Below are 144,179 nucleotides of genomic sequence, written 5' to 3'. Positions count from 1 at the left end.
GACCTTTTCGATAACCCCCAGGTTTCACTGTGCAGTATTTTCTTTAAACAACTGGCCAATAAAAAATGTTAACCAGTGACATTTTGCGTTCCGCTCTTTAAATTTCACTCTGATAAGCTATCTTCAGTTCCTCTTATCTGAGAAAGACGCAAGACATCTCTGCCTGCAGATAATGTAGAGATATCTGTTGATACACTTATAATTTTGTTTTTTTTTATATTTTTTCCATAGCTTTATTAAAGCTGCAGGCAGGCAGTGCTTCGCAATCCTGTTCAGTTTGATAATGCAACATAATTTGATCTGGGTATCTGTTTGTTTACTAGTCTTCTGTAGATTTACTTCATTTCAAGCAGCTTCAAATGATATTTGATCAGCTTTCTACACTTTCTTGTACCTTTTTTATGTTATTTGCAATCCAAGCACTATGTTCTGATATTAGATTATTGAAGTTATTTCATGTGACCTGGGGAAGTGCTTTGGACTGTTTTGACAAGCCCAGCTCCTTTTTCAAATTCCAGTTAGCGTGTTCTCATGGCTACCAGCACCATACCTATAATTCGACCACTTTCTGAACCAGCTTTGTTTTCCGAAAGCAAAGACTGCTAATTGTACTGTGCTTTTAGACTACAAAATGGTCTGGCACTGTAACAGTGTACAAGCTAATGCACTGTCCAGCCTGCGTTGTAATTGTGAGCTACGACAATCACTGAGAGTCTGATAAAAACATCATGAGAGGTTGCCGACAGTGTCCCAAGAAAGAAAGAGTACAGTGGGCCTTGTTGACATCAGGGTTTGTTTACATTCTCCAATGGAACGTTGCTCCCAAGAGGCCCCCTCCTCCCCCGGATTGCCACCATATGCAAGTCACTGTGTGAACCCAATCGTGTAGAATAGGCATGCTTCTGTTATCACAACCAGAAGCTGATGATGTTTTCAACATGAAATGGCTTTTACATTAAATGTGTTTTTGCTTTTTGTTTTTTTTAAAGGAATTTCTTGCTGATCCAAAATATCGCGATGAAGAAGACCTGGATTCAAAATTGGAAGCTTTTAAAAGTGAGTATAAAGAAGGAGAGATTTTGTAATTTATTATCTTTTCTACTGTCTTCTGTATGCAGTACAGTGCCTGGCCACTTTATCAAGACCTGGCAATTAGATCTGGTATTGCCCTGGTGTGGGACATGTTTACTGGTATACCCTGGGTCTCTTGATTACTCTGGAAGGACAAACAAACTCTGTAGTTTAGTTAAACATCTTTGCAGATCCAGGCCACCCAACAATGCTGCACCTTGACAATAATGCAGCCCTCCACCGTGCTAGCATTGTGAACGGTTTGGGAGCATGACAGAGACTCCAGGCTTTTTCCATGGCTACCACAATCCCAGGATCTGAATCCAGTTGAGCATGTTTTAGGCATTCGTCATCACCATCCTCTGCACTTGAACAATGCATTCGTGAACACCATCCTCTGCCTACCTCTTTGCACCAAGGAAATAACTAAAAGGATCCCTTGAGACACCTTCCAACACCTTGTGGAGTCTATGCCACTTGGTGTTAAGGCTGTGATTGGTTCAAACACTGATCCAACGCGATATTATGTACAGGTGCTAATAAAGTGACCAGGCAGTGCATACATCTTTTTATGTAAAGCGTTCTGTGAGGCTGACATAAAATGCATTATAAAGATGTACATTTCTACTATACTGCATTGTATAATTCAACCATTTTGATTGTACTGATAGTAACATGTTCAGTATTCTAAATTAAATATCATCTAAAAGAATGTTATTAAGCTGTGGTGAACTGCTTTAAATCTTGTTCTTGTATCTTGTTCCAGAAAAATACATGGAATTTGACCGGAATGATCGAGGAGACATAGGTAGGTTTGCATATAATTTAATTTTCAACAAAGGGTTAAAAACTGAAAGGAGCCCTGCATCAAGTCCTGGGTTTCTGAGTTACCCTCAGTTAGTATAATATTCATTAATTTTTGATTTTTTTTTTTTACAATGCTCTAATCTTTTATAGCGCATTCAATCATTCTGAGTTTTGCTGCTCCAATATTAAGTTCTTCTCAATGTTCTCTAGATGTGAAATTTGCCTTTACCTGCTTTTAAACTGCTGTGAGCTTGCCTGGAGAATCCTAAGTGCAGGGTACTGAACAGCCCTCGTCATTCTGTTCAAATCATCTGACAGTGTGACCTTTCAGCTCTACCAGCCCCACCTACTTTACATTTATGTAAACAGAGAGAGTAGGTGGGGCTGGTAAAGGAAATATAATAATAATAATAATAATAATAATAATAATAATAATAATAATAATAATAATAATAATAATAATATTTGAAGGTACTTAAATAAACAGTTTCTTCAGTACAGCTGAATGAACTAAATCAAGGTTTCAGGATGGGACTGACTTCAAAGTGTTTTGAAATCAGAACTGTTTAATTCCATCAGCAGGTTCAAATCCACTTTAATGGGGATGTCTGTCTGTCAGCTCCGGTGAGGATTGCGGGCTGTCAGAACTCCATCTCTACAAAGTGATGGCGGAAGTTAGAAAGAGAGGTGGATTTAGATCTCAAACAACCCCCCCCCCCCAAAAAAATAATAATAATAATAATAATAATAAAAACATGTGCCGAGCATGAAAGCTGTACTGGAAATAGGAGAGGCTGGCAAATCTATTTCTAAACATCAATTATACAATGATACCTACAGGTGATCTTTTGTGTAATGTCTGGTTGCTGATTGGATTGTAGACTGTAGATGAAACCGGCAGTAGGCAGCCCCAGTTTGATAGTGGGAACGAGATGAGATTGAGTTTCACAGACTGGATTCATGGTGCAGATAGAAGTGGGACATTATCCGTGCTGTGCCGCAGTTCAGAATTAGCAGAGCCTGATTTCTCATGTACCTAGCACCTGATCATTGCAACAACAACAAAGGGAGTTCTGAGCCCAGGACTGAGTGCGGGGCCAGTGCAAGTCTGGAAGCCTGCAATGCTACTGAGGCATTTGGACGTTTCTCATTTCCATCTCTCTCACAGATATGATGGGTCTAAAACGCATGCTGGAGAAACTGGGTGTGGCCAAGACTCACCTGGAGCTGAAGAAGATGATGTCAGAAGTGACGGGTGGAGCCACTGAGACTATCAGCTACAAGGACTTCATCAGAATGATGCTGGGCAAAAGGAATGGCATTCTCAAACTGTGAGTCTAGTGGCAGGTGCTGATACTCCTACTCGTATGCCTTTAAGAAGTATTTATCGGCAGGTATTAAATAAATTAATTCATTAATGTGTTAATTTCAAAACAAGAAAAGCCATCCTTCCCTCACCTTTACAACAGTACCAATCAAGGGCAATTAACTTCCGCACTGTGTACAGCCACAATATAAGGACCTTTTTATTTTATTGTGTTCCCATGTGTTGCTACAACTATTTACAGAAAGTGCGTATATTTTGTTTTATTTTATTTTTTTTTTACATTTTGACCACTTTTTTAAACTTTTAATTGCATTCACTGCGTAAGATGGCTTCACATGTACCTGCATGGACCACTCTTAACTACATTTCCCATCATCCTCCTGCTCACATATGTAACAGATTTACCAATGAGCAGGAGGATGATGGGAAATGTAGTTCTGAGAGGTCATGCAGGTACATGTGAAGCCATCTTGAGGCATGGAATGCAATTTAAAAATTAAGAAGTGGTCAAAATATATATAAAAAAATAATTAAAACAATACACACACCTTACTTAAACAGTTGTAGCACCACGTGGGAACATGTAACACAATAAAATAAAAAAGGTCTTTATGTACCCTTTAAGCAAAAACTGCCAAAAATTGAAAAATGTGACATTTCAAAATCTAACATGAAATACTGTACTACTATTGTGGCTCCCTCTCACCAAGTTGAGAGTGTATTTTCTCTTATTTGTCAGGCCTGTCATACAAAGAATGCAACAGATAGCCCACTCTCACCTTGATTAGAATTAGCCATCAAACATGTAGACAAATATTACAAGTTATTAAACAAAACATTTTGAATGCTTTGTCAATGACATGCGCCGTGCAAGATCTACACTCTCAGCTCTTTTATAAGTGGAGTTACTGCTGATAGGTTCCAATGGGGACGTTATTTATAATATGTTGCCATGGAAATAGTGAAGGCTGGTGATTTCATTTATAAACAGCAATTATATACAAAAAAACGTGATACATCTTTGGCTTTTGTGTAATGCCTGGTTGCAGATTGGATGGTAGACTGCAGATGGAACTGGCCTCGGTTTGATACTGGGAACGAGGTCAGATTGAGGTTTACAGACTGCTTTCCTGGTGCAAATGGAAACATGGCATTAGCTACCAAGTTTACTTCTGATATCTAAGCAGGTCACAATAAACGATTAAGGTGCTGAGAAATTGATTCACGCTTTTGTAACCTCTAGAGTTGTTTATTGTAATTCCTTTTTTGCTGGTCTCCCTGATGCCTCATTGAACAGGTTGCAGATAATACAAAATGCTGCAGCAAGAACACTAACACACACCAACTCTATTTGCCATATATCCCCTGTATTAAATTCACTACATTGGATTCCTGCGAAGCAGTGCGTTCATTACAAACAGCAGCTCCTCACTTAGGAGGCTTTTCATGGTTCTAGCTCTGCCTACTTCTGTGACATATTCCCTGCAACTGGCTCATAATTTGAGATCGGTAATATGATGGTCTCTTGATTATTCCAAGAACTCGATAGTGCGAGGGCTTGGCCTTTCATTAGTAAGCAGTCTGGAGCTTGGTGTGGTGTAATAATTACACATGAATACACATTGTTTTCTTTTTTCCCAGAATCTTGATGTATGAAGGCATGGCAAAGGACGACGGAGAGAAGCCGAGTGGACCGCCACCCAAGAAGATGATCGCTGACCTGCCCTGACCCCATCCCAGCATACAACCGGGGGGGGGGGGGGAGTTAAACAGTGTCAGATCTCAATGATGCCTTTCTGAAGCCAGTTTCTTTTCACTGTTTCTATTATGTTCAGACAGGGATGTTGAAGAACGACTTCATCCACTTCTGAAACATCACGGTTATCTTAACTGACGTGTTCGTATTGTTGCTTATATTCACTGTGTCTAATTTCCAGTTTCAGTATTTTTAAGCACCCCTGCACCCTCAAAAAGGCTGTCAATCATACCCTTTCTCTCTCTCTCTATGTTCAGCATGACACTGGAGTGTGACCATGAACCTGTCCCCTCTAACATTCTGCCCCCAGTGGATGTAAGAGGTACCGCATTTTTTCAGTGTGGTATTTCTAACTGATGCAGGTCTTACATCAGCTAAGGGGAAGTGTTGCAGGGGGACAGGTTAATGGTTACACACCTGATGTACCCGCTGAACTTAAGATTCGATTTATTTTTCTGAGGCCACAGGGTTGTTTTAAACTTCTGAGATTTAAAACGTTGCCAGGATGCGACGACTGATGCAGAAAATTAAAGCGATTTCTAAACAAGAAAAATACATCAGTTAACGTGCTATTTCAGATCCATAGAAAGTGGCTTTTTAATACTGGCAGATTAATCTGTAGAGAAAGCAAGCGTGACAAAACAAAAAACAAACAAATAATGCCTGCTAAGCTTACTAACGTATCCCATTGTAAAAGCACAGCAAAGTCTAGTAAAACAGAGAAAGAAGCCATGGCAAAGCTAATTAACCCTCCCTTTAGAGTTTAAAAATGACTGTGAAGATAGATGCTAGAGGAAACATGGTAAAATCATAGAGAGAATGGTGTGTCTTTACATGTGCGCTCAATAAATAAAGAATTGAACTGTTTAATGTGCTTCTCTATGTTGTAACAGTCTTGCTAGCTTTGATTCTTCATGCTACAACGTCCTCTGGTGGTATCCTCCTATGCTGCACCCGATCTGATCAACTGCTTTAATGGACTTCGGATGTAATAGCCGCTAGGGGGAGCTAAAAAGCGACGTTGAAGTAATAGTAACATTTGAGTAACACAGTTAGGTTTAGGGGTTGAGATTGGGTTTAGGGGTAGAGATTAGTGCAGGGGGTAGATTTAGGGGCTAGTATGCTAATAGGTACCTATTGGCTATTTCCTATGGGATGATTTTTGTTTGATAATGTCCCATTGAATCAATTGATCTCCATCAGATCGGCAGGATTTTTTATTTTTTATTTTTTTTAGCGATTAAGCACATAGCTAAAATCTGGTATATACTACTCTACAGTGCACAATGCATTTGCTTGCAATTTATTAAATTTATTTTCTGTATGCTACTGTGGTCTAGATAATCCCGTGTTGTCCAATCCAAATTTAACGCGTTTTTAAAAAATCCAAGCATAACATTGGACACCCTGCAACATACACAAATTGCAGTCGGCGAAGTACTGAATACATTGATTAAATTATGCAATGATATGCCGCATGGGCAGGGTTAACAGCATATGCAATCAAGACCCGCCCATCGTTTCGCGCTGATTCGTTGCCTGCTGAGACGTAGAGCATCTCTTAACTGATTATGCTAATCTAGAGCTCTGGCCCCGCCTCTGAGTCTGGCGTCTCCAGTAGCCGTTGACGGCTCCTCTGGAGTAGCGACGGTTTGGTCTCTTTTTTATTTTATTTAATAACTACTTCAATCCGTTTACATCCTGCTGTTAATCGCTGGTTTGCTTCGGTTTTAATCCAGATTCCTGATATTAGAGACCCGATAGGACGAGCCCAGGTCGGTATCTTTTGGTTTCGATCAATTTTAAGAGGCGAATTTGAAGGATGAAAGTCAGAAGGGTTGGGGCTTGAATTTTCCAGCGCCGGTTTGTTGTTGTTTGTTGTGCAGCAGCCATTTTGTTTTGTCTTGTGTTTTTCAGTGTAGAGTTTAGAAATGTCTGGCTACCCGGTGGTAGCTGTGTTCCTTGTGAATGTAACCCCGCTTGCTTGTATTATTCTCACACATTTCCAATTTAAATCAGTTTAAAAGAAACAAAAATGCATTCGGGAAACGGCCATTGTGCGAGACATTTTGTAATACACGCACATATTTAAGCCGGGGTGCCTATGGAGAAATATATCGGATCACAGCATCGTTGTAATATATGTATTGTATATTGCCCCCTTTTATGAATATCAATTAGACTCTGTTTTTAAAATAAGTAACTCAGTTTGCATTATTACCCTGGTTGCCTGTACGCTAGTCGCCTTGTACGTTTTCTGTGTTAAAATAACTCGCTGTTAACCGGAATACGTGTTCTTTTAAAAATACAATGGAAAGACATTTTTAGTGTAATAATATAGGGGTGAGGTTTTTTTTGGTCGTGTATAAGGTAGACAGTTTTTCCAGTCGCAAGCATTTAACAAAACATTATTTTTGGTTAAACTGCGATTTTCAGTATTTATAACTAATCTGGGCATCTGACTTCCGAACATTTAGTGATTTTTAGTGCAGTTGAATGTCTTTCTTTCTCTGTTGCATGGTTTTAAATTATAATTAATACGCTTTTCAGGGCTCGCCCCATTCAATGCATGCTTTTATTTTCTTTTAAAATTCGTCATATAAATCCAAAAGGTCAAGTTTGATAAACGTTACTGTTTTAGAATCGAATTTTGATTCGTACTTCTTTCTTTTAAGTAATCCGAAATGTATGTGTCATTTACAGAAGTGTTTTCAGCATTCAATGCTCCTTACCTTTATTTTGGTTTGAAATAAATACGTCATAATTGCAACCGTTCCAAAATGCATTATTATAATACATACGTAAAATATACTTATTCTTGAATGCATTTGTTTGTTTTTTTATGGCACCATTTTATTTTAGTAAAATGCATTTTCCCTGCGCATCACACCTTGTTTCCATCAAGATTTGAAGACTGAATTATACAATAAAAAAAACTGTCAACATGTGGACATTAATACGAAATGAAAATAATGCAGATGGTTGTGTTTTTAGATTATACAAACCTATTATTTAAAGAGGTTAGTCGCAGTTATATATGCGTTTGATGCAGGGGGCCTACATCCTTTTGTGTGAGCGTGTAGAGGTGCTCATCCTGCCTAGTAGTGGTACTGTTTGTCGTGTATTAATTAAAGTTTATTGATGATTCAGCTGCGACTATTTATACCTGTAGGCCTCGCATCGTACATTTTACAATTTATAAAACAGAGATGTGTATCCAACAACGACTCCACAGAAGATTTGGTGTTGATTGCAACCTTTTGTGCTTTTTGTAAAAACAATGGTGAAAACGCTACTATCTTTTACTATTGCTCATCCACCGGATGTATTTAGGTTGGTATCCACACCTGGCTAGTTTAAGAATCCCAAACCTATCGGCTTTATCCTTTGTTAACGTAGAGTGGTGCTTAAAATCTTGTTAAGAGGAAGACATTTTATTAACTGGTATGTTTTCTTTTTAACATTGCAAGTCTTTCCTGCTAGTTGCAATGTATTTATTTTTAATTTGCCCCTGGTGCAGTTATTTGTATTATATACTTTTTTTATATATATGTTAACCTTCTCACTCTATATGTTTCACGAAGTGCTTTTCATTGTACGTGTGTGTGTGTGTGTGTGTATATATATATATATATATATATATATATATATATATATATATATATATATATATATATATATGTATATATATATATATATATATATATATATAATGAAGTGCAGATACTCAACATTAGTTGTAATGTACAGTATTTTATTTATTAATCATACATTAAAATAACAGATTAGAAACATAAATTCCTGAAAATATGGGGCATTAATTACATATTAAACTGTCAGCTGTGTGCCTTTTTTTAAAACATAAAAATATAAATGAATACAAAAATAGCAATTAAATAGTCTTTCTATACAAGCCAACCAAGGTATACATAAGGTATTCCTTACCGTATGCTATTGTTGGGTAACTTTGCCTGAATATCTATCAGTCTATATCTATCTGTCTGTGTCTCTTATCTATCTATCAATCAATCAAGACCGCTGGGCTCCAGTAACCTTCTAGACCATCACTTTTATTTCAAATCTTTTATACATCTGATGTATTTACATTTTTTTTGTGATTTGTCTTGGCCCTGTTTTGTAGATACTGCATGACAGAAACCACAACACTAACCCATACATTCAGCAACATTTTACAGTGCATCCAATGCAAAAAGATGTGTTGCAGCCACCAGCCTTTGGTTGCATCCGTCTTTGTTAGTAACTTAACAATTCTTGTAAGTAGTATGTCTTTTTACAGCTGATGCTTTTTTGTAACTGTACATTTACGTATTCTGTTTTCTGAGAGCTTGTTTTGCACTTCAAAAACCCCATTTTATAATTGATACATCCATATGGTTTTCTGCCTAATCCACAGTGGAGCTTAAATTGAAATGGCCCTTGTTGCTTTGGAAACCATTGTAATGTGTTCTGCATGTAGTAAATAACATGCTAGTTACTTACTAACCGCTTTGAAAATCTTCTACCAAGAGGTATTGGGCGTGTGTGTGTTTTCTTGTGTAAAATGATGCAATTATACTGCTGTTTTTAATGTTCTTTCCCAGAGACAGTGTGTGGAAATCAAAACCTATTGGGCAGTTAGTACAGAACTGTCCAGACCCAATCACAAATTGAATAAAACACTCAGCAAGAAGAGACCTAATTGGGTATTTTATTTTTCTAAACACTAGTTTTGTTGATTCTGACTGCATACTTTCTAGCAGACACAACATTTTCACCTTACTTTCTTTTGGAAATTTTTAACATCCTTAAACGGCAACACCTGTGAATCCAAAGAGCCATGTTTTGTTGTTAATTGACCTGAATATTGCCCAAGAGCCATGTGTTGGATAGCCATAAATAGAAAACCCATAGGCGTGTACTGCAGATGCCTTGCTGCAGGATCCTTGATGTCCTGGGGTAGTTGTCCTAGTCTTTGACTGTGGTCTGGGGCCTCCTCCACTCCAGCAAGTTTCACAAACTACAGTGAATGTTTGTTTTTTCCACTGAATCTGTAGCGTAGAAATGGTTAGCAATGGGTTTTCTTCTTTTTTTTTTTTTTTAATTTTGATTTTCAGCACAGTCTGTGTCCTTGGGCCGTAGTCACAAAGCTGACTTAAGCCCAGAAAAAGGGCTCAAGTCGTATTTGCTGACTTTGTTATGACCGAGTTAAGTCCGTTTCACAAAACGATTTTTTGGGGGTTCTTAACTTAGACCAGCATTTTTGTCCTCGCACAACGTCTTCACTGCCTTCCACTCGAGAGAAAGCCATTGCCTGAGGGAGAGATTGGCTTTTTCACTGGGACTTAAGAAAAATCATTGTATCATGTAAAATATAATGTCAGATGTATATATTTTATTATAGAATTTTGTAATTTTACATTGAAATATATTGTTGTAGTTAAACTGACCTGTTGTATTTGTTTATATGTCTATCTTTCTGTTTGCGTTTATCCCTTCAAGAAAGACGTTCTTGGTTTTTAATGAGATGCAAGCATTTTTAGAAACAGGATCTAGTTTCTGGTAATAATGGAGTAACCAGGCAGAGGGGAAAACAGGTGAAGAAACAGTAGTAGGAAACGCAAAAGAGGTACACGGGCTCCAGATTTGTTTTATAGCTGTGTAAAGCTCGAAATACATTTTTGCTTTAAAAAACAAAAAACAAAAAAACCCGCTATAGATAACAAACACAAAACTACAACGGAGCTGGTATTACTTTGTATGTTTCTACTTCTGCTAATGAAGTCTTCATTCCTCTCAAGCCGTGCTGCTTGTTATAAATTAAACTTAGGTTTACAGCCCTAAGTATATCTATAATGTTAATGGTATGTGCTGCATTGCAATAACATCTTTAATACTGTAATACAAAAAAAAAATCACCCGCATCAAAGCTGGAATTGCATTGCTTCGGTTAGTTGATGGGGATGATCGGTATGTAAAATATTTGTTAGGGTTTCAATTGACCGTCTGTTAAAACAGTATGCTTCTGAATCAATTCTCATCTGAATGATCATCAAATAAATCATATGCTATCACCTGTCGAGCCATGGGAGAAAAAAAAAGTTGTTTCAATGGCAGATCTGGACTTAAGCCTCCTCCAGGGTAGTCTTAAAGTTAAGACCAAAATTCCATTAAGACTCCTTCCTGAGTAAGACTTAAGTCCAAATGGATGACTTATGACCAGTCTTAGACTTGTCAGCTTTGCATACAGCCCCTGTAGCCTCACATCCTTTAGAGGTTGCCATTTTAGTTTTTTCATAAGTGTTATACATTTACCCAAAACTGCTGTTTGTTGCCTTTTTTAAATGAACATTTCAGTTGTGTTGAATTGTGATGGATTGCAATAAGAAAGTACATTGGAAGAAAGAAAAACAAGGCTTTAAACTTGTTCTGTTTAGCTGAGCTGATTTCTATAACACTATGGGATTGTTTTGTGGAATTGGTAGTTAAGAAGATAGCTTGCTTTCTTGCTTTATGAAACTGGCCCCAGTTTTACCAGGCGATAGCAAGGGGTGCGGAGGCTAGGCAGCGGGCTCTCGAGCTTTTTAAAATTGAGTCTTGTTCTGATCTGAGAGTGCTGCTGCTGCAGAAACTAAAATGGAGCCACCAGTCTCTGTGCGAGTATCAGTACTGTATTCAGGGCTGTTATTGTGCAGGCATGGCGCAGAGGAGGTTGCTATGGTGATCGTCTAAAAGATGTCACTGACCTGCGGGGTTGTCAGGAACATCATTTACATCTCAACTCCATGGCAACAACCCCACAGCTTCATTTTTACACTTAAATCATGCAGGGATTTTTTTTAAATAAAAAAAAAAAAAAAAAAAAGTTTGAGTGTAAAGGCTCCACATTGCTGTAAATGGCCTGTGTGGGAACACATATCTAAATCTTGAATGCTCTAATAATGTAATAAAATGAAAGTAGCTTATAATATGACGCACACAGAGTCAATTCCGTCTAGTTTGTGAAGCGATGTATTGATTTTATGTACTGCATACTTTCATGTTCATGGGTCGAACTCTGTGGTATCCCACATTCAAAACCAACCTTGTCTTTGTAAATAGTTTTCTATTCCACTCTCTGTAGTTCCACAACAATCAAACAAAAGGTCTAGAACTGGTCTCATCTCTGTGTAGGTTAGTTCCCCTTGTAGTGGCCTCTAGGAAACAAAGGATCATAATAATTATTATTATTATTATTATTATTAATAAAGAAAAATTTGTGATGCTGAAATAGGTACGTCAAGATGGCACACCAAAATTCAATTTACCCACCTGCTACCATAATTTTACAGTCACGTTACAAAAACCAACAGTGGTTTAAGGGAGTCCTGTCTGATGGTGACCGTGTTTTCCCTTTCGTGCCCCCCTTGCAGAGAGTGGCACGTTTCCAGGGGTGTAGCAGGAACCACCGTACTCGATGACCTTCCAGCGCGATGTCAGATCGTTTGGGGCAAACTGCAAAGGGGAAGGATGGAAAAACCAAGTATTCATCGCTCAACCTCTTTGATACCTACAAAGGAAAGTCCTTAGAAACCCAGAAACCCGTTGGTAAGGCACACTTCGTTGATGTCTGTACACAAGTCCCCTTTTTCAAAATGTCTGTTTTATTTTAAAATATAAATATTTCTTACATACCTAACTCTAAAAAAACACTTTGTGCTATGAAAAACTTATGACAGAATGGTCCACCCGTGTCATTCCTTTATTCTTTGGGGGGCTATCGTAATTGTTGTGTTTTTTTTTTTTTTTAGGTAAATCTCCCCTGTTGAGATATGCTGTATAATTTCAGAGACTGTTGCATAGCAGTTTAACCAATTCCAGGTTTTACTACAAGCTTGAGTAGCTCCATTGTATAGGTAACAAGATTGGGTATGTCTTAATAAACTCACAGTAAAACCAGGAATGGATGAAACTGCTATGCAATGGGATTCTTACTCCATCCCTGGGGATAGTTTCACAAAGCAGTTTTAGGACCAGTTTGCTAAATCCAATTCACTTCCATAAAAAGAATAAAGAAAATAACACATGTTTCTTTTAAATGTATAGACTAGCTGAGTGGATTTCTATTAAACTGTATTGTTCTAACCTAAAAAAAAAAAAAAAAATTTTTTGAAACAGGTAAAAGTAAGATGGCTTGCTAGCTAGCAGTGCTTTGTGAAACTGGCCGCAGGTTTTCAGTGCTATGCATGGGTATTGTCAGGGTCGTTGTTAATCTGTTAACCCCTCGCTGCTCTCCCCAGTTGCCCCTCGTCATGGCTTGCAGAGTCTCGGTAAAGTTGCTTCAGCTCGGCGCATTCCGCCCCCAGCCAACCTGCCAAGTTTGAAAGCCGAGAACAAAGGAAATGACCCCAACGTTTCACTAGTACCTAAAGACGGAACAGGATGGGCAAGCAAGCAGGAAACGCCAGACCCAAAGAGGTGAGATGCAACAATCGATTGATTTTATATGACCACTTTTGTTCTGCAAGCCCCAGTTAAAACATTCCTTGATGAGTGAATCTCTTGGTGCCCTATTTCGAGCCTCAGGTATATATTATATTACCTTCACTTGTATTTGAAAGCTTTGTTAAGTCTACATTGTTTTCTTTTTTTGGTTCTTGTTATTTAATAATGCTTTCTTGATGCATCTATTCTATGCAGTCATATACAGTCACCTCCAAAATTATTAGCACCCTTGATAAAAATGAGCAAAAAAGGCAGTAAAATACACAGGTAATGAGCTATATTGTAATTTTCCAACATGTGGAATATATTGTACTTTTAATGATTCAAGGGAATCAACCAAAATTACACATTTCTCAAATTATAAATTAATTTCCAAAAAGATTAACTGTCAATTATTGGCACCCTTGTTTTCTGTACCCTCCTCTTGCAAGGATAATGGCACTGAGCCTTTTTCTGTAATTTTTTTTAATGAGATTGGAGAACACATTGGAAGGGATCTTAGACCATTCCTCCATACAGAATCTTTCCAGAACCTCGATATCCTTCGGTCTGTGCTTATGGACTGCCCTCTTCAATTCAAACCACAGGTTTTCAATAGGGTTCAAGCCCGGAGACTGAGATGGTCATTGCAAAATGTTGATTTTGTGGTCAATTAAGCATTTCTTTGTGGATTTTGATGTGTGCTTGGGGTCATTGTCTTGCTGGAAGATCCACTTGCGGCAAAGTTTCAGGCTCCTGGCAGAGGCAACCAGGTTTTTGGCTAAAATGTCCTGGTACTTGGTAGAGAGTTCATGATGCCGTTGACCTTAACAAGGGCCCCAGGACCAGTGGAAGCAAAACAGCCCCATAACATCAAAGATCCACCAGCATATTTTACAGTAGGTATGAGGTTCTTTTCTGCATACGCATCCTTTCAACACCAAACCCACTGCTGGTGTGCGTGGCCAAAGGGCTCTATTTTCAACTCATCTGACAATAGCACAATCCAAGTGCCAGTGCCATTTAGCAAACTCCAGGCGCTTACATTTGTTGGTTACTCTCAATAAAGGCTTTTTTCTGGCAACCCTTCCAAATAGGCTATTGGCATGAGGGTGGCATCTAATTGTAGATTTGGAGACTTGGTGACCCCAAGATTCAGCCAAATTCTGTAATTCTCCAACTGTGGCCCTTGGATTCTTCTTTGCCTCCCGAACCATCTTCCTCACTGTGCGTGGGGGCGAGATGCACTTCCGTCCTCTACCAGGCAGATTTACCACTGTTCCACTGGTTTTGCACTTCTTAGTTATTGCCCTATTAGTGATATGTGGTATATTTAGGTTTTTAGCTGTTTTTTTGTACCCATTGTCTGATTTATGAAGGTCAACAACCATTTGTCTCGTTTCATTTGTGAGATACTTTGCTTTTCCCCATGGTAATAGATGACAAATGAATGTTACACGTGTGCTACCTCATTTTTATACCCAGTGAAACAGGAAGCCATGGAAGGCCACAATACAGTTCCTTAAGACTGAGATGTACTTAAAGTAGAATGTTAATGCAGATTTAATTTTGTTTGATTTTATTTACAAGAATCTTTAGGGGTGCCAATAATTTTGACATCTATCTTTGAGAAAAAAAAATTACTTGTTAAATAAATGTTTTGTCTGAGCAATTGTATTAGTATAAAAGAATATAGTTTTCCCATATTTTTGAGCATAAAATATAGCTCATTACCTGTTTATTTTATACAGCCTTTTTTGCTCATCTTTACCAATAATTTTGGAGGTGACTGTATGTGTTTTCAGTTGTATTTGAAAGCTTTTGCGAAGAGTAGTTTTGGATACTACAATTTGTTGTTGCCTATCAGATATTTGTCTGTATGTTAGTGGTATTAAGAGGAAAGTGTGGTCTGACTAGCGAGGGGATTTAACTAGTGGAGATTCATCAGAGTGGTCATTAATACAGGCTTGCCTGTAGTTTTTAATGCTGCTCATTTAAGGCACCTATCTATGCTTAAAAGCATTTGCATTCGGTGAAATTGTTATTAGTGTATTCGTTATCTTCCTTCTCGCTCTTCAGTTTATTAAATGAGTGTTTTCCCCTTACAAACCGATGTCTGGCGTATTCATAAATATTGACACATGGTTTTAAAGGGAGAGGCAGCTTTTGTGTTGCAGGTGCCAATGCGCCTAACCTCTAAACAATTTCAGAAATGCAACCGTTTTAGCTCCAGTCTGGAGCTATGCAAATTCGAGCCTTACGCATTTTATACACAGGGTGACTCTTGCCAAGAACACGAGGCGAGTCCACACTGGATTTTAACCCTTTGCAGCCCTATGTCGGACCAGGTCCGACTTTACAAGTTTTTCGTTTCCAGTCCGATGTCGGACCCTGTTCAGCATCATCAAAAAGACATCATACACAGGTCCCTAGTTGTTTTTTTTCTCCGGAAAAAGCAGAGAGAAGCTGAAAAAAAAGGGGGGCGGATCTGAACAATACACATAGTCCCTTCACCACAGACATAACACGGACATAAACGAACAAGATAGCTGCTTCCACATCCGGCGCTCAAAAAATATCACAGACATTTGCCAAGCTTTTTGATATGTTACAGTAATAAAATAATGACGGATCGCATTATTGAGGAGTTTGGTGATAAATCGAGTGATCAGGAGATGATTTGTCAGTATGCACGACTATGAAGAGATGTGATATACAGCGATCAAGGAGTGGGGCAGGCTTGAAATGCAGTACTGAGTGTTTTGATATGCAGTGGCTTTTAAACCTATTTTATTGTGAATAAAATTACTTTCAAATGGCGCGTGTAAAGTAAACAGCTTGTGTGAAAATCAGTTAGACCTGATGCACTGAACAGGTTGAATTTCAACGTTGCCTTGAAGATTTTATCAACATTAATAACATGCCTACGCTCAGCTTCTGTTTCACTCTGCTGCTGACGGACTTGACAAAGCTGCTAGAGTACGTGTTAATAAATATTACCTCATTATCAGTATAGACACTAATGCATGCGCGTGTTTCTTAGCAGATCAAAATTTACTAAAAATATATATATATAAAATATATATGTATTGATACAGGATTCACTATAAAATCGTACAGTCAAGAAAAATATCACGGTTCACCGTGTGCGTTGATGAATCGGCTGACCCCTAGTAAGTGCTGTACTTCGTGTCTAAACAGAAGTGCAATATGAGTAGTGCAGTGCAGTTTGTAAAAATGTCAAGCTTAAACACAGAGTTATAAAATGCAGGTTTTAGTGTAGTGCAACCTCTGATACTAGTGTTTAGTGATTCCATCCAGCAGTGAATGGATATTATGCATTTTTAAGTTCATGTCACATGCTATTGATTTAGCAGTGTTTTGCTCAATTCACAAGTGGCGTAATGTATCATCTGTCAAAATTAATATAAGTAAAATCTGATTTTAGGCTTATATAAAGTGATGGTTTACAATTGTATTAACTGAAGAAAAATTCTGTATCGGAATCAGTAGCTCCCATTTATAGCTGTGGAAAATCGCTAATCGGGCCCAAAAAAACACAATTTGAAGTTTAAAAGTGCTTGTTACCTTGAACTGTGCAAGCTATGCGGTTTGCAGTGCTGTCCTTTAGAAAAAGACCGTAAACACTACGTATTGCAGTATACTACTGTACTTTTACATATTCATTCAGCACCCTCCATAGTGTGTGTGTGTATGTCTATGTACACCAGCGATCTACTTTGCAATTGTCCGTTGATCAATTCGAAAAAAAATCCCTTAATCTAAACCTGCCTATAAATGAGTAAATCATGTGCTGATTGGACCTTGATTTCCACATTAACCAGGGTTTTTCTCTCTTTCTTCCTCCCTGTAGTACCGATGCATCGTCAGTACAGCAGCCGGAATTGCAGCTGCCTCCGGCTTCACAGACGCCTGCGTTGAACCAGCCGAAACCATCCCCGGCACCCGAGGTAAGCACTCAACTTTCCATCGGCGCGTCTGTGTCCGTGGAGGACATTGTAATGAATCTCCTCCTCGTGGCTGATGAGTAAATACAATCGGCATCAGCATAGGACATGTACTGACCTCTCGACCACTGAGCTTGTTCTTTAGTTGAATGGCAAGACATATGTCTGTGAACCATATGGTCTGCAGGTTTGTGTCCATCCTTTGCCTTTCCATTCAGTTCATTGGGCTGAGATGCAAATTCATTACATCCATCCATCTCTTTCAATTTATTTATTTATTTATTTATTTTTAAAGCCTTGATGTATCTTGCCTAGGGTTTCTGAGTACCTGGTCTAAAGCATTATGGTTTTTAATCAATTAACTGTAATATGTGTATGTCTTTGCTGGTCCATGTACATCAGGAATGGAACGAAGACTCCCATTGCGCAGCGGTTTGATCCATTCTTGTTTTTACTGTTTTTTTTTTTTTTTTTTTTAATAAAACACCTGAACTTGTTGCTGATACTTTGGCTAATCAAGCACATTTTAAAACATGGAATGGGTCAAATTGCTATGAAATAGAAGTCCTATTTCTCTCCCTGTATTAAACAAAAAGATGATACCCTTTTATATAATCAGCTAAAATGTCTAAGTACTCTAAAATTGATTTAATTCAAATTGCACAAAAAATGGATCTGAAAACAACTCTTTTCAAACCACTTTCCAATCATACAGTTTGCATTTTGCTTTTTGTTTAAGAAAACTCACAAGGCTGACTAATTTTGTTGTAACACAAACAACTGTATTTTCTGCGAGCACACTGTGTGAGGTTGAAATGGATCTGTTAGTGCAATGCCATTTAAATTTTTTTTTTCTTCTTTTCAGAATCCGGTTTCTTCAGCAGCGGCAGGCGTAGCAAAATCCTGGGCGCAGGCCAATGTTATACATGGAGCACAAGGAGATGGTGAGTGTCTGGTCACGGTTTCTTCATGTGCCACTTCGATACAGTGTGTCATGGTACTTGACCAAAAACACTTTGTGGTTGCGTTAATGTGAGTGTTGTAGTCATCTGTCCTGCAACGTTTTTCATAGATCTAGACAGCTGCTTATGGGTCAGTCTCTAATTAGGGCCAGTATGTGGTACAGCAGTTTGTTCCTGCTGCATCCCAGATGTAATATAGATAACTCACTCTTGCAAATCAGTCCTTTAGTGCACCAAGGTTATGAGTCGAATTTAACCATCGAGTAAATGGTATTTCACATGAGAACATACCCAGCAAAAGTGTCCCGATATTTATAAACTGACTCTTACCAAGGAGCATAATTAGCGTAATTTACCTTTTATAATTTTGGTAGTTTACTTTTTCATGATACTGGCAGTCCTAATGTTATATTTAGTTATTGGTCATGGTCATAGTTGTGATGTTTCCTGAGCTGCTTGTAAACCACAGTGCTTTCTGTACATGTCTCAGGTGGAAAGGGATCAAGCCAACCATCGCCATTCTCTCGCGAGGAATTTCCCACCCTGCAGGCGGCTGGAGACCAGGACAAAGCTGGCAGAGAACAGGACATTGCAGATCTGTCGTATGGGCCAGGACCAAGCCTCCGCCCCCAGAGTGAGTGCCACGGCGCAAAAAAAAAAAAAAAGAATTTTTATATATATGTGTGTGTGTGTATTCATATGTGTGTGCATACAAAAGTACACCTTGTTTCGTTTTATATCTGCTGCAACCACCAGTTTGAAGCTAATATGTTTGCTTTAAAACCTGCCTTTTAATAATAATTCAGCCCTGGAAAGCCAGATAACACTGATGGAGGATTTATTTCCACACATACCTGCACCCTCTAATATAGCCATTCACACTTTTATATTGGTGATAGTATTGTATGTCTCTGGAGTAGGAGTTAGTCTTGGAACTAATAATGATATTTAGTATATGCTGTTTTTCAGGGTTGGCTTAGTTGTTCCCTGACTCGCTCTGTCCTCTCTCTGTCTCTCAGACGTGACGAGCTGGCGGGAGGGTGGTGGTCGTGCGCTGAGCTCGGTCACACCCGGAGAGGGGGGGGAGCTGTGTGCTGGGGTGGGAGGGGAGATGGTGGTGGAGGGGGGGCAGCCCGGTGTCCCTGTGCAGAGAGGCCCTGAGCAGCAACAGCACCACTCCAGAAACAACCCCCCAACACCCACCCCAGCTGCCACTGCAGGCCTGGCACTGCCTCTGCCACCACAGCATGGAGTCCCGCCTCAGTTCACGGCCTACCGAGGCATCATGCCTCCTTTCGTAAGTGTCCTCGATGCTGAATAACAAACAAGGCTGGTTCCTGCTTCAATCATGCAGCCGTTGCTGAGGGTGATAGCTAGTCTCTCTAGTCTTGAGTCTGGCAATTGACCCAGAGGAGACTGGGCTGAGACATTTTTTCTTTACCAGTTGGATGCTTTGCATCATCTAGAATTAAGACATAATAAAAAAGAACTAAACATAATTTTTAGATGTTTTATTTAGTCATGTAATCAAAGAAACTACAAAATATTGCAAGTCTACTGTAAGACTTAATAGTACTGCAGTATTTCATGTTAGATTTCAAATGTCATGTTTTTCAATTTGTCAGTGTTTCATTAAGTATATGGAAAACTAAAAAGCAGTATGTAATTCAATATGTTAACGTAACTATTCATCAGGTTTCATTCGACTTTATGAGGCAAAATTAGTTCATTTTATAGGGTGATGCAAAACTTTTGGCCATAGCTGTACGTCTGTCTTTAGATATGAACTAGCCTTAATACTGCAGCAAATCAGTAATCTATAATTGCCTTGTTTGCATATGTGTCAATGTTTGTGTTTATAGATATATGTATAGTTACAGAGAGGGGATAGTAATTGAATGTTCATGGAGTGCTGTAGTTGTTACACAAATTAAGCCAGGGTTTTGTGGGGGCAGCTCTTTATGAATGCACATTCACTATTGTGTTAATATAACAAGTACAATTTATGGAAAATAGAGTGGGTGGGTTGCAACGTTCCACTTAAACCAGTTTAACAGGTTTAAAACCGAAAATAAGTTTTTAAAAAAAGGCCGGTCTCCGAGCCGAATTGCAGTGCTCCAGTTTAGAACACAAGGTATCAAAAGGCTTTTTCAACTTCAACACATCACCAGCTATTTAATTATAAACAATTTTTCGTTCTTATCTAGATCATGTAGCAGCAGGTTTATTCATTCAAGATTCGAATATTCGTTCATTTTTAAAAAGTTATCAAAGCCATTATATGTAACGGTGTTTTAAAGTTGAAAAATAGTAACTCAGGAATATGTCAGATTGATTTTGAATAAAAGTCCAGCTTCAATTTGGGATTTTTGCTTTTTCTACTGCGTTTTAATTATTTGACTAATAGGGTAAAGCAAAGGCAGAATACCGCATATGAGACAAACGGGTACATGTAATTCTACTTTTATTCACAATCTCGTCTCATTAATTGATTCCAACAGTATGTTTTGGTCGCCCTTTCTCTAACCAATCCCTCAATATAACAAACAAAAGGCTTGGACCCCAACAGGTTTGTTAAATGAAAGTGTACTCCACTGCTGAATTAGATATAATAACATTTGTTTTTAATGGAATGTATTACTTGTTTATGTATGCAGTATAGTTGAATGACTTAAATATTACAAATAAAATAGTTTGAATGTGCAAAATGTATTAAACCTTTTTTTATTCTGAAACCAGGATTTAAAATTTTTTAAAAATGCACAATATAATAATTTAAATGCTATATTAAATATTATTAGGTTTCATGTAGGCATATTTAATAGTACAACATAAGATGTAATTACTGCATAGATGAATTCCCCAGGAAAGGCTGATTTGCGGCAGTAGTCTCTAACATAGCTGGTTTATATGGGTCTGAAATTAATGGTTTAACGGGTTGAACCAGACTTGTTAAGTACCAAGGTAATGGTCAAAGTATGTGGTACATTGTAATATGTTTAAACAGGCTCCTGGATTCAGACAAGTTCTGATCTTATGATCAAGCTTTGCCTCTACTAAGCTACATAACATAATTTGTAACTCTGTTTGTACCAGCCATTCTGTGATGTGCTGACATCATAGTAAAACATTTGAAAAATATTTGTTTATATTTTATATTTGCTTTATTAATGCGTGCTCTAATTTTTTGTTTGGTTTGTTTTTTCAGATGTACCCCCCCTACTTGCCTTTCCCTCCCCCATATGGGCCCCAGGGACCCTACAGATACCCCCCACCGGGAGAAGCACCCAGGTCAGGATTATACCCTGCGATATAAAAATGAAACGGTTCACCTTGTAAAACTGAAGGCTGTGTGTGTGTGTAAAGCTAATGACATGTTGTTGTGATGCAGGTACCACTAATAGAATGTAAAAGTTGTAGGCATGTTAGTGTGTGAATGAAGTTCCTGGCTTGTTCTGATGGAGGCGCTCTCTTCCCTCCTTATAATGAAGGTGTCTGCAGTCATTGATGCAGGCTCTCATTTTCCTTGTCTGTGTGTACTTGCTTGCAGACTTTCTTCCGTCTGCATGCCCTTACAGCAGGTTGTAATGTCTGTCTTCCACTGGCATGTTGTCCTCACTCTCCCCCCTGGTCTGTTTATGAAGCCGCTGGCATGCTGTCCTGACTCTCTCTGTGCTCACCCCCCTGCAGGTTTGCTCGTGTGCCAGATAGAGGGGGAGGTCCCAGGCAGTCCCAGCATCCCTCGCGGGCCTCGGAGGTGGTCAAGCGTCCCTCCATCCTCAAACAGGACGACTTGAAGGAACTGGATGAGCTGGACCACGACATGGATGATGGCTGGGCAGGCAAGGCCCTTATAAAAGCTTACCGTGTTTTTCTCATTGTTATACTATGCCAGGGGTGGTCAGTCCTGGTCCTGGAGAGCCACAGGGTCTTCTGGTTTTTGTTTCACTCAAGTTCTCAATTACTTAATTGAACCAGTTGTTTTCTTAATTGGTCAACACTAGCATGTTTCCCAGGTCTTTGGTCATTCAGGATTTAGAGACCCACAAAACCTGCAGGATTGTGGCTGTTCAAGACCAGGATCGGCCACTCTTGTACTATGTGTTTACCAGAGTTTGTATTGTTTATTAATATGCTTTACCATGCCTCTTTATTCTGTACAATGCTTACCTGTGCTTTACCCTGCTTTCACTGTCTTTATTACACATCTGTGCTTTTACTGTGGAAATTTTACCATGCTTTTAGTACGGTTTATTACACTTTGCTTTGCTTTTATTAGGGGGCGCTTTTATAAAGGCCGAGGTGTGGAGACCTGGCAGGACTGCTTGTTATAGAAGGGGGTGGGAGTTGGGATTGGAAGGGCCCTTGGTGGAAACCATTTAACTTTTCTAGATCATTTTTTGAGATCAGTTGTTTTTGTCTTAAGTTTAGAAAGATATACTAAGTCTATTAGTGTCATATTCAGTATTTAGGCTAAAAGATGCAGTCATCTAATTTTTTTAAACAAAGACTTGCTTCTTGGGTTTTAGGACTTGGTTATAGACATTCATAATGATTTATTTTTGTTTGAAACAAGCCTGATTCCAATAGTTAAACTGTTTTGTGGATTAAACAGAATGTAACCCCTCTGTGTGTGTGCTGCAGGAGCTCACGAGGAGATTGATTACTCGGCCAAGCTGAAATTCAGCGATGATGAGGGGGAGGAAGAGATGGAGGAGAAAGGAGACAGTAGTAATGCAAACTGGTGAGAAACAGCTTCATTAGCATTAATATGGGACTGCTTTCATTGTGATGGGCTTTTGAATTACAACACTAGATACACTGCTGCATCCTGGTACCTTTGTTGTGGAATGAATTCAGCTGCAGATTTGGAGCAAAAGCTGTTCTACTGAAAAGATGGAAAGGGTTACCTGTGTTGTTACCAACATTAGATGATTAAGTCTTCAGAGGACATTAAACTGTATTTATTCACACACACACACACACACACTCCTCCTTCTGACAAGTTTTCTATTTTTGTTTTCATCTCAGGGAGCGCCAGCGTTCTCGCAGCTCCGACAGCGGGGGGAACAGCCGCAGGGGCACCCCATGCGAAGAGCCACCCCAGGCCAAGCCTGCCTGGGGAGACGAGACGGGGGAGCAGACCCCCGCACCCCAGCAGCACAGGCAGGGGGGAGGTGGGGTAAACAGGGGACATGCCAGCGACTACCAGGTAACCTAGGGAGTGTGTCAATGAATCGGGATACTTTCTTTACATGATATATCATATTGTAATAGAGGTATGTATCGTAATACAAGACCAAAAGCACAACATAGCACGTTGTTCACCAAGCGGTTCTTCAATTAAAAATATGTGGGTTTTATAGTTGGTATAAAGTTGGTAGTTACTGATATGCAGTAGCAGGAGAAGATGATGAGGCGTGTCAAGGTAGTGTCCCAGGCTAAGCAGGGAGAATGTGAAACAGTGTAAGATTGGCTGGCGAGACTTGAGGACAATGGAACAGAGGAGGATCAGCTTCCTAGTCTTGTCCCTTGTGTTCATCACCAGCTACCCTGAAGTACATTCTTGCAGGATATAAGGTGGTTCTGAGCCAGGCTCCCTTCACTTGGTATCTTGACCAGGTGCTGCGATGCTTGGTATTAGCACTGGAAGAATGGCATAATAAGATCAACATCTCGCAACCAACAGAAAAGGCTATTCAGACTAAGTTGCATGGGACAATTGATGGCTGCTAGAGATCGGAGAATGCAGGCATATGTTGGCCTGCACCTTATTTTTTCACCCGAAATTTCAACAGCTACCCTTCGACCTGACATTGTCCTGAGGTCAGTCTAATGATGCCGTTGGAGGATTCTGTGGATGAGGCATAATAGAGAAAGACAATCCAGTATGCCAAGTTAGCCATTGCTGGAACAGCAAGGGTAGAGTGTGACCCAGCTTCTCAGAGTTATTGGTTTCAGTAGACAACAATTGCACCGTATAGTGAAGGCTGTATCCGAGGAGGTAGAGAGAAGTAGCAACTGGATCTGATTTGACAGTTGCCGTGCTGAGGCGCTAGGAGGATGCCCTTTGGTTAATCCCTGGATCCAGCATTACTCTTCAGCCATCAAAACTGGGCCAATAGGAAATCCAGATTACCTGGCTAAGGAGAAGCAGTGAACACTCATATTACAGCAAAGCTAGGTCTTGGTTGGTCCCACCACTACTATCTTTTTATCTTGGTGAAAGCATTAAGTAAATAAAAGCTAGTCTTGTGTAATAAACAGTACAGTTTATTGTGGAAACCAGAAAACTTTAACTTGTACTTAAGAGTTAAAAAAAAAAAATCTCCTACCGACTAACCAATGTTTGTAGCCTGTGTAGGATTACAACAAACCTGCTTGTGATAACTTTCACCACACATGAGGAAGACCTGGTGAAAAGTAACCCAGAACCATTGAAGGATTTTCTATTTTGTTTTATTTTTATATGTAAAAGTTAACAATTATCATGCTTTAGAGTCCTAACTGGATGCAGCAAAAGTAAGGTAAAAGTTAAAGCCTTTTTTGAAAGTGTTGTAGTTAGTAAACCAGAAGTACAGCTTGTTGACTTTTTTCCTCTTCCACTAGGGTCGCAGGGCAGGTGTAGCCCCTCCCCATGAGCAGCAGTCTCCGCCCCCTCATGGCCCTCTGACTGTCCAGGGGCCGCATGGGTACTACAGACAAGTTCCGCCCACACACAGCGTTCCACAGGTAGGTAGAAACATCAGTGTAAAATGCCATGGGTAAAACTGTAAATGCAGATGCGTTTGCACGTGGTCATGTGATCCTGGGACACGATTTTAAAATTCCGTTTTAAGAAATGTGGTTTCTAGATTGATCCTTTTGTTTAATGGTTGCCCATCTCCCTGCTCCCCCCCCCATATTCTTATGCAGGCAGGGTTCCATTCCTACCTCTAATTTACACCAGACCTAATTCATCAGGAGCGCTGCCAAATTCGACGTTTTGCTTAACCTAAATTCTGCAAGAAACCTGCAAAAAAAATAATAAAAATAATTTAAATGTCAATTTCAATTGAAATTTTTTTTATTGTTTAATAAAAGTATTTTTACCAAAACACATACGCTTCATACATTTTTATTTTAATAGGGAAGTTGTCATCCCCTCACTGAATTAACCCTAGTAGGGTTTAAATGTTCTGCATTGTTGAAGTTTTCTAGTGAATGTGTTTTAGGATCCTATTTCACAAAAGAAAAACCAACTGGAGGCACAGTCTAACCCTACTCAAACAGTTGCGTTGTGTTTGTACAAAATCTGTTTTCACTTCGCTGAAAAATTTGGAGAGATTTTGAATTTCACCAGAATAGTTTTTTGTTTGGCATGTTTTAAGCGTCAGATTGACTGTGTACCATAATTGCTGCACCTCTTTGTTCTCAATACAGCTGATTTTTTTGATAATTGACCTGTGCCAAACCCGGTTTATAAATAAAGAACTAAAAAAGACTGCCAAATATGTTGTCACTGTAGAGTTAGGACACACTTAAATACATTTTAAAAATCTATTTTTGTTTTGTACTGCATTTTTATTAATCGGGCTGCTTTAAAAATGACAACTTTTAATACAAAAATAAATAATTACATAGTTATGGTTGGTTTCCATTGTGATGCAGCCTGCAGAATGTTTTCCTAGCTCCTAGGCAAATGTCCACACATGTAGAAATAATCCAGAACTCAAACACCTTCCCATAATTTCTAATGCAAAACCACTATTGCACTAACCAAAATTTGAGCCCACTTTTCAGATTTAAATAAAGAAATTCTTCTGACTGAAGTAGAATTTAGTGGCATGTCATGTAGGGTTCCAAGTTATAATATGACCTGCATTTGGGTGATTACGATGACCATTTCCAGATGCAGAAAGTCTGGTCACGTTGTGGTCTGGGCTTGTCAATTGCTTGACAAGTTACCTGAAAGCTGCCTCGTATTTTATGATGTAAAGACATAAATGTACTTTATAACTCTGTGTGGCCTCAGTGCAGCTCCAGAGTGTAACCCTCTCCTAGGTGATGTCTGATATTCTCACTGATCCATTTCTTCCATCCACTGGGTGCAATGTTGCCAGGGGACAGGTTGATGGTTACACTCTGGTGTACTGGCTGTACTTCAAGATTAGACGTGTTTTGAGAGCTCTATTTAGGACACATTGGTGTTTTTAACCAAGATGTGATGGCTGTAGTAGAAAAAGATTAACAATGTACCTAGATGGTCACAGACAAAACTGTTAGCATCCTGTGCTTTATTATACCACAGGTAACAGATTAAGGACAAACATTTAGTAAGCTTCAGTTATTTAGAACGCTTTTAATACAACAAAAAGCAAGATGCACAGTTTCTAGTAATTTAACAAAACAAATCATCTTCAAAGTAATTTAAAGTTTTCATTAATTGTTTGTTCATGACAAAGGTATTGATACCCCTGTGTTCTCCTTTTGCTTTGATTACAGCTTTCAGGTGTTTGTGATCATTCTTCACCAGTATGTTACATGTTGCTGTATGCTTCTCTTAAACCTGTGGGGGTAAAAATTAGTTGCTAGCAGAAAAAGTTGCCTAAAGGAGACAGATTTGCTATTGCAGAAAAATAAACTGACTCTCCAATTTGTTCATGGAATCTATAAAGCCCACGTAACACCAGGCAACTTTTTCTGCATTTGTATTTAATTTCCTCAAAGTAGCTGAAATTATGGTTTTTCACATATTGTCGCTTAAATTGTTCATATAGTGAATGGTTCAGTGCAGTTTTTATTTTTTTTTTTTAGGAGAGGTCCACTTCGCAAGCAGTGTCCACCCCTGTCCCTGTGCCAGGCCAGGCAGTGGCGGCCCCTCTCCCCGCCTCAGGGGGCTCTACAGCGGGGGTGGCACCGGGTTCATCACCCTCAGCGGGGGCTCCAGGAACAGGAGGTGAGGATGAAGATGAGACCTGGCGCCAGCGCAGGAAGCAGTCCTCCACGGAGATCTCTGTTGCCGTGGAGAGGGCGCGCCGTCGCAGGGAGGAGGAGGAACGGCGCATGCAGGAGGAGCGCAGAGCCGCCTGCGCAGAGAAGCTGAAAAGGCTGGATGAGAAGTTTGGGGACAAGCAGCCGCAGCCGCAGCAGCCAGTACAGCGACCAGAGAGGGTGTCCTGTGCTGGGAGTGAGGAGGCGGGGGAAGGAGGCAGTACAGCCAACACCCCCAGTCCTGTCCCCCCAGCCTCGGAGAGCGAGAGGGAGGGGGAAGAAACGCCACCTGCTGGAGTGGTCAGCTCTAATCACAGGCAGAGGGCCAGCAGCAGCAGCAGCTTTGAATCTAATCCTGGTACTTTATCCCTGTTACTAATTTAATAAATGTTATTTGAAAAGGTCTCTCCTTGTAAGTGGGGCTAAAACTGTATGTTTCATTGGTAAAATGTGCAGGTCATGGTATGATTCCATATTTATTAGGTTTGGTGTTTCTGTGGCTATATTTCCAGTATTTGGTCAGTGGAAACAAGGAATTTGTTTCTTTTAAAATGACAGATTTCTTTACAGTAAGTTTGCTTAGTGAATCGACCCACGACAGCACAGGTGACTGAATGTCTCCCCTCATTCTAGCCGAATCACAGCCGGCACCCCCTGTCCCTTCAGAGCCAGCAGAGATGACGAAGGAGGAGCCGGGCATCCCCAGGAGCGTGGAAGGTTCAAAGGTCGAGACAATGTCACAAGCTCGGCAGCCAGTCTCGACACAGGGCTACTCCAAATATCAGAAATCCCTCCCGCCGCGATTCCAGAGGCAGCAGCAGGCAAGTTTCCATTGCAGGGGGATTTTTTGGGTTCATTCATGCTTTGCTGTAACCTGCACATGCCACAATTTGGTTTTGCAAATATTTTAAGGGATTTTTTTGTTGGAAAATACAATTTGACTGTAATTGAGTTTGTTAAATTACTCTACATACAGTATTCTACTTACTGTGCAGTGTCATAACTAGCAAAATGGGAGATGTTAACGCAGCTTGTTCTTTTCCACTGCTGTAATGCACGTGCTGCTAAATTTGCATAACTAAATTGGGTTTATCTACAGTATATGTGCACTTTTAAATAGTCATAAGTATGTCAGTTGTTGGACATTAGCTAAGCGAATGTTGAAAATAACCCTGTTAGTGTTAAGTGGTGTGCACTATGTTACTGAATCTATTTATTTATTCTTTCATCTTTCAGGAGCAGCTCCTCAAACAGCAGCAACAATGGCAGCAGCACAGCCAGGTGGCACAGAGCCAGCTTCCTCCTCCACCCCCATCCCTGCCCCCGCAGGGTGCACAGCAGCAGGGGGGTCCCGGGGCAGGCATGCCTCTCCCTGCACCCCCACAGGGAGCCCCCAAACAGCCCATGTACCCCCCCGGATCAATTGGCAGGCCCCCGCCCATGGCACACATGAACTTCGACCCGCGCTGGGTGATGATCCCACCCTTCATGGACCCTCGAATGATGCAGGGACGCCCGCCTCCTATGGACTACTTCCAGGGCAACATGCACCCCTCTGGTAGGAAGCAGAGCAATGAAACAAAAAGTGTCACTAGTAAAGGTTGTAATTTATAAATACACACCAATGTGTTACTCTCGACTGGTTTCACAGATCCCTGCCGCTAATCTTGAACTCCCCAAAAGGCTACTTTTTCTGGCAACTTTAAAAAAGTAAATGGTTGACTTTTGTTTTGTGTTTATAAAGTCTCTTCCACTTCTCTCTCTAGGTCTGATGGGTCGAGAACGTTCGGACAGTGGTGGCTCGGGCTCCGAACCCTTTGACAGACACCCCTCTATGCTCCGGGAGCGCGGGACTCCCCCCATGGACCCAAAATTGGCCTGGGGGGCCGATGTGTTTGGTGCGCCGAGTGAGTGTCGCCCCCTGGGGTCTCCTCTGAGACATGAGGATGATGACAAAGTGCTCAGGTAAGAATACATTACATTCAAATAATTATTTTAATTGCATTTAACACCTGGTTCATTGTTGTTCTGTGTAACATTGTCATTCCAGCTCAAGTGGACCAGTAAAAGCTATTCAACCTATTATGTGTAGTAAGTCTAGTGAGAACTGCAGCTTCAGTAAGTCTAGTGAGAACTGCAGCTTCACTCTTTGTAGAGCAACAGTGTAAGTTGGCAGATGGGAGCAGGATCCAGGGAAGGGAACCAGGCTCTGTGGAGACCAGAGAATGTGAGCGGAGTAGTGACAGAATTCTTCTCACCGCTCATAATATCTTCTGCTCTGGTTTCTTCCACACACACACACACCCCCCCCCCCCCCCCCCCCCCCCCCCCCCCCCCCCCCCCCCCAGTTTGTTGTCAAGATTTAATGTACATTCATAAACGAATACCATTGAATCTTCTAAAATTTATATTCGCATAGTTTTACCCAAGTAAAAAAATAAATAAAAAAATTCCCAGCTATGAGCAGCAAAGAAAAAAGCCTACATTAAGTTTTATCTAATTCAATTTTTAAACGCTTTATCATTAATTGATACTGAAAAAAATGCGTAAAATTAAAAATAGTGCAAGTCAGGAAATATCTTGTAATAACAGGTTTTTTTAATGTTGTGTATTCGCCTATTTTGAACTTTTGTATATGTTTCGTATCAAATCGGCTTTACTGGGCTTGTTTGTATCTGAATATCTCATAGCGAGGCTTCCAGACCACCCTGCACTGTATGAACTATTCTGCAGAGTGCAGAAAATATAAACCGTGTTCACAGTGCTGTATGGGGGCATAAAGTTTTAAAAAACTTTTGTGCAAACTCCATGGCCAAACATGTATTTAATTAAAATAAAACTGCTCAGTAGTTCTGAGTGGTGTGGAAGAACGGTAATATCCGATCCATGCTCCGCTCCAGCAACTATCCCACGCTGCTCCATATAAAATTGGTGCGCTCTGCTCCGCTCACACACACTGGTGGAGACTAGCATTTGCAGGGCACAAGAGTTTTTTGTTTAGCATAAGAAAAAAAAATACTTCAAAACCCTAAACCATCAACATCATAACAGCATCGACAGTTCAAAATCAAATCCTTATTTCTTTTCATTTTTTTCAGGAGTGACACTCCTCCAGTCAGCCTGCGCGATGGGGGCATGCCTCCCCCATCTCCGACTGCTGCCCCTCCTCCTAACACTGCTACTTCCCAGCACCCACACCACCATCGCCACCAACACCCCCCACACCCCCACCACCAATCCTACCTGGGAGGCCGCAGCTACCAGCCTTTCCCCGAAAACGGGGGTGGAGGGAGAGGCCCTCAAAGGGTGCACCGCTACTCCCACGAGGAAAGTTCCAGGGGTGGGAACACGCAGCCAAACCTCTGGGGTACAGCAACTCTCCCGCAGAGCTCAGAGAATGTCAGAAGCAGCGGTGGTGGACGTATTCTGGATTTGATCCCAGATCAACATAAAGTTCAGCAGCACCAAATAATAATTCAGCAGCATCCGCAGCAATCAGCAGTAGCTGCAGTTCCTTCCCAGTCCTCTGCTTCACTGTCTGTATCTGCGTCCTTAACTTCATCAGCATCCTCTGCTGGGGTTGCTGCTGCTGGGGTATCTGCTGCTGCTGTTTCCTCTTCGAGGGAAAAAAACACAGAGGTCCGAAAGCCCGAGAGTGGTCGCGAAACTGCAGCAGGAAAGAAAGCAGACTCTTCTTCATCGTCCTCCCGGGATGAGGCCAGTGCTGTTTCCAGGCATCCAGAGGAACTGGGAGGCAGGAGGTCTGATAAAGGTGCTGCTCCTGGCACCACCACCTCCCATCACTCGCACGCCCACAAGCCACAGCGCGGCCGTGAGCATAAAACTGAGACCCACTGGGGCCCGCGGCCTGGCACCTCAGCTAACAGCAGTAGGAGAGGTGGAGGGGGAGGAGGTGGTGGGAGTAGTGCAGTCGATGAAACTAACCGGGTAACCTCTGGAGGAGATAAGCACCTTCACAGCCAGGGCAGCAAGCGGGCAGGGCCGATCAAGCGTCCCATCGTGAAGGAAATGAAGAGGGAGAGAGAGGGAGGAGGGGGAGAGGCAGCATCAGAGGAGAAAGGGGCTTTGAAAGAGAAAGCAGAGCATCAACAGGAGCAAGCATCGTCACAGTCGAACTCTCAGCAGCAGCCCAAATCTGCAGCCCCTGATTCTTCTACCATTGCATCTGCTGATGCTTCTACTACCAGTTCCACTACCACTGCTGCTACTATAAGTAACGCTCCGTCTTCCAAAGATAGGGATCATCAGATAACTAAAAACAGCAGTGTGGTCAAAGACCGCCCGGGGAAGTCTGTAAAGGATGGAGAAGGGGGTTTTGCTTCTGTGACCCGCCGAGAGCGGGACAGAGAGAGGGAGCGCTCTTACGACAGGGGAAGCTATTCCAACTCTGCCAAAGGCAACCGAGGCAGCAGGGGGAGAGGCAGCGGGGAGTTCTATGGCCGAGGCAGAGGTTTCCGGGGCACCTACGGAGGCAGCCGAGGTAGGGCTGGGGGCAGGGGCAGCCGGGAGTACAGAGGAGGGGGTGGGGGTTACCACCAAGACTCCTACAGAGGAGAAAATGGAGGACGGGGCCGACTAGCTCATCCTCATCACTCTTCCAGCTCTGGGATCAGGGCCCGTAACCACAGCGAGACCAGAAGCGAGGGCTCGGAGTACGAGGAGGTGCCCAAGCGCAGACGGCAGAGGGGCTCCGAGACCGGCTCTGAAAGTGCAGCCAGTGACGTGGCGCATTCCGACAAGGAGGAACGCAAGACTACCAGAACTGGCACTGCCAACCAGCAGCCGACACGCGAAAGCCAGCCGTCGACCCAACACTCCACCTCACAGCCAAGTTCAAGAGGACCAGGGGGCAGGATCTTCACACCCAGAGGAGTGCCGTCCCGTAGAGGGAGAGGGGGGTTGTACAGAGGCGGGCCAGGCAGCAGACAGCCCCCTTCTGCTTCCTCAAATAGCGGTTGGGGGCAAGGTCCCAAATCTGCAACCTCTTCCTCCTCTACTGCTAGGAAGCAGCATCAACACCCTCCTGCTTCTAATCTGCAGCAAGCAACAATGCAGTCTTCAAAAGAAAACAAGGCTGATAAAAAGACAGAGAAAAGCGAGCAAGCGCTATCAACAACACAGCAGCAGCCTCCAAACACAAATCCCAATTCCAATCCGCCGGCAATCCCTCCAACTGCTCGACCCTCCTCCCATCCTCACCTGGAAGGCTCCAGGTTTCTCCCCCGACCTTTCGAAAGGCCCCCGCGCAGGAGACGCCACGGCAGGTCCCAGCACCAACAGGACAAGCCCCCCCGCTTCCGTCGCCTGAAACAAGAGCGGGAGAATGCGGCACGCATGAACGGGGAGCAGCGCGACGCCAGCGGGCAGCAGCCACCGCAAATTCCCCCAATCCACCATACAATTTCGTCTAACTTGCAGCAGAATGAAATGGGAGGTGTGAGTGGGGTCACATCTGTCTCTTCCTGTACTGCCAATAATAATAATGACAACGTTCATAATAACCACAGCGGCCACAACCATCACCATGCACCGCAGCAGCATTACCAGCAGCATCACCATCACATGTCCAAGGAGGCTCTACGCAGCCCTATCGGAACCAAATCTCCAGACCTATCCAACCAGAACTCGGACCAGGCCAACGAGGAATGGGAGACGGCTTCTGAAAGCAGCGACTTTGCAGATAGGCGAGAGAGAGAAGGGCCGTGTGGGGGTGGCGGCAGGCATTACCATCATGGTGGAGGGGGTGGACCCAGAGGAAACGGAGAGCTGTCCAAAGAAGCGGCGGCGGCAGCAGCAGCAGCAGCAGCCAAGCGCAGTTTCTCAAGCCAGAGGCCCGGCATGGAGAGGCAGAACCGGAAACCAAACACAGGGGGAGGGGGTGGCAGAGCGGCCAGGGGAACAGCTGGGGGCCCTGGCAATGGCAGTGGTAACCGCGGCGACAAGCGCAACTGGCCGTCGCCCAAGAATAAAAAGTAAGCTGTACCCGTCGCCATCACATTCTCACCTCCCTCTCCTCCCCATCTTTGTGTTGCAGTCATGTGGCTTTTTAATGGGAATGTGCATTTGATTGAGTGTGTAAGTTAGTATAGAGAAGTCTGGTATTGTGAAGCCCCAAGCTCCAAAGGTTGACATCCTGATTTTCTGATCCAAATTTAAGCCATCTTCTGATGAAAGCCCTTTCTGGTCCATATTCAAGATTGTATATTTTTTATAATTACCATTGTTGGCCTGAGTGATCTTTTTCTCTTGAAATTTCCTAACCAGGTCTATGATTCTGGTTTTGACAAATGTTTTTAAACTTTTGATTAAGGAACTTAAGGACTAAGCCTGAATCCAATTCCAGGACTTGGTGTCTTTTTAAATACCAGATTTGAGAAAATAATGTTCCCACCGATTTTACCATGCTCTCTCACACACGTGTACACCCTCTGCCCTCCCTCTCTGTTAACCCCCACCAAGATGCTGCAGTGCCAGGGGAAGTGTGGTTGGAGGGGATTGCCATGTACCCTCTTCTGTTTCTCTGCCAATCCCTCATGCCCTGTCAAACATGGAGAAGAGTTAAGTGACAGCAGCATAGCATTTCTAAAGACTCATGACCCCTGAGCTTAAACAGGGATCCAGTTAGCTGATAACATGGACCTCACAATGTCTTTCTTGTAGCATGTTGTAGTTTGGGATTCAGAGGATTAACAGAAGAACTTTTCATTTTGTGTCATGCATACACATACCCACAAAAATATACATCCCTCAAAATACAAGAAGTTCAAGGGGTGGGGGGGTGGCAATGCGTAGAGAACGTACAGTGTCATTTTTTTTTTTTTTTTTTTTTTTTTTTTTTTTTTTTTTTTTTTTTTTTTTTTTTTTAATATGGGTTGTTTTTGTTTGGGAGATTTATGAAAAGGGACTGGGAAATCCAGTCACACGTGTACCAACGTGCATTCCCATATTCATGAACGTTTTACATGTCCAGGGAGTAATGTATAAACAGAAGTGTCTTATTGAAAATAATTGATAATAAATAAAAGTTTTTCTTTTGTTTTAATGGTTAACCTGATTCTGAATGACCTTTATTTACTATGATCAATTTCATACTCTGTGTCATCTTATACACACACACAGTGCTCCCTCGCTATAAGGCTTTGTTATAATGTGCCTCAGATATAACACTCCTACAGCATGTCCCCCAATTCCCTATACAGTGATTCATGCAATATTTCTGCAATAATTACAGTACTGGTGTTCAAACTGTAAACAACTTCTCAGTCTAACTTCCGTTTCTGTTTCTCCCCCTTTTTGATACAGTATCTGAACTGAAGATAAGCTAAGCTGGCATTGTATAACACACATCTTATTCAGCATTCATTTCATAACTAAGTAAATATTAGGCCTATTACGTGGTTATCTTTGCTAATGTATTGACTTTTTTACTACGAGAGGAGCTGCAGCTTTCTCTGAAAGAGTAGACGCTTCAGCTTTGCTTCAGCCTCACTCCGGCAACCGAACCTGGGGCGAGCCCATTCCCTCTTCCCTCCCCCTCCCAACCAGCTCTCCTTGCTCTTGGTTTGCTTGTCTGTCGCTTCAAAGTGAATTCCCGACCTCCGTTTGGTAGGGCTATTTATAGTCTAAAAACTGCTAATTAAAATGATCTACGAGTGGGAATGTTACCTTTTTTTTGTTTTGTTTGGTTTTATTAAAAATATAGCTTTGTTTACATGGTGCTTTATGCATGGTTATTTCACAGAAAGTTAGATTTTTGCTTCACTATACATTATAGAGAGAGAGTTATTTTATTTTGTATTTGTCAGATGTGTATTGTGTCCCGTGGCACGCCCTCCTCCCCTGTTTTTATAATGCTCTTTGGTTACAATGCTTATTTGTCCCCCCAAGACCTGCTATAGCAAGGGAACGTTGCGTGTGTGTGTGTGTGCATGCAATTTTTAATTTTTAATTTTTTGGAAGGGATGCAAGTTGTCCACAGTAATCCTAAATGGATCGTAGTCACATTAAAGAACATTAAAACCTGGAAGAGCACATGTAAAGTGGAGAGAGAGAGAGAGAGAGAGGTGAAATCGCAAATAGAGAAAATAGATATTCAGTGCTAACAAACTCTTCACGTGAAACGAGCAACCATGTTTTATGGTGTATTTTGCCGAACATGTAACAATATAATATGTAGGAGACGGGTACAACATTATATAAAATACAGAAATTACTGGTACAGTAGAGAATCATACAATCGGCTAAAAAAATAAATACAAAATCCAAGATTTAAGTATCATGCATAACAATGCATAAAACAACTGTTCAAATGCTCCTGAAAACACAAGAGCTGTATGCATGTAGACCTCGCTTTTAAAGAAAATTCATTACAAAAGTGTCTCTAATTTGACAAGAAATATGAATGGGTAGCTAAAACATTCTTTAAAACAATGATCTAGCCCAATGACATGAACATTTTCCCCAAAAATGTACCACAATATGTGGTGAAAAAAAGGGAAAGCCTTCATGAAGAAACCTTGTACTTTGTTAAACATGGAGGTGGCTCAGTCCTGATCTGAGGGTGTATTCACAGGTCAGGGACTGGAGACGCTCATGGGATTAAATATCAAATGAATGTAGCCGTATATCAAAACACACTACAAAGTACATTGATATACCATCTGCGCGTAAGCCAATTGGCAGACAGTTTATTTTCCAACATGACAATGGCCCAAAGCATATGGCTAAGTCAACTCAAATTCTTGAAGAAACCAAAAAGTTAAGTCTTGAAATGGCCTTCACCATCACCAGATTTCAATCCAATAGAAATGCTTTGGATTGATCTGAAAAAAAGTTGTAGTCAATCACTGGCATATCCAATGTGTCTGGGCTGCAGGAAATGTGCAAGACAAAATGAGCCCAGATTTCGCCAACAAGATGCAACATCCTTTTTTAAGAATGATCACAAATGTCTGAAAACCATAATAAAAGCAAAAGGAGGACACACGAAATAGTAAAACAGATGCCATAAATATTATTTGTTAAATTACTAGAAATTGCATTTTTGTTTTATTAAAAAAGTGTTTAGGTTTCTTAAATGATTGTCCTTAATCTGTTAACATGAATTATGATATAAGCGAACTGTGCCAGTACTTTTCGGTGTGACTCAATATTAAGGGTTTTGAATAAACTGTTGAACACAAAAATAAATCGCCTTACAAAACACACTTCCTGTTATGTAAACAATAATGTGAACACCTATGTTTTACATGCATGTTTTTACAACGGTTTTAATAGAGGCAAAATGTAATACTTGATGGAGATAATAATTCAGTTTCACTGGTGAGGCACCAGCTTAGTATGTCGTTAATGGGAAAACCTTGCTGTACACAGACCATGGAAACTAAGGATATGTTCTTGCAAAGCATGTTCTTATTACAGACTGGTGGAAGTAGACAACTGGGTGCTGGAGGTGCTCAAAATATTCGCTGCCAGAGTGAACACTATGGTTAAAAGTGCATAACAGAAAATTTAAAATACATTAAAAAAAAATCAAATTTATCCTGTTCAACACTATGAGTGGGCTTTCTTTCAAGGATGCAAGTTATAGAAACACTACCCCAGCCTTTCCCTGTGGGTGTCAGGAGAGGAGGTCTTATTGGCTGTAACATGGAAAATGAATTAAAAGACAAGAGGAAACCAGGCTGGACCCTGCTGCCTCTTGGTTAATCTTGAGATCTGAGTGGGTCACTCTCAATGAGATGGGCTGACCAGGCTGGACCCTGCTGCCTCTTGGTTAATCTTGAGATCTGAGTGGGTCACTCTCAATGAGATGGGCTGACCAGGCTGGACCCTGCTGCCTCTTGGTTAATCTTGAGATCTGAGTGGGTCACTCTCAATGAGATGGGCTGGACCCTGCTGCCTCTTAGTGGATCAGTGGGCTGACCAGGCTGGACCTGCTGCTGAGATCAGAGCAGATCACAATCTCAAGGAAATGCACTGACCAGACCTGACCCTGTTTATCATGAAAAAATATTTTATAATATGAAGTACACTGGAACCATAGTTCTCTTAAGATGCTATAGTAGTTGATGAGTGTCAGTGTCACTTTAAGAATGTTAAGTTTCAAGAACTGGGAACACTTTGTTTATTTTTATTTTATAAGTAGCTCAGCAAATAATGTTTTTGCAGTTCTCCAATCATTTGTATAAACTAATTAAGAAAGAAACGAAACATGCCTGCTGATATACCCAGAAAATAGGGGACTGAGCCAACGTACCAACATGGCTGTCAGACAATAAACTGTTGTCAGACCCGTTTGACCAGCAAGTTCACACTATGATTTTGTCGCCCGATTCGGTTGGTCAAAACATTCAGCTTAGTACGCACATTCACAGCTTTGTAGACAGAAATGTAGCAGCACCAATGGGCTACCAGGTGTTCAGTGTAGTGACTAGGCACCTGGTTGAAACAAGGGCATGGACTGTGATTTTTCCATTCCACAGCACAACTTTGTTCCAACCAGTGAAGGTCAGCGAAATACGAGACAAATTTTATATTTAAAATATATAAAAAAACAAAACGGCAAACATGATTATATTTTGTAAATACATCCAAATAATATATAGAAGCTGTACAATAAAAGCTAATGTCAACCCCAAGTACACCTTATCCATTAACCTCTTTATAGACTAGTGTTTTTGTCATAGATGTCATCCCACAGCCAAGTTTTTAATGAATGTTTTTACCAGTCGCTATAAAAACGTATTTGAGACCATCTGTGTATATGTATATGTGTGTGTGTATATATATATATATATAATTATAATTTCCAGACCCTTGCCAGATCACACATCTACACACACACCATCACCCCCTACTTCCTAATCATTCAGCAACTGCATGTAGCTGTTATATTACAGATCTAGATGTACAGAATAAAGGAAGATAATAAAATATGTATATAACTGTAATTACCTACTTTCTACATTTAATTATTGCATTATATGTCCATTCAGAATTCAGATTTAGAAGTACAAAGTCAGCCATTCATAGCGTATCCTCTAAGTTATATTACATTCTCTATGTATAATAAACTTTGTTAGTATCGTACTAACAATGAAAAAAAAAATCACACATATAGTTACCGTTATTTGGATATGTACAGTAAAATACACAGATCACTATACATGGAATGTTACAGTTTATACATGCATATCCTTCCAGAGAGTGTATTTATAAAGTTGAGAATATCACAAAATTCATTACTCACATATATTAAGTGTTGTGAAATGCAAAATACAAATAGAAAGTTTCTCTTGGGCCAATAAGAAAAGCACTTAATGTGATCTGGGAATGTGGGCTTGTAAGAGGGTGACAGGTGCAACACCAATCAAAGCCATTCTCTTCAAAATGAACAGCCTGTCAATCAAACTGTGTAAATAAAGACCAGTCTAGCAGGTTGGCAAAGGGCTTGGCTGTCTCTGTGAAGTTTGGTGCAGTTCAGTGACGGGTTGCCATAGTTACACAGCTATGGGGGAGGGGACACATAGCGCAAGATCAAACATGGCTGATGGTGGCTTCTCCAAAGATCACTAGGGGAATCAAACCTTAATGGAGGCTGCAGAGCTGTTAAGTCTACTGTGCTTCTTTAGCTAATCAAAGTTCATCTTTCAGTGCTGAACGGGGACTTTATCTGTAACTGCGTGTCATTCATGATGTCACAAGATCCATTGAACACAAGAAAAGAAATGCTTTTAATATCTTGCATGCATTACAGCGATCATGACGTTTAATAAGTAACAAGACACACTATCTACTGACGACTGGTCTCTGCTGTTTTATCCTTAAATATAAGAAACAGCAGTACAGAATAAAAGAAGCTTAAAATTAGATAAGCATGTGGATGATTTTATAAGAATGTTATAGACCTTTACACAACTGGACAAAGTCCCTTGGGCTGCGTCAGGGTTCCAGTTTGAAGGAATTACAGAGGTCCTTCCATTTGAGAGGGCAGAGATCACACACAGATTATTGTTCAGTCCAGTGTTGGATGTTCAATTACAACTGATGGCATAACAGTATTGTCTGGGCATTCCCTCTCTAGATAATATCGAGATCAACTCTTTTAGAGACCAGAACCAGAACTGCACTTTGCAGAAGGTGTTACGGGCAACTGTGAAACGATAGCCAGTGTTGTTTTTAACGAGGTCTGATTCAGATCCGATTTCAGTAGTAGGACCTCGGTCAGCATCTTTTGGCACAGTAGAAAGATATGACAGTCTTGGGCGACTGGCTAATAAAACAAAGATACTTATTATAGCGTTTAAGTCATCACCTGCTGGTGACTTTTTAAAACTCAAGTTTAAATCACCCCTGTGGTCTCAGTTGAGAGCTCAAGACATTGTCTGAACTACAACAGATAACCATTATTAAGTGGTGTTTCTTACACCCACTGGGGGAGGGGGGTTGTAAGTGGCTAGGTTAACATTTAAACAGCTGGTGTACTTGGAGTTATTTGGAGAGCTGCTGGTCACAGGGTAGCTTTTCATTTCTGAGCTTTAGAAAGTCACCTGGATGTAATGACTGAGATAGAAAGTGGTGCTATTTGAGCTGTACTGTTATATGTAGAGCCCAAAGTAACAGCTTTCTCTCACACCTCTCTCACAGGCCCGTGGAAGATTGCTCCCCGATTCTGAGCGCTCCAATCCCACCCACCTCCAGCGCTGTGTATCGACTGGATCAGATGGTGCCCTCGGACCCCTCCGCTATCCAGCGTGCAATCGCTGAGGTGCAGGGGCGCCAGACCCCACAATACAAACATCACCCAGGTATTGAGAACATCGCAGAATAATGTGCTGTGTAGGAATCAATTAGCCTGCCAGTGGGCTTCCATTTAATTCAGTGAAAAAGAGGATGTAGGTTTACCTGCTTACTTAAACCAATTACTGAGTGATTTGGGTCAGGAAACTCACTACAGGTTCACTGACTCTTGTAATAATAACTCTAGAATGGGCTTCGAGTGATTGCTGCTGGCACAGTCCTAAATGTCCTACACACCACAAAGCAAAATGGCGGACAACAGAAAATGTATTACAAAATACACTACAAAACAGAGATGCCGCAAACTACCAAAGTCACCACAAAAACTTTGCTTTCAGTGTTTTCTGACTTCCTAAAATTCAATGAGAAAATCTTTAATAACGTTGCGCTATGGACTTGAAAAACATGACTTTCTTGACTGATTCATAAAACAATTATGAACTGTACACCTCAGCTCACAGTGGGAAACTAAAGGGAAGAACTATAGCTACCTTTGGCGGACAATGATCTCAGCCTGCGGCTTCGGGAATTATAGTCCCCTTTTGGCAACTATAGTTCTTCCCTCTATGAGTCTCCTCTCCAGTCCATATTTTATATATATATATATATATATATATATATATATATATATATATATATATATATATATATATACACACACACTGCTGTGCAAAAGTCTTAGACACATTCAGGAGTTACAAATTATATATCGATGTTATGAGCATCAACAGTTTACTCAAAGCCTCCATTAGTGTTTTCCACAATTATAACAAGCTTGTCATTTAGCAATCTTTAATTCACAGTGATCAGAATCTTCAATAACTTGTGATCACAACAACTCAAAGTAAAATATACATGAGCAGCTAATATGAAGTGTTGTAGTAACGAATCCATCACATTTACCCCGTGGTTCTCAAAAAGGGGGGGGGGGGCGTCCCCAATCCCAAAAGTGTTTTTTGCCAAAAGTATTAAAGCACCCCCCACCCAAAAAAATGGGATGTCTTAAAATATCAGACTTTTGCTCAGCAGTGTATGCATAGTGTCTCCCTACCACAGTTAAACAATGAATAGATTTCTTGTGGCTTTTAGACTGTGATGGCGAATTCAGCAGCTATAAAAGCGAGAGAAGCAGAGGGTTCAGTCAGCTCCCTGACTGCAGAGGGAGAGACAGGAGCTTGAAGAACGAGGACCTGCTGCAGGTGAGCACCTCACCTTGCCTTGACCCAAAGTATTACTAAACATTGCCATGGAAACCAGCCAACCCTATTGGCCAATCCAGTGTCACGGGACCACACATAGTCAATAGCCACTCAAAGTAATCAAAGAACTCTTGCTCTCTGACATCACTCAGCAGTCACACTTCAGCATAGGGTTAAGAGAACAGATATTGAGTGTAGCTTCCACCTTCCAGTAGAAACCTGTTCCCCAAGCAACCTTCAGAGAAGCCCATTACTGCCCACTGTGTCACCTGTGTAAGACTCAGGGCAGCACCTTTCCACTATAAGCATGAACTCCGGTCAATATTTCTATACTGTGAGATAGAAGTTAGTATGTGTATATAGTGTTGTCATGCCAACCAAAGAAGCACAGCTGATTATTTATTTGAATGCATACTGTACATTGCAGGTTTCAAATGTCTATGAGCTTGTTTAGTGGTGTCACTGAAATAGGACCCTGCACAATTATAACAATATTAGAGCTCTATATGGTGAGCTGCTGTAGTTCTACCAGGTTTCGGTGCGTTATATAGTGTGGGCATGTGAGCAAAGCCCCGTGCACAGTACAGTACAATACAGAGAGACGACCCTTAGAAAAGTTTGCACAGTACTTTTTAATTTCCCCATGCTTTTCCCATGGTTATACCATTTACCGTGGTTTTCCATGTTTTCTGTCATGCTCCCTGGATTTTACAATGCGTACCGATGCTTCACCACACTTTCATTATGCTTGATATGCTTTTACTTTTCTAATGGTATATCCAGCACTGTCGATGAAACGCTTGCAATAAAACCTGATAAAATGACAGCAACTACCCAACGTATGAAGTGAGTGTATCACAGTGTAGGCTGGGTTGGTTTTGCATGCTGTCCTTTGCACAGGGTGCATTTTAATGTTCTTTTGCCCTCAGAAAGCATTGCGCACTCTGCATTCTGCTGCTCCGGGAATGCACAGCAAGCCAGAAGAGAGCCTCGATCTATCACAGCTGAACAATGACAGCTTAGGAACCCGTCACTGGAAAAGCTCAAACACAGGTACGAATGCTCAGTAGGGATCATGTGTCCTCCCCTGTGATCCAGATTGTAATTGCTATGCATCAGCGCCTGTGCTACCTAATAATAATAATCAGTGGTAATGACAGTGAAATGCAGATTACAGATTATGGTATTTTATTACTAACCAGTGTTTATTCCGATCCAATTATTCCTGTCCATCCAATTGCCTTTCTGCATGGCATTGTAGAGATTTGCAAAGCGAATTGCTCTTGAGTGAACTATATGTGGGTGCGTGGAGGATGTTCACATACATTGGAACTAAATGTATGTTAATAAAAGCTCCTGGTTGTTGTTGCTTCTTTTTTTGAAGATTCCTTGACTGTGCCTTCTGCTGCGGACCAGTGGCTCAGACCTGCGGACCTGTTTGAAGACAGCTCTGAGGTGAGACAACCTTGATGCACAGCGATTCTGTAACAGCATGCTCACCTGTGCTTCTCTCCTCTGTTCAGGGATGTTAATCAGGGGTCAATAAAATAAAAATAAAATAAAATTTTTTATATATATATATATATATATATATATATATATATATATGGAAAACTATGCTTTGGAGTGCACTAGAAGCTAGTAAATGATAAGCAAGAGATGTTGCAGTCGGTTTTTCTTTGTGGTTTTTTTTTGTCTTCCTTGTTACTTTTCATATCACAGATTTAGCGTATTTTTTAATATAGATTTGGAACGTCACATGTTAAGAAATGTATAACTCTGTTAATGTGGGGACCTCTGGTGCACTCCCCGCAGGTGAGTCAGGCAGACAGCGGGGTGGATGTTAGGAGTGATGTCACCGATTGTTCAAGCACCTCCAGCCAGAGGGACTCCCCTCACTGCAGCGTGGCAGCGCCACACCTTCCTCTGCTGGAGATCTGCGGCACTGCACCCCCGGGGAGGCACCCTGCACAGCAAGGCAGGTTTCAGCCGAGTGACAAGCAGCACCAGCAAGGCGCGGTGAGGAGATGTATATGAAGACATGTAATATAATATAGCAATAAAATAATGTGACTTGAATGCTGGCTTGGAAAATATAACAGTACAGACAGAGAGAAACAAACTGTTTCTTCCTCTCTCTAGCTGTAAACATTGTCCACAAAAAAAATAAGCATTATTTTAGAAAGAAGATCGAAACTAAAAAGAGCGTTTTTGAGAAAGAACCGCTAACTAGGGAGAAAGTCGCAGTTAATGGTAATCGCACTTATTTTTGGCCGCTAATCAAGTAATTGAGAATGTGGTTCTGGTCTAGCCCTGGTTGTCTCTGATCGCTGTGCTTTTCTGTTCAGTACCAGGCCCGATGGGCACCCCAAAGCCCAGCTCATACCCGGATCCAGTCCTCCTGTGCAGTCTCCTCCATGCCTCTCCACTCCAGCACTGTCTGCTCCCTATCTGCACAGCCCTACCGGTGAGTGGGGCTCGCAAGAGCCCTGTCTTCAGGATGATTACAGCGAAACTGCTTTCTCGTTCACGTGTAGGGTCGTATTTTATAAATGTTTCCTCCAGTCTTTAATTAACTGCTATTGTTTGATAAAACTTCATTTATTCATTGATGTGTTCTTTATTTTATAGGATAAGCAGTCAGAACGACACACGCTTATATTCAGTAAAGCTCGCACGATCCTGACCTGCTGTTCAGTAGCACAAACGGCACCTTTTTCATTTAACAAAACTGGAACCAAAACAACCAAATAGCACAATTCCAGGCCTCTTGAAGTGTGAACTACATCCAGTTCCAGTTTCAGATTACAGCACAGTGCTGTTTTCAAGGTGTTGTTCTTGTGTGTGTTTTTGCAGGTTCTTTCAGCCCAGCTCCAGCCCTGTGCCCTCGGTGAAGGGGGCTGGGTGTCCTGTCAGCCCCCTGGCCACTCCCCCTGCAGAGATTGGCAAGGGTGTGTCCTACCCTGGAGCCAGCTATCTCTACCACCCAGCCCAGTTCGTGGACACGCGTCTGCTGCAGGTGGCAAGTTACTCCTCCTCCTTCAGCTGAAGCAGCTAACGCAGAGTGGCTGACTCCATTGTAAAAAGGGATATGCGGCCCAGAAAGAAACTAACACAAAACATTAAAATTTTACATTTGCAAGTCCCTACATTAAACATAATGAATAAGTCTTGAGCTCTGGTAATTGTAACCAAAATGACTTTATACTCAATCTTGTTTAATTTACAACACATATATTGTTACGCCTGTTGAACAGTCTTGACTCGATGAATTGTCTTGGAGGCTTTTTGACTTTCTCAAAATTTATTTTTGTAATCTTCATGTATTGTTGTGCCCATGGTTGTTTTACTATTAACCCTTTGCGGTCCTATGTCGGACCAGATCCGACATTACAATTTTTCCTTTCCGATCAGTTGTCGGACCTTGTCTGATGTCATCAAAAATACGTCATGCACAGGTCTCTAGTCTTTTTTTCTTCAGAAGAAGCCGGGAAAAGCTTTCAATGGCTGAGTGAGGCCGACTGAAGCGAAGGGAAGCCAGAGTAAAATAGGCGGATCTGAGCAATACACATAGCCCCTTCACCAGAGACAACATGCACGTAAGCAAGCAAGAAAGCTGCTTCCGCATCCAGCACTCAAAAAATATCATGGACATTTGTCAAGCCATTTGAGATGTTGTAGTAGTAAAATAATGACTTGGATAGTATTATTGAGGAGTTTGGTGATAAAACGAGTGATCAGAAGATGATTTATCAGTATGCACTAATATGTAGAGATATGTGATAAATACAGCGAACATGGGGTGGGGCTTGGTTGGAGATGCAGTACTGAGTATCCAGTTGATATACAGTGCCTTTTAAACCTGTTTTACTGTGAATAAAATTACCTTCAAACAGCGCATGTAAAATAAACAGTTAGTGTGAAAATAAATTGGACCTGACAGGCGCTGAATAAACGGACCGCTAAGGGTTAATATAAGAAAGAACACATGCTATACACAATTAATGATGAAAGGCTGCAGTGTTTAGTTGTAGTGTAATAAACAGAGGCGTTTGGCTCAGACAGATAGACCGTAAGATCAGAGATAGGAGGGTAGATTCTCTTTAACACACACACAAACTTGATGATGTGATAATACCCAGCGTCCTATGAATATTAATAGTAGATCTGAAGAGTTTATTCCAATAGATTTTCCCATGGTTATGCTATATATTTACCACAGTTGACCAGCATTTGAATTGTTTTTTATTTATGCATTACACTACCTCTCTGGTTTTACAGTGCTTGCCTATGCTTTACCATGCTTTCGCTACATTTTATATAACTTTACAATGCTTTTACTGTGGTTCAATTTTACTATTGCTTTTACTGTACAGTAGTATTGATTCGGTGTCTGAATATTATTGTGATTGATCAGTGTGTGTTCACCCTTATGAAAGTTTCCCATAGCAAAAGCACCAAAAAGTGTAATAAATAAGGCTGTTATTTTTCATGGTTATCACTGATTTCACAATTTCAAAGAAATGTACAAATTGCTGTGTAATATGTAATTCCCATTTCTAAAAGAATAGGGTAAATATATATTTTTATCACATAAAAACAGCAAATGTTTCTACAATTTAGCATTTACTGTTTTTCATGTAAGCATTTAAATATTTAGGAACATTTGTTATATAATATCGCTAGAGAAAATGATCAATTTTGAATGCACTATTTAATAAATGTTATTATTAATTGAGAAATATCTTGAAATATCTATTTTTAGACAGTGAGAAAATTACAGCCCTAGTAATAAAGCATAACATGGTGAAGCATAGGTAAGCATTGTAAAGCCCAGAGAGGGATAAAGCGTATTAAAGAACATGGCCAACCATGAAAGATTATGGTAAATGCAGAGTATAACCAGGAAGAGCATGGGAAAACTGCAAAAAGACCATGGAAGGCTTTCATGGTGTTTTACTGAGTCCCTGGCATGACTGGGGTGTGTCTTTGCTTTGCTGTGTTGTTTCAGGTCCTGGTGCCCATGATGGATTGTCCGAGGCTTTCGAGGTACGGTGCGGCCCAGCAGCAGATTGGGGGTCCCCTACCTCCCCCTCCCCCAGCTTCAACACTACACCCCCTGAGCCCAGTGGAGCTCAGCCCAGCACAGAGCTCCCTCCCCCTGCCTCAGGGGAGATTCTACAGGCCTGCTGCTCAGCTGGTGAGTCCCAAAGCAGGCCTCACCTTGAGGAGTTCCCCTGGTCCTGTTGCAGTGCATTGCTATGCTAACTAGAGCCACCATGCTTCTAAACATATATATATATATAGTGGTGTGACTGCACTGAACTAAACTCGACAGCTGACATTTCAGCCTGTCCCCTGCAGTATAAGTCAAAGCTGAATCCGAGTCATGCATAACTGAATTACTTCAATGACAAACGTTTCAACCAGTTTTTTTTTTTTTTTTTTTCCCCAATGGCTTTGATGTTGAAATGAGTTTTGATTCATATAGGCCAGGGAGAATAACATGTATCGCTCTTTATATCAGTGAAACTACAGCTGGTTCCACTGAAACCTCCCTGGAACGGCGGTAAGCTTGTGGTACCCCCAGACCTGTCGCTGTATACCGCGGTTATCACGTGGTTTTTACCTCTACACTGTGGCTAATCAAGCTCATTTTAAAACCTGGAATGGGGGAAACTGCTGTGCAACAGGAGTGAATGATTTAGGGACTCAGGAGTTTTAGACCAATAAAAATTTAATAACTAAATTAAACTGAAGCGGATGCATTTACTGTTCTTACCTGTGGCTTCTTTGCAATTATCGTGGTTGACTATTTATTTATTTTATTTTTTTACAGGGAGGTGCAGAGACAAGCTCACAGGGAGGCGCCTTGCAAAGAAGACCCTTTGAGCTCCCAACCAATCAAATGGTCTTGGGGAGGCAGGGGGCGGAAGAAAGGGTCCCCCCTGTATCCAGAGATTGGAAGCAGACAGCAGAGAGCGAGACCAAGACAACAAAGCACCATCCACCACACACCAAATAGAGAGAAAGAGAGAGATAGACTGACACCCACTGACACCCACTCACACACACACTCAGTGCTCTGTCTGTAGTGTTTATAAGGATGTTGCACCATCTACCTTGTAGATGTAATATTCAAAACTCAGAGGGCCATGGATCAAACTGGGGCAGAAGTAAATCTTTCTTTGACAGATGTCCAGACAGACAGATAGGGAGACTGGCTAACACCCATAGACACCACACACACACACACACACCAAGCAGTCAGACAGACAGACAGTAAAAGTGACAGACACACAGGTGGACACAAGATTCCAGACGGACGCACTGACAAGTGGACAAAGCTTTAGAAAGCTGTTTTATTTACTTTTATTAGAAATACTAAGAAAATACAAGGAAAAACATACAAGTGAAACTAAATAAAATAAAAAGCAGTGTCCAGATTCACCGTGTTGCATCTGTATCTGTTCTGCTGGAGTTTGAATTTTGTGTCTCAAAAGAAAAAGCGAACATGTTTGATCAGTAAAAGTTGGTTGTTTTCAGTTGTGTTTAGTGCTTTTTTCTCTTAAAATATATAATATATAGTTTTGAGATTTACGATTATACTGTAGATTTACTGTAGTATACTCGTAAACCTCAAAAAACTACTCACTTCTAAATCTTTTGTAGTCATTTTTGTATTACTTTATTATAAATACATGTTAATTTGGATTCATATGTTGTTTTTTTCTGACTTTATGTGAACGAAAAGACACAAAAGCACTGGTTTTCTCATTGGAAATAGTGATATTTCAAAATATCACTGTCCTGGTCACAAAAGCAAAGTTTGGGGGGAATAATAGCCATTTTCTATAATTTTGAGGCATAAGCAATTAGGAAATAACACTTACTACCCAGGAACAAAAATAAATAAATAAATGAATTTGTTACACAGTGATATCATTAGACTTTTATTTTAGGAGTTATCCCCTCCTCAGTTAAAGCTGGATGCAGATTGGTGAGAATATTTTTATTGTGCTTTGCGTGGTTTCGGCAGACAACTGAGGTCAAAGATCACTGATGGTGAAGGAGTTAAACATGTTAGGTTTTTTTGTGTGTGTGTTATATGAATTAGGTGAACCAGATAGTGTACAGCAGTGTTACTGATTAGAAATGCTTGTCCAAATACAAAGGGAAGACAGGAGTTCAAAAAAACAAATAAAGAAAGGAAAACACGGGAATTTTTTTTTTTTTTTTAAATGGTAATATTTTTATTCAGAAGGGGAAAGAGGGAATTAACAATTTAGGTGCATTGTGTACTGACAGGAACATATTAGTGGTGTCAGCAAAACTTGTGTTGACAGGATGTGGCGTCTAATACCATCTGCACTGAGTGTGAATCTTCAGAGTGGTGGTGTGAGGATGTGGGGTCCTAATACCAGCTGCACAGGGAGTGTGGGGGTGTCAGGGTATGGGTTCCGAAGAGAGTGAAACTAAAGAACTCTACTGAAGATTGGGAAATGACTTGAAGTGGCGAGGAAGAGTTTGGCAAGCTCTAATGCCTGGTGTGCACGGTTGCGTACTCCATGTGATCGATAGTCTTTGCGCGGGCGTTTCAAGTTCACTTGCACGTATTGAAGTTCATCTGCGGGGGCTTGGGCAGCAGACCAACAATAAAGAAGAAACATGGCGACAACAACAAGAGGAAGAAGAAAAACAAATTGTTAAGTACAAAACATACCATACTGATTACTCTATAATATAAACTACATCCAGGAGGATATGATGTCACATCAAAATGAGGTATACCCACAATTGCCCTGTTCTCACGTAGTTTACTCACTCTTCTTCCAGCGCGTAAATAGCGCCTAAACCAAGTGAGACAGACACTGATATCAATAATGTTTGGTTGATGTCAAAATATATCTGTTGACATTAAGAATATCATTTTTCATTAAACAATTATTGCTATAAAATTAATGATATAAAAAACAGCTTTCTATAGGGCTTACAAGAATAAATAATTATCTTTCCCACGTGCTGTTCGTTTTATTTGGTTCATTCTATTTAACCAGTGGGTTGCGTCACAATAGTCAGCATTTTTTTTTTTTTAAAAAAAAGCTACAGTATAACCTGTCACTCTCTATTAACCTATGGACATCAGACATGTGTCATTTACATGTGCTTGCTGCAAACAGAACGCTACTAATAGAAACTTATCAACTTACATTTTATTATGGGTCTAAAGCAATAAATGCTGGTCTTAGTAGGACAGAATTGTCAGTGCAGCTACAAAAAAAAAAGAGGCAGGGTTTGTGAATTCAGTTTTACTTTATACACTTCGTATAACTGCCCAGTTTAAACATGATCAATACAAGATACAATTGATGCAGTAACTTTACCGTTAAAAAGCTCAAGCAGGACTGTCTTGCCGTCCTCCAAAGGCAGTGTGCGTGCTTTGCTGTTTCTGTGTCGGGTTAACGCGCACAGTGCAAAGATACCTGGAGGGTTAGTTGGCGAGAGTAAGAAAGCACGGTAAGATCTGTTTTTTGAACGCTATTATGCAAATTGCCAGATAGTGTTTTTTTTGCAATACGTTTCACTGGTTTTCCTTTTAGGCCTGTACGTGCAGTACACACTGAAGTGTCTGACATTGTTAATGAATAACTTCCCGACGTTAATAAGCAACTATTACAATGTAGTTTAACGACTGCCTCTGAGACACAACATTTTTACATATCTGATGGACCCCTGCAACCAAATAAATTGCACCTGACAGGCTGTATTTTAATAAAATAAATAAATAAATAATGTGGTTTGAAAATTAAGAACATTGCCTTTAGGTGTGGTAGTGGGCTGTACCATCTGGAAATTAAAAGCAATTGCTAATAGTGAATAGCTCTTTTTGTCAGGTAAAACTATATATATACATATGCGTGTGTGTGTGTGTGTGTGTGTGTGTGTGTGTGTGTGTGTGTGTGTGTGTGTGTGTGTGTGTGTGTGTGTGTGTGTGTGTGTGTGTGTGACGCAAGCCATGTGATTCAGGCTTCTAGATAGCTTTTCAGCTTTTCAGTGATCAAACGCCTTTATCAGCATAATGCGCGAGACAGTGTCTCCATGTCAGTGCAAACTCAATTATATACTGATACAGAAATAGATGTGCAAAGTATTATGTGATTACTAATAAATATACAAAACAGACAATAATAAGGCATGTCTCTCATCGTGTCTAGGTTATGTGTCTAGGTTATATATCGCAGTCAATAGGATTTATAGCATGATGGTTAAATTTAGATGTTCCTTTTGGTATATAGTCTTTTGAGCTATTAAACCTGACTGAATAAACCCATATAATAACATGGAGCTGTGATAGATCAATCACACTTCGGTACAGTTCACAAGTCAAGCAACAAATATAGCCACTTTTTGGTTCACATTAATTTAAGTTACTATATGCAGCTAACCTCTCCAAAAACGCGTAATATGGAAATAGCGATATTCCTATATCCCTGCCAACACTGTCACACATTTTATACTGCTGAAGATGAAATGATTAAAACTGTGGTTTTAATGGTTCTTTTTCGATTGTTTGTTTTAATTTAGTCATTCCAATAGAGTTAGAAATATTCCATGCAGTGCGATACTCAAATGCGGAGCCACTTTTCTTGAACAGTGATCACAATCAGTAGAATAACAAGGATTAGAAAGATTTGCATTTACGTCAATACCAGATACAAGTTTTTTTTTTTTAAACAATGCTGGGTAAAAAATAGTAATTTTGACAAGACAGATGTATCTTTATAATGTGTAACGGTTATTTAGTTAGTATTTGTTTCATATAAGAAAGCTGTTTCAGTTACTGGCGGCTTTAAAGGCGATGCTTGGTATTGCATCATAGGAAGCTGTAATACACACACACACACACACACACACACACACACACACACACACACACACACATATATATATATATATATATATATATATATATATATATATATATATATATATATATATATATATATATATATATATATATATATTCTTAGATAGCCTGAAAAGTCTATGTTATTAAAGGCTTGTTCTCCATCACAATGCATACAGATAATAGCCAACAATACGTACTTGTTTTTTTTTTTTTTTCCTCTCTACTGGTTACATTTCCTATTGGTCCCTTGTTTGGGCAGGGAACCTGAATAAACCAAACAGAAACAGTTGCAGGTCCCTTTATGGAATACATCCTCATTTACCTTATACATTTCCATGCTATAGCTGTGTACAAATTGCCTGATTTGCTTGCTTTCATTCCGCAGCGCATGCTTGCTGATGCCTACCAACACTATGTGCTCGTTGTGTTAGCTATTGGATATATTTCCTGTTATTTATTTGGGCAGATGCTAAACGGAAACACACAATGCAAATTATACAAGAAGAAACAAAGACTCTTTCATGTATTTCCCTTTATTTAATTAGTCCTCATTTGATTAAAACATTTACATACTTAAATATAGACAGTTTCACAACCACGCTCCGTCCCTGCACACACACAGCGACTGCGCAGAAAAGATTGCACTGGTATAAAGGTCCTGTTGGGGACACCGCTCCAAGCTCCAAGCTCCTGTCTGCTGAACACTCTGAAAGGACGATCAGACTTGTTGAGACCGCTGGGATGGAGAAGACTGCGCTGGTCCTGCTGTGTCTTGCAGGTAGGGAATGTAAGGATGTGTGCCTATATATTGCCCTGGCCTTCTAGGGAGAGGCTGTTTTTTTCCTAAGTCACAGTACAGCTGTGGCCTCGGAACAGATGCTAACACTTTCGCATAAATTCGTTCTGCTTAATAAACTGTTTTGAGCCTGTGTACAAACCATAATCAAACCAATTGAAACACACTATTGGAACACGTCATCTTCTGATACACACATCTTGCGTGGGGCAGTGTACATGTTGTTCCAGTTAAATGGCACAAGCTCTTATTGTTTCATCAGCCTTTGTTCCTTTTCATTATACAACCCTTTACTTATGCTTCCCATTTAAACGGTAAATAAATCATTTAAACTGTCTGTAAACATTGTGTGATTTTCCTGTGTTTAATGTAATATCTGAATCCACGCAGGATTAATAAACTCTTAAAATTAAGCTGTACATAGCTGGTGCACATCAGCAATTTGCAATCACCAGTCTTGTTCGACCTTGTAATGCGTGGGTATAGTGCTATGCTGCCTGCGAGAAATGAGCAAAACACATAGTAATGTTTTCAAATGTAACTTCCTGTTATCTGATTTCTGCTAACACTGATAAAGAAGAAATGGAAAAGTAACTTTTAATGTGCTTTGTCTTGCATCATGCTAGGGAAATAAAACCAAATTTGGTCAAGGAAACTATGTCAGCTAGCTGTATATCTGTGCTGTATTAAATAATTCCTGAGCTCAGAAAATAACATCTATACTGATGCCGGCTCAGAAACTAACATCTCTGACACCATGAAAGCTGGGCTCGGAAACAAACATTCACACTTATACAGCTCAGACATTACAACCCCTGAGGTCTTCCGTATGCTGTATGTGTTTTATTTGCTTTGTTCCTGTTTGGATTTTGATTCCTGAATAAACCATTTTTGATAACTTTACGCGAAGAAATTTAATTATTTTAAGAAGAAGAAATCGAACCTGTTACGTTTTGGCGAACCGGTAGCCAGGAGATGTTGAACCCCAAACAGAAAACACCTTCGGGCAGGACAACTGGACATCTTTTGAGGCCAAGTTGATTTGGTGAGTATACGAAAGATTACAGTATTTTTTTTAGCAGAAACATACTGTATACTGTGAAATATATAAAAAAAAGGTATTTTGTCTTTGTTTTTTACTGTCTGGTTTGTAAGTCACAATAAGGGGCATTAGGATAGCCTTTAAATTAACCGTTCACATTTATTTGAACTGACAAGGAACAATCCAACGGTAAGTTCCAGTTAAGCCCAGTTCAGGCACATCTAAGTGTAAATTAAATGTGCCATGAATTTACGGGCCAGTTGATAAGACAGAGCGAAAGGATTACAAGTTCGGTCTCTTCACCACACATTGTTAAAAGCAAAGCAAAACCAAACAAGGAATAAAATAACTGTTTGAAACTTTTTGTAACTTGGAATAGAGGCAAGGGTGAGGCCACGCTTTTTGCATTAGATCACTTCAAAGAAGAATATGTTGCAAATCACAGTAATTTTTTTTGTGAATTCGTGTTTGGCTAAAGAAACTGAGCCAGAAAAGAAACTGGCAGAATTGTTTGAGTTTGATCCACACACAAAAAAAAGAAAGATAAGGAAATACTGGCTTTTAAGTTTTGTGGTCTGCAAGTGGTCTGTTTGGTGTAAAAGGGAAAGTTGGAAATATACGGAAAGGATTTGAAAGATCGTAAAATGACACTTGTGGGTCAGTGCAAGGACTTAAGTGACATTATTATGAGAAATGTACAAGGAAGCGCACTGAATGCAACAACACAGTTGCACTGGTATGTGTTGCAAAAGAGAAGGAAATCGAACAAATAAAAGGGATGCATCATTTTTGAGTGCTACGATGTTTTGCTATTAATCGTAATTACGGCTTTCCTTCAGGGGAGAAGAATGCGCATTACACAATGAAAATTTACAGTATAATTATGCGTAAACGTATTTTTTTTTTTAAATACCAATTTAAGGAAAATGTAAATGTGTTATCAAAGTATGCTGATAATTCTGTAATGGGAACAAGAGGTTACAATCGATCTCAGAGCTAGAATGATCCACAAAGATTACAGCTCTGCAGCAACAGGCTGCAGAGTCGCAGCGAGTTGGGTACATCGGCTGAAGTTACAGAGTAAGCAGTATCAGAGCTACAAGTACCTACGGTGTGGTTCAGAATATACGCGTTGGTGTCAGATCTGTTGGCACGCTGGGATACAATATGTTTTATGTTTATCGCAATTCATGTTTTACAGAGCTTCTTGCGAGTTTGCTTTTTTCAGTATTAACATACATAGGAGAGGTGATGATAACTAGATTAATGTGACGATTGAACCAGAAGGAAGATTGAAAATGAAACAGGAGTGTTGGTGCGAGAGATTGACAGTGCAGTACAGGACTGCACAATTGGTGGAAAGTAATACAGGTATGAGCTTGGCTATAGGGTATGAATGCGTATCAGAATAAAGTCAACTTCTCACTGTCTAATATAGAACAGACGGCCGCAGTAGCAAAAGTAATGATGCACTCACAGTAGTAAAAAATCCACTGATCACGACTGACCATGAGGAAACGCCTCAGTAAATTAATTACTTATATAAGGATCACATTCACTGGCTTAAGCATGAAGCACCCTGGTGCCCTGGTTGACGTATAACAGTCATTCTACATCCTTCGCCGCCCAAAGAGCTCTGGGCTGGCAGAGTGTATGGACCACATCCTAAAAGAAATATCACAAACGTGTGCTGCAGTGTGATCACAGTCGGACAGCATGTCTGACCCAGCTACTCATGAAGGTCAAGTTTACGTGCACTCTTATTTTCTTTTTATTTTGAGCCTCTCAATTGCAAGCTGTTATTAAGTGCAGCGAACATAGGCAGTACTTTTACTTCTGTGTGAAGCATTAACGTTTCTTGGACTGTTTAACAGACAGAAATGGGTGCAGTCAGCAGCAAGCGCTGGCGGCAGAAAAAAAAGAGAGAGAATGGTTTTATAGCTGACAATGCTAATGGATACCTTAGAGAGGAAAAAGATTACATTGTTAAACTCTACGTACATGTAAAGTTGTGTTGTGGCAATATTGCAAACTAGACGTGGTTTGGATTATGGCAAATAAGATGAATATGGTTTTGGAGTACTGTTCATGCATTAATTAAAACAATTACTTTTATATTGTAAATGTGGTTATTTTAATGGTTAAAGTCGACTACCATTGAAATAAATTTGCAACATTTTTTATTTTTTTTTTGCTTTTGTAGAGAAATACGACATAACTGTTGTCTTGACTTGAGTAAAGCGGTGCTTTTGTCTCTCTTGTTACACTGGTCATTCTCATGGTTTTTATGCATTTAGCTTTTTTCCAGGAAGAAGGAGTTATTTTATTTCTAAGGAGCTGTTTTATTTCTGTTTCTCGCATTCTTGACTCACACTTTATTTTTTATTACCGGACTCCATTTCTCTAATAGACCCTGACTTATTGAGCCCTGCGGTATTATATTTGATCTGTTAAATTAATGCTGTTAGTAAGTGGAAAAAGACTAGTTCCCATCATTTCTGTATGGGAAGCATGAACCTTTGAACACTTGTAACTTTTCTTTTCACATTTCATTTTTTGTGTGCGTTGGGCATCTTGCCAAAAAAAGGAAAGAGATGAAGAATTTAATTTTTTTTTTCTCTTTAAAGTTTTTTTTTTTTTCTTTTGTAAAATTGGATTTAGAATCAAAACATTTTTTAATGCATTTATGGGAACCACCTTGTGGTTGCAAACGAATATTTTATATTCTGTCCTTAAGAAAGAAAGTGGGGCTACAGAATATATTGGTAATTATAGATGCCTTCTTAAATTGGATTAATATGTTCACAATTAGAAACAGCACAGCTACTATAACAGTAAATGTAATGGGATATTCCTTATCAGTAGAGAGTGATAAAGGATACACACTAGCGATGGTACATAGTGAATTGGTAAAACTACTGGGTATATAACACTTGTTACACACCGCCACCTGGTGGTGACTATTGGTGATGGCTATTCATAAAGAAACAGATAGTAACTTGAGTTCCCTTTCAAGTGGAATGACAACCATTACCGAATGGGAAGAGCCTCTCTGACCCCGGCAATCACTGTGCATATATCAAAAAAGCTGCCCTATGAGGGCCCTGCTGTGAGGAGGAAATCTGTCCCACCTCCTGCTGATCAAGGACATCCTCACAATATTATATTGCCATTTTCTCTCTCATCTCACTGAGATAACACCTAGCTTGCCTTGTGCTCTCTTTGTGCTGGAAATTGTATCCTTTGCACGGTAAAACGCTCAAAATTGAATATCTAACCTGCAAATTGGATTCACTGTGGTAAGCTACGATATTAGTATTTTGAGATTGCTAGTTTCCTTAGTCTAACTTCGGTAGATTCTACTGATTAGAATTGGTTTCAACCCCTCTACGGAGATTGGCGCTAAGCTTTTATTCTCTTTCCATTAGCTCGTGTAGTTCTTACTGTGTTTGAGTCGCGTGAGCTATTGTGGCAGCTGCTGTAGCATGACCCCGCTGGCACATGGCGCCGTGCTTCAGCTCATGGATGGATGGCCTGACATTCTCCTGTAGAATTCTCTGATACAGAGCAGAATTCACGGTTCCTTCAATGATGGCAAGTTGTCCAGGTCCTGATGCAGCAAAGCATCCCCAAAGCATGACACTACCACCACCATGCTTGACTGTTGGTATGAGGTTCATACTGTAGAATGCAGTGTTTGGTTTTCGCCAGACACAATGGGGCCCATGTTGGCCAAAAAGTTCCACTTTTGACACATCTGTCCATAGAACATTGTTCTAGAACTTTTGCGGATCATCCAGGTGCTTTTTGGCAAACTTGAGGCGAACATTCATGATGTTCTCAGTGAGCAGCGATTTCCGCCTTGCTACTCTGCCATGAAACTCATTTTTGCCCAGTGTCTTTCTGATGGTAGACAGTTTTACGCAGGATGGCCACTCCTGGGAAGATTCACTACTGTCCCAAACTTTCTCCATTTGGACAATATGGCTCTGGCTGTGGTTTGATGGACCCCAGAGCCTTAGAAATGGCTTTGTAACCCTTTCCAGAATGATAGGCATCAACAGCTTTTTTTCTGGAGTTTTTCAGGAATTTCTTTTGATCGTAGCACGATGTGCCTCTAGAACCTGTGTGCTGACAACTTCACTCTGATGGTAAGGGCCAAAGTTAGTCAGATTTATATTGGGCAGGGATAGCCCAAATCAGACCTGATTGTTAACCAAAGTATTTAAACAGCTGACCCTAACTATCCCTTTAATTGGGTTGAGTTAACTAGGGGGGGCAATAACTTTTTCACACCTGAAGATTGCATGTTTGATTACCTTGCACACCAGACAAATGAAAGAAGCACCAAACTTTGGTGTCATTTTTTTTCTCTCAGACTCCCTCTATATACTACTACAACCCACAAAAAGATCTGACCAAATTCAATGTGAAAAATGTGCAAAAATGCAGAAAAAATCAGACAGGGGGCAAATAATTTTTCACGGCACTGGAGTCAGATATTTTTGCGTTTTTACCCACCTTCATGTTGCAAACTGAGCGAGGCCCTCCCTGGGCTTGAGGGTGTTGCAGACAGCATGCCCTTAGGCATCATGAGGGCTCTGAGGCTATCGCCCTGGAGCTGTACTATCGGTAATCTGGAGCCACGACAGCTTTGGTACAGCTTCCGACCTGGTAATGGTTGTCATTCCACTTAAAAGGGAACGTTAGGTTATTACCATAACCCTTGTTCCCTGAAAAGAATAACAACCATTACCCTTCGAGGTCATGTCCCTAGTTGACTTCCCCCTCACAGCAGGGCCCTGATAGGGCAGCTTTTTGGGGGATTGACAGGTCAGAGAAGCTCTTCCCATTCGGTAATGGTTGTCATTCTTTTCAGGGAACCAGGGTTATGGTAATAACCTAACGTTTTCTTTTTCATGCATGGGTGATCAGAAATGGCTGTTTGTGGTTAAGAAACAAAAAGACCTCACACATCCTCCACAGCGATCTTGTGAATAAACAGCCTATGTGAGTTACACAGGTCATTGAGTTAAGCAGTAGGTGTTCTTTTTCTGGTAAAAACCCCAATATGAGAGTACGCATTCCCAGGTGAGAAAGGAAAGTCAAGGAGAGAAGGCCCCATTGTGGTCCGAGTGAAATCAGATGTCATCAAAAGATCTTAATACTGCACTTGCATTTCTTGCAGGCTGATTCTGAAGGCGATTCAGACAATGCGACAAGGGAGGATTCAAGCTGGCAACCAGGATCAGGAACGTGCAGCTGACCACACAGAACTGTTCACTCTCAGACTATTGCAATGAGATTATTGAAAACTGCTGCTCTGCTCTGGAACCAATCCCTGAAATGCTACAATATTGTCAGCTGGAAGTTTTTTTTTTTTTTTTTTTTTTGTAACCAATGTGGAATTGGACTGATTTATTGTAGTGTTGAATGTGTCTAAAATGTAGGGAAATGAATGGTAATGTTATTTATAACAATGGGTTATCAATAGTGTTATACAAAATGAATACATCTGTGGGTATTGTATAAAAGAATATCACAAGATATAACAGAGTTTTGTGTAACTGTGTATGGAAAAGGAATTGCTCCCAATGTGTTACAAATAGATGACTGGGCATGCATGTACTATTTTAGTACTTATTCAGTGTATAATTTTTGAAATTATAGCTCCAGTTTTTAGAGACTATGATCTGCATAATAAAACTGGTAATGTAATTAACAAGGTGATATTAAAAGGAAACAGCTTAGTAAAGTTTAGTAGACCCTCCAGAAGAACAGAAAAGAAATGTTATTTGGATGAGTGTTATTAGTGAGGATGGATGCGTGAGAAGGGTAGGAATAATACATTGTTCTCAAGATCGGTTGAAAGAATTGAATGTCCAGTGTGTGATTACCAGCGCCACCTGGACTCAGGCCAGAAGAGGTACTGCAGAAGAATACAGCATTTTTTTTTTATTTTTATTATTATTAATTTTTTTGGAGAAAAGATGGGAGGAAGAAGATGGAAAAAGAGGAGCTGGAGGAAGCAACAGCCACAGCAAGTCTGCCTGACATGCTTGAGGGGGGAGGAGTGGTGCTTTGAAATTGGCAAGGTTGGCCACGTGTAGCCTGACGGTTACCACTTGCCACCTCAGGAAGAAATGGTGGAGCCATAACCACAAGGAGGTTATCTGGGAAGCCCTCCTCCACAGCATGGGAGTGCAGTATTGCTGCTGCATCTGTGGGGATAGGGGGCATTACCCAGTGAACTGCCCCTTCCCACCAGAGGAATGCCTGCTGAGCCCGAACGTCCTGTGCCTGAGTGGGAGGAGCCCGAACGTCCACAGCCCAAGAGGGGGAGACAGTGCATCCACAGCCCAGGTACTCACCAGCAGAGGGAGAATACCTGCTGGTTCCAACCCCATGGGAGGACTGAGTGCCGCTCCCACCTCCACCAGCAGAGGCAGCATGCCTGCTGGTTTCCCAACTGCCGCCAGAAGGGGAGGAGCCCCTGCCGCCTTCGCCGCCAGAAGGGGAGGAGCCCCTGCCACCTTCGCCAGCAGCAGAGCAGCAGGAGCTGTCTCTGTCTCCACCCCCGCTAGAGGGAGAGAAGCAGGAGCTGCCTCTCCAGTCAGCATTGGAGGGACCAAGGCAAGATGCTACCGGACCTCAGCAGCCCCTGCATAGGTTGCTGAGGGGAGCACGGGGGAAAAACGCCCGGCCGTAGTGGCTGCGAAGAGGGCCAACCCCAGCACCACAGCTAGGCCTGGCTCTCCTCCCGCCATCACCTCCAGAGGGTCCGCTGCCGCCGTCACCTTCCGAGGGACCGCTGCTGCGCTGCCTCGCACCGCCCATGGATGCCTGCCTCGCACCGCCCAAGGATGCCACGTCTGCATTGCCTGGGTCTGCCTGCTGCTCTGCATCGCCTGGGGTGGCTTGTGTCTCTCTTTTTTCTATTCCCTGGGGTCGCCGAGGGTCTCGCTTTGCCTGGGGAGCTGCAGGCCATGAAGGGCGGTGGGGGTCAGGAGAGCAGTTCCCCCCGCTACAGTTTGGCTGGAGCCCCGGAAGAGGGAGCTACCAGCCAGGAAGACATGGGGAGAGGAGGACCTCCCACCATGGCCACCCCCATGGATTACTCCAGACCCCTCTTCCGGGACATTGAGACTGAGGGGGGAGGTGGCTGTTGGGGCCATGTGTGCATTGCACAAGGGGGGGGGGGGGGGGGGGGGGGGGGGGGGGGCAGGGGGATACTGTCCCACCAGACCCACATACCTTTGGGAACAGGATAGCAAGATGAGAGAGAAAAGAAATTTAAAACTGAGTATAGGATCAGTGAAGGCGATTTCCCAGCCTGACCTGTATGGGTTTTGTTTTGTGTTCATGATTTTATTTTATTTAAAACCTTTTATTTCGCTCTGTGAGCAAGTGTTTATTTTTGTTTTAAATATTTTATTTCTGTACGTTTTAATAAACGGTGCACGCCGTGCCTGTGAACTGCAGATACCTTTCGTTGTTCGTCCTTCTTCTGGTCTGACGTCACCGTCATTTCCTGCCACAGGGATATAATAAATTTTGTTTTAACATAGTTTAAAAAAAAAAAAAGATTAGTAATGATAACAATTAAACCTGATCTTTAATTATTTTCTTTGTTGCACAAGGATAAAAAAAAAAACACAATGTTTCTGGATGTCAGAAAATAATTTGTATCCCACTTAAAATAGAAGTAATTGGAGAGGATGATTATGGATTAAATATGATTTCGGCACATCTACCTGACATTGAGGATATTCAGGGAAGGAGTATATCTGTCAGTTCTCACACTGGTAGCCACTCTCGTTATGTTCTGTTATGACAAGTGTCAGATTAAACAGAAGGCTATGAATATTGGTTATCTTAAGAAGGTAATTCAAAGGGGGGATATGTAAGGATTTTTGCCTATGTATTGCCCTGGCCTTGTAGGGAGTGACTGGCTTTTCATAACTCAGAGTGCAGCTGTGGCCTGGGCACAGATGATAGCTCTTTAGATTTCGCATGAATTGTTTCTGCTTAATAAACAGTTTTCAGCCTTTGTTCCTTTTCATTATACAACCCTTTACTTATGCTTCCCATTTAAATGGTAAATAAACCATTGAAACTGTCTGTAAACATTGTGTGATTTCCTATGTTTAATGTAATATCTGCAGTTTTAAAATTAAGCTGTACATACCTGGTGCACATCAGCTATTTGCAATCACCAGTCTTGTTGTTTGACCTTGTGATGTATGGGTATAGCGCTATCCTATGGGTATAGCGCTATCCTATGGGTATAGCGCTATCCTGCCTGTGAGAATTGAACAAAACTCATAGCATTGTTCTTAAATATAGCTTCTTGTTATTTGGGTTTCTGCTGACAGAAGAAACACAAACGTAACTTTTAATGTGCTTTGTCTCATGCTAGGGAAACAAGGCCAAATTTGGTCAAAGAAATTACATCAGCTAGCTGTATATCCCTGCTGTATGAAGTAATTTCTTTGCTCAGATAACAAACATCTCCACTGATGCAGCACAGAAACTAACATCTCCACTAATGCAGCTCAGACATTACACATCCTGAGGTCTACCTTATGCTATATGTGTTCTTTGATTTGCTTTGTTCCTGTTTGCATTTTGATTTTAATAAGCTATTTTTGATTAATTTTACCTGAAGTAGTTCAATAATTTTTAAGAAATCAAACCTCTTGCAAGAACCCTATCAGCACTAATGTTAAGTTAGGCAAGGAAGTGTGTGAAACCAGCCCATAATTCTATTTCTATTTCAAATGTATCTCATTGGATGATAAATCTTTTCAAAAGCTTAAAAAGAAAAAAAATGTATGCAGTATGTTAGTGTATGCAAATCTGACATTCATTCAAATTCTTTCAGAACAGCACATACAATATATAATAACGTAAAAACCATTTTCATGAACTATATATAATATATATATATAGCTTATATATATATATACCCTAATATATATATATAAATAGCCGACCAGATCATCATGTATACGAAACCGAAAAGTTTTAGGCAGGTGTGAAAAAATGCTGTAAAGTAAGAATGCTTTCAAAAATAGACATGTTAATAGTTTATATTTATCAATGAACAAAATGCAAAGTGAGTGAACAGAAGAAAAATCTACATCAAATCAATATTTGGTGTGACCACACTTTACCTTCAAAACAGCATCAATTCTTCTAGGTACACTTGCACACAGTTTTTGAAGGAACTCGGCAGGTAGGTTGGCCCAAACATCTTGGAGAACTAACCACAGTTCTTCTGTGGATTCAGGCAGCCTCAGTTGCTTCTTGCTCTTCATGTAATCCCAGACAGACTCGATGATGTTAAGATCAGAGCTCTGTGGAGGCCATACCATCACTTCCAGGACTCTTTGTTCTTCTTTATGCTGAAGATAGTTCTTAATGACTTTCGCTGTATGTTTGTGGTCGATGTCATGCTGCACAATAAATTTGGGACCAATCAGATGCCTCCCTGATGGTATTGCATGATGGATGAGTATCTGCCTGTACTTCTCAGCATTGAGGAGACCATTAATTCTGACCAAATCCCCAACTCCATTTGCAGAAATGCAGCCCCAAACTTGCAAGGAACCTCCACCATGCTTCACTGTTGCCTGCAGACACTCATTCTTGTACCACTCTCCAGCCCTTCGGTGAACAAACTGCCTTCTGCTACAGCCAAATAGTTCAAATTTTGACTCATCAGTCCAGAGCACCTGTTGCCATTTTTCTGCACCCCAGTTCCTGTGTTTTCATGCATAGTTGAGTCACTTGGCGTTGTTTCCACGTCGGAGGTATGGCTTTTTGGCCGCAAGTCTTCCATGAAGGCCACTTCTGACCAGACTTCTCCGTACAGTAGGTGGGTATACCAGGGTCCCACTGTTTTCTGCCAATTCTGAGCTGATGGCATTGCTGGACATCTTCCAACTGCGAAGGGAAGTAAGCATGAAGGGAAGTAAGCATGTCTTTCATCTACTGCAGTAAGTTTCCTTGGCCGACCACTACTTCTACGGTCCTCAACGTTGCCCATTTCTTTGTGCTTCTTCAAAAGAGCTTGGACAGCACATCTGGAAACCCCTGTCTGCCTTGAAATTTCTGCCTGGGAGAGACCTTGCTAATGCAGTATAACTACCTTGTGTCTTGTTGCTGTGCTCAGTCTTGCCATGGTGTATGACTTTTGACAGTAAACTGTCTTCAGCAACCTCACCTTGTTAGCTGAGTTTAGCTGTTCCTCACCCAGTTTTATTCCTCCTACACAGCTGTTTCTGTTTCAGTTAATGATCGTGTTTCAACCTACATATTGAACTGATGATCATTAGCACCTGTTTGGTATAATTGTTTAATCATACACCTGACTATATGCCTACAAAATCCTTGACTTTGTGCAAGTGTACCTAGAAGAATTGATGCTGTTTTGAAGGCAAAGGGTGGTCACACCAAATATGGATTTGATTTAGATTTTTCTTCTGTTCACTCACTTTGCATTTAGTTAATTGATAAATATAATCTATTTTTGAAAGCATTCTTACTTTACAGCATTTTTTCACACCTGCCTAAAACTTTTGCACAATACTGTATATATATATATATATATATAATGTATAGATAGCAGGGAGGGGGTTAAAATTCATCCCTGCTAAAACCATGTGAAAATGCACTGTGGGTGAATTGGGCTAAGGGTTTTTGTAATTGTTAATTGTTTTTTTTGTTTAGTTAATCCCCTGCACCTGGTGTTAATTGTAAATTGGAGCCAGGTGCAGGGTATTTAAGGCTGCTGAGTGCAGAGCCCGACTGTGCGTGCACAGTCGTATTGAAGAGAGTGCTGTGTGAGTTTGTGTTCGCTGTTTGTGTCAGGTAAATGGCTTAGCCGTCCTGAGTGCTTAGTTAGGTTCCCGTTAATGTTAGTTAGAGCTCCAAGAGCGAGCTAGGTGTTCGTTTCTGTTTTGTTTGTTTTCATTTTGTGTTTATTAAAAAGTGTGCGTTGGCGCTTTAAAAATCAATTTCCGTGTGCTGGGTCTGGTCTTAAAGGGGCAACGAACGACGATATATAATTTATTTATTTATTTTTAGGTTTTTGCATGCCCGCTTCTAACCAGATCAGAAAATATGTGTTTGTGGGAACTAATATGACCTGGTCTGAAGCTCAGAGCTACTGTAGAGAGAACCACATAGACCTGGCCACTGTGCGCAGCCAGGAAGAAGCAGAGCAGCTCTTAAAACTTACAGGATATTCTCTCAGTGAAGCTGCCTGGATTGGGCTGTATCGTGATGACACACAGAACTGGCAGTGGTCTAACAGCGATGATGTCATCTACTCCAACTGGATGGCAGACCTCTTCTGTGCTTCAGTCAGTTCAACAGGACAGTGGAAGGATTTACTCTGCACTGGCAAGGAAGCTTTCATGTGCTACAATGGTGAGATGAGATTCAATTAATCTGTTAATGAAACAGCTGAGTGGACTGGATAATGAAGCCAGATCCAATGTTGTGTACTGATAAAGACTGCAATGAGGGAAAAGCTTTCATGTGCTACACGGGCAAAGATTTAGCTATTTCTATACTGTGAATATGTAGTATTACTAAGATTTGCTTTGTTTTTACAAATTGGAGATTTTCCTTTGGGCTCAGAGCCTCTTTGATCTGCTGTTTGTGTTTACAGAAACCAGCAACATCACTGAGAGATACACCCTGATTACATCATCTAAAACCTGGACTGAAGCTCAGCAGTACTGTAGAGAACACTACACCGACCTCGTCAGTATAAAGAGCGCCAGTGAAAATGAAGACCTAGTGAAGAAAGCGCAGGGCAAGCCCTTCTGGATAGGCCTGTTCAATGAGCCCTGGAAGTGGTCACGCCAGGGGGATAACTACACTTATCGGAGCTGGTTCAACCGTGATTCCAGCGGAGAACCAAACAATAAAGAAGGCGATGAGAAATGTGTGGTGATGAATGAGAAAAGTGACTGGTATGACACTTCGTGTAGCAACCTGTTTTGCTTCGTCTGCTGTTCAGGTAAGGGCTCCAGTTTAGTCTCTGTTCCTGTTGTGTGTGTGCTTGTGTGATCAATATAATGCTAGTGTTCTGGGATATATAATGTTCAGTGCAACACTGTGGATTCTATAGAGCCTATTTGCTTCCCTATTACCTGGCTACAGGTAATCCTTAAGGAAGTGTTGTGTATTTAATTTTACTTTACTATTTATCAAACAGTACTTGTATCCCTTATAGAAGTATACCACAGTAAAAGCATAGCAAAGTGTAAAAGCATATTAAAAGCATGATAAACCATAGATCAGCATTGTAAAGTTCAGCAAGGCATTGTAAAGCATTTAAAAAAAGACAAATCATGATAAACTATTATAAATGCATGTATAAGCATAGCAAAATTGCAGTTACTGTGCAACATTACAAGCTTTTAAAAGAAAAGCTACATTTTTACAACTGATCTCTGACTTTTAACAACATGCAGTGTGCATATCATTTTATCTGAAGATCACTTTTTCAATAATTTTGCGGGTGCCTTCTCTCCAGGAGGATACTCTGGTAATTGCAGCTTTGAAGGAACTAATGAAACTAAGACATGGCATAAAGCTCAGAGCCTCTGCAGAAACAAGAACAAAGACCTGGCCACCATTGAAGACAAGGCCAAGATGAATAGTATTTTAGGCATCTTACCTGCAGTTACATCCACCTGGATCGGTCTGCATCGTGACAAAGAGAACTGGCAGTGGTCCAATGGAGATGAGGTAATCTACACCAACTGGAGACCAAAATTCTTCTGTGCTTCAGTCATGCCAAAAGGACAGTGGACAGATTCAATCTGCACAGAATATAAGCCTTTCATGTGCTACAACGGTAAGATGAAATTGAATATTTGTTGAATAGTGAAAACAACTGACTGTACTGGTGAGAAAGAGAGAGAGATAGAGATAGAGAGAGAGAGAGAGAGAGAGAGAGAGAGAGAGAGAGAGAGAGAGAGAGAGAGAGAGAGAGAGAGAGAGAGAGAGAGAGAGAGAGAGAGAGAGAGCTTGTTTAATATTTAACGCTGTAAAAGAAGCAGTGACTAAATTGTAATTGCTATCAAAATGGTTTAGATCAAAATGATGGCAGTCTGTAGAATCAGTGTAGTTCTTGGTTTACTGCTGGCATCTCATATAAAAACTGAGCCAATGTGGCTTGCCTTGGGCTTAGGAATAACATACACAAGACCAGTGGTGCCAATTTAGCAAAACCTTACTGTTTAATTACTGTTTTTTCCAGTGCTAACAACTCATGTTGTGCTCATCTGAAACACCTACATAAACATTTCGGAGATGACACAAATAACAGTAACAACAAAAAAAAACCAACACACCGCACCAACACCAACGTTTAATAAAATAAATCTGATCCAATTCCGTATTCTCAAACAAAATCCACATGCGACAATTGATGCAGAATCATAAAGACTTATAAAATGGAAAGGTTAATGATTGATTTTCCATATTTGGTGAATTTATCATCCCAGTAAACTATCAAATCAATAAACAGAATGCTACTGGCATTGATTTAACCACATACTGATTGACTGATGGACAGTTGATAACTTGCTTTAATAATTCACAAGTGTAGGTACATAATGTTGCAGACAACTACATTTCATATCAATGTATGTAACACCTGAAACACCCCCTTGTTATTCTTTGTGTTGGTTTTGACCAACGTTTTAAACAAATGGTTGATATGTTGTTTCAAGAAAGAAGTGATACCATTACCATTTTGTGAACCGACAGCAGAATAAAAATAAAAAACAAACAACTATCAATAAATCAATGTGTGTAACACATACAATAATTTGCCATGCACTTCCCTACAACTGAGTAAATATTGTTCATTATGTTGGTATTTTGACGGCACCGGGTGTAATTCAAAACAGTAAACGCATTTCTTTACTATAGAGTGAATTAATAGTTCAATTTTTGTAATCCAACGAGGTAGTCTTCAAGAAATCAAATGATTTCGTTTTGGTTTGAGATGTAACAGGAGAAAAAAAAGATCCAGATGATAGATTCATCAAGCTAAGGATACCGGCGTTCTCACAATCATTCACCAAAACATCCAAATCAAATGATTTCACCAGCTGTTCAACTGCCAGAAGCATTAAATGGCTCAATCTTTCATCCCATGTAGTTGTCCTGCTGTAGGTTTTTACTCTCTTCAAAACTGGGGAGAATCTTTCATTGTAAGCTGTGGTTACTGGCAAGGTAAGGGCGATTTGAATTACCTTCAGCACTTTTGTATAGGCCGGAGGAAGAGTCTGCAATGTGTTAAACAACGTGAGAATGTCACAGTCCTCTGCATTTGACAGTACTGAATAAAAGTACGTTTTTGCCGCACAGGTTTGAGAATTCAAAACGACCTCATCAATGTGGGTGTGATACAGTTTCGAAAACTCTAAGTGTCTACATCCCATGAACTTTGGCGATTTTGTGTTGAATGCTTCCATTGATTGAAGAAGTTTTCATTATCTGTAAAGCATCGACTCAGTTCGGCAGTGAAGCGATCAATAATTGCATAGAAAGCCCTTCTCATCTTGTGAATGCTGCTTGGCTCGTCATTGTTTCGCTGTCCAGTTTTTGTGTTCGTAAAATAGTCAGCTAAGAGCTTTGATATTTTATTATAATAATAATCTTTATTTATAGTGCGCCTTTCATACCACAAGGTTCAAGGCGCTGCACAAAAAACAGAAAAGATAGCAAAACATAGAAATTCAATTAAAATTAAGAAAACTGCATAAATTGATGAATAAAAATTAAATAGATTAAAATGCACACACATACATACATGTAGACAAATGGATACATAAACATACACACATATAATCACACACAGCAGTTATATGCGCTCTCTTTTTAGTTCTGGTAAGGACCCTTTGCAGCTGAATTTTGCACAATCTGCAGCCTGAATAAAGCTTGGCTAGTAAGTCGATAAAAAAAGGCCATTACAGTAGTCCAGTCTACATGAAATAAAAGCAGGGATTATATTCTCTGGCTGATCTGAAATGGACAGATGTAGATGCAGAACTCCCAGGGTTCGCATCGCTCTCAACACCAACACTTGCAGCAAAGCGTTTTGCTTTCATTAATTTGGCTTCCCATTCTGCTTCTGATCGGGCTGCTTCTTACTGATTTGTTGGGTGTTTTTGTTTTTGTTTTTTTTTTTTTTTTTTTTTTGTAACTTTGATCAGGTCCGTCGCTCGCAGTAACACAAGGTCGCTTTCTTGCAGTTGCTCGGAAAGTGCATTTCTTATACCCATCACTTTTTTCCAGCATGATGAAGGAGGCAGATTCCAACCTCCTCTTCAACCCAGTCGCCTCGGTGGAGCTGTCTTTTTGCACTGAGACAGTTGCTTGCAGTACAGCCAGAATAGCGTCATAACGCAAAATGATCTTATTATTTGCTCTGTACCAGTACCGCCACCGCGCGGTAGCAGGTCACTCTAGGTTAAGGACAGGCTGTTTTAAGTGTTTCTTACATGTCTGAAATGCTGTTGACAAGCACCAGATTCAGTCTGGGAGCATTGCAGTGAATGTACACAGCATGAGGTACTGTTTCCTTTATTTTTGCCTGCATTCCGTTTCCGCATCATTTCATGACACTCGCACCATCGCAACACTGCCCTATACAGAACTGAAAATGAATGCCCATACTGCAGACTTTTTCGTAAATAAAAATTGCTAACGAATCAGCACTTGAGTTATGCATGTGGTAGGTGCCTATTGCTCTTTCCTTCACTGAACCTTTGTAAAGGTACCTGATCAACAGAGCGAACTGCTCCTTTTTCGACTAATCTTTGTCTCATCAACTAAAATGGCAAATAATTTTGCTTCTTGAATTTCAGTAACGTTTGTCCTTTGAATTCGCTCACCAAATCTGTGAATCGGGTCGTTCTGGTATTCGTGTGACGAACAACGTCGGTACCATCGCTCCATTTTTGTTCTTGGAAAGCACATCCAACATTCGACAAAGTTGCCTCTATTGTTAGATGTACCGGATTCATCGTGCCCTCGGAAAGACAATCCTTGTGGACCTAAAAAAGCTTGCTGCTCTAAAAAGCGCTTTGACTTGAGCTCGGTTTTTCTGGACTTTCGCAGACCTACCTGTGGATATCGTTGACGCTATGGATGTTTTTTTCACCTGAAGAAATGGCCGATACTTCGTCCATGCAACAACTGAGATTTTACGACGGTCACTTTCTGCATGTTGCTCGAACAGAGCATGCATATCTTTCCAGTTGGAAAACCCTTTATTAGTGTATGTTCTGCTTCCTTCCCTTTCCCTGTTTTTAAACAATGTCCGACAAAATGACAACATGGGGGGAAAAAAAAAAATATTCAACAAATATTCAATCCACTCGTCGACATCGTAATAATTCTTAGAAAATCTACTTCTTTTTTTTTTTTATCCTACGGGAAAGCTCTGTATTCCTGGCTGTACAGGAGAGTCACTTTTACATAGACTTTAATCGCTTAAATCACTCACTGTAGGGATGACTTCTAAAGAATGTGCTATTTCCCTTCAACTTTTCTTTTGAAAAATGTTTTCTAGGGTACTTTGCATCCCTGTTTTCATGATTCTGTCTATGATTCTTTTTTTTTTTTTTTTTTTTTTTTTTTAGACAGTCATTCTATATTTTCTTTGAATGGCAGTGAAGTTTCACCTCGGCTGTGGCGCATTACAGCGCACTGAAGGCTTTGACATTGCTCGCTCCTGACATAACTTTTAACTACGGTATACCTCGAGGGCCAAAAAAAACAAAAAAAGTGCAATTGCATGTATTAGTTTCCCATAAATTTAGTACGTTAAATAAAGAACTCGTGTATTAATTAATTTAATGCTTCGAGGCTTGGGGGAGGGCGGTTGCAAACCTCGTAAATAACACTTGTGATTTTTTTGTTGTTTGTTTTGTTTTTAATGGTAAAGCATATTAATATACATGGCAAGCCAGGGTAAACGCTAATAAATGCAGAGGAAAAGCATGGTGCTACTGCAAAAATACTGTGGTACATTTTTATAAGAAATCTTAGTGTCTCTATATAGATAACTACTGGAAAGTGAATGGTTCCTTTGTCTAGTTGAAGCCTAGTACATTTGTTATTGTTACTGTAGGTACTGCTGCAAAATGTCATAGCAAATGCAAAATCAAGGTTACTGTCTGTACTAAGCAACAGACTGTCTGAGTGGGGTGTGAAACAAGGATAAGTATTTGAGCTCTTTTTTTTTTTTTTCAATTTGCACGATAATTTGAGTTTAAATAATAATTCCAAGCTTTCTACAAACCTGAAAGACAGCAAATGTGCTAATCAAAACATGAAAAATATATTGTTTTTAGGTGGTATATCAAAGCCGTAATCGCCTATCAATCGCTTGCAAAGTCAATGATTGGTTAATGTTGGGTGTCAGGATGACTTTCCTCTTTGAATTATTAACCTATTACAGGTTGTCTTCTGAGATAGGGGTGGAAATAAGTGATGCTTAATTAAGTTTGACTGGCCCGTCTCGGAAGTGCAGACTTGCTGCTCTGACTCTCTAGCCGGTATATCAGAAGCAACGCGAGCGAGGGTCCAACGCACAAAGCATCCTGAAAGTACCAAAGTGGTTTAGTTTTCTTTAATGTTGTAGAGCAGTTTTTCTCCAAAACGGTCCTGAGAACCCACTGTGTCTGCTGGTTTTCATCCAATTGAGCTATCAGTTACTTAACAAGACCTTTAATTGAACTGATATACTTAGAGCTTTTTTACTTGTTTTTATATCTTAAACAGGGCTGGGAACTATTGCGGTAGAGCATATTGAATGAGATGACATTCTGCATAAAGTATTAAGTATTTGATTATAAGTTTATTTGTTATTTTTATTTTCTTATTTTGATATAGCTTAAAGCACATGCAACTAACTAAACAAGACATTTGCAGTCTCTCGTATCTTGGCGTCTGGGAAGAGAGCCAAAGTTAGCAGGTGTCTAATCAAGATGTGTGGAGGAGTGGAGACACAGTGTGAAAACAGAACACCAAAAACAAAGGACTAGTTTGAAACGGTTTCTAACAAATTAAGTTAAGATAGTCTGTAAAATGCTTAAATGTGACGCACTGTAGAATTATAGAATATAGATTTGGGTGAGTTTCTCCCTTTACCAGGGGTGTGTTGAAGGTGTGTGATAGCAGGGTGGATCCATACTGATTGGAAGAGAGTATAAGAAATGGGGTGGACATGCTAATATAATCATAGTATTTAATGTAATATTTTTTGTTTGAATCTTCAGTCAATTCTTTGATTTGACTCCACCGACGTCTGTTATGATAAATGTATACATTAGGGCATGCTGTGACCTACGCATCTTTGCTTACTTGTATCTCGTGTTTATATGATTGTATTGAAAATTATTTTCTATTATACATAAAGTATTTTTTATAAAAAAATAAAAAAAAAACTTAATGTCATTTATTTCCCTACAATAATTAGGGATAAACAATGACACATTAATCAAAATGATATACATTGAATCTATAAATTCTAATGCTTAAGTTATTGTAATATAATCATTTACATTACTCAGTTAGTTCAGCGTGCACAGTAAAACCAAGATGGACTGCAAGTTAGTAGTAATTGTGTTTGTTTGCAAATGAAGAGGCTTTTTTAATAGCTCAAAACACTTTTTTTCAGTTTTGGTTTCAGATATTTTATAAGTTAGGTTAAAACTGATTGAATAAAATTCATTTAGGGTTGTTTTTTGTTTAACCCTAATGGGGCTGTAGCTGGCTATATGATGTACCGGAGCCTCAAATTTCTCTTGACAGGCCTGGCCACGCCTCTGGGTGTATGATATAATAAACAGCAAGTTTTAGGTTGTTTAGCAGTTGAGAGGTGCTATTTATAAAATAGGTCCTTTTTATTTGTTTTGCCTTTTTTAATTTGGTTGGACGATGTGCAAACTACGACTCTACAAACAGCTCCTTTCATTGTGACTGCAATGGAATATCACATATTCTGTCCCATAGATTTTAATTTGTTTGTTTACAGAGACCAGCAACATCATTGAGAGATACACCCTGATTACATCATCTAAAACCTGGACTGCAGCTCAGCAGTACTGTAGAGAACACCACACTGACCTCGTCAGTATAAAGAGCGCCAGTGAAAATGAAGACCTAGTGAAGAAAGCGCAGGGCAAGCCCTTCTGGATAGGTCTGTTCAATGAGCCCTGGAAATGGTCACACCAGGGGGATAACTACACATTTCACAACTGGGCTTTTACACAACCAGACTGTCTTAGAGGGCATCAGAAATGTGTGAATATAGGTGTAAGGGATAGTAAATATCAATCTAGAGGTGAATGGGATGATGTGGATTGCAACATGAAGCTCCCCTTCTTCTGCTTTGACGGTAAGGCTCCCTGTTCAGTCTGTGTTCTTGTTCAGCTCAGTGTTTTTACCTCAGTCTGTGAGCAGGGACACAGAGGCCCAGTACATCGGATCCTACAGCAGCTGTTTGACCTCCCCAGAGCAGGGCAGGGTGTAGCCTAGACATCTGAGGAACCTGAACCTGATCAGAAACCTGTCCTGTCATTAAGAGAATGTGAGCAAGGAGCAGCTACCCCTCATTGTTACACCCAGGAAAGACACGTGCTGTCTTTATTCCAAACTTGCTTGGCATTTAGGTATTTTATTTATTTAAATTCACAAAAGCATTTTTGGCAACTGAGGCGACACATATAATATTCATCATTGCAAGCATACATTTTATACAACAAATGTTCCTAAATATCGAAATACTCAAATACCAGAATGTTAGATTATAGAATATTTCATTTTGATGTCCACATTTTAAGGGCATTCTGTCTTCACCATTAGTGAATTATCAAACAAAATGGAAAAACATAAATAAATGTAAAGCAAGACATGTAAAATGTCCCCTTCTCGTACAGGACAGAGCGATCTTTAGCAGAAATATTTTCGATCTTTGATGCAGCTGATGTCTTCTTTAAAGTTTCTTAAATGAAGTCATGCAGCTCTATGCAGTGTGTGTTTTATCATTTACCGGAAGAAAACTAAACCAGCTTCCAGGCTCCTAATTTGCTGCATTTATTTTTGAGTGATAAAAACCATGTATATTTACACCATTCTTTTGGAAATGAGAACTTTCACGAGGAACTACAATATTACACGTCTGAATATATTTTCATGGAAATTGTGAAATCTATGAACAAATACAGCCTTGTCTTGAGTTTCTTCATACCAGAACATATGCCCTTTGAAATGTTGTTTCTTTTTAACTACTCTGTTTGATTCCAAAACATCATTGGAAACTTTAATCATGTGATGCCATAGAAAGTTAATGAAGCATTAGAACACACAATGCACAGGTTGATGGTAATATTGTAGTGTACCAGGGGGCAGGACAGGGAACAAAGTTCACACTCCAGGTTATAGGGTCAGTGGAATTCTTTATTAACATACCACCTCAAACCATCGACAGCACACTGAGGCCAGCCAGTATGGTGCTGGATAGAGAGAGTACGTTAGAGAACTAGAGACCCCGCAAGCGAGCATCTTAACCGCAATGCAAAAGATCCCAGCTTGCCTGCATTCTTGGTTATGGATAGGGTTCACATATGACTCAATGTTCACTGGGACACTTTGGGACAGTTCAGGCTTTTCAACTCACAACGCAATGCATTCTGGTAAGTGTAGTCCTGCTGAGAAAGCTACCAGAGACAGGTAAAATGCACCAGAATGCATTGCGGTGTGAGTTGAAAAGCCTGGGGTGGTCTGCTTGCCGCAAACGTTTGCTAAGGGTGGCGAACACTAAAGAGACAGTTTAATACGAACAAAAATACCGACTGGATGGGAGAACATTTCTTTGACTCGGCGATGGACAAGTTTTGTCAATGTGTATGACAAAGCAAGAAACAGAAATAGTTATCAGATATGTTTATTCTATGTTATTTTTATAATGTGAATTAAACTTTAATATAAAATTTGTAAAATGTTTAAATGGTAAAATATATAGTCCTATGTATATTGCTGATGATAAATATTAACTAATTAGTCTAAAGTGCTCTAATATCTAATTTGTATAAGGGTCCGTTTACATAATTTAAAAAGAAAGAAAAAAAGAAGTGGTTAGCTGATCTTCTTGAGTTTATAAATGGTTACAAACACAGTTATTCATTAAACCGCAGGATTTACACCGCAGCACATACAACGTTGCAAGATAGTACACTGCAGTAAATACAAAGCTGCAAGATAGTATACTTTTTAAATTAATAAACGTTCTTAAGATCACCAATCTTGTCCGTTGCTGCACCGGCTTCAGTTTTTTTTTTTTTTAAATGGCACAATATGTGTAGCACCTCTACAGCTGAGCCGTCGTTTATTGTGTTGTAGGTTTCACTATTAAATTATGCGATTATTAAACTATTTCAAAAGTCATGTAGAGTTTCTCGAGTTTTATTAGGCTACTCAATGTAAAACATATTCCAGCGGCGGCAGAACTGGAGAACCAATCCTGTCCGGGGACGGGAGCAGCCTCTCCCAAATAGGGGATCACGCAGTAAAAGAGAGCAGAAGGGACTGGAGGGGTGCTAGAAAAGAGGAGTCGGGTTTTCTTAATGAAAAGCGAAAGGTATCCTGTCGGCGTGTAACCTCGACTAGAGACAAGCGGAACGGTGCTGAGAAATAGGAGAGAAGCTGATTAGAGAGCGTGGCTACAGCTCATAGCGACCGGAGAGTCATATAACAGCGCAGCACTCAGTCGTCTGTTGGCAAATAAAAATTGAGTTAGCTCTGAATCCCTGTCTCGCTTTGCTCATTTCGTAGATCTCTACAATATTTATTATGTGGATGCTTTTATAAGGGACGCTACGTTCAAAATGACAACCAACTGAACGCTGCTAAGGTCGCTATCATCCATAAATTCGTCTAATATGACTAATGAAGCCATTAGCGCAGCTAAATCCGAAGTTGGTCTAAGCGCCAATGTTAAATGTTTGCGGAATGTTCAGTAAACCGTTCAACTAGCCAAACAGAGTTCACTGCGTGAACATGGAGTCATATGGGAGTGCTAGTTATGTAGCTTTTAACCTCATCTCACGGACAGAGTCCCAAACTGCAGGGCACCACATAATACTGCCCGTTACATTAGGGTTAGGGTTATATTTGAATGGTTAAGCAAAGGGTAGCAGTTATAATAATTATAAAGTTTAAATAACACTTCTTGTTAACAGCTGAAAGAGAAACTAAGTACAATGTTTAAAGGTAAAGCAATAAGAGTTTGTGATTTTGTGTTTCCTTGGTTTAGCATCAGCGCACCCCCTCGCTTGCGGTGTCAATGAGTTGCTGTTGAAGGCCTGTATTGTTGGACTTTGATTTAATGACATCTTGGAATGGTCTCGGTTGTCTAAACCCACATGAAGTCTCAGAAAAGTCTTACATTAGCACAAAACAATCCACAACCTTAAATGCACAATTAAAACTATTTATTTTGCATTTGACTAACATGTTGCACACTGTCTTCTGCACAGATAAGATGACAATCAGAAGGGTCAAATTGACCGCACCAAGAGGAATGAATCTTGAAGACCCCAAAGTGAGCGAAGCCATTTTAGAGCAGGTGGGTGACATTCCCTTTCTGAATCCAAGTTTTTGTGATTTGTGATCCCTCGGTGTCAGACTGGTTAGTCTCATTTTCATATTACTGATGAAGGCTTTGGCCGAAAGCTTTTATAGTTTTACTCTCACTTCCCAGATTTTTCCAAATAGACGATGGATAGAATGTATCATTTAGTGTGACACTTAAAACGGACACTTCAAGTAATTGCAGTTCACAAAATAGTGCCGTAAAGTCTCTCTGCAGTGCAAATCTATTTATGTTATAGATCTCAAATGTGCAGTTTTGAAAGCACATGTGATTGCAAGCATGGATTTGAATTTCAAAACACGATATCTGGTACTACACCAGGATAAAGATACCATGCTTTACAACTGTCTTGTACTGCCTGGGTCATTTCACCTGGAGAGTAATTTCCCCACCCCATTCACTGGCTTCTATCTTGTCAATAACCAATCGGCTACTTCTCACTGACTGGAATGCCTCCAGCCAGTAACATGTTTTGACCCAGAAAACACTGCTGAGATTAAATGACCCAGGAAGTACAAGTGCAGAGAGATAACCTAAGAAAGAGGCATAGAAACGGATAGCTTCCTTTAACCTTAAAGAGTGCTAGATATCATGTTTTAAAACGAAAATGCATGTGTGCTATAATACGTGTTTCTTTTAAAACTGCACATTGGAGACATGTGTAGCCAATGGAAGTTTTTATTTGCTGCTGCCCATCTTGTCACCTGCTAAATGGACAACCAGATAGACAGAACTCTTTGGTAACATTGTGCTTCTTGTTTCAGATTCGGGAGCACCTCTCCAAGACGTCTCAAATGGGCGGTGTTAACTTGAGCTGGAGAAAAAAAGACGGAGAGATTTTCCACGAGGAGGAGGAGGAGGAGGAGGAGAAGGAGGAGGAGGGGTGCCCCAAGCCCTGAGACGCTAAATGGGGTTTCACGGCATTTTGACACTCATCGCTAGCAAAACATATAATGAAGTATCAGTAAAATGCTGCTTTTTTTTTTTTTCTTAGTTTTGACAGACCAACTATTTTTTGGTAGGTTACCTCATACCTGAAACTATCTTTTGAAACTTGGTTTATTTTGGACAAGTTTATTTCTCCATAATACACAGCTTGATAGTAATATTGTACATTTACAAATGAATCCTTGAGTTCAGGGGTTTGCCAGTAGCCTGTTCTTGACGACGTATCCATAGAAAGCAACATTTCCATGGAAGAATCAGAATTCCGAGTTCTCTGAAAGGCTACTGTAAAAGGCTTGTTCTAAGACATTCATTTTAAATGGCAGGCTTTTAAATTGTCTCTCTAATGATATTATAACATGCTATCTGTGACTGCTTGGTGTGAATGTTAATAAGTAATCAAAGATGAACCTGTTTCACTGTTCATTGTCTGTCCCATTATAAAGTGCTATTGCACTGTGATTTCGCATTTTCCCATTCTTTTACTCTGTGTTTGTTCTGCTTAGTCTATCAGGGTTTGTACAACCCTTCATCACCTGTAACTGGAGTTTATCATTAGTGTCTTTGCTTAACCTGGATTGAACTGTGTTTTGTTCCACTCTGCCAACTTTTACCACAAGATACTGCACTTTAGACAGGTCATATCTGTCTCTTACAGTTATGTTATAAAGGCTTTGGCTTCTCCACTGTATTGTTAAGGTCTGGACCATGAAGTCAGAAGCCTCCTCCACTGCCCCCTTTCTCAGCTTAACTATGCACTGCGTTTGTTCAGAAGTTAGGTAAGCATGTGGGTATGCCTAGGACAGCAAGCTTCTGCGTTTAATAAACAGGCAGATTGTACACACCAGCTTGATTATCAAGGGGGCATTTTCAAAGCTTTTTTCATCCAAATGGCAAAGTGTGAAGGAAGCCCTAGTCTGACTTTAAAAAAGACATTTCTGGAGAGCACTACATTTTATATCTATTAACAAATGTTACCTATAGAGAATTTTAATAAACTGAAGACTAGTGGGGGGGGGATACTGTATGTAGTTTCTAATGTACTGGACTCTGCGCTCCAGGTAAGGTTGTGGGTCATTGAGTAATGTACTCTTTCCGAGACCAGATAGGTGGCAAACGGTATTTTCAAAAGTTCTATTCTTAAGATGCGCAATGCCATTTCAGGGTGCACGCTTCATGAAAATGCACTCGCATTACAGCTTGTTAAGCAATTGAAGTCTGTAATTAGCTCTAACAAATGGCTTCTTTCCTAAATCGATTTTTAAAGGATTTTTTTTTTTTTTTACTTAGAACACAGAACCTTGCTTTTTAATTAATTTCGGAAAATGGAAATGCAATCACTTTCTCACCACTTTACAGAAAACGTTAATACAATCTAATCTAGAGCTCTATCAAACAGTATGCATTCCACATTAGTGAGATGCTTGCTGTCAGTATACAAGAGAAATGTGTCATTAATATTGTATTATAATTACTGTGATTTAAAATCAATTTCCTTTTCACAATCCTAGTCACAATAGTCACTACTGGTCCTGCTGTTTAGTTTATCTTTCTGAGATTGAAACAGCGATAATTTTCCTTGACTGAAAAATAACCACTAGAGGGTGCAAATCTGCCATTTATACCCCCTTACAATCTATACTACAGCAAAGTCGTAATTGAAAATTTTAGAAATAAGGGAAGGGAGAAGAAATTATAGCTGCACCCCTTGTGGTCAGTTCTCAAACCATCGCTTTTCAGAAATAAAGCTTTTAGAAGTCTTTAGAAGCAGACTCCTTGGTTGAAAAAAGACAGTGAGTTAGTAAGCCTGGTAAATTTTAAAATAATAATAAAACACACACACACACACACACACACACACACACAGTGGACTATGAAACAGGTAAGAAATGAAAAGTTACGAAAGTGTATCTGGGATACAGTACGGCAAGACCAGGGCACTCGCTCATAAGTGATGGTCTGCTTTTCACTGTGGGTGATGATCTTTATAAACAGGGGTCGCTGTTTATCTGGAACCAGAAGCCAAACAGCCGGCTCTGCCTCAGCCCGATTCACACCAGACGGGAGTTGTCTTGCTCAGACAGGTGTGCGGTGTAGCTCTGTTCCTTCTCCGAGACGATGCTGGCAGCTGTCTGTGCTGAGCTCTCCTTCTCAAGAACCAGATCCCGGACATCTGAACACAAAGACAGCATTCTAAAGTTGACTAGAAACCCCTTTCATTCGCCCTAGTTTATGGGCCTAACAGAAAATTAGCTTTTTTTTTTTTTTTAACAACTGTATAAACTTTCTTATTGGAGAGATACACTATATATCTCCACAGTGTATTTTTCTTTCGAAATGTGTGTTGTTGATTTGTGGTTATTAAATTTACCTCTGATTTCATCCCCAACTATTATCTTCCCTGACCGCAGCCAAACCAGCGCCTTGTTTTACACACAGAAACTCGAAGGAGAATGTCAGCGAGGTACCGCCCTCTGGAGGACAAAGGCCAGCCCTGCAGGGGTCCGCCTGAGCTCACCAGGCACCTGGCGGCCAGTGGCGACGCGCGGTCCCTACAGCGCACAATTTCTACTCTCTAAACAGATTCGCGTGAAACACCTTGTGGTTATACATCTTACTGGATTTTCCAGTAGCAGGGCCCATTAACCACCATACTTACTATGGTTTACTCACAGTGAGAACGCAATTTTTTACACTCAGCTCACGGCACCTGGGTTCCTGTGAATATCCAGGCCACTGGTGAGCACCATATCTTTGTTGAGCGGGCTTATCGTGAGTGCATTAGTAATTAAATATATATTGCTACATTATCGGTACCTTAAATGGTTTTAACCTTCTTTCTGTGTTATTGACTACTAGTTCTTTTAATGTACAATTGTTAACGGCTGTGCATAAAGGAGGCTGTGAACGTGTGGTTCATGATTGACAAATCACTTTGATATTCGTTGGGAGAGTTTAATTTACTAATTTTAATTGACTACAAGTGAATAATTTAAACGGCTATTTCTTAAATCACTGGATTTTGATGCAGCAGGGCCCCTAATACTAGCTCATTAACATGTTAGCCATTTTTTAACCTTCTGTTAGCACAGTTGTTAATATCACAGGTATATCTCTTTCCTTTTTTTTTCTTTTCTTCTTCTCTTTTTCTTTCCTCTTTTTTTCCTCTCTCCTTTCTACTTAATGTTTTATTTGGTTTACGAATGATTCTTTCTCTTTTTTTCTTTCTTCTTTTCTACTCCTTCTTCACTGAGCTATTATTATTATTATTATTATTATTATTATTATTATTATATTATTACGATTGAGTATTGTTATTTAATTGCACGATTATTGAGTTTAACGTCTTTTTATATATGTATATGCTGTGTGTGGTTTCTTTGTGTAAAATCACTTGATATTCGTTTTAATTTGTATCTGTTTGATACAATTGAATAATTAACTGGATGACCTGCAGCATAAAAGCTGAGAAGGGAGAACGAGACGGGAGAAAGACGGGGAACTACATGAAACGAGATATCTTTATTTTTGTGACTTTGTAGCTACCCAATACGCTGGGATGTGTGGTTGCTTGAGTCTTTTCCAGGCTGAGTTTTTCTGGGTTGCAACTTTAAAGCATGACCGAAGCAGGGACGAGCAGAGCCCGTTCGCTTTTTTTTTTTAAATTAATTAATTTAATTATTAGTAGATTGTCTCCCTTTCGAACATGGGTTGTAATCCTTTCTCGTACACTCCACTGGACTGGACTATTTGAACGGATGGACTTTACAGATTATTCAACCCTGGAAAGAGACTGCCTATTATCTGGACTCCTTTTATTATATATAGTTTTACCACATAATGTATTGATTTGCTAAACTTGATTTTCAAATGTTGGAATAATAAATGTTTTATAACTGATGGCAACTTGTGGACCTCCCTTTGCGTGGCTATTCAATTATATTTCTGCTTCCCTGAAATTAAACTAACCTGTTCTTAATCTAGCTAAAACAAATCAAGTAGTTCTCTTCTCAAAGAGGTTGGCGTAGTTCAGCTACTTGATCAGTTTGTATAGTGTCTGATACAACTGCTAACATTAACATGGTAGGATGTGGGGGTTTAACGATTCCTCATGTAGCATTTTTAAATGGCCCTTTACATCTATAGTAATAGAGGTACATATCGTTTGCCTCCTGATAAGTCAGAAATCACAGCACAGATAATTGTAGTTCATCAAATAGTTTAAGTGTGTTTTATAGTTATGAATAAACTTTCCCGATCCCATTTAATTTATTGTATAACAAAGTGGAGTATTATTAAATGAACATTTCATCTTCTGCATCAATCCTATCGGGACAGTCGTTAATAATGTTGCACTCCCAGTACTAAGCTTTTTTATAAGCACACAAATAATTAATAAGATGTTGCATTTGCACTGACTTTAAAAAGGCATGCATGTAGATGTATTGTTGAAACAGTGTTTTTCAGAGTGGATTATATTATACCTGTTGCTGGGTTTATAAAATCTAAAAAACAGATTGCTTATCAAAGCAGAAGGGGAGCTTTGAGCTGCAGCCCCTATCATTCCTTTCACCTCTGGGTGGATACCAACTATCCCTTACACCTAATCACACAGTTCTCATTGCCCCCTGCATTGTTTGGTTCCTCTCTGTTCCAGTTGTGAAATGTGTAGCTATCCCCCTGGTGTGACCACTTCCAGGGCTCATTGAACAGACCTATCCAGAAGGCCTTGCCCTGCGCTTTCTTCACTAGGTCTTCATTTCCACTGACGTTCTTTATACTGACGAGGTCGGTGTGGTGTTCTCTACAGTACTGCTGAGCTGCAGTCTAGTTTTCAGTTCTTCAATGGGGGTGTATCACTTCGTGATGTTTTGCTGGTCTCTGTAAACACAAACAGCAGATCAAAAACAATGTCTGTCACAGAGGTGTGGTGACTCTCCTGTTATATAGTGATGAGAATGGGTCATTATTTGTCATTACAAATGTTAAACTAAGCCAGATAAACGTTTAATCTAGAATAATCTAATATATTCTATAGTGACATTCCTGCAAATATTAGTTAAAATGTGATATTGTATAATGAATTATTACCTTTAAACACCAGAAGGGTACATTATTTCCAGCTGGGGGGATGTAGTCAAGGTAGACACTCAATCTATGCAAAACTACAGTTTTGCACTTGTATAGATAACAGCTGGTACAGCTGAGTTGGGAAGGAACTTGATTTTGAACTGTTTCAAAATCTGTGGATGTATGAAAGCTGACTGTATGTAAAATTGGTTCATGCATTTATCTTGAATAACCTGTTATGATATCTGAAAAGCACTTTTATAATTTATTCAATCTGTCTTGTTTATCATGTGATCTAAACTTGGCAAGGATGAATGTCACTGAAATGCTTTCCTGTAAAACAAAAAATAAATAAACTGTTTAATGGAATACAAGTACAGGTCGGTTCAGAAGCAAGGATTCCCTCGGTTGAGTTTGGCAGGTTAACTCTACACATTGAGTTTGGCGTGTTATTAACGCTGCACATTTGTTGAAAACAACCAGTTACACAATGATTTATGCGTTGTGCGTGCAAATGTAATCACTGTAAACGAAACCTGGGTCTCGGAGTAAAAATCCAAGTTTACTTTGAAAATATATAAAAACACAAGAACGCCCCTGACAGACTCCAGCCCAGCTCTCAAACGAACCTTTCAGCGGCTAATGATGATTTCAGACCAACCGAGCTAAATAAATTCAGCTCTTTTCAAAGCTGTAATGTAACAGTGATTCGCAGATAGGCACGGCACTGCTAGATGTGCTGTGCAGAGCAGTGTGCTGGGATTACTGTTTGGGCCAGGATCTCGCCCTCTGGATCTGCAAGAACCGCCCTCGATTAGGTGTGACTGTGACATCGGTCAAGGTGATTGAAGGAGATTTATTCTACCTTTCTTTGTGTCTGATACTTTATCAAAGATGCTGGAGGGGGGGGGACTCCCTTGGGCAGTGTACGTGTTGCACTTACATTTTCCAGCCGCTAGAGAGCTACACTGAGAAGCAGCAGCAGAAGATTTGGAATTTTTCCTAATAACGGGCTGCCCTGAAGCAGTGGTGACGTGCCTTCTGCGCAGATGAGCATGTCATGGTTTCCTCATTACCTTAGGGAACAGCAGTGTCTAGAACACGTCGTCCGAGCACGCAGTGTACGCCACGGCCGGGACACAAGTGTTTCATTTTAGAATTCCCCTGAACTGGCTCCTGCTCGGAACCTTGTCGTGTAAACCCCAGATTACACGGGAGGTTCCGAGCAACATAAATGTTTTGATATCATAAAAATGTACTGCTATCAATGTGCGGACAAAATGTCCCCACAAAGACAGTAACTTCACTCTCGTCGTGCGACAGGCAATGTTTCTACGGAAGCTCTTTGGTAGCCATTTAAAACTGAAAGTTTAGCTAAAAGAATTTTGAACTTTTGAATTGCAGAAGAGACTCTACCTTCATTACATGTAATTACCTTACACCTGTCCGCACCTCGTCAATATCAAGCATTGTAGTGCACAAATGACCTTTTTTGTTTGTTTTATATATATATATATATATATATATATATATATATATATATATATATATATATATATATATATATATACACACACACACACACACACACACACACACACACACACACACACACACACAACCGAAAAGTAAGCACAGTGCAGTAAACTTGTTGTTTTTCAACAATTTACTTTTCTTTCTGTAAAGTTGAAGGGCATATATATCTATAATATATATATTATATTATATCAAATCGAGTATATAGTATTAAATGTATTGCACCAATACTGTGGGTTATCATTTTCTTTTCTTTTTTTGGTGGGGTGGGGGCGGGGGATCTTATACAGCTACAGACATTTCTTCCTTCTTAATAACAACAAAACCCGGGTTCACCGCAGGTACATTTCCTCTTATCGCTTTAAGAAAAATTCCAGTTGGACGCGTTACCGTACTTGTAAAAATTACTATAGGGAACTGGAAGCGGTTGGAAAACGTTCTGGTACATTTCAATTGCTTTGTAATGCCTTCACTTTTATTCCTGTTAAATGCAAATACGATCCTCTGAAGTTTTTTTTTTTTTTTTTAAGTGTATTTTTAAAAGGGTCTGGGTTCATGTGTGTTTATTGTACCCCCCCCCCCCCATAAATAAGTAAATAAATCAAATGTTCAACAGATTTGAATCACGTCTTTGTTGAATTATTCAATATCATAAATCAAACTCTCAAAAAATATTTAGAAAAGAACCCCTTTAACGTGAATTCTATTAATAATGAACGCAGAACGCGCTGTTCTCGCTATCTGCAATTTTAGTGTATTGTTTGAAATGTTCTAGTTGCAGAAATATTCACAAGATTAAAACTTGCGCTAGCGAGTTTATCACGTCCAAGGTTTCTCTACCTCTGTGGGTTGTCTGTTTTTATTTATTTGTTTATTTATTTATATTTGTCAAGACCCGCGGGGTTGTTTGTTCCTACAAAGCTTGTCGCGATTTAAACATTTCAAAACATTTCAGATTTAAAACCTATTGAGTCACACAGCTAGTATGACACACGCTGCATGACTAACCGGGGAATTTCCTGTACTGAGTAAAACTCGCAGTTATAACGATACCGTTTCACTTTCCGAATAGTTTATACAGAAGAGAGGATCTTCTGTCGCTCTGCTAATAGAGTTTTTATATTGGGTTTACTTGCGATATTCATATTTCTCGTTGTGTTTTTATTATTATTATTATTATTATTTATTATTATTATTATTATTATTATTATATTATTATTATTATTATTTATTATTTATTGAATATTTATTTAGCTGTGGTGTGTGTGCATATCTACCTGCATTTATTTCAAATAAACTGACGGTCAACTTCAAAGACGCTCTACCGGACTGCACTTCTCTCTGAAGTCTCTCTCGTCAAGTCATTTTAGTTTTGTGGTTATAGTCATCGCGATGGTCGCCCTTGTATCCGGGATGAGCCCCCTGGATCGTGTCGCTGGTTCGGGGCTTCTCTGCTCGGCTTGCGGGTTCCTGCTAATCCGACCCAAACAAACGATCTGCGGGCATCGATACTGCTGCGAATGTATGACCAGCATGCTACAGTAAGTACATAGTTGAATGTAGTATTATTACTATTTCAAACATAACAATATAAAACAATGTTTTATGCATGCTATTAGCCTCTGTGTGTGTCAATCTAAATAGGCAGGTAGATTGATCTTTATTTCTGTTTTTAGAATAATAAAGGTTATTTAAAGCCTACAGAAAAACCAAACCGTGCACGTGATTTCCACTGCTACTGGACTTTTTCACTCGAAACAGTTCCCCGCCTGTCTGTGGTGAAGAACACGGGTGAATATTTAAATCAGTTAAGGAAGTGCGTCTGGGCTCCAGACAGAAATTGAAATTGACGTGTGCTTTTTTTCATGATTGCTTCATTTCTCTGAACTAGTACCCGTTGTGCTCTTGTGTAAGATTGCAGTATAGGGTTAGTGTGATATTTACATATGAATAATTAATAACACTGGTATGATCTCCTTCACAAAACGATGTTTTAAATATGAAAAATAAATAGGTTCAGATTAACAGTAATACAAATCCATTCTACACTATGGAGTGTAAAACATATGCATTATACAACGTATGTAGTTTTACGTTTATATATAAAACGTTTTAGCTAATTATTCAAATTTTGAGATCAATTTTTCATTTTCGTTATTTATAGTGATTGTTATGTGTATGTGTTTCATGAATAATATATATAAAATATATATAATTACACACACAGAGTATAACGTTTTTGATCATATGGCTACATCTAGTGGCTGGTATGGCATATGAAATATGACAAGAATTGTGATAACAGGACATTATAAAATAAATAAATAAACGTAACCAAGGCTCCCAATCACAGCACAGCAAAGCTGACCCACACACTGACCCCCCGACTCGTCTGTTTCATCAACAGGAAGTCAGGAGCCGCTGAGTGCTGTGTGTGCCGGGAGAAGATCCAGGCCTCGCAGGTAAAAACGGAGTGCGCTTCTATACAACCCTACAGTGTAGGTCTCTATGAGCACATTATTTACACAGGACTGTATGGATCTGGTTTGTATCCCGCTTTGTATAATTCGCATTTATAAATCTGTTAACCGATCTTCAATTCACAGCCCACCCCCTGCCTGTCCTGTTCAGTTCAGTCTGAAACTAGTGTGTAAACCTCAGGGTGGGGGACCCTATGAGTGACAGGAGAGCAGGGGTGCCCCCCAGGACACTCACTGTCCTCTCGTCCCCCCCCCCCCAGGAGTGACAGTCCTCAGCAGGGGTGGGGGGGGTCCTGTGAGTCACTGGAATTGCTGGGTGTTGATTGGCTTCTCTGCTCTTTGCAGGTGTTTCCTGACAAGGCTGCAGAGAAAGACGTCTCTGGCATGGAGATCCAGTGTCCAAAGTGTAGCAGCGGCTGCACCTGGAGAGGACTGCTCCGAGACTACCTGGTGAGAGAAAGGGGGAGGAGGGGGAGGATAGGCAAGAGCAGAGAGAAGAGAGGATAGAGAGACGGGAAAGTGGAGAGGGAGGAGATGGGAGAGTGTGAGGGCTAGCTGGCTCAATGGGTCAATGTTAATTCACACTAGTGTACTATAAGCTGGTGATCACCCTGTAACCTGTGTGTCTGTGCCCGGCAGAGCTCTCACGAGAGGGAGTGCGAGCATGCAGTGGAGCCGTGCACCAATGCTACCTTTGGCTGTGCGTTCAGCGGGGAGCGAAGGGCACTGCAACACCACGAGAGCCACGTCTGTGACTGGAGGCTGGTCTACTGTCAGCACTGTAGCTGCTCCCTGCCACACAGCCTGCTGGAGGTAAGAACCATCAGCCATCTCTTTACTATGCCCTGGTAAAAGCACAGCAAAGACAATGAACCAGCCCCTTCTCAAAATTTAATGCTATGGTATCCAATTAAAAAAGGAAGCTTAAATCTGTAAAACATTTTGATGTCATTTAGTTATTGACAATTTTGCCCTAATGGATAATCTCACGATTTTTTGTCGCTAGTCTGCAACTCTTTAGCAAAAAAGCAGAACTGGGAGCTGATGGTGGTGGTGGTGGTGGTGGGGGGGGGTGGAAGAGTCTGTCAGAACCAATGGAACATTATTGCAGCGATCTGGAAGCAGCTACCAAGACCAATCAGTGCTGTACTATGGGAAGGAGCTGCTTTCTTTTGGCTGTTTTTTATACTATGGTAACCTGCCAGATGGTGTCTTTTCATAATGCTGCATTCACTTCAGTGATGGCTTTGTGTTCTCTACAGGATCACTTGTCAAACTGTCCGAAAAACAAGCCCAAGAATACACCAGAGATACTGCCCAGAGGCACAGGGGCGGAGGAGGTAATCAGATCTACACGCAGACAAAAAGCACATCTGACTTTGCTTTAACTCGCGGAATGCTCATGTCAGCATTCGTAACATCAAAAGTATTGTCATGGAGTACAATGTCACCATGTCATTCCAGGCCTCTCCATAATGAACGTATTCATGAGAGTCCCAGACATGCACTTGGAATACATCCATGTGTTTGAGTTATCAGTGTGATTCTGAAAAATGATACACAGTTATACATTGTCTCCAATTCAAATAAACCCATTTGTTTTAAAGTATTTAATTTATGTACAGCTGTGGCCAACACCTTTGCGTCACTCTATAGAATGAACTAATTTTGCTTATAAAGTCAAATGAAACCTGCTGAATAATGTCACATTAACATATTGAATTGCATACCGCTTTGTAGTTCGATTGGCGAACATCAATAACTTTGTACTTTATGACATGATGATAATACCGAAGGTCATCTGATAGTAAACCTTCAAAACGAAATTAGTGTGCTACAACTTATTTCGTAGATTTAATATTGAATAAAGCATCTAAATTATTTGTTTTTTTTTTTTTTTTTTTTTTTTTTACTTTTATTTTGTCTTCATCCAAAAATTCTAGGTGATGCAAAACCTTTTGCCATAGCTGTACATAGTTTAGTTCAAGTGGTTAGTCTAAATCATGCTGTGCTTTGTTTCTGTGGGAGTGGTTCTGTTTCCTAGTGACTGAGTTTCTCTCCTCCTCTGTTTCCAGGAACCCCAGCCAGAAGACAAGAGCTCCTGCCAATCTGAGAGGCACCACTCTTCCAAGAAGGTAGGGTTAGATCATCGTGTGTCTATATCTCTTCCACAAGACTCCCTCTAACCTCCCTCTAATCCTCCTCCTCCCAAATCCTCTCACCCCTCTCCTTAGCCCAGTCCCTGGTAAAGAAGCTCTCCTCCCCTCTCTCACCTATTCCCATCTATCTCTCTTCTCACCTCCTCTTCCTCTCCTCTCTCCTCACAGCCCCAGTCCCTGGTAGACGAGATCTGCTCCCCGGCTCACCTCCTTAGGCTGCTGTCGGTCACCTCCTCCCTGCAGACTCGCCTCGACCGGGGCGAGGAGGTCAACGTCGCCTTCAAGAAGCTGGTGATGAGCAAACTGCTGGCAATGCAGAGCCTGCTGTCCACCAAGCAGGGGGAGAGGGAGGGGGATGCCCAGACACCCAGGGAAGAAATCGCAACACTCACTCAGGACCTGGCCGTTTGCAGAGGGGCTCTAGCGGAGCTCCAGAGCCGCTGCCTGGGGTATGAGCGAGCCCTGCAGCACCTCCAGAGCAGGGGGGGCGCCACCGCGTCCGAGAACGGGACCCTGGTGTGGAAGATCAAAGGCTTCTCTGCCAGCCTGAGGGAGCCGGAGCGCAGCGTGGCCCTCTCTCTCCACTCCCCTGCCTTCCTCAGCCACCCGTTTGGGTACAGACTGTGCCTCCGATTGTACCCCCGCGGAGACGGGGTGGGCCGAGGCTCCCATGCCTCCCTGTTCCTGTGTGTGATGCGGGGCGAGTGGGATGACGTCCTGCCCTGGCCCTTCAGGCACAAGGTCACCTTCTCCTGCCTGGACTCCTCTGGGGGCGGCAGCGACGTGCGCGAGGCCTTCCTCCCCGACCCCCTGAGCGCCTCATTCCAGAAGCCCCGCGCTGCCGTCAATGTGGCCAGCGGCTGTCCCCTCTTCATCAGGCACTCCCTGCTGCTCGCCCCCCACAACCCCTACCTTCGCAACGACACCCTGTACATCAAGGCTGTCATCGAGACGCACTGACACACCGACAAACAGAAACACAGTGACACTGCCAGAGAGACATGTACATGCTGCAGGTCAAGGAAGTCATTAATATGAGTAGGAGACATGCAGATACACTGCCACAGAGACACACTGATATCAGTGCTGGCATTGATAGTAGAGAAGCAACATGGCAAGCTGTACAGAAGCACACACGTTTGTTGATAGTTTATGAGCACTTTGCATGGACTCCCATGCTCTGCAGATTCATATTCTAACCTTAGAGGGGTTTCAACATAATGATGAAAGTTACAAAACTGCATTGTGCAAGTTTTCATTTCAAATTCCTTAAACAGTATGGGGGCCGGGCCTATATCCTGTAAGGTGGGTTTTGACCCTGAAAGCTCTATAAACGAGTCCACAGACAAACACTCGAGTCTGGGGGAAACCTGCAACCTGCTCAGCTCTATCCAGCAATGCATGACTGCATCCAGAGCTGGAGATAGACAGTCCGTGGACCAAGATGTGTTCAAACACCAAATCAGAATCCACAGAGACTGCATGATGCTGCTTCTCGCTGGCACGAACAGAAGGGGGCAGTGGTTACTCACTGATATTTATGTAGACATTTATTTATTTAATTATCGCATTTTGATCCTGTACTGCTGGTTTAAAATAACATCTGTTGGTTGCATGTATAGCCGTGTTTTGCAAAAACTAAATAGATATTGATCACAAAGCAAGACGCTACAATGCACTGTAATGCATAGCAAAGTCACACCTGGTGGTATTGACGCACATTGCTTTACCAGACACAGCAGCACTGTCTCAGGACACGTTATTTTAGGTTTAGAGAAAAATAATCCAAGCTCAATACTGGAGTGAGAGAACCACAATCCCAGTGGCAGTGTTAGAAGCTATTAAAAAAGCAATTGAATTTACTCAAGCTACGTTTTCCGTCAGCCTTTGGGAGTCGAAAGCGGTTTGAAATCAGACTTTTTTCCAAGCGGCAGATCTGAGCGCAAATCCATTTCGATTGGGACTGTCAGCCCAGTTAGGATGGCAGAAGTCCATCTCTCCAAGAAGGATGCTAGAGAGATTTCTAAATCTGCAGTAAAACATGTGGGCCGAGCATGACGGCTGTGAATATATTACACTGTAAAGCTTTTTCCAAATGGCAATTATACAGTGATACCTACAGGTGATCTTTTGTGTAATGTCTGGTTGCTGATTGGATTGCAGATGTAGATGGATCCGGCAGTAGGCAGCCCCAGTTTGATACTGGGAAAGAGATGATATGTTTTATGGTTCATGGAAATGGCGATTTACTTGATGATCTGTCATTTTAGGAGATGGTGAAAAATATAATGATCTTTGCTCTAGAAATAAGCAGACAAGAGTCGCATTGTTTTCCATGAAGGGTATACTGTTAATGGAAAACAATTTGAAAAAGATGTAAACTGTGAAATATATTTAATAAAGTTCTATATTTTTATTAAAGCGATGGTGTGTGCATGGTCTATATTAAAATAACGGGCAAGGTGACAGTTTTCTTCAGCTTTATTCATCATTTTCTTTCTTTTTTTTTTTTTTTTTTTTACATGACAGATCGATATAACCTGCAGTCGTGTCTGTAATTCAAGAGATTAGTAAAGATATCTAAAACACAGGGATTCTAAACTCGCTGTACAGTTAGCTCAGGGTTATTAAGAAAAGAATTGAAAAAACATTTTCAACAATCTTTGCAGCACCTGAAAGAGCGGCTTTAAATTTGCAGTGTCTCACTGTTGCGTGAACGCTTGAGCAATCTCTGCTACACTGCAGCTTGCTGTGTTTGTTGGCTGTCCAGGTGGTTTATATTCCCTAAGGAAGCTATAGCTGCACACAAGCTACCTACTGTATTTATTTAATTAGCAAACTAACAATATTTTAACAATCATTTGTCTAATACTATTTTTTAATGTGCCTTTTATTTTTAGTGTTTCCAGTCATTCTGAGCGGTTATTTTTGCAATTACTCAAAAACCTATTATTATTAATATTATTATTATTATTAGTTAAGGTGCTTTGATTATCAGTTCAGAAGCTGCTCATCAGTTCTAGTTTGCAAGCAAAGACTAATACAGGCTAGATCAAAGTGTCTTTATATGTAAGCTGTGTAAGCACTAGCACCATCTAGTGCACAGCTAGTGTACTACCAGCAAAACTAAAGAAAACTTGATCCAAAGTGGCAGACCACTTTTGTTATTCTTGCAATATGCTAGTGGTGCACTAGGCGGTGCTGGCGCTTACTAATAAAGACATTGGCTGATCTAGCCCACATTACATGTGCGTACCGTTTCCACTGCCTGGCCCTCCTGGCTACAGCTGCCCACGGCAACAAAACGGGGCGTTTCCACGGCTCGTGCGAGCGGCTGTCTGGTCAGGTTTTGTGTCTCGTACTCAATGTAGCCAAACTGATTGCAAAGGACATGCGTCACCACGTAATCAGAGTTTACTGCCACGATGAAACAGGTGGAACTTGATATGCAAAAACTAGGTGGTGTTAGCCAGTAGCTGCATAGGGTCATTAAGGCACTTCTTTAAGATGCATTGTGGTTTTACGTTTAGCAGTGCGACGCTTTCGGTTTTTAAACACAAACTGAAAGCTAAAACAAAACAACTATGCAGCGCCACAATGAAAATAGCCACGGACAGTCTGTCAATTTCAGCCGGACGGCTTCGTTCTAAAACACAGAGTTACACGCGGTTTCTTGAAAACAAAACGCAATACCATCCCACAATCCTCTAGTGACCTTTGACACACAGCAAGCATTTTCAAGGTTGGCCAGGTTCGGGGGAAAAAGAGCCGAAACGCTCTGTATTTTGGCTAGCCGTGGTCAACTGAAGCTGCTTGCGCCAGGCAGTGGAAACGAGGCGTTCTTCAGACAGGCAGCTAAAAGTGAACAGCAGCTCCTGAACTCTTAGTCACAACACAGACTTGTGAAATGAAACTAACACAGTATGGTTCATTGCAATAAGAAGCATTCTGAATCACTGAAAACGTCATAAAAAGTTAAGAAGGCAGCAAAGAAGAAGTTGTTATTCTTAAAGTGGCAAAGCCTTAATGAACACGTTTCATGAGGTGTGTATGAAGTGGGCTCACTTCAGTGGTTCTGAGCTACTATGCCAAGAAATGCTATTTACACAAGACCACTAAAACACAAAACAAAGGAAATCTGCCTCTTCTGGTGTGGATCCCTAGTCCCCGGTTTGTGGGTGTGGTTTCTGCGAAAGCTCCTCCAGGACAGAGTGTTCCGTGCTCCCTGGTTGGCTCTCACAGGCTTGGGGGGAGTGGTTAGAGGTCCAGTCGGCGGTTGATGAGCAGGGAGCAGGAGGAGAGGGTGCCTCCTAGCTTGGAGGTCTCGCTGCAGGAGGTGGGGAGCAGAGTGTAGTCTGTGAGCTTCTGAAAAGCCTGAAGAGAGAGGGGGGGGGGGGGGGGGGGGGGGGGGGGGGGGGGGGGGGTTAACAAAAATTAACCAATGACATATCATAATACGCATTCTAAAACATTTAACTAAAGTTATTTATTTTTGTTTTATGGATTAAACACTGTCATTGCTTTGAGGAGCACTGAATTCAAAGTGATGTCACGCTGCTACCAGATGGACATAAAAAAGAAAAATATGCTTTGGAAGACACAAGAGCGAGACAGATAAGGAGAGGCTAAACATTCATGGAGGCTGTGTGAACGTGACTCTATGGGCCATCTTGGTTGTAGTCCTATGGAGCTGTATTGAGGATTAGTTAGTGACAGGATTAGTGGATTGGAAACAGTTGTCAAAATGACAGTCATAAAACAGTGGAACTATATAGTAGCACAGTAGTCAAAATATAGCTCAAACAAATGTTAACATTCTGATGAAGACAGACACACAGTCACACACACACACACACACACACACACACACACACACACACACACAGAGTTACACATGTACAGACAGACAGATAGACAGATAGGCAGACTCACGGCAGCACTCTCTGGGTATTCCTCTGTGCTCCCGTGAAGCAGGTAGTTGTTGTTTGACCCCACACGGATGTAGATGCAGTTGGCCGCAGCGTCGTCAGGAACGGTCAAGATCTCGTAGTGGTGGTCAGTGAGCTGCTCCATCGCCTGGTCAGGAGAGAGGGAGCGAGGCGTTACAGCTGCCTCACTCAGTACCAGGGTTGAGCATACTGGCACATCCAGCAAACCAGTGGCACAGCATTTGCAATACAGGGATGGTTTGACATGCTTTGACCCGGGTTGAGCGAGGCCAAATGCTCGACGACGGTTCGTGAGCGAACGAAATAAACAGCCACGCCTGTGTGAAGGTTTCATTGCCACGCGGAATATTTCTGTTTGGCCATATTTTTGTTGATTGAGACACACCTTGAGCCACATTGCAGCAGTGATGTAGAAACATTTGCTCTAATCAACATTTGGGTTGACGGTTCATCCAGAGATGTTTGGATGGAAGCGTCTGTAAGAAGCTGCTTCTGGGGCATTGATGCCCACGTTGTGGACTTGTGTCTGTCAACCAGGTCTAGCCGACCCGCACGACACCTGGTCCTGACCCGGGTAGGTTCTGACCCGGGTAGAGCACGCCAGTGTGAAAGGGGCTTTGGTTTAATAAGACACACCTGAGCTTGTTTCGCGTACACTGGGGCTTGTAGTAAAACCTGGAATGGGTGAATCTGCTATACAGTAAAACAGAATGCATTGTGACGCAAGTTAAAAAGCCTGACCTGTCCCAAACTGTCCCAGGGTATATGGCGTCCTATGGTCACTCTCACCCTAAGCAGTTTGAATGTTCCAGACAATATTGCTAACTTGGTAAAGTCCACTCAATCTCGGAGCATCTTCAAGTGGCAAAGCCTCAAAAGCAACTCACCTTGAGTGCTTGCTTGGCCCCCTCGCTGCTCCCCGTCACGATGGTGTCAGGACCCCCCATGCTGCAGAAACTCTTCAGGTGCGCGGCTCCGCTGACGGGCACGGTGGAGACAGCAAAATCCTGCAAAGGAGGACCCACAGTCAGGAGGAGCTGAAGCTGCTGCAATACTAGATATCACCACAGGGGGACCCACAACACAGAGGGAGCAGCTGTCCACTCAGAGATCTTTACCTGATTTGCTTTATTGTAATGTCTATATGTCTGATACTTTAAATAAAAAAAAAAATAATATTTTCAGCTCTAAATTAATTAATTATAATCATTGTCTGAATACAGCTGTGCACCAAATATATAGACTGTCTCAATTTGCTCTAGAAACCTAAAATCCAAACGGACAGATTTACAGACAGATAGACAAACAGGCAGGCAGACAGACGCTTTCATTATACTGCCCCAGTGATGTGTATCCCATACATGAAGTCAAAGAGGATGTCTTTACTTTCAGACCGACTCCTGGCACAAAACACTTACCCTAAAGGTATCAGCGACAAGCTCGGCTCCCTTGTGATTCGTCCACGAGGAAAGTCCCACGAAGAACTCCCGCCCTGATCAGACAGACAGGGGAACAGGAAGTGACAACATAAACACAGGATGTGAGGTTGTCAGATTGAGCTGTGAGGCCAGCTGGCTGTAAGATTCACCAAACTGAGAAAGAGAGAGAGTAGGGGGCAGGGAAGGGGAATGAGAGAAGAGAGAGGAAAGGAGTAGAGGCAGGAGAGTGGTAGGGAGTTGGAAGGGGAGAGAAGAGAGAAGGGGAGGAGAGGAAAGGGATAGGGGAGGGGGAGGGGAGAAAGAGAGAGAGGTGGAAGAGGAGAAGCAAGGACATCAGGAGAGAGACGGGGAAGCAGAGAGGTGGAGCGGTTTGTAACCTGAGCACACTGCTGAATTCAAGCCTTGTCCACATTGATAGCACTGTGATGTGTGAAGGTTCTGCAGCTGAAGTGGCTTCAATGAGAAGCTTACCTGTGAAAAGCACATCGCTGCCATCCAGAGTGGCGCTCTCATCATCAGCACCATCAACCACACGCAGCTTCAACTCCTCCAGCACCTTCCTCACAGCCTCGGTCTGCAAGAGAGCCAGGAGACACTGAATACCCTGCATTACATCAGCCACTATCCCTGATCAGAGTTACAATCCACGCTCTCTTTTTAGCTTTATTAACATTATTGCATAAACAGCTCTGGCCAGAAGTTGTGCATCACCTAGAATTTTAGGGTTGAGACTTAATTAAAAAAAAAAAAAAAAAAAAAAAAAAAACGATATGATCTTTTAGAGCTTTTATTGACATCATGTTGTCAAATAAACTACAAAGCTGTATGCAATTTTTCAAAATGGTTCGTTAAGCAATACCGTAATGCCATAAAGTACAAAGTTTTACAGTTAAAAACCTGGAAATGGATATGGAAAACTACAAAGCTGTATGCAATTCAATATGTTAACATAACACTATTCAGCAGGTTTCATTGGACTTTATGAAGCAAGATTAGTTCATTCTATACGGGATGCAAAACATTTGGTCATAGCCGTACACATTCCAAACGCAAGTAGAAAAACCAAACATCTAAAAGATCTTATTCAAAAGAATAGGGGCCGGTGATAATATAGCTAGGGTTAAGGAGAATGGATTTTGAAAGCTTATCTAGCACGCCTTTAAAAAGAGTGGGTAATGGTAACATTGGAATGAAATATTAAACTCCTTTGAACAGGGGGGAGACTAGAACTGTCAGTATTCAACCTCAGCCTATAGCCACTCCCACCCACCCCAGATTCTCAACTGTCATTGGCTAGCTGCGATCAGCAGCAGATGGTGCTAAACCCCGCCCTCGCATTGCCTGCAGACAATTGAATTAACCCCTGGGACCCCAGACAGAATTGAGCATCAGTTTCTAATGAGTGATTAATTGTGTAGTGATGTGATTAATTGATAGTGATGCTATCAAAATGACACTGTATTTCATCTGTTTAATATGCTATTAAGAGTGTTAATTCTCTAGTGATTTTTCTGCATTGATTCATATTCACTTCTATCCGTACAGACACAGTTCTTCAGTTTGTTTGGATTTGAGCCGGAAATCTGCTGTGAATATTTAATCTCTCAGTGGACACTGGCAGTGAGCCAGACAGAGCTCTTCTCTACTCTCTCTCCATCCCCTTTGCTCCCTGCTGTGTGGAGAGTGCAGTCTCTCTGTCTCTGTCTCAGTGTCTGTGTCTGTCTCTCTCTCTCTCTCTCTCTCTCTCTCTCTCTCTCTCTCTCCATGCTGTGTAACCCTCTCTCCTCCCCTGTCAAGGGCTACTCTCCACCCTCCTCACCTCTCCCCTCTCCCCCTGTCCCAGGGCTGTGTGATGAGAGCTGTATTCACTCTCTCCCCTCTGCCCCTCCTCTCCCCTCTCCCCCTGTCCCAGGGCTGTGTGATGAGAGCTGCATCTCCCTCACTACTCTCCCCCCTCCTCTCTCCTCACCTCTCTCCTCCTGTCCTTGTCCCAGGGCTGTGTGATGAGAGCTGTATCTCCCTGTATGATGGCTGTATCCTCCACTCTCCAGCTCTCCGGCAGTGTGCTGTCAGCTGGAATCTCTATCAGCTGCAGTCCCAGTTTCTGCCTCAGGATCCCAGTATAGACTCCATACTGGCGCTGGGCTTTGGCCAGATCCACCTCCTCCCCGTCGCTACCTGTGGCCTTACTCTTCCCAAAGGAATCCGGGATTCCTCGGACCACTGCGTGGGTAAACTTCCCGTATCCCGACGTTCCGGCCATTTCCAAGTCTGATGGTAAACTTCCTCGACTTTTGAGGAGGCTGTGATATATATATATATATATATATATATATATATATATATATATATATATATATAATATCTATATATGTTCTTTCAGTGGCCTCTCTGTTATAATCTACAATAGACAACAATTAAAATCAGATCCAAAGCTGTAAAGGTTTAAACATTGCAAAGGTAACCAGGACTACAAATCCTAAAAGGAACAATCTTTTAGCGAACAGTCACCTTGGGTTTGCAATTCTTTCACCCTGTTCAGCTTAGCTGCTTGCCACAGACAAGGGTGACACAGGCTAGAATCTCTGCTGCATTCCGCAACTTGCCGTGTATGCTCAGGTACCTTGTTGGCTGTCCTGATGGTTTACATTCTCTAAGGAATACTTAGCCTTTGTTACAAGAAGATAAACTTGAATATTTGACACATTCGGCAGGGATGGAAAGAAGACTCCTATTGCATAGCATTTTCACCCATTCCAAGCTTTATTATGAGGTTAATTAGCCCCAGCATATAGGAAACAAGCTTGTGTGGCTGATTAACCTCACAGTAAAACCAGAAATGGCTCAAACTGCTATGCAATGGGAGTCGTATTTCCATCCCTGCTATATGACATCTTGAGAGGCAATTTCATTTGGGGCTCTTTCCAAGAACAAGGAAGGGGTGTTTGCAGAGTTGTGAGACCCTCCCTTGCGTTCAGTTACCTTAGCAAGCATGGCACAGAACGGCCAGAAGTAGTTAAACGGTGTTGAGATCAGTCTTGACCATGCGGCTCAAAGTGCTGGATCTATCGTTCACTCCAAGTGTTTGTCGTCGAACCAAAAAAGGTTGACCGACCATTCTCCTCAATGCAAATGCATTGGCGGTAGTATTACATGCAAAATCAAACGTCGAGGTGAGGTCGCTCGCTGTCGGACTGCCAGTCACGATGCAATGCTGTCATCCGAGGTACGACGGGTTTAATCTGTAATTATGTTTCAATTGCTTCGGAGCTTGAAAAGGTTGCTTAACAAACAGAGTCGTGTGGACTGTTACTCTGTAATATTCTTTTACAAAATATAACGGGTTAAAAGCGACGACGCGAACCGTAGATTCAACTAAAACTGGAATCTGAGAGAGGGCTTGAATGATGCAGCTATTTGTGTGTGTGTGTGTGTGTGTGTGTGTACTGGGATAGAAAAGAGGGCCCCGCCCATCCATCCTTAGTCTTAAAACCAAGGCGAAAATGAGTGGGATACAGTATTTAGATTTGTTAAAACGCACCCAAATGCATTCCCTATAAAAGAATAATTTAAAAAAAAAAAAAAAAAAAAACATATAATATAAAATTACAACAATGGAAAGGAGGAAAACTTCGATCGCGAAATAGGGAACTGTTAAGATATAAAAAGATATTACGGAAACAGGCGGCCAGGGAGGGATTTCTCTAAAAAAAAAAAAAAAAAAAAAAAAAAAAAAAACATATGAATCCCAGCCATGCGGGGGATTGCCCAAAACAATGAGAGCTAGCTTTTCGTGTCTGCAACAGGGGGCCCAAGTGAGAGAAAGACTAGAGAAATTTAATCCCGCTTCTGAGGGGTTAAGGGACGGGGGGACTCCGCTTTTGATGGCGGCAAACTATAATTCGGGCCTCCTCTAGATTCTCTAACTTCCCCCCATAGATTTTCACCCATTTTCCATGGCTTTAAATTATGGCGGTTATAACATCCCCCACCTCTCTAAGGCTTGGCCCCCCTACAACAGGAGGTTCGGATCAGGGGGAAGTTATAGGAGAGACCAAGCGAGGAGGATTAAGGCAGGTTACAAAAAAACGCAAGAAGTAGCTAAAAAAAACGGTCTGGAGGGAATTCTCAGAGAGGCTTTCAAGGGCCAGGGGTCTCCAGTTATGATCTTTTGAGCTCTCATAGGAGCTATCGAGGTATCCTCTGTGAGGGGTAAGCCATCGGTGGAGCCAGGTAACTTATGTTTCAATTTTGCTCAGAGGTTTCTCTCCTCCTCTCTCTCTCCTCTCTCTCTCTCGCTCTCTCTCTCTCTCTCTCTCTCTCTCTCTCTCTCTCTCTCTCTCTCTCTCTCTCTCTCTCTCTCTCTCTCCTTTCTCTCTCTCTCTCCTCTCTCTCCTCCTGTCTCTACAAAAAAAAACCTTCAGTCAGTGTCAGGACGCTTAGGCTGAATGTTTGCAGCGGATGTCTGCCTCTCGCCTTTTTTTCCCTACCCCTCCCCCTTCTCCTGTATTATAAAGTTACAGACTCTTGCCAGTACATTCCAAACTTATCCTCCAGTGTGTTTCTATGGACGGGGAGTAAGGATTCAGTCCAGCTGTGTGACTTTTTACTTTTTTAAAAAAAAAAACAATAAATACGTTTTCAAAGGGGCCGCGTTCCGTGTTATAGTAAAATTGAAATCTGCTTTAAAACAAAAACAATATTTGGTTCACAGAAGATCAACTATCAGAGCTGTTTCGTGAACATTACAGTGACAGCAAGAGTGACAGAAAGCAGGAACTACCAGCCTCTAGGGAATAAACACAAACTGGACAGCCAACAAGGCCTGGTTTCTGATGATGCGTGCACAAAAGCAAAGCAAAAAAAAAAAAAAAAAAAAAAAAACTAAGAATGTAGTAAACATTTAACTTGCAAAATATTGCAGTGTGACGCTGTAAACAAAAACACAATCTAGAACGACTGAACCAATATCAAATTGAGTTTAATCATTAACCCGGTCGACTCCAGATGTAATAATATTAGACAGAAAACAAAAATATAAATCCTAAATCACTGACATTTTAACATTCTTGAATTATACCTGATACAGATGTTTGTAACGCGTGTGTATTTTGTTTGGGAACGGTTGTTAAGCCGGCTGTCTAAAGGTTTTGTACTGGTCCTCTATAGACAAAGCCACCTTTGTGTCATGGTACTTGTATTTATTGTTTTTAAATTCCTCGCTCAGCCAGACAGTATAGCTTTTGTCTGGTCAATCAATTTCCATTCGCCGTCTCTAAAATCTCTCTCCCGGTTGATAATCCGTGCAGGTCTCTGCTGTTTGTTCTTATAAATAACGAATCCAATGTTCGTGTTTCGCTGTGCCCAGTCAGGGGAAACAGAATTATTGCTTAGTGTTTACTAAAAGCCCAAATCTTATACTTTCGCTATAAGAAGCGACACCCAGGTAACTTAGTGTTTATTAAATATATATATATATATATATATATATATATATATATATATATATATAATATATATACACTGCGTTGACTATATGAGAGACACCTTGCTCTAAACCACACCACTGTGACGACGGTTACACTGCTGCCCAGAAAGAAACGAAAAATACTCGCAAAGTCTCCCTCTAGAGTTCAAAACTCAAAACACAACTCAAAATTATATTAACTCGTTCAGTACTGGACAAAAATAGAGTATACAGTATTAAACATACTGCACTCAAAATATAACTCGCTGTGATTTTGACATCTTGAAAATGTACCAACAATGTAATAAAATAGCAACGTGTGATTACATTTTCAAATACTTTGCCGTATAGCTGCTACGGTAATTTCAGTTGATTTTCACTGTGTTATATCCGATCTTATGGTATAGCTTCTAGCTAGCAATATCAAACTAGTGATCAATACGGGGCTTGTTCTTTTAAGATGTTATTTGTGCTGGTTTAGTAATGTCGCTGCTTTTACAGTAACAAGAGCGGTGGTTGAGGGTGGAGTCCGGTGAGTCACAGGGATTAGTAATATTGTCCTGACAGGAGATTTGGGCTGGGAACCATCGCCATCTCTCTCTCTCACGATCAGTCTTTATGAAGGTATATTTACGGCAAGTTTAACTTAATATTGATCTGTTTTTTCAGGGTTTTTTTTGTTTTTTTGTTTTTTTTTTTGTTTTTAATTATGGTAAAAGTTGTACTTTTACGGTGTACTTTTAATAATACAGAAATAGAAACTAGAATTAATCTACAAATACAATATTAAGGTAATTTTATCTTTAAAATACGATATTTGTTTTACAGTGAAGGGCCAGGCTCGTCTAGTGCACAGTGTATTTGCAGAATGACAAGTGGAAACTTGACCCAAAGTGACAGACCCCGCTGACTCTTACTTCTATAAGCACACAGATCTGATCTAGGCTGCAGGCAGCTGGCGGTGAAAGCACCTTAATAACTAGTTTGACTGCAGACATGCACAAAGTGAAGGGAGCAGAGATTAGAAGCACGGATTGTTTATAATGCGGTTGCAGTGCCGTGCTAGTGCATTGCTTGTACAAGTCTACAGCGTGCCATTGCTGTATCTCATTGCGATCTCTGTTTTGTTTTGTGGCAGAGTCTGTGATCAGATGATCTCCATCAGGAATTAAGTCAATGGCCATTAGCGCTAATTTAATAACCCCACCCTGATCAGCTGGACGATCAGCCCTACAGCAAAGCACAGAGAAGATAATGAGCCAGCTCCTTTTAAAAGATTACTGCTCGGATATCCCTGTAAAAGCATAGCGCAGTGTAGGACATAGAAGATAATGGAACCAGCCCCCTTCTCAAAGTGTACTGCTGTAAAAACACAGCACAGTGTAGGGCTGAGACAATAACGAACCAGCCCCTTCTCAAAGTGTAGTAAAGCGCAGAGAAGATAATGAACTAGCCCCTTCTCAAAGTTTACTGCTTGGGTATCCCCTGGTAAAAGCCCAAGGTTTGTAGTAAAGCATAGTAAAAACACTGCAAAGTGTAGTAAAGCGTGGTAAAGATGCGAGCATTGTCAATCACAGGGAAGCATAGTGACTGTTCTGTCAGCTCTAATGTAATTAAAAATATGGTGGGGGGTTAAGTATTGGGTTTGAACAAAGACGCTCTATCCATTCGCAACACTAATGAAGACGGATTGAGCAAATACAGAAATAAAACAGAAATGTGCTCAGAATAAGAACGATATTGTAATAGCATGCATCTTGCACATGCATGTTATTATTAGCTGTGCCTGTGTTTTTACACTTTTACCATCAGTTGATACATCAAACAAAGAAATAATTTTTAAAAAGATATAAAGAAATAAACGCTAGATCGATTTTACTGGTGAAACTTTTTCACCCTCAGTTCTGTGCACAAAGTACTAGACTGGTTACAATACTGTGTATTACAAAGCTGTGAGCAAACAACGTATAGTTCTCTCTCTCTCTCGATATTTTCTAGCTGTCGTTTATGGTCCCCAATCATTAATTCTGGATTAGGTTTAAGATCTGCTAGTGATCTGTCCAGTTTGTTTCTCTCGCCCCCTGCAGGAGAAAGCTTAAAAATGCTACATCTGCGTTTTCCCAGCGATCTCGTCCATCGACTGTATCAAATACCCCAGCACCTGTCCTGCCCAGCGATGCTATCGGCAGGGCAGGTTTGTCTCTCTGTTTGTCTGCCTGTCTAGTAACAGGATTTCCTTTACCAAGATGGAGGATGTTAGCTTCAGTTCAAGTGATGCCCATTACTAGGACTTGCTTTTCTAAAATGGCTGAAATGACACCTTCAACTATATTTTTCAAAAATACTATTTGTATTTTGATAACATATTTTTCAGATTCTTTTTTTTTTTTTTTTTTTTTTTTTTTTTAAAGGAAGAAAATCCATAACACCGGCATGATTTTTAATACAAATAATAATACAAATATAATAACACTAAGCTAGAACAACGCCCGGTACTACTACTATTATATAATAATAATAATAATAATAATAATAATAATAATAATAATAATAATAATAATGGCTTTTATTGTGCCAAAAAAAAAAAAAAAAAAAAAAAAAAAAAAAAAAACCTAAATTAAATAACTCAGTAAAAAAAGTTTCGTTTTTTGCAATTACTTACATCTCTCGGTTTTTCTGTTATTTGAGAAGTCTGTTTCTTTGACGAGTTCAGAGACACGAGTTTTCAGGTCTAGTTGTCTGCCGCAAGACTCGAGTGGCACATATCAACCCAACTATCTTCACAGATTGAAGACTCTGGGCTACTTCGTGTGTATATGCTATTACAATCTCTCTCTCATCGCCCCCTGTAGGTGGATTACAGCTAGTTCTCTAAGAGCTGTGTATTGCCTAATCTGTATGGCCTGACAGAAGTTTGCCATGGAATCAACTTCACCTTCACAAACACCTGCTGTGATACAGACCCGTGCAACAGTGGCCCCGTGTGGAGATAGAAGAGTAGCGCACCCTGTCTGGCTCTGCTCAGCCTGATACTCAGTGATTATTTACTTTTGCGTTAACAAGTAAATGTAATACATGTGTAAATAAACCAAATTCACAAGTTCTGATGAGAACAACAAAATGATCGACACGCAAACAAAATGAAAACTCAAAAACTGACCACATTCAGAAACAGAGTTTTATTGGGGACGGCTTTTATAAAAGGCACATAGAAAAATAGGCTTCAAAACTAAACACGAGAAGAATAACCGCACACTGAACAGAAAACACTGAACCTGTTCACCCCCAGAATCAAACACCTGAACAAAAAAACGGAATTATATTAGTGATAACAATTAAAGGGGCGGTTCACGCTATTATTTGTCTGGCTAAAAAAAACAAACAAAAAACAAACCCTATGCTAAAGTCTTTTAAAAAGAGCTTTTAAATCACTTTTTTTTTTTTTTTTTTTTTTTACGGTGTTGCCCATCTTTCTTATTACAGTGCCTCAGAAACGTTGTTTAAAAGCCTTTTGATAAACTCTGTTGTGTTTGAGTCCAGGCGCTGCTTCGGCTCTAGCTGGCAGCTTTACATTCATTCAAGAAAAGCTAACACTTGTATCGTTTCATATATGCGGTGGACCTCGGTGATTATATTTTTTGAAGCAGATCTCATTTCGGAGTCCTGCATTCATTCATTTCCATAGATTGTACTTGTTAGTAGCCAGCGCCATCTAGTGACCAGAGACTGCAGATGGAATTTAAATCTACTTGCTCTATTGAGGTACTTTTTTATTTGATCAGATGACAGGGTCAGGCCCCTCCTGCATTACCGAAACTCAGAAAGGAGTTAGCTAGCCACTTGGTCACAAACATGGAATCAGTTATTACAATGACAGCATTGTTTGCTGAAATTGCACTAAAATGATATTGTGTTCAATTAGTTACAGATATGCTGCAGTAATTGCAATTCTAATGACACAGAAGCAGCGTAGGACACACTGCTCCACACATTAACATGCTTACTGTTCATAATTCCAAGCAGTAATCACAGGTACAAATACACAAGCATACTACAGAACGTTTTATCAAGGCAAATGGGTCACTAAAAGGGGTTGAAAATACGAGGAGAATGTTCGCTAATGTGAAACACCACGTGGAACCGATTACGCTTGCAAAGATGTGGAATTCAACTGTAATTGGACAATTATATAGCAATTACAATTGCTTGGTCCCTTTGAGAATCACATTTTTTGTGTGTGTGCTTTTTTTAGTGTATAAATGTAGTCTATATTACAAATCGTCAGCCAATTATTATATAATATAGATATTATATATATATATATTATATATACATTATATTATATATATATTATATAATATCTATATATTATATATATATATATATATATATAGATATATATACCATATATATATATATATATATATATATATATATATATATATATAGTATATATAGATAGATAGATAGATAGATAGATAGATAGATAGATAGATAGATAGATAGATAGAATTACTTCAATTTGGCGCCACTTATTTTAAATTGATTTAAAAAAAATGACTGCAGCGCTTAAGAGGACGGCCTTTATTAATAATACTACGATTTTCAAACACTGCAATATTTTATTACATGATTTATGCCATTTTAGAAGTATCGTGGTTGCTTATTTTCTGTAATATGGTAGCCTACCTGTATGTAGCAGTGTGGCTAACCTGCCCTGACTACAGTACATTTATCGGTGACAGTTACAGAGAGCCTATTAGGTGGGAGTTGGAAGGTCAGGGGAGTACTGTACCAGCGAATCAGAAGTGTGTATTTGTTGTTAAGAGGCGGGACAATGCTAGTGTGGCAGTTAAATACAAGAGTGTGACGTAGATGTTTTCTTAACCAAAAATGACCTCAGAATATCAGCTTGATTTCTGTAAAAACTGCACTATATCCTATTGTTTTTTTTTCCTCACTGTAACTTTCTAGTTTATAATTTATCTGCAAGAGAAACCAAAACTAAACCTTCTCATAGACAGTAAGCACATTGTTTTTATTTGTATGGGAATATACAGATTTGTATGTGTGTATATATATTATTATATATATATATATATGTATATATATATATATATATATATATATATATATATATATATATAATTTGATCTACAATTGATCAAATTATTTGTTGAATTTGCCATATTTCATATTTTCCCAGGTCTTTTACAGCTGCTGGTTTTAAAAATCCACTTGATTCAAGGTACCCTACCTATGAAGCATTTTGAGACCTGAAGAGAAGTGTTAAATTTCCTCCTGTGCCGTTTACAACAGCAGCAGGTCTACCCTACATGCGAGTCAATGCAGAGTCCTAGAGAAGGGCAAAAAGAAAAAACGAGAAATAAATAAACGCTACAAAGAAGCGTGTGGGTGATGCGTGTGTCTGCCCCGGTCTCTGTGCCTCGTTACTTCAGCGCTCGTGCTACGGAGGTGTAGGCCTGCTCAATCTCCTGGTCGGCCGGGCAGGTTGAAGAGAACTCCTCCCTGGCATAGGCAGCATCCAGATAGCGCCAGAGAGAGGAGAGCGAGCGCGGGATCTCAAACCCGCGGTACTTCAGACACACCACCTGAGGGCGACACAGACACCTCGTTGCAATCAACAATACAATACACCCCACAGACAATAATATACACTTCATTGCAATCTGTTATATACTACTGCAGACTGACAGACAGTTCAGCCCTGTCGATAATACAATCCTACAAACAATGAGACAGACACTTTCACCATCTTGAATACATCATCTTGGATAGATGGAGAGAGGAGAGGCAGAGACTCTGCAGAGATGGAAATAAGACTTCCACTGCATAGCAGTTTGATCCATTTGTGGTTTTACTACGAATTTAGTAAGATCCACCTGAGCTGGTAACCTACACACTGTGGCTAATCAAGCTTGTAATAAACCCTGGAATGTTTAAAGCTGCTGTGCAACAGAAGTCTTAGTTCCATCCCTGCACTGTGACTCTTAATCATAACCTAGAATGCAGCTCCCCTGCCCGCCCCCCTGCCCGCTCCCTCACCTTGACGATGTGCAGTTTGGGCAGCAGGTTGCAGTCAGCCAGCGTGAGCTCATCGCCGTCGAGGAAGTGGCGAGTGGAGACGCTCTCGTCCTCCGCGCTGTTCTCGTCAATCTCCTCAGGAAGCGGCGTGCTCAGGAACGCATTCAGCTTCTCCAGGGCTTTGAGCAGCCCCTTCTCCAGATCTGAAAGAGAGAGAGACAGTGGAGCTCAGGAACGCATTCAGCTTCTCCAGGGCTTTGAGCAGCCCCTTCTCCAGATCTGAAAGAGAGAGAGACAGTGGAGCTCAGGAACGCATTCAGCTTCTCCAGGGCTTTGAGCAGCCCCTTCTCCAGAGCTGAAAGAGAGAGAGACAGTGGAGCTCAGGAACGCATTCAGCTTTTCCAGGGCTTTGAGCAGCCCCTTCTCCAGAGCTGAGAGAGAGAGAGAGAGAGAGAGAGAGAGAGAGAGGAGCTCAGGAACGCATTCAGCTTCGCCATGGCTTTGAGCAGCCCCTTCTCCAGTGCTGAGAGAGACAGAGGGGAAAGGACGGAGGGGAGGGAAGAGAGAAAGAGAGAGACTAGTTGAGAGAGGCAGGGAGAGGAATTAAGGGGAGGACTCACTGTCGTTCATGGCAGGGTTAGAGTTCTTGATGTAGGCTGAGAATTTGGAGAAGACGTCCAGACCGGCTGTGTTTGACTCGGGGTTCTTAGCTGCCAGTTTGGGGAACCTGCGAGAGCACAGAAACACAACAGTAACACTATACTGTGACTACACAACACAACACAGACACACACAATACTGCAACACATTGATTACACAGCTCATGGACACAATCACAGAACACAGACACACACTGCAACTAGACAATAAAAGAACTAGACAAGACCACTGCAGGTTCCAGTGTGTGTGGTTCTGTGTGTTCGGACTCACCTGGGAAAGCCCAGCATCTCCTCAAGGAACACCTTGATCTCGTTGGTGTGTGTGCATGCATGTGTGTGCGTGTGGTTCTGATTCTTCTCCAGTGTGTGATTCAGACTCACTTGGGAGGGCTCAGGTTCTCCTCCAGGAACTCCTCAATCTTGTTGGTGTCGGTCTTCACCTCGGTGCCGTACAGGAGGAAGGGGGGCTGAGCGCCGGGGGCCAGGTCCTTCAACACCTCCGGCTTCCTGCAGGGAGGAGAGGAGAGAGAGAAGGGGGGATTAACACACAGGGGTTTAATACACACAGAGAGAGGGAAGGAGGGTTAATAAACACACTCACAGAGCAAGGGAGACAGAGAGAGAGGAAGGATTAACAGAGAGAGCGAGAGAGGGGAAGTGAGGGTGGGACAAAGGCAAGAGAAAGAAAGAAAGAAAGAAATCGGGATAAACTGTAGCTTCAAACCGAAACCAATTAGTGTGTTTTTTTTTTAATTATTCTTTTATAGGGAATGCATTTTGGGTGCATTTTAACAAATCTAAATACCGTATCTCACTCATTTTCTCCTTGGTTTTAAGAATAAGGATGGATGGGCGGGGCCCTCTTTTCTATCCCAGTACACACACACACACACACACACACACACACACACAAATAGCTGCATCATTCAAGCCCTCTCTCTGATTCCAGTTTTAGTTGAATTGACGGTTCGCATTGTCGCTTTTAACCCTCCACACGACTCTCAGTTTGTTCAGCAACCTTTTCAAGCTCGGAAACAATTGAATCATAATTGAAACTGAAACACAGAGAGAGAGATTAATACAAACAGAAGTATACGTGTGCAGTCTGTGTTGGACTCACTTCCTCATGTCCACGGTGGTCACGTTGAAAGTGACTCCCTTGAGCCACAGCACCATGAAGAGCCGCTGAGAGAAGGGACAGTTTCCAATGCTCTGCCCGTCGAGCCCTGCCTGCAACACAGGACAGAACAAGCACAGAGGAGCTCAGTACAGCACAACACACAGCACAGCACAGCTCAGTACAACACACAGTATACCCGAGTACAGCACAGCACAGCACAGCACAGCACAGCACAGCACAATAAATCCAACCTACACTTCAACCAAGCCAGAGACATACTCACAAGAACAGGGATTTCTTGTGAAGAAACTCACAAGAACAATGGACTTTCACCAGCGCCCAGTCCAGGGTTTCAGAACTCACTCACTTGGTCAGGTATATTACTGGAATGACCAGGTAGGTGCCGGGAGTTTGAACATACATGGTCTGAATTGCTCATCTCACCACAGCATGAATTAGTCATACCTCTGAGTTTGTGGGTTATTAATAAGTGTTAGTCACGCAGTTATGAGATTTTATAACCGTGCTCAAACTCTTGCCTTCTGATCATTTCAACAATAGACTATATTAAGGGGAGTTCTGAAACTCTGTACTGGGTGCAGCAGGGCTTGTGAGAGTTTATAACCCTGCTCAACCTGGCTCCTGATCGTTTCATCAACAGACTATATTGAGGGGAGCTCTGAAACTAGGTGCAGGTTTGGTGCCCTGCATTTGGACAGGCATCTTTCTTTCTGTATAAATGTAAGTGTGACACACAGGTGTACAAACAGTAGTTAGAGCTTCAAACGACAGTTTTGACTTTCCCTTATTAGTTATCAAAACAGTAACATGTATTATAGACTGCACAGGAACTTTCAGCCAGTAAGAGTGTCAAGGAAATTCATGGTCAAATTCATTTTAATATAAGCATTTCTCAGATATTTAATTATGTTGTCTTTGTGACATGCTGTGGGGGTTGGGTTGATAACACCGAATCCAGAACATTTTTAACCAGATCTACTACAAAAGGTTGCAGATAAAGAACAGGACACAAACTGTGTTAACTCGCTGAAGCTCGAATTCCAAATTGTAAGGTGTCATAAAACTTACCATTACAAGCTATAACTACAATACAGTTGTATCATTACTCAAAATCATTTTTAAGTACATAACTTGTGGACACAAGTGTAATAGTTATTTTAAGCAAGTTTCCCAATAAATCTGAATTATTGTGTTTTAAATGAATATTATAAACTAATAGCTAATTTTAAATATTATCCTTTGATTATGTGTTTCATATGCTTGTAAATCGTAACTTTATAAAGAGAACGAAGCAAAAATGTGTATGCTTCTCCAATGAATGTAACTAAAGTTATATTGAATAGGAGGTTTAAATGATAAATGTAAAATTATTTGATAACGACATAGGCGGACACATTCCATTTCTAACGCACCCTTTTTGTGTGGCACGCAACTGTCTATCAAATACTGTGAACCAATGGAAGGATCAACAAAGATTTGTTTACCGTAGGAGGGACCGCTGTGTTATTTACATGGTGTTATTTAAACTCAAAACAAGGATTTTCATACTCTGCTTCTTTGGATGCTCTGGATTCACGCTCTCTGGATTCTCGCTGGATTCACTCTTTCTACAATCTCATCACTCTCAACTCAAACTCTGAAGTTCTTCAATGAATCTTCAAAGCTGTCCCGGAAAAGATGGACTGTCTCCAGAACGACGAAAGCTTTTGCCTACAGTACAGACTTGAGATACTGCACTGTGCTGCTGCACAGCTAACTTCTACAGAGAGGACAACCGTGTTAAGAAGACTTTGTTTTAAACATCGCACCAACATAATAAGTATCAAATTTATACTGTGCGTTTACAAGTAACTGAACTGAAGCCATGATATTGATATCGTCATATGCATACTTAGTCACGTGGAAGCTCGCACATGTATATGTAATGCGTGATGAACTATTAATACCGCTTCATTAATGCACAACTCTATGACCAGAAAGCACATCAAGGATTTATTATGAACATTTAACAATGCATTACTTTACCTTTAATGTTTCTTCTTTATACATATGTTTTTAACTATGAAGCCTAACCTTTATTCATTCTTCCTTTGAGAATATGAATAAATGTAATAATTTGGATCGTTAAATTTATTTTTATCTTATAACAAATACACATTTATGCTTGATTTGAAATACTTAAACATACATAATATTAATTGTTAATCTCTTTTCATCATGAATCTAGGGATAATTAAGGCAGAATCGCTAGTTCTTATTGCAGTATTGTGTTTACTATGGTTAATAATTACTTTATGAGCTATAATGGGTATTTTCTTTAATGGTATTTGGCGAAGACACAGTTGTGACATAAACCCTAGCTATACAACGTAAACATGCATGACAAGAGCACACATTTGTCATTCTGTGTTCCACGACATATACCAGAGGAAACCCTATTTATGACATCATCACGCCACTTTCAGTTTTGACTGTGCTGTATTGTCCAGATCAGCACGGCTGACGTTATCTACTAGCCTATCACATTTTAGTCTAGTAAACGTAACTGTTACACACTGTCAACATAGCTTTACAAAAGCACTGTATACGACATTAACATTTACACTTCAAGTCCATGTCACTAACATACTTTGTATGAAATATATATTCTAATCAAAGAAAGTTGTAAAGGCATGGAAGAGGATATCCTGTTCTCAGTGTGCGTTTCTTTGTGAATTTCCCCTTCCTCGCTGAAACTCCTTTCCTGAAACCCGGTCATTCACTTCCTGTGTGTGGAGCAGACGTTCCAATGCGGTGCAACTCTCACACTACAACCAGACCTACAATCACTGCCAACTTGGTAACTCAATCTGAGAATAAAAAAAAACACTAGAACATTCGGCCCATCAGTGCTCGTCCAGTTAACTGATTGATCTCAGAACGTTGTCAAGCTGGGTCTTAAAGGACCCCAATGATTCAGCATCAACAACGTGGCTAGGTAACCTTTTCCATAGCCTCTTAATTCTCTGTGTAAAGAAGTGTCTCCCACCCTCTGTCCTACGTCTATTTCCAGCCAAGTCCTCTGGTCCTGGTTTCTGTGCTGTGCTTAGTATTGATTGGGTTAACTCAACTCCCTGTAAGATTTTAAGACTTCAATCAAGTCCCCCCTGATTAGGGCCCTTAAATCGCTAATAAGGTCCATGCATCTGTCTGTCTGTCGCACTCTACAAAATAAACATGACAACTGCCTCTAGGTTTTGCATGAATTGACTCTACGGTTTTCGCTCACTTTCTTTGTTCTAGATCAGGGATTCCCAACCCTGATTCTGGGCACCCCCTGTGTCTGCTGGTTTTCATTCCAACTGAGCTCTCAGTTACTCAACTAAAACATTAAATTAACTGATAATTTGCTCAATTAGAACTTTTTACTTGTTTTCAGCTTTTAAACAGTTGCAGTTTTCAAGTTAGCTATAACATTTTATAAATAACTTGAACTCTGCAACTTTCAGGATTTACCATGCCTGACAGTCCAGGCCCCAGTGCAGGTGATCAGGGAGGCAGGCCGATTTTTTTACATTATGTATTTATGTATTTAAGTATTTATTTATTTATTTACTTACTACTTGATTTATTTACTTATTTGACCTCAAGAGGTTAAAGCTCATTTAGGTTATGGTCTTATTATTGGAACACTTTTCTCAAATTTTGACTTGCAGTAACACCATCTCTTGGTGGTATTACATTGTGGCTGACAGAGGTCAATAGTTAAAGTCATACAGGTAGAGGACAAAAAAAAATGGAAACACCAATGTAAAGTCATGTAATAGTGCGCTGGGCCACCACGTGCGGCCAGTATGGCCTGTATGCGCCGTGGCATAGAGTCTACCAGCCTCTGGAATTCTGCAGGAGGGATGCGGCACCATTCTTCTGCGAGAAAGTCAATCAACTCACGCCTGGTTGAGGTATGTGGAAAACGCTGTTTAGGGCGTCGTTCCAGAATATCCCATAAATGCTCGACTGGGTTCAGATATGGTGACTGAGAAGGCCATTACATATGGATAAAATACGTCATGTTCATCAAACCACTGGGTGGCCACACATGCTCTGTGGATGGGGGCATTCCCGGGCAGGAAAGACATGCTACAACATGGGATGAAGATTATCACTCACTACTATTAAGTAGCGATTAGCATTGACCTTGCCTTCTAAGGGAATGTGCACCCAAACCATGCCAGGAAAATACGCCCCACAACATTACGGAACCACCAGAACCATTCCCTGTTGGGACCAAGCACTCAAGGCTGTAGAGTTCTTTAGGTTGGCGTCACACGTGCACTCGTCCATTTGTTGAGAACATGGTGAAGGATGATTCATCTGACCATATCACATTTCTCCACTGCTCGGTAGTCCATTGCCTGTGCCCTTAGCACCACTGGACTCGCAAACGTGCATTGCCAGGTGTGATGAGCGGTTTGCGCACTGCTACCCGACTATGGTATCCCGCTCTGTGGAGTTCTGGGCGGACCGTTTTTGATGAAACTGGCTGCTCGCGCCCCAGCTTGAAATTTGCAGTCAACTGATCTGCAGTTGCTCACCTGTTTTGCCTTGCACTTCAAATTAATGTATGGATATCACGATCCTGGAGTATGCACTTACGCCCACTGTTGCACTTTGCTGATGTCTTTCCCTCTGTGTTCCATGCCAACATCACCTTAGACACCGTTGCTCATCAAACATCCACAAGTTGAGCTGCCTTGGTCACTGAAGCTCTTGCCAAACGCGCCCCAACAATCAAAGTCAACGAGGTCTCCTCTTGCAGCCATGCTAGTCATAATTATAGGCAACCAGGCCTGTCCAGCATTTTTATACGTGACCCTAAGCATGCTGGGATGTTATCTGCTTAATTAACGCATGAGCCACACCTGTGTGGAAGCTCTTGCTTTCAATATACTTGGAGTCCCTCATTTACCCAGGTGTCCATTTTTTTGTCCACTACCTATAAGTATACACTTTATAGTGATATGTATGCACAAACAGCTATAGAAAAATATTTGTCATTTTATTTTGTCATTTATTTGTCATTTCTGTGCCATTTTATATCCCAGCATTTTCTAAATTATTTAAAGAGTTACTGGATAAAAGGGTCTTCATATGGCAAGAGTTTACTACTGTATCTCTCGTGGGGACATTCCTTTATCTGTTGCACCATAACTTGGGACCGGATACATTGAAATGGGACAGTGGGAGAATAAATTGTTATGGTGAATCAAATAATATTTTTTTCTGCCAATTTTGTACCTTTTTTTACATTTTACCATGTTCTGAATTCTGTAAACAGTTTGAAAATAATATTCTTCAAGTTCTATGCTTTTAGATGATATATGGTTTTATGGTGGTCTGATAAAATTTGAAAGACTTCTGACTCAGCATTGCATCTAACTCGGCTTTGAAAGGGTTAATCCATGTAAAAAATATATATACATTATCAACAGTGTGAGAGTCTGTTCACCAAAAGCAAACATTGTCAGCGCACGTGGTTTCTAAAGCACACTGCCCCTCTCAGATTACACCCATTGCAAACAGTACAGGCAAGCCCAGCCCTTGGCAACAACTACCGCCAGGAAGAGAAAGCAGCTCCAAGCACCACTCCATTGGTAGCACAGCCAGAAAAAGTGTTGCCATAGATACCGAGGAAGGATCAACTCCAGCAGAACGCAAACAAACCCCAAGAGATAATTCAATTTGGGAGTTTCTGATTTTTAGGTTTTAAAACAACACTGACATCACACAAGCTGAAACAGTGTTTATACAATAACAGAGTACCAAGCCCCTTTCACACTGAGACTCCTACCAGAGTCACAATCCTGCCTAGTGTGAAACCACGTGCCTGGGTCGTACCCAGGTCCCACCTCAGGAAGTGGACTGATACGCCTTGACCCAGGTTGAGCAAGACAAAATGCTTGATGACTGTTCATGAGCTGAGGCAATAAGAAACAGCCACGCCTGCGTGAGGGTTTCACTTCCACAAGGAATGTTTCTGTTTAGCTGTATTTCTGTTGCCTGAGACACATCACGAGCCAGATCGCTGCAGGGATGAAGAAACATTTGCTCTAAAATCAACATTTGGACCGATGGTTCAATCCAGAGAAGCTCGGATGGAACAGTCAGTAACAAGCTGCTTCCGGGGCATTGATACATGCTTTGTGCACTTGTGTCTGTCACCCAGGTGAACCTTACTTTATCAAAAGCAGTGTGAAATCACATAGCCGACCTGCATGACACCAGGTCCTGACACAGGCAGAGCATGCCAGTGTGAAAGGGGCTCTGGACTACAGTTTATATTGTGCCCACTCCCCATATGGTTCACAATGCAGTTTACTGTATTTGGCCTTCACTCCAAAAATGTTTGCAAATAAAAGTGGAATTACACTATGTGTACTCTAGTCTTCTCTGTGTCTGTTTGTTTAATACTGCATTATTACAGAATTTAGTTGCATTAAAAACTGTTGAGAAAAAGACTATCCCACAACCGTCTTTTTCTCAACAGCTTTTAACGAAACTAAACTCTGTAATAATGTAGAATTAATGTAACACATACACTAAGAAGGAATTACACATACCTCCACTACCCCAGTTTAAACCAGGCCCCTCAAACCTGCCCTTGGCAGAAGGAAGCACTCTTCAAGGGTGAGGGCGCAGTTCATTTTTAGTACTGCAAGGAACCACTAAAGCTATAAACAAAAGAAATGAATGTCGCGCACAAATACTCCGAATGTGTAATTCTGATTAAATGTGCTTCGATAAATAAAACCCGCGAAAACGAACACCAGTCAGTGTACTAGCAGACCACGCCCCTCGAAAAGACAAGCAGGATGTTTGAGAGGATGAGAAATTGAAACTTTAACAAAGTCCCCTTTCACTTACTCGCCAGAAAAATTGATACCTGTCTATATACGCTGTAGACTGTTAGAAAAAAACAACACACAGAGCAGCATATACGCACCCAAATAAAAAAACCAAAATACAGCCTTGGGAAAGGTCTACGTACGTCATTTCCTGAACAAAGCTGAATTCATAAAGAGTTCTCTTTTCATTATTATTATTTCCAAAACAGTAACGCTGTTTACCTTCGTCAGTGTCCAACGTCCGAGTCTCTAGAGTTGATAAGAACAACAACCTGCACATTACCGTACATTCTGGAACCAAACCGAGATCAAATAAATCAGACGCTTTTAACACGAACAGTTAATGCACGATATTAAAATGTACTTACCTTTACAAAAAGTTCCACTTGGGGTAGGTCTCTGTCTGCCATGGCTGCTGTGTATGGCTACTGACGTATCGCAATCGTCAAAATAAAATTTATATATATTGTATATTATATATTATATATATATATATATATATATATATATATATATATATATATATATATATAAAGATGGTATAACCTAGGTGGTTGTAAAAACAAAAAACAAAAAAAAAACCGTTGTTTTGGGAGTATCTTTCCTGAGTCAAATTAACTAGTACGGCACAGCAACACAATACGTTACTGTTAAAACAAACAAACAAAAAAAAGATCACTTTTCGTCTTTCTTTATGCGTTAAAGTAACTAAAAATTTGGGCGTGTGTGCTTCTAGTTTCTTATGATTCTGTTCTGAATCGTTTCCTTCCTTACTTCCTGAATAGAACAGCACGACCTGTACTGTAGTGTTCAGTGTGAGCAACTCATTTGCTTGAGGCCCCACCCAGAAGAGAGAGAGAGAGAGAGAGAAAGAGAAAAATCCCTTTATTCTATAAAATCGAATACAAAATAAAAACTAAAAAAGCCACTCTTTAAAAAGAAGCCAAAACAAAACAAATCCAACATTTCTCATTCCATTTGCAAAAATTCCAGTTCAATGGGATCTCAGTCTCTTGAGTGTTTCTCACATGAGCAGAACAAGCTGCCCTTCCTCACTCAGGGCACACACCCCCCTCCCTACTGCGCCAACGTCTCTCAAAACTATCTAGGTCGTGCACCATTTTATAGTAGGCATACTCCATCTTGATCCTGGAGACCATCCGGATCCTAAAAATACTAATAGGATTTATAAAACCAGTGGCTAAAATTTTATTTTTTGGGGATTTTAAAATAGCTAATTTCTCCTGACCAAGGACAAAGTTAACCAGTGAGCACCTATTCTCTGCGTGCAGAATTATTACTAAAAACAAAAACATTTTTTAGTAAAAATAACCCCCAGAAAGCCAGCAGGTTCTCTAAAAACACAAAGAAAAGCTGCAGCCGAGGGCAATCCACAAGCAGGAGGAAAACGGTCTCCTCCACGGGGCAGAAGGGGCACTGGACACTGTCCCCCGTCTCCACTTGGCTCAGATATCTATCTGCGGCTATAATGCCAACAGGCACTCTCCACTGCAGGTCTCCAGAGTGCTCAGGCAAGGGAAGCTTATACAGCACCCTCCAGACAGGAACTTCATCAACACCAAGGTGAGCACTCCACTTAGTGTGCACCACGTCTTTCAACTTATTAAAATGTCTGGTTTTCATACAGATTTCATAAAGAGTCTTTTTCTTAATTGTGTGGAAAGCCACCTCAGTGACCTTCCTAAGTGACAGCAGCTTTCCAGCCAGTTCTTCCTCCTCCTCCTCCTCCTCCTCCTCCTCCACTGTCACTGAAGGGGAGACCAGCACTGCAGGGAACAGGGATTCCTTCTCTGGGGTGACGCGCTCCTCCAGAAACCTGCTCAGAAACTGGGAGAGTGCCGGACAGAGGGATGCCTGGAGATCACTCGGCACCTTCTCCAGGAAACGCTCTGATCTAATATTCAGTGCAGGGGTCAAAACCCTGCTGTCTTTCTAACTAAAAAGGTTAAAATCAATCAAATGCCCCAGTTTAGTAAAACAGGCTTTAAGAAACAAAGTGGATAAAAAGCAGAGTTAAAAACCTCACATTTAAAAATGGGGTTAGAAACAGGGGGCTCTTCAAAAACCCACAGTGTTCTCTGTGATTCTTCTGACCTTGTGATCTTTAGAAGTCTCCAAGCATTTAACGGATTCTTGTAAAAACCCTCCAACCCTGCATCACTAAAACAATCAAGAGATATTATAAACAAATGTCTGTCAAAACCCAGCTTCCCTGCCTTCTGCAATAAACAAAATGCCACATCTCTCCAGCTCAGCTGTGGGGTATATAACAGCATCTGGGCAGCCTGCAGCCTAAACGCTGCCATCCTGCTAGGGATATCAATCCCTGCCCTCCCTCCTCACGGGGGAGATACAAAACAGCCGGGCGGATCCAGTGACGCCCGCTCCAAAAAAACTGCATCAGGCATCTCTGTATCTTATTTAACAAGCACACTAGCTTATGCCAAAGCATGGAGGCGACAAGATTGTTAATGATAAGGACCCTACCACTGAAGGAGAGCAGAGAGATGAGCCACTGCCAGCTGTGCAGCCTCCCCTTCACCCTGTCCAGCATCCCTTCCCAATTCTGCTGCATGAACTGTTCTTTCCCAAAATAAATGCCTAAAAGTTTGACTCCAATTTTGTTCCAGCTTAAAACTGAAGGCAGTAATGGAGGGGGGGGGGGGGGGTACCCAGCTGCCAACAAGAAAAGCTTGATAGGGGTTGCATTGGGCACAGCTGGTACTGCCAGTCCAGGCAGTTTCCCCCTCAGCTGGTGTAGCAGGGGTTCTATAGAGAGGGTATAGAGCATCCCTGAGAGGGAGCAGCCCTGCCGTATCCCCCTCTGCACAGGGAAGGGGACAGTCAGACCATTATTAATCTTCACAACACTAAAAACATTGTGATAAAGGAGTCTTATAAAAGAAGTAAAAACAGGGCCAAAACCAAAAGCTTTTAAAACACAAATAGATACTCATGGCCAACTCTATCAAAAGCTTTTTCCTGATCAAGCAAAATTAAACCAAAATCAACATTACAGACTTTGGATACATTAAAAATATCTCCTAATAAAAACAAATTATCAAAAATCGATTTCTCAGGCACACAGTACGACTGGTCTGTGTGCACCACTGATCCAATGTTGGTCTTTAGGCGATTAGCAAGAGCTTTGGAAAGCAGTTTGTAATCGGAGCACAGCAAGGAGACAGGCGCCAGTTCCTGATGTCACAGAGGTCTCCTTTCTTGGGTAGCAGTGTTATCACTGCCCTGCAGCAGCTCAGTGGCAGCTCCCCATCCCGAACACATTCCTGCAGGACCTTGTACAGGTCCTCACCAACATAGCTCCAGAACTTTTTATAGAATTCTGCAGGCAGTCCATCCAGTCTGGGAGCCTTCCCTTTGGAAAGCTGCACCATGGCCGCAGTAAGCTCTGGGAATGTCGGCGGGGTGTCCAGTCCGCTGCTCTCCTGCTTGTCCAGGCTGGGGAGACCCTGGAGAAGCGACTCCATCTTTCCTGGGTCGCAGCCCTCAGCTTTGTAGAGATTAGTATAAAAGCTCACTGCAACTGATTTTATATTAATAAAATCAATAAAAAATCCCAGCGTGTTTTAGCTGTACTTTTAAAAGTCGACCTTGAACAATCTCCTTAATAGATAAAATCTCCACCCCAAATCCTGTAGAAAATAAAACAGCAACCCCAGCACTAAAATGAGATCCGTGGCTTATAATACAGTCGCCCCTCCACTCAGACTGCCAGTGAGACTGATTACTGCTGTCTGAGTGTGTCTCCTGCAAAAATTAATAAATTTAGCCATTAACAATGTTTAAACGTTTTCCGAACTGAGCTGACATATTTTTTAAGTCTGAACCTTTATTTCTGGTCAAACTCATTCATAGACGATTTACTTAATATTAAATCTGCAAAACAACAAGACAAGTTTCTGGTATGGGAAGAAGGATTTAATGTCTACTCACCTCTTACCTTTTGTTCTTTCAAGAAAATTGCTGATCTCATTCAGTGAATACAGTTTCCTCTCTGGCTGGCCGAGATGTCAGAGAACTGCGAGGTATCAGAGAGCCCGCCCTCCCATCCATCCTCGTCCGATCCCACCGATCTGTGCTCCTCCTCTTATACAGAATCTCCATCAGCGGCTGGCATCTCCGCTACCAACCTCGCAGGCTGAGGAGTCTCTCAGGGGTGGGGAACGCCAACAGGGCCTACCTGAGCCCCGAGGCTATCCCCCCCCCAACACCGCTCTCTTCCAGCACCGGGTCTTCAGACATGAGAACCGCAGGTTGAGGCCCACCTTTTTCTTGTCCTTCAGACCCGTTGCTCAGCTCCACTGCAGTGGAGGGTTGAGAGCCTACACCGCTGTCCTGAGAGACCATAAAGGGCCCCCACACAGACTCCTCCTCGCCCGCCGCAGGGTCGGCAGCAGCAGGAAATGTTCTTTTTTTAAGTTTTCTTTTTTTTTACAACTGCAGTGTACACACCGTCCTTGTCTGCGTCGACCGGTGCTGCATCCCCTGGTCTGGCTGCAGCCGCGCTGGTGTCCGGCTCCTCCGCTCTCTTCCTCTGGGGCTGCGGCTCAGGTCTCAACGGCTCCTCCACTTCCTTTCTCTAAACCATCCCGGCTGCCTCCCCGTCACCACCACTACTACTTGTCCCTGCTTCAGTTTGTAGCTTGGGGCAGGTCCGTTTAAGGTGCCCCTATTCCCCACAAGAAAAAGATTTAAAAACCTCCGTGCTGGCAAAAACAACTTAATCCCTGCCCTCGACATTAAAATCCCAAGTTACATTTAAAAAATGTTCCAGGTTATCAAGCAGTACAAATACTTGTCTCCTAAAAGACATGACGTGCTTAATCTCACGGTTTTTACATCCAATATTACTTTGGTAAGAGGTGTAGATCATTCAACATAAATCCCTCTTCCACAATTTTGTTAACCAGATTTTCTTGGTTAAGAAAAACCACCATATCTTTGTTCATCCGTGAGGCGGATTTGATCCTTTCAAAACCAACCACTCGCCCCACGGCAAGCAGCACATCTTCAACAGAATCATTATTTTCAAAAAAAACTTTAAAACCGTGGCACCTAGTCAGCCCCCCAAACCCACCAAAGTGGGAGCCCATCTTTGGGCACACACTGGCTAAAAAATGTTTAAAAAGTATTAAGATAACACAAAAATACTTTAAAAAAAAACGTTCAATAAATATATAAGTAAATGGTGACACGGCTCGCAAACCCTGCTTGCAGAAGCCCCTCCCACAATCCTCAGAGTGAGAGAGAGAGAGAGAGAGAGAGAGAGAGAGAGAGGGGGGGGGGGGGCAGACTACAAATGAGGTCAGTAAAGTAACCAAATGTCCAGTACAACACGAGACAATCCACAATTGTGATCCCACTATGGCACAGCTGCAATGTAATGATCCTACTGTATAGAGAACTTGAACTGCAGTTACAATGTCATTCTACCATACTGTAGTCTAGTCTAGTGAGTTTTTTTTTTTAATTTTTCCTGATTTATAATGCGCAAGTCCTTCCTTTGCTATGCTCTGTGACAGTCCTGGTGTTTGATTCTGTCCCCTTTGTTACTGAAGAGGGCCAGCTGCTCTGCATCATTTCAAGTGCTAAACAGGATTGCAGTGTTTCAGAGCGACTGAAAAAACTGAGTAGGTCTATTTGAAGAAGTACTCTTTATTTGTGTGAGGATTATTGTACTGAAAAATGAATCGCGTCCCCCTCACTCTCAGTCTGTCCTCTCCTTTCTGCTCTTTTCTTATCTCACCAGGCAGCACTTAAGATAAACTAGAAGTAGTCCTTTACCCCAGTGCTGATTTTGGTAAGCAGCCACTTTCCTTATTGAAAAATATTTCTTCACATTTGTGTAGAACATCCCGCTCCCCTTTTTAACTAACACTAGAGCCAGCCTCACTCCTCTCCCTGTCTCTCAGCTCTAACCACTAAAACCAGCCTCATTCCCTTCACTCCCTCACAGTCGCTCATCAGCTGTAACCACTAGAGCCTGCCTCACCTGCCATTTGTTCCATACCCTCTTCTAGTCTTTTAGTTTCTCTGTCCATCTCTCTTCTCTCCCAGTCCCTCTCTCCTCTCCCAGTCCCTTTCTCCCATCTACTTTCTCTCTCTGTGTGTTGCAGGTATTGAGATCAATGAGCAAAGAGTGTTATCAGCTCATCTGCCCTTCGTGACTGAAGCTGAGCTCATCCACTACCTCTTCTCTCTCCTCCCCTTCGATTGTCTGCAGATGGTAATGGAGCCTTAAGGAGGTACAGCTGGGGCAGAACAGGGCAGTGGTAGGGGTATAGTGGTTGTTTAATGCCACGTTTCCAACTTTCACTGGGCCTGACTTGAAAGCGGTTTGAAATCTAGTTCAGATCTGAGACCAAATCCATTTCAATCGGGACTCTGTCCATCAGTTGTAAAAGTCATTAAAGAAACCTTCTGCTTGCATTGCATTATTTATTAACCTAGAGAAACATTTTATCATAGAAAAGATGGGAAATGTAATTCCACCAAATCACATTTTTACCCAAACATTTTATTGCAGTATTAGAAATACCAGATTTTTTTTTTTTGTTTGTGTGATGCTGGGGACATCATGAGACTAAGTTTTTTACAGACTGATTTCACTATGCAGATAGAAATTGGGTTAAAGACTCCTTTAAAATGCTTTCACCAAAGAGTCTGTCTTTTTAATTTGCATCTCGCAGTGACTCTAAGGATCCTAAAAGATTCTCAAAATGATTTTGAATAGAGAGCTCCCTTTTCTCTTCTCTTCCCCCCTCCCCTCTGTCTCAGATGGACGCTGTGGGGGGTCTCTTCAGATTTATGGAGAGTGGGTGCGGACCTGGAGGACAGCAGGACAGACTGCTGTAGGGTACCCCCAACCTGCCGTATATTTGTGTGTGTCTGTCACAATCTGTCTGTATGTGTGATTGTATGTGAGTGTGTGTCTGTCTGTGTCTCTGTCAAAGTCTGTCTTTGTGTGTGTGTGTGTGTGTGTGTGTGTGAGCCTGCATGTGTCCAATCAGCCTATTGATTCTCCTTTTTGATTTCAGAAACAATCTGGTCTACATAGATCATGACACATACTGGTTTGTCAGTGTTTTTAATGGTGCTAAACTTTAAAGCCATAAAACAAGACTCACGTTTTGACAAGACCTCTGAGCCAAATAGCATGTAGAACTACTCTGGGACTGAGATAGCATAGCAGGCAGGGAAAACAGAATAATTTGTTTTTGGGGTAATCTTTGAGAATCGCCCCAAATGTTTCACTCTTTATTTCTCTGTGCATTTTTTTTTTTCCTCCAGTGTTCTGCAGATTTTCAAAGCTGAGCCCCACCCCTCCATATACAAACTGGCTTCAGGAGTTAAGTAAGGCATGAGCCTGCACAGTGAGGGAAGCTTTTTGAAATGTGAAAAACATTCTCAATAAAAGGGAGCCAGCGTGATTTGTAGAGGTGCACATTGAATTATCAGACAGGTAACAATCGACAGTGGATGCATCGGAAACGCTTTAAAATTCTAAAAGAAGGAAGGTGTCTGTCTGGGTGGAGGGGGGCTCAGGTAGTTGAGACCACTGTCTAAACTCATTTTACATTTTTAACATTTGTACTTGTAGGAATTCTGAACCGCTGCAAGCCCAAGTTTGGATCCAGGCTGATGCGAAACATGCCCTTGTGTTTCCATTGCTACACAGTGCAGAATCAATGCACTGTCTGTCTGTCTGCATTGCTGTGAGACTGGCACTGCCTGTCTGTCTGTGTCTTTCTGTCTGCATTGCCATTGTAATGCCTGTCTGTCTGTTTTGCCATAAGAGTGACACTGTCTGTCTAGTATCTGTTTGTCTGTCTAAGTGTCTGCATTGCTGTGAGATTGGCACTGTCTGTCTGTCTGTTTGCATTGCCATAAGAGTGGGGCTGCCTGTGTGTCTATCTGCACTGTGTCATTTTTTGTCTGCGTGTATGTCATCTTGATGTATCTCCTCTCCCCCTTGTCCCTCCTTCCTCTCTCCTCTTCTCCTTGTCCCTCCCTCCTCTCTCCCCTCCTCTCCCTGTAGCCCCTGGTTTCTCAGACCCACACGGGACCTGGCCATGCTCAATATGCATCAGGAGGTGATCAAGTTCTTCACCTCCCAGGGAACAATCAGGTGCTGACAACACTGCAGGACTGCCTGAAGAACATCAAGGGCATCCCGGTGAGAGGTAAGTGTTTGTGCTGGTTTGTATTGCAGGCTATGCTGAGGAGAATCACCCTGTCTAACACCAATGTGAGTGACTGGCAAACCCTCTACAAGGTAAATTCAAATTAAAATGACATGGAATGAATTACATCCCCCAGAATCTATATGGCACAAGCTGGTTTTATATAGGAGGAGAGTGGGAGAGGAACAAAACATCTTGGTTGCAGGGGTGTTTATCCTTTCAGCTGTAGTTGTCAGTCAGTAACACTGAGTAATAGTGATAAATGTATGACATTGGCAATATGTCGAAGATTATCCTCTCCCCTTTACTGCACTTTGCTGTGCTTTTACTAGGGGATACCCCCAACCACAGAGATATACAGAGACAGTGATACATGGACATACAGAGAGACACACACTGTGATACACTGGGAGACAGTGGGTCTGAGATGCACACAGACACTGATACACAATGAGACACTGACACAATGAGACCGACAAAGTGGAAGTATGTTGTGCAGGTTTTTCCCAATAAAGTACTTGGAGACGTCACTTAGTTTTCCAAAATAAGGGTGCATTTTATTTACAGTGCACAGAGAAACCAAAACAAACTAAATAAAGAAACAGCAAACAAAAGCCTAATTGACTCAAGGAGCGCTATCTTTACACTTGGTTTCCCTAACTAAATGGTAGGGCCAGTCAAACTGTTTTCCCAAGAAAACTACATGAGAAAGGTTACACACAGCAACCATACAGGTTTGTCCTCTTTGGTTCTCAAACCCCTCACCCTGCAGGGGCTGTTGATGGTTTCTCACTGTACTTACTTTCAACACACAGTTAGTACAGCTGTCCAGACTCAAACACTCAATAATGGTTTCCACAGTTCTTCTCTCAAACTTACTCTCCTTCAACCAGACCTAAACAAAATTACTTATTTTACAGGGCTCTTGATTAGAGAATGAATTACCACTTTTACCAAATTATTTACACCTCATTTGTATCTACAGACATTAGCGTTCTCTTATGACCTCTAGTGGATACTCTTAGAAAAACAGCTAATTCCTGACACTTTTTTTTTTTACAGAAAACCTGGACACAGCGCTCTGCTCATTCCCAGGCTCACATCCTATTACCAGTTTGCCAGTAAACAGCACACAGCAATCCATGTTTTATATTATAAGGTGGTATAATATCATGCAGTTCCCGCTGAGGTGTCACACTGTGTCCTGTATTTGGACTGCAGGAGGATTTCGAGCTTGGCATTGTGGAGAAACACTTCACCTTCAAACCCAAAGCATGCATCAAACCCAAGGCAATTTCTACAATGTGTGCCGTCATTCTGAGTGGTTCTCTCTGCAGTTACTCAATATTAATGAAAGCCACAGACACACCTAACACGGGCTAGGTCAGCCAGTCTTTGCAGAAGTGAGAACCAGTGCCATCTTGTTTCCAAATTCTGATATAAACAAATACTTATTACAGCTGAGAAATCATTGCCTAAATGAGCAATGGATTCTACTCTACCCCCCCCCCCCCCCCCCCCCCTCCCTCCCTCCTCCTCCTCCTCCTCCTCCTCCTCCTCTCTCCCCTCAGAGAAGCGCAAGATGATGGGTCTGTCTGATTTCCTGATGGATGTGGCGAGGAAAGACAATCTGAACAGTCAGATTCCATCCTGCAGTGTCATCTAAATTCCACCTGTGAGGGGGGAGACACTGGGAGGGAGGCTGGCCTTAGTGGTTAGAGCTGAGATGGGACCGTGAGGGAGGGACTGGCTGCCTGTTCACCACAATCAACTAACCACCAATCTCAAGAGCGTCAGAGAGCCGTTCATAAAGTCCCGTGTCCTCTAGCGGAGCGCACTCTCAGAGTGCCCAGGGCACACTGTGACTGCTCCATTTAGGAGCTTGGTTCTCAGACACACACACACACACACACACTGGCTCAGGAGCTGGGGTCAGTCACACACACACTGACTGCTCTGGCTCAGGGGAGGGGTCTCAGACACACTGTGAACTGTGGCTCAGGAGCTGGGGTCTTAGTGAATGGTAAAATAAGTACAGTTTTTTGTCATATGCAGTTACCAAGATACACAAATAGTGCATTCAATTACTTTGTACAATTGACTCTACTGTGTTTAAAAGCTGCTGTTTTTCAAATGGTTATTATTAACATAGTGTACAATGATCCTTTTCTTTTGTTTGTTTTATGTGTTGGTGGGTATGCAAAGCATTAAACTAAGTCAAAGTTGTTAGTACTGCAGTTAGAAATGTAGTCCTTAAACCTATTAAAAAAACTGCCTGTTTAAAACTTGATGTAATGGTATCGATTTTTACCTTTCACTAACTCCCTGCAACACATTTGCTTCGAAACATTTCTACTTGTATATCAATTAAAATGCATAACATATGCTTATTATACACTACTGGTGCACACTACAAATGCTACTTTGTAAATCCCTTTTTAAAGTAGAAATATAAATAAAGTCAAAGTTGAAAATGAAAGTATTCAGCTGTTTAGAAAACAAGCATATTTGATATTTCAGTGTAGGTGTGCTGGGAGGCGCTAGTGGTTAGAGTGAGGAAGGACAGGAAGGTTCCTGTGGTTAGCTCTGTGACTCATGGAAATAAAGTAATCTGTTTTATTTGTCTGTCTGTGCACATATCACATATCACATCATACATATATGATTGCAATGAGTCTGGAGTAATCCTGCCACCAATGTGATTTATAAACCACAGCGGCCAAGGCTAGGTTAAAAACAGCGGGTTCAAATAACCAAGAGAAAGATACAATAACTAAAACTCATCAAATCCAATTCCCCCAGTTTATTAGACGGGGTGACTACAACACATTGAAACTAACAGAAGGAAACAAGTGGGTTTGATAGCTGGATCTTCAAAGAATATTTCAAGCAGCAGCCTGACTGAACCAAAATATAATCTCTGTAAAATATAAACTGCCTTTTTTATTGCTTTTTCAAAGCAATACTTTTCTGTAACTAGTTACCGTTTTGTTCAGGTAACTTGTAACTGTAGCAGGATTACTTTTTAAAAGTAACTAACCCAACACTGACAGAGGTACGTACTCCTAGCTGATCCCAGGAAATGTATTAAGTGGCTTGATGAAATAGAGCTTGTCTCTTTCATTTACTACACAGGTATAATTACAAAGAGCAAAGCATTGAGCTGCACCCCACAAGCTTAATAATAACAAGACAACAGCAATTATCTCAATGGTCATTTGTTAAAACGCCCAGCCTCACTTCTTACTCTTAAAGACCTGCATACACTAGGAAACATGTTTCCAGGCAAAACATTTCCTTGTTTATGCTGGATGTTTCTGTGCTTCCAGAGAAACAAAGAGACATGATTCCCGGAGTAAACCAGGCTTCTACATTGAGCAACATTTTGCCTTTAGCCAATCAGAAGAGACTGTGCGCATGAGTCATCGATCAAGTGACCGTGCAAGATGGTGACTTCTACGGAAGATGACATGGTTTGGAATCCTGCCACTGTCAATCGTTTTTATTGATCTGCACGCTGGCGCATTGTCGTGTCATTTTGGTTTATTCGTGATCCTACAAGCCTCGGCAGATCCTTAAAAGTGTCTGGCTCCATACCAACAAAACTGTGATAACTGAAGCATAGCTCATTTAAAGAACTATGGTCAGCTCCTCTCCCCTCACAATTTAGGATCCACTCCCCTGTCCACACGACTTTGTTCTCATGCTTTCCCCTTCTTTTACAAAGTTTTAGTGCAATTAAAAGTACTGTAAGGCTTTCTTTTATTTTTGGAGTGTGCAGCAGGAATTATCACATGCTGCTTGAAAAAAGGTTCCAGACAATTTTTGAAGAAACATGTTTCTATGTGTTACAGCACCCTAATCACCCTTTACAGCACTAAATTTGCACTGTGATTTTGCAGTTTCCCCCTGTGTTCGAGTGATTTGCAGTGCTCAGGTGTACAGCTGATGCAGGTGCTCCAACAACGACAGACACAAAGTTCACGGTTCAAAACAGTTCTTTATTTTCTTTCTTTTCTGCTTGAGACCATTAAATAATAATGCTGGCTCTGCATAACAATGTATATTGACAGCGTATAAACCACAGGGTTCAGTCCCAAAATAATAATGCAAAGAACAACACACAACACAGACACGGTTCTCCTGACACTGAGTGCTCTGAGTGCAGGTACTTGTTTCCATAAACAAACAAAACGCTTTTCACAGTGCATTTCCTTTCTCAGTCATCCTCACAACTACATCAAAGGAACAGATTCCATCGTTACATCCCCAATTATACCCTTAGCCACGCCCCCTGCGATGGCTAGTCCAGTCACGTCTCCTCCAATCCATGTCTGACACATCGCGTACCGCTTTAGGGCGATGAATTTGGGCATTGTGACTCTGCCCCCTTCCTGGCTGGCTGGCTTCCCACTGACCCTGGAATGAACTGCCAGACCAACCAGTACAAGGCACTCTGTTCCTGTAATACAGAGCCTTCACAGATCGGGAGAGAGACGATTGACTAGGATTCATTTGTTCTCTGTCACACATCCCCCCCCCCACCCACACACTTTTACAATGGTTACACTAAGCATTTATCAAACCTCAACACAACCTCCAGTGACTGAATGCAACTGACACTGTGCTTTCCAAGGGACTCAAACAGACACAGTCCTGCTGTGCATTCTAAATAGCAGTCTCTAGTTTCCAAATCATCATTTTACATATACCTCAATTTACGATGATCCCACTCATTGCAGTTCCTGTCTAAGGACAGACTACACTACAGGAGCCAGAGGACTAAGGAGTTGGACGCTATGTTCGGAGACCTGCACTGTGAGATACGTAGTGAGCAGCATAGCCTTACTAGCGCTGTTGTGTTACATACAGCTCTCACCACAGTGTGTACAGAACAGCAAGGCTCTGGCAGACAGACCCCAGATAGAACTTTATTTAGACACTCATGTTGGATAGCTGTTGGATTAGTGTTATACAGGGCGGTCACGCCAGCATTGCCCTGTGTACAGCATACAGCGAGACTCTTCTCAGCACACAGCAGGCAATGCCACTGCACTAGAGTACAACTTTATAGACACCATGTTGGGTAGCTGCTGCAGTTCTATACAGGGTTTTCTATTAGTGTTATATAGTGTTGCTGTATTCCTACATGCTTTCACTGTGCTCTGTTACACTTTGCCATGCTTTTCCTGTGATAAGTGTTTCTCTGTCCCTGCTGGCCCCTCAGATCTGGAGACGGCAGTGATGACGCAGCTGCAGGAGAAGGTGGTGGAGAAGGGCCCGGTCCTGTACCAGGTGATGGAGTACTCTGCCCAGCTGGACTGCCTCCTCTCCCATGTCTCTTCTCTCTCTCTCCCCTCTCTCTCAGTTGGGGCTGGCTGTGTTCATGGCTCTGGTTAGCAGTAACGTTCCTGCGTCGGAGGCTCACATTGGCCTGGTTGATGGGACCGACGAGCGCATGCAGGGCCAGGAGTCAGTGTCAGTGGGTCTGTCGACCTTTATGATCGACCTCAGCCAGGTGACAGCGACACACAACAAGAGAATACACTGTGGGTACGGTGTCTCTTAATGTAATGATGTGCGAAATGATGTCTATTACACAAAGAGACACCCCACATATGACGTATGAACTTATAATAAATTACAAAAGCTAAAATTGACCTCTGGAACTACTACTAAGTTATTGTTATTTGTTTTACATGTCTATTGAATTTATAGTGTGGTCACGCCAGCATTGCCTGTGTACAGTACAGCACAGCGAGGCTCTGCCCATCAAACAGCAGGCAGTGCTAAAGCACTAGATTACACTTTATAGAGACACCGTGTTGGGTAGCTGCTGTAGTTCTGTACAGTGTTATAGTGTTATATAGACACCATGCTGGGTAGCTGCTGTAGTTCTGTACAGTGTTATAGTGTTATATAGACACCATGCTGGGTAGCTGCTGTAGTTCTGTACAGTGTTATAGTGTTATATAGACACCATGCTGGGTAGCTGCTGTAGTTCTGTACAGTGTTATAGTGTTATATAGACACCATGCTGGGTAGCTGCTGTAGTTCTGTACAGTGTTATATAGACACCATGCTAGCTGCTTAGTTCTGTACAGTAGACACCACCATGCTGGGTAGCTGCTGTAGTTCTGTACAGTGTTATAGTGTTATATAGACACCATGCTGGGTAGCTGCTGTAGTTCTGTACAGGGTTTTACAGTGCAATGTGTGAAAGGTACTGCAGGTATCTGAAGCTTTAGAAGGCACTTGCTGTCTGTCTAGTTGTATTTCTGTGTGTTCTGCTTTACGATAACAATGGGTTATGATTTTAAAAGTTGAAGCAAGGAAGACATTACTTACTAAACCAGGTGAGAGGGTGAGGCTGTTCTATTTCAAAAGATGATCTGTTAACCCTCACCCCACTATGTTATCGCATCAGTCAGTAGCTCGATCTCAATGTTGACTCAATGACTCATGAGTTGGGTGTGTGTGTTTTTCGTGGATTATAATGGTTGTGGTGCAATAAATAATTCCATGTATCTTCCTTGTTGTGTATTTCTGTTTGCTATACTGGTCTCAAATGTCCTGGCACATGTTACAGTAAAAATGTATTTTCTTTTTAAAACATGATATCTGGTACTACACTATGCAAGCCATGCTTTCAGATAGTGTTGCCCTTCCTTGTTCATTTCACCTGGTCCCAAAGGCACATCTAAACTGAAAAGATTTCCTGAGAGTAAGTCATGAAAATTTTCTTTACCACTGTGACAGGATGGTCGCAGTGCACAGGTTCGTAGTGATGTCACGGACCAGGAAATGAGACACAGAGTGGTGAATGAGTTGAATTTGAATGAAAGCGCTGCTGCGTGGTTTATTAAACAAACAGAAAATAAAAGGTTTGTACAAAACACTGTCACCAAAACAGGACACGGCACTTTCATCCAAAATAAAGAGACAAACAAAACAAACAGACATTAACAAACAGGGTGGACGAACGCTACATAAGTATGGTGCTGGTGCTCCTCTCTCTCTTACCCGTTCTCCTCTCATGAACACACAACCCCGAGTGAGTGAAAACATGCTGCTTTTATGCAGCTGTACCGAGACTCGTTTGCTAATCAATCATTCATTCTGTCTCAGGTGGACGGCTTGTCGCTGCTGGCTTCTTCTCTGAAACTCTGGCTCCAGCCTGGACAGGCTTGTCCCCATGTCTTCATTTCAACAAACTTCCACAGCCTGTTTCAACTCAACCTGCTGCCTGAGAGACCACGCCTCTGCTACCGGGTACAAAGAGACACCGAAACACACAGAGTGACACAGAGACACTGAGAAAAACTGAGACATACAAACACAGAGAGAGACACATACTGACATCGTGACAGAGAGACATTGAGAAAGACAGAGAGTGACATAGAGAGACATTAAGACAGACACAGAAGTACAAAAACACTCACAGACAGAGAGAGAGAACATACAGAGACACACTGACACACGCAGAGACACAGGAGAGAGGATGTTACTGAAGAGAGAAACTCAAACATGGGATATTAAACTGGCAAGGTGCTGGATATTCAGAGAATACAGCTGGAAAGTGCAGCTTATGTTAGGACCCACTACATTGCAGTATTAGCTATAGATATTTAAAGAAGGTTTTGGAAAGGTCATGTGTTTCATTATAGTGGCGTATTTTTAAACATGTTCCCGCCTCTTAACATTTTTAGGGCAATACATTTCTCAACAATTACTCGGGGACGTTCGTCAATAGAAAATAAAAAAAAAAATGGGTTCTAAGGATCACAGTGTATCCCGATCACGCTCATCCTGCAACAATGCTAGTTTTCTGTTCCCAAATATGCAACTCATCTCAGTCAGAGCGCCAGCCTTGTTGCAGGAGGGAGCGTGAATTGGGTACACTGCTATGTTTACAACAAATAATCTTTCCTCTGGCGAACATTCCAGAGCAAAAGCTGAAAGAAAGTAATCCCCTAGTTAATTTACCTATGACGTGTGGGTAAAAAGAATCGAAAATATGTTGGAAATAAAAATGGTGCGATACGAACAATGGACACAGCAAAGTTAAAGTAAGTGTCCTGTAAACACTGCAGAGGGTCCTGTAACACTGACTGTCATTTTTTAAAAATGTTATTTGACATGTTTAATAAAGTCACCAGCATACACTGTCTGGTCACTTTATTAGGAACTCTCCACCCAACTGGATTTGGCATCGACCCTGCCAGTCCCTGTGGCAGATGAAAACTTACCATACCACATCAGTGTCATTTATTTAGCGTCCTTCATGTGGAAGCATTCCAGGGTGCATTACAAAAACATAGAGCAAATGAAAAGAGCTCCAAACTGCTAGAACCTGGAATTCCAAAGTGAAAGAGCTCGAGAACTAAAAGCTTTTCCACCAAAAGTTTTTAATTGAGTTCTTGGTATTATCATTGGCAGATCTGAAAGGACGAACCGGTTTGTAGAGAATAAGTGACTAATAGGCAGGGTTAGAACCATCAATAGTCTTTTCAGTGACAGCAGCGTTCTGAAATCAATGCGCTGCTGCACAGAAAGCCAATATAGTGGCCTTAAAACGTCAAATAAAGTTAGTGTGTGTAATTTGCATTGGCTGCAAACCTATTCAGTGAGGCATCCTGGAGACTAACTATTTAACACTTCAATTTAGAAATACTGAAATAAACTTAATATATTCAGTGAAAACGTTCTCCCTTCTCATTGCTGACCCTGGAGACTGCTGTGGCCGGGAAGGGGCTGGTTTTCTTCTACCAGCTTAGAGAGTGTTTTTTTGGTTTTTTATTAATTTTATTTTTCAGTGCTTATTTTTAGCTATTTTTTCCAGGGCTTTCGCTTTTTATCTACTGAGAGTGAAATTATCCCCACTTCAACAGATAAGAATAAGGCATACAAAACTTTGAAATTCCTTTAACCTTGGGTAGTACCAGATCTTGTGTTTTAAAATGAATGTACGTGTGTATAACTACACCGTTGAGACCTGTGTAGCTAATGGAATACGTTGGACACATCGCTTATATATTTTATATATATATATATATACATATATATATATATATAATTATATATATATATATGGATTTGTTTTTAAATATAATTATTGTTCAGAAAAACACTGTGATTCAGGGTGTCACGAACGCAGGTGTGTCACGAACGCAGGTGTTGTGCTTTTTGTTTTTGCTTTGGCACTGTTCCCATACCACCTGCTCACAAATCAGTTTTCATAGGTCTCCTCAGTTGTATCGGAGATCAGATTACACAGAAATCTGAAATCTGATGGAAAATTCCTGCTGTTTGACAATGGTAATGTTCTGAAATCTGATTCTCATCAAGCAAACAAAGAAAAAAAAACATAGGCACAAGGAAAATATGCATGACGGTCTCCTCAGCTTTAATATGCAGAGATGTATGTACTGTACATACTCTGGTACCAATCATGATTCAGACAGTTCCTCTAAGTATCAAACTCCGTAGTTTCACATAGACTGCGGAGGGAATATTTACACACAGCCAGCATTAGTAAACGCAGGCCAAAGACATTTCTGGCTGTTCTGTTTGTTACATCCTCTGGGGTCCGGAGTGTTGTACAAGGAGGGCTCTGTTCGGCCATGTGATGTGATGAAATACATGTGATGTGATGAAGTATAAATACGAATCTAAACAAGAAAAACATATCAGTTAAGTTAATTCAGATATTTTATGGCCAAACCAAGTTGCTGTTTATACTGTTGTATTTTGTCTGCTGTCTTTCTGTGTGTGTGTCAGAGCTTTACCGAGCAGGAAAATACATCAAGTGCCTGGAGCGGCCCACCTTCCAAGAGCAGTTTGAGAGGTCAGTGCCCCTCTGCCTCTCTCTCTGAGCTGCTGATGTGTGTGTCTCAGTGTGTGCGTGTTTGTTTGTTTGTGTGCATCACTGTGGGTGGGTGTAGGTGCAAGGGCATCTGCTAAGAAATAAATAATAACAATAGTGTGTGTGCATGTAAGTACCATATGTTCCTTTTCTTGTTATGTGCTTTTGTTCTCTGGTATTCTCAGCCTAAATATATTACAGATAGCTTATAATTTTAAGTCTGAACTCAAAACATACTAGGTTACTGTCATTCCCCTATACAGAATTGAGCTGATTAGAAACATATTACTTGCACAGCCTGCTGTTACATTCACCCCTCACTATATCGGCCCTCGCAATACTGCGGATTGGGATATATCGGCTCCCCGTTTTTGTCTGAAGGAACCGAACTAGCATGATCAATCAACAGTCATTTGGGTGCGGTTTTACAATGTTTAGTGAGGAATTTGTGGAATGAGGTGGGGAAGGGTGGAATGTTTCAGTACACCATTAGGTTGGGTCAGATGTCCAGGGGCAGTGGGGGGATGGTAGAAGAAGGGCAATGCCTGCTTGCTTGCTAGATCGTAAATTCCAGGTTGAAGTGAACATAACAACCGCAATGGAGGGGGCAATCATGCCCCACAGCTATCCTCTATTGGTTGAGTATATGAGTTTAGGGGGTAGGGATGGATGAATTGTCTGCTGTGTGCCAAATCCTGATAGGAGCAGGGGATTTTATGTGGAAACTATATAACCCATGTATGTGCTTTACCCCGGTAGAATACACTAGTTACTGATGAAGTGACTGTTATTCTCCGGAGCTCTCTGTATTTTGATGACCACTGCAATAAACCTTTGATGCAACGATTGGTGTGATCAATCGTCTCTGATCCTCTCTGCACTTCATTTTGCGACCCTACCGTCTTAATTGCAGAAAATTAGCACATCACAAACAAAAATACACAAAACAATTATAAACAAAGCATTAATATCGTGCTGTTATCACATTCACACACATTGCACAATAACACAAAGCAAATTGAATATCTACTTGCTGAAGCGATTTTTATTTTAGCCAACGAGGTGTTCACGTGTGGCAGCAATGCACTAGCAAAAGCCACAAGGCAATGACATCAGCTCCCTAGCAACAAGCCTCCTGTTTTGAGAATGGGTTATTTCAATGCAGTGGGTTTGTGCAATTGAGAAAGGAGAGGAAGATTTAAGTTGATGAGAAGCAATTACCCTTCACAGTACAAATGTAAACAGTGCGCTGCTGCTTATACAAAAAATGAGAACAAGCAAGTTGCATAGAGGATTTATATAGGAGCCTGATGCACCTGATAAAACAAGGGAGTGCTTGTACAGTATTTGTTAGCAGCCCATTTGTTTTTCTATGGGTCTCTCGCAATAGCACGGCCCTCGATATGTAGCAGAATTATATTGTACCCCTACACCCGTTATCGGGGCTGCAATTCTGTCCATCCTGAAACCTTCACAATTGTGCAACTGTTGGCTGACCGTTACTTTTCTATTTGACTGGCTGACTACTCAGTGCTGCCACTAGTCTGTACATGTGCAAGGAACTGGGGGACGGGTTCCTGTGCTTGGACCTTGAGGACCTCAGTGTTGATCTGTTCATGATAATGGAGTTGCTGGCCTCTGCTGCATCAGTCCCATAGCGCAGGCTGCTAACAAGGGAATGCCTTTGGTCGTTCATACAGTGGATTTGGTCTACACTCTTTATATCATTAGACTGGGAAAAAGGGGGGTCAAGGGGACAAATGAAAATGAATGTGCGAGAACAGTAGTCTTGTACCAAGAGACATGGAAAGGCAATCAACTGGACAGATTCACTTCTATTAGTGTGAAGACAATATTATTTCACCATAAGAGACAGAAAGGGAGAGGACTAGACAGACTAACTTATGGTAGAGGACTACACTCATCACAAAGAGAAGGGAGTCTTTCCATTGGTCATGTGCAAAGCTACTGTCTTTGTACTATTCAGACAGGAAAAGAGGGTGGGGTTTCACTGAAAAGATTCACTTCTGTTAGTAAGAAGACTGGAACCTGACCATGTTTTAAGAATACTGCCATGTAACTAATAGATGTGAACCTGGCCAGTCAACTCCCTTTCAATCTCTGTTTTATAGTACAAGATGGTCCTTTCACTCCTGAATGTCAACATGCTCATCAAGTTATATCAGAAATCCATGAAACTATTCAAACTGTTCTCAGTTTAAGAAAATATGCTTGATGTAATAAAGTTTTTAAAAAGACATTTATTTCCAAAATGTGCACCAAATCAGTTTACAGCAATCCTAAAATATACCAATCGTGAACTTGTACAATTCAGTATAACTGGAAAATTATTTTTAACCAGCAACTTCAAAACAAGTACAATGAACAAAAAGAAAAACAAAACCCAAATAATGCTAAACAGTCATCCGGTAATTTAACCCAACAATCCCTTCTACAGTTTAACATGACTAACTCTGGACACAGTTCAATAAAAATAAACAACCCCCCCAACTCTTTTGATCACCACTTTACACACTCCTTGTATTAACATAGATGTAGTTGACAATTTAAGACTACATTTCACAAAGCACTTTGTTTGCAGGGGGTGGGAATAGAACTTATGAGGAAGAGTCAAGCTCGATGTAGGGGCTAGTTAATGCAGAAGAGCTACAAATGGTAGTTTGTATCCTTCCCTTTTTGTGATGTTTGTGAGTCATTCTGAGTAATTTTCCTAACTTCTGTTGCACAATTAATACCATCTTGAGAAACTGTGTTATACTGCAATCTTGCTGCTGCTGCAGTTGGCTTTGAACTTATTTTGAGCTGGGACCAACAGTCTTCCTCATTCCAGTCAGGTCATGTGACAGTCACCTTTCAACTCCGTTGGCCAGTGCAGTTGAAATGTCACATACTTGGAATGGAACAAGGAAAAATCGCTCCAATCCTGGCACGCGTGATTCTCCAGACAAGTACAAAGCCAGATTTAGGGAATAGGGGCTCAAGACAATTGGGAGGAGCAACAGAACCCAGAACTATTCAGAATGATCTGAAACTCCAGAACATAGGAAGAGGCACTAAGTTATTTGCTCTTTAAGGCCTTTCAGGGAGGTTTTTGCAAAGGGAAATTGATATACCCAGATGACAGTTGTAGCTATACCTACTAAACTAATCTCTGCCTTACCTGTGAAGAAACTGCTTTGTGAAAAAGTATCTGTACTCAAAAATAAGGCCAGTCACTCTGTATAGAGTGACACACTGTTACACTGGTTTTGTAATGTCATCACAGGTGCAGAACAGTACAGGGGAGTGATCTCTGCACACTGTGGCTTTCATTGTAGAGGGAGGGGTAACAGGACAGTTAGAACTACAGAAAAACCTTGATTATCTAAATTAGAAGCTACCTATCAAATCCTCATGTCTTTTTGTATTCAAATTTTTCCAGATCATTCACCCATCACTTATAGAAGGCCAAAAAAATAATTAAATTCAATGAGAAAGTTTAAATCTTCAGGAAGACACTGAAAAAAAGCCAAAAAGTTATTCCGATTTAATGATTCCTTTCAGAATCTAAACAGTACTGTTAGGTACAGATGGGACACAGGAAGATGCTTTTTTTAATCATGTATACTGCTATTATGAGGTCACTGGTTTACAGCACTCTAAAACTAGAAGAAAACAAGCTGACAAACGTCCCAGCACGCCAAAAAGTTTGTCTGAGATTCTTGTAGCTTTACCAATAAACTTCTGCCAGTGTCCTGCAGTGCCGAGTGGTTTACAGCAAGCCGGTGAGCCACACTGTCACCATGCCAATGCCAGCCAGCACAGAGACACTGGCTGTAGCTCCACTGTTGCACAGCTCCCCTTGGCAGCACACCTTGGTCATGCTGTAAATAGTCGTCTGGAATACACCGTTTTCAGTGGTCTGGTTACAATATATTGGTGCCAGACAGCCCTTCTCCTGAAACACTACAAGTGTACCTGGGGGTTAAAAATAATGATCTTTAAACTCATTCAGTATGTTCCTTGGAAACCTCACAGACATGCCAACTCTTTATGAATACAGTTTAACAGGTAACGTCACTTCTGAGGAGTAGTTTAAAAAGCATTGTGCATTTCTTCTGCGAGTAATGCAACCACTGAATAAGTAGGAGCAACACCTTACACCCCACAACAGGGATTTCAAAATTGGAGCCAGCAGTATGCCGATGACCATGACACCCACAAGAGTATTTGTACTCTTGTAATTTGCCAGGCTTTCTTTGCAAATACAGGCATTACACTACATAATTATTTATCTATATACCACTGCCTGGTGTAATACACACACAAATACACATACATTTATCACACAAAAGGTATTGAAGATAAAGATCGTGTAATCAAATACAAGAAAGTGTTACTGCAATTGTTTACTAGAAGCCAACTACTAGAGTATTTAATGTTAGGTTTCATTCTGCAATACATACCAGCTTTTCCGTCGCCGCTGTAGCACTTATCTGATGGCCCAGTGCAGTTAATTACCTCTTTTTTGCAAATGCCAAACAGTCCCAGTTCGCATTTGTAACATCGCAGTGCCTGTCCTGTAAAAATTAATCGATTGTTAGTAAAGGTTTGTCGTACCAGGTTTCGCCATAAGAGAATTCGAAGTCTGTTGGTAGTTGTAGGGCATTAGAGCGGTTATTAATGTCGCAAAAAACGCCACAGATTTATTTAAAACTGTGGCACCACGTTAAGTCAGCCTATCACAAATGCCATAAGGTACCGCTCTGTGGAGCAATACTACGTTTAACCTGCGAGTAAACATTTCTAAATTGCAGTACGCCTGCGGAATAGTATACGCACATCAGTCTGTATGCTCGCCAATGTTTTATGGGAAGGGGTTGTTGCAAACATTGCAGCAATAAATAACTTTTTTGCGTCTCATGTTGTACCTGTACAAGTGATCCACTAATTTTATAGAACGTAATACCTAATGTAGATCGCACTAAAACACCCCTACCCAACGCAAATACGCGCAAAGCTCTGCATGCAGTCGAATTCCACATTGCACTGCATTACATGATCGTGCGCTCCCGCTGCAACAGTGTAAAGGAGTGGTTACAGTGGGGCGGCACGAAAGTTATATAAATGTTATACTGTTGCAAAACACCTATGCCCGAAACTCTAGTTCCCCAAAAAAAGGGGGATTTCTCTTTCTACCTAGCGCGAGTGTTTCAGCTCAGATTTAACAAAACGAGGTTATTGCCCTGCATATCGTCGTGGTCTCAGTTATTTCCTTCTGGTATTCTGCCTGCATACGCCCCCCGGTGCTACACGGTGAATAATGCACAAGTTTGAAAAGCGGCCGAGACGTAACAAATTCATAAGCTTTTGTATTGTGTGCGCTTTAAATAAACTCCACAATGACATCTTATGTAAACATTAGCCAGAGACATTGGAGTAGAAGTCGAACAAAAGCAATAATTATGAGTATAGCCGATGGACTTAACGCAATTCGTCTGTGTGCTTACCACGTTTATACTAAAACACGGAATGATTCAAATTTCTAGAATCTCTAAAATGTAATGACAAACGCTTCTCCACCAAGACAACACAGCGATAACAAAAGAGAGGGGGTGGGTGCAATAACACCGTGTAACAATTTTTTTGTTGTTGTTGTTCCTGGGTAGTAAGTGTTATTTCCTAATTGTTTATGCCTCAAAACTATAGAAAATGGTTATTATTCCCCACAAACTTTGCTTTTGTGACCAGGACAGTGATATTTCAAAATATCACTATTTCCAATGGGAAAACGGGCAAATGTGTGTCTTTTCGTTCACATAAAGTCCGAAAAAAACATATGAATCCAAATTATGTAGTATGTATTTATACTGAAGTAATACAAAAATGACAAAGATTTAGAAGCGAGTAGTTTTTCGAGGTTTATGATTATTACAGGGGAGCGAAAATTCTACACCTGTTAACACTGCCCGATAACAGTAATATTTGTCCCAGTTAAATTTGAGACCGTTTTTAATTAGCAGACACTTCAGTGCGTTGAGAGAGTTTGGGAGCTGGAGGGAGGTAGGCAATGGTTCGCTCCAGCAATAATTTAGAATTAAAACTAGTATGTCACATTTAATTAAGGGATGACGGGTTGTTGGTGATAAAAACGTTCAATCCCCGACCAAAATAACCCTTAAGTTCATATTTTTGGAAGGTATAAAATACAAGTGCGCTTGTTTAAAACACATTTCTAATTTAAATAACGAGACACGTATTTGACCAGGAGACCGAATATAATTGCCAATCCTTCACATTATTAGTCATTAATAGACAGAGGGGCTTCAAAATTAAACAATTAACGTTCAAATAAACACAGGAATAAAAGTTAATCTTGGTACTTTAAAATATAAAAGATGTTTGACAAGCGTAATAATATGAAAAAAAAAAATGGAACACACACTGCGAGCCCGTTTTTAAACACGTTAACTTCATCACGAAGACGTTTTTATTACCATAATAGGGTGATGTAATACAACAAGCACATATAATCATCAGCGTCCATTCTTGTGAGGCTCGCATGTCTTCGCAAAACTAAGATTAGACTAAGTGCAATAAATAAATAAATCAATAAATAAATAAAATAAAACCTACCCATTGCCACGCAGGCCAGCACCAATGTCCCGACAAACAGAATCTTATTCATTTTTGTTGGGTTTTAAGCTGCGCCCTAGTAAATTAAGGAACTGTTTTCCAAAAGCAATGCCGTTATTGAAGCTCATAAACAACTCCCCTGTTCACGAAGGAAAATCGCAAGGTATCTTTCATATCAAGCACCCCCAGTTACTTAAACCCCCCCCAGGTGACATCACCTGTCAGCAATCGATTCCCTCCCTTATCATTGCGCGCGCACACGCGAGCACTCGGTCCCCTTTACCATGGAATAGAGAGATTGAGCGAGAAAAAAAGGGTGTGTGAGAGAGAAGGGGGGGGTGAAGGTGAACCAGAGAGGGAGTTTTTAACGTTCACAGAAAATAAACTCGAAAGCAGATATCAAAAGTAAACTTTAAAGTTGTAAAACTAAACTTCATTTATTTATTTATTTTTATTTTTATGTGTCATGTTAGTTGTTCTTTCCTTCTTGTGTTGCTGTTACAATGTCATTTATAGTAGTTTTTTTTTTTTTTTTATAGTGCTGTTAAACTGCAGTTACAGTGTAATTCTAGTACAGTCTGGTCTATTGAGCGTAAACTGCGGCTATAATGTAATTCTAGCGCAGTCTAGTCTAGTGACCTTAAACTGCAGTTACAATGTAATTCTAGTACATTCTAGTGACCTTAAACTGCAGTTACAATGTAATTCTAGTACATTCTAGTGACCTTAAACTGCAGTTACAATGTAATTCTAGTACATTCTAGTGACCTTAAACTGCAGTTACAATGTAATTCTAGTACATTCTAGTGACCTTAAACTGCAGTTACAATGTAATTCTAGTGACCTTAAACTGTAGTTACAATGTAATTCTAGTACATTCTAGTGATCTCAAACTGCAGTTGCAGTGTAATGCTGGTACAGTCTAGTCTAGCCATGGTCATTTATTGATCTTAAAGTTAAAGTTTGATTTATTTTGAAATGATGCCACTCATAACATTATACAGTATTTATATTACTGTGATAACATTGGCAATCAGACCTTGTAAATACATTGAAAGAGATCATTCATCACTGCGTGTTATATAACCAAAGAATGATGATTTTTATTATTACTAAACAGGAGTGTGAAACAGCTTTTCTATTGACAAATAGAAGAACAGAAATAAAAGAACAGAAAGGTGAAAGGTGAAAGGCTGGTCTGGTCCATTAAGATCAATACATTGCACCACCCTGCCCCCCTGAAAAGAACCCTATAGACTCAAAATAAGCAATGTCAAAGTGTTTCAGCTTGAACAAATGAAGCAGCCACTCCCTTTGGATTCCAGTTGAATAGCAGCCTTGTAACTGGTCAGACTGGTTCTCAGGCTTATCTCGTATTTAAAACAGACCTGTCATGTTGATTAATCTCTGTGATGTGTCACAATGCTTGCTTTTCTTTTTCAAAGGGCCTTGTGTGATTACCGTGCTTGCATTTTAACCAAGGCTTATTCCCACCTCACTGGAATGCACCACTTGCCCGAATATAAGAGATCTATGGAGAAATACTCCTCTGTTGTTAGCTCACTGTTACTGATACCAGTCTACCCATTTCATATCACTTCAGGAAAGCCAAGCACAAGAATGCAGTAGTATGAGCTAATGTTTTTTGTACAGTCGTGTCATGTTCTAAAGCACACGAAATCCAAAGCTGTTTTTATGTTTTCAGCTTTGTTGTAGTGTTTGAATAAAGTAATTGTAGAAAACACAATATTCCCTTAGAATAAATGAAAGTAGAGCATTTGTAAAGAATTTGTTATGTCACGATCACAAGATAAGTTGTCTATTGATATCTTGAGATAATTTATCTTTTGAAGTTTAAAAAAAAAACATTTCTTTTGTTTTTTGTGTCCTTACGTAGCCACGGTAACTACTGGACAAGCGCTGGTGTACTCTCCAGCTCAGTGTAAGTTACTTAAGAAATTAAATGGATAATCCATTTTAAAAGGAAATGGACAGTTATTATATTTTAAAAATGCTTTTTATATATATATATATATATATATATATATAGAAATAAAGCAACGCTGATGCTGGGCTGAGCTGAGTGTGGGATGGAGGGGGGTGATGCTGGGACTGTTGGATCACTGTTGAGCCCTCTTGAGGTGTCGTGGGCTAGTCGACGAAACACTGAGGACGGAAGGTGCCCATTCGAAGACCCCCTTGCCCAGACGTACCCTACTTAGCTCAATCCAGATGGTTGTCATGCTGATGCGCTGGGGAGATGAAACGGGTTGATCCCCGGAGCCAACATCGCAGCCGTTGTGTTTGCCGATGCGCTGGGGAGGCAAAATGAGCTGATCCCTGGAGCCAGCACTACACTTCAGCAATCAACACCAGAGAGAAGGATATCTACATCATCAGATGGAAAACAACGCAAATGGATGGAGATGCAGATAGATCACATAGTTTACTGCAAAGCTACGTCTTAGTTGGTGCTTATCTTGGCGAGAGCAGAGTTCAAATCAGCATGAAGTTTACCTTCTACTCAAATGTACCGGAAATCACTGTTGAAGGACAGTAAAATATTTCTTACCTGAGTGTTGATTGTTGACAATTGCACAAAACAACTGCATTTGAGGATGAATCACATAAGAAACAGATGTGTTAGGAATGAAATGTATGCTTATTGTTACATTTTGTATCAGCAATATGCATTTTATAAACACTTTTGGTCTCTTATCTCTCCTGTTTTGTTTTTTAAAGGTCAATCATTTCTATATTTTCAATGTAAAGTCACAGTCTATGAATACAGCCTTAATCACTCTTCTGCTGAAAAGGAATAAAGCCTTAATTTTATGCCAATTACCATCTATTATCATTAATAAATACTGATATTAAAATAAGAAACCATTGCACTAAAGATAACGTGTCCTTCCGTGCCTGATTCATTGAGAGAGACCAAACCAGGTTTATGAAAAATATGATAATACAAGATGTATTTTTAATATCATACATCTAGCCAGTAAAAGTAGCAATCTTACCATGGTAGCCTTCTTAGAGAAGGTTAGGGTTAAGTGGTCATTTTTTTATTTGTGGTCCTAGAAAAATTTGGATTTGGGAACTATATTCTCAATTGGACTAAGATATTATATAGTTCCCTTCATGCTTTGGTTATTACAAATGGGATTACTTTGTAGTCCTTTAAAGTCTTCAGTGGTACCAGGCAGGGCTGCCCTCTCTCTCCTCAGTCTCTTTTTACTCAACCCCTTGCCAATGCCATGCATCAGGATACCCACATCTCAGGAGCTTTACCTAGAAACATACATCATAAAATAAATTTGTATGCTGATGATATTTTACATTTCATACAACACCAACACAAAACATTGCCACCTGTTCTTTAGCTCATTAATTACTATGGATTGATCTCCAGTTATAAGATGAATTGGTCTAAATCTGAAACATCTCTCAATAACAAAAACACACGCCGTTCGTCGACATCTCCCCCCTCAGTCTCAAAGTCCCGGAAGAGGTGTCTGGAATAATCCATGGGGTGACGATGGTGGGAATTCCTCATCCCCCCATGTTTTCCTGGCTGGGAGCTCCCTCGTCCAAGGCTCCAGCCGAACTGTAACAGAGTGAACTGTCAGAGGAAACTAACCCCCCCCCCCCCCCCCCCCACCCCCCTTCTTCATGGCTGGCAGCTCCCCCCTGTGGGGCTCCAGCCACCGTATTTCCTGCCGTGAAAGTGCGGCTGGGGGAGCTGGTCTCCTGACCTCCCCCCCACCCCCATTCTTTGTAGCTGGCAGCCTCCTTCTCTGAGGCTCCGGCCCCGGCGATTCCTGCCGTCCTGCAGGACTAGTAGCGGCCACAGGTGGCACAAGCCAGGCAGCGCCACCAGGTGAAGCAGAGCCCTCAAAGACCCCAGGCGAAGCAGAGCCCTCAACAACCCCAGGCGAAGCAGAGCCCTCAACAACCCCAGGTGAAGCAGAGCCGGCAGCAACCCCAGGCGAAGCATAGCCCTCAGCAACCCCAGGCGAAGCAGAGCCCTCAACAACCCCAGGCGAAGCAGAGCCCTCAACAACCCCAGGTGAAGCAGAGCCCTCAACGACCCCAGGCGAAGCAGAGCCCTCAACAACCCCAGGATAAGGAGAGAAGAGACAGGCAACCCAAGGCGAAGCGGGACCCTCGGCAATGCTAGGGGATACAAAAGAGACGCAGGCTGCTCCAAACGATGTGGAGCAACAGGCAGCCCCAGGCGATGCGGAGCAACAGGCAGCCCCAGGCGATGCAGATGTGGTATCCTTGGGAGATGCAAGGCAGGCATCCTTGGGCGGTGTGAGGCAGGGCAGCAGCGGTCCCTTGGAAGGTGACAGTGGCAGCGGACCCTCAGGAGGTGATGGCAGCAGCCGACCCTCGGGAAGCATTGCTGGGAGAAGAGCCAGTAGCCCTCTTCGCAGTCATTGTAGTATTCTCGCCTCTGCTGGTGGATACCTGGGCTGTGGATGTTCGGCCTTCCCCCTCTTGGGCTGTGGACGTTCTGGCTCTTCCCACTCAGGTGCAGGGCATTCGGGCTCCTCCCTCTTGGGCTGTGAACGCACCGACTTCTCCCACCTCAGGTCAGTGTCCTCTCTCTCCCGCTCCTTCCTTCCTCTCTGCCTCCTCACCTCTGCTTTTGTGTGAGGGCGGCGGCTTTTCTTGGTTCTCCAGGGTGCCTGGTCCTGGCTCACCTGGGCAGCCAACACCTCCCCCAGATATTGTGAGGGGCAGCTGGCCACTGCATGCCCAAACTCCCCACAACCATAGATCCAGCTGACGTCCCTCTGCAGCTGCTGTTGCTGCTTCTTCCAGGTCCTCCTATTTCCTCCCATCCTTCTTCACTCCACACGTAATACATATTTTCTTCTCTCT

The 144,179-nt window shown here is 41.2% G+C and overlaps 6 protein-coding genes and 1 pseudogene across 10 annotated transcripts in view; 5 read left to right on the top strand and 2 right to left on the bottom strand.

The window, feature by feature from the left end:
- The window catches only part of LOC121298746 (allograft inflammatory factor 1-like), a 15,735-nt gene extending 9,242 nt beyond the window's left edge, over positions 1 to 6,493 (top strand). Inside the window, exons 3-6 of the mRNA XM_041225963.1 lie at positions 990 to 1,056; positions 1,838 to 1,879; positions 3,047 to 3,209; positions 4,847 to 6,493. Of these exons, the coding sequence (XP_041081897.1) occupies positions 990 to 1,056; positions 1,838 to 1,879; positions 3,047 to 3,209; positions 4,847 to 4,934 (360 nt within the window). The 3' untranslated portion in view covers positions 4,935 to 6,493. The remainder of the gene's footprint in view (positions 1 to 989; positions 1,057 to 1,837; positions 1,880 to 3,046; positions 3,210 to 4,846) is intronic.
- A 120-nt stretch (positions 6,494 to 6,613) lies between these two features.
- Positions 6,614 to 47,890, top strand: prrc2a (proline-rich coiled-coil 2A). 2 transcript variants are annotated; one of them, XM_041225756.1, is made up of 26 exons: positions 6,614 to 6,736; positions 12,371 to 12,545; positions 13,238 to 13,415; positions 17,296 to 17,392; positions 18,255 to 18,333; positions 18,842 to 18,985; positions 19,371 to 19,648; positions 21,560 to 21,642; positions 22,042 to 22,193; positions 22,996 to 23,095; positions 23,383 to 23,563; positions 24,961 to 25,083; positions 27,148 to 27,682; positions 27,958 to 28,145; positions 28,561 to 28,882; positions 29,091 to 29,289; positions 30,423 to 33,317; positions 39,994 to 40,154; positions 41,236 to 41,345; positions 42,275 to 42,398; positions 42,730 to 42,800; positions 43,161 to 43,364; positions 43,694 to 43,812; positions 44,202 to 44,367; positions 46,357 to 46,545; positions 47,185 to 47,890. In XM_041225756.1, exons 2-26 carry the CDS (start codon positions 12,431 to 12,433, stop codon positions 47,368 to 47,370), a joined length of 6,999 nt encoding a protein of 2,332 aa, XP_041081690.1. In that variant the 5' UTR covers positions 6,614 to 6,736; positions 12,371 to 12,430; the 3' UTR covers positions 47,371 to 47,890. The 2 variants fall into 2 exon arrangements, with proteins under 2 accessions (XP_041081690.1, XP_041081691.1); XM_041225757.1 differs by having other exon boundaries at positions 6,615 to 6,736; positions 44,202 to 44,364.
- A 3,742-nt stretch (positions 47,891 to 51,632) lies between these two features.
- On the top strand, positions 51,633 to 79,266 carry LOC121298655 (macrophage mannose receptor 1-like). 3 transcript variants are annotated; one of them, XM_041225815.1, is made up of 7 exons: positions 51,639 to 52,033; positions 64,185 to 64,529; positions 64,774 to 65,127; positions 65,647 to 65,970; positions 72,172 to 72,336; positions 75,674 to 75,762; positions 76,554 to 79,266. In XM_041225815.1, exons 1-7 carry the CDS (start codon positions 51,742 to 51,744, stop codon positions 76,686 to 76,688), a joined length of 1,704 nt encoding a protein of 567 aa, XP_041081749.1. In that variant the 5' UTR covers positions 51,639 to 51,741; the 3' UTR covers positions 76,689 to 79,266. The 3 variants fall into 3 exon arrangements, with proteins under 3 accessions (XP_041081750.1, XP_041081749.1, XP_041081748.1); XM_041225814.1 differs by having other exon boundaries at positions 51,645 to 52,033; positions 72,172 to 72,534; XM_041225816.1 differs by lacking the exon at positions 72,172 to 72,336 and having other exon boundaries at positions 51,633 to 52,033.
- Positions 79,267 to 84,410: 5,144 nt separating this feature from the next.
- LOC121298674 (TNF receptor-associated factor 2-like) lies at positions 84,411 to 90,400 on the top strand. Its single transcript, XM_041225853.1, has 7 exons — positions 84,411 to 84,881; positions 85,748 to 85,802; positions 86,166 to 86,270; positions 86,460 to 86,633; positions 87,083 to 87,160; positions 87,896 to 87,955; positions 88,148 to 90,400. Exons 1-7 carry the CDS (start codon positions 84,733 to 84,735, stop codon positions 88,937 to 88,939), a joined length of 1,413 nt encoding a protein of 470 aa, XP_041081787.1. The 5' UTR covers positions 84,411 to 84,732; the 3' UTR covers positions 88,940 to 90,400.
- Positions 90,401 to 91,882: 1,482 nt separating this feature from the next.
- LOC121298712 (N(G),N(G)-dimethylarginine dimethylaminohydrolase 1-like) lies at positions 91,883 to 104,136 on the bottom strand. Of its 2 annotated transcripts, none has more exons than XM_041225913.1 (7): positions 102,497 to 104,136; positions 96,337 to 96,768; positions 94,839 to 94,941; positions 94,347 to 94,420; positions 93,816 to 93,935; positions 92,912 to 93,055; positions 91,883 to 92,353 (listed from the first exon to the last, which is right to left on the bottom strand). In XM_041225913.1, the coding sequence occupies exons 2-7, from the start codon at positions 96,628 to 96,630 to the stop codon at positions 92,237 to 92,239; spliced, it is 852 nt and encodes a 283-aa protein (XP_041081847.1). In that variant the 5' UTR covers positions 96,631 to 96,768; positions 102,497 to 104,136; the 3' UTR covers positions 91,883 to 92,236. The 2 variants fall into 2 exon arrangements, with proteins under 2 accessions (XP_041081847.1, XP_041081846.1); XM_041225912.1 differs by lacking the exon at positions 102,497 to 104,136 and adding an exon at positions 96,879 to 97,949.
- Positions 104,137 to 105,083: 947 nt separating this feature from the next.
- Positions 105,084 to 115,439, bottom strand: LOC121298720 (chloride intracellular channel protein 1-like). Its single transcript, XM_041225926.1, has 6 exons — positions 114,932 to 115,439; positions 107,659 to 107,768; positions 106,920 to 107,045; positions 106,500 to 106,606; positions 105,901 to 106,082; positions 105,084 to 105,446 (listed from the first exon to the last, which is right to left on the bottom strand). The coding sequence occupies exons 1-6, from the start codon at positions 114,971 to 114,973 to the stop codon at positions 105,285 to 105,287; spliced, it is 729 nt and encodes a 242-aa protein (XP_041081860.1). The 5' UTR covers positions 114,974 to 115,439; the 3' UTR covers positions 105,084 to 105,284.
- Positions 115,440 to 118,612: 3,173 nt separating this feature from the next.
- Positions 118,613 to 128,188, top strand: LOC121298607 (annotated as a pseudogene).
- Positions 128,189 to 144,179: the final 15,991 nt, after the last annotated feature.

The sequence above is a fragment of the Polyodon spathula genome, chromosome 24 (genome assembly GCF_017654505.1).
Source record: "Polyodon spathula isolate WHYD16114869_AA chromosome 24, ASM1765450v1, whole genome shotgun sequence".
Lineage (NCBI taxonomy): Eukaryota > Metazoa > Chordata > Actinopteri > Acipenseriformes > Polyodontidae > Polyodon > Polyodon spathula.
This window is presented reverse-complemented; position numbering and strand designations above follow the sequence as displayed.

Excerpts from the sequence above, each read along its gene's own strand:
- LOC121298720 (XM_041225926.1), bottom strand. The coding sequence starts at position 114,973 with ATGGCAGACAGAGACCTACCCCAAGTGGAACTTTTTGTAAAG. Across the intron at positions 107,769-114,931 it reads AAGTGGAACTTTTTGTAAAG|GCAGGGCTCGACGGGCAGAG; the intron begins GTAAGTACATTT and ends CCTGTGTTGCAG. Across the intron at positions 106,083-106,499 it reads TAACCCTGCCATGAACGACA|ATCTGGAGAAGGGGCTGCTC; the intron begins GTGAGTCCTCCC and ends TCTCTCTTTCAG.
- LOC121298674 (XM_041225853.1), top strand. The coding sequence starts at position 84,733 with ATGGTCGCCCTTGTATCCGGGATGAGCCCCCTGGATCGTGTCGCTGGT. Across the intron at positions 85,803-86,165 it reads AGAAGATCCAGGCCTCGCAG|GTGTTTCCTGACAAGGCTGC; the intron begins GTAAAAACGGAG and ends TGCTCTTTGCAG. Across the intron at positions 87,956-88,147 it reads GGCACCACTCTTCCAAGAAG|CCCCAGTCCCTGGTAGACGA; the intron begins GTAGGGTTAGAT and ends CTCTCCTCACAG.
- prrc2a (XM_041225756.1), top strand. The coding sequence starts at position 12,431 with ATGTCAGATCGTTTGGGGCAAACTGCAAAGGGGAAGGATGGAAAAACC. Across the intron at positions 27,683-27,957 it reads CAGCTTTGAATCTAATCCTG|CCGAATCACAGCCGGCACCC; the intron begins GTACTTTATCCC and ends CCCTCATTCTAG. Across the intron at positions 43,813-44,201 it reads CTATCTGCACAGCCCTACCG|GTTCTTTCAGCCCAGCTCCA; the intron begins GTGAGTGGGGCT and ends GTGTTTTTGCAG.
- LOC121298655 (XM_041225814.1), top strand. The coding sequence starts at position 51,742 with ATGCAAATTATACAAGAAGAAACAAAGACTCTTTCATGTATTTCCCTT. Across the intron at positions 65,971-72,171 it reads GCCTTTCATGTGCTACAACG|AGACCAGCAACATCATTGAG; the intron begins GTAAGATGAAAT and ends GTTTGTTTACAG. Across the intron at positions 72,535-75,673 it reads CCCCTTCTTCTGCTTTGACG|ATAAGATGACAATCAGAAGG; the intron begins GTAAGGCTCCCT and ends TCTTCTGCACAG.
- LOC121298712 (XM_041225913.1), bottom strand. The coding sequence starts at position 96,630 with ATGGCCGGAACGTCGGGATACGGGAAGTTTACCCACGCAGTGGTCCGA. Across the intron at positions 94,942-96,336 it reads ACAAGGACAGGAGGAGAGAG|ACCGAGGCTGTGAGGAAGGT; the intron begins GTGAGGAGAGAG and ends GCTCTCTTGCAG. Across the intron at positions 94,421-94,838 it reads CAGCGATGTGCTTTTCACAG|GGCGGGAGTTCTTCGTGGGA; the intron begins GTAAGCTTCTCA and ends CTGTCTGATCAG.